The following is a 132,108-nucleotide window of genomic DNA, read 5'->3' on the forward strand; positions in this document are numbered from 1 at the left end:
TTTGGTTTGGTTTATTTTACTTCGTTTTTCTGCCACTTTTGGCTAATTGCGAAGATGGGGATGAGTGATGAATTGATGAATGGACACTCACAAACACCCATGCCCAAGATGGGATTGGAACCCAGAACCCCTGGCATCGTAGCACGATGTGCTAACCACGGCCAAGTAGTTGGTATCACCAGCTTTCACCATTACGGATATCTCATATTCATCAGCAACCTTTCTCGCAAGTGCACCGCGATAGTGTTCGTTGCCATATGTTACTATGTCTCAGTCACCAGTGCTGTAGCTTCCTATCACATTCACATGAATTTCTAATTCATGAGATGGAGCGTTTTCAGGGATATATAAATATCTACCTTGAAGAGCTTTTATGGTATGTATAGATTTGGTGCCTACATCATCCCAACTTCTCCCTCTTGAAATACTTCTTCATTTATCATAATAACTTTAGTTTTGGGAATGAGATTTCTAATTACTTCTGAAAAATCTGAAGTAGTCTGCACAATTGGTGCAGATTTACTTTGGTCATTACATGAGTACGAATAAGTGATTTTGCTTGTCCGCCAATTCCATCTACTACTCCCTTCCCATGTGAAGTTGCAAAATACTTCTGGATTAATGTTTTTCTGTATTTGCAACAAAGTTCTTTTCATTTGACCATATAACTTCATCAATATTGTTGATGGTCTCTGATTTAGGATCAATTGCTTCATACGAAGTACCAACAAAAGAAGTAACAGTATTTTTTCCTTAAACTATGTATCTTAGCACACAAGATATGTGGGACATTCACGCTGGAATGTTAAAGCAGCTGTGAACAATGTACAGGATATAGGATTGGTTGGTTGATTTGTTGCTTTAAGTCCACTTTATGCACAGTAAGGCTAATCAGGACTGGACCTTCGGTTTAAACTGGGATCCGAACCACTATGTACCTCACTGAGTATGGAAACCTGGGCCCTTTGATTACAAGGGGATGATGCCACCACTGCGTCATCGGGAAGGCCATTAGGATATAGGAGTTTAGTCCTACACTGTTATCTGAAAATTTACAATACCATTATGCAGAATTAAATAACAGATAGTATAATATATATTTATGGGGTAATTTTTGTTAAAGGCTTAACATACCAAATCTTTTGTCCTTGAGATTCTATAAAGAAAAGTGTTGCCACCCTTTGAGAGAGTTTATGGGGTCAAAAATTACCTGCACTGTAGTGACAACATAAAGGAGAGAAATGTCCCGTGCGTCACACAAGCAAAAAATGTATTAAAAAATTTGTTTTTATAAATATAAAAATGTTGTTCATTGCATATTGTAGTACAAAGTCTTTAGCAAACTGTGTCTAAATGTGATACCCTGGAACTTCCTCAAATCGCAGAAATAATCAATTTAAAAATAACTATGTGCTTTAACACGTTTTTCTGAGTCCCGTGCATCACACAGCTTTTTTAATTTTGCATTGTTAATTTGAGAAAATGTTTTATTTCCTGGCATATAGTAAGCAACCAGCCAGTATTAAAACAATGAATATGAAAGATCAGTGCAATATCAATTAACCAGCATACCAGACTCATTTAACCATGTGCGAGTGTCCCGTGCATCACTTAGAGAATCGCCCATTTCATATTGATTATGGTGAACACAGTGGAACTTGAAGTTTACTTTTTTCAGAACACGATGTAAAAGTTGAAAATGTAGAAATGTAGAGTCCTGGGAAATTCTATAACTTTATGCTGTATTGGGACCATGAGGATTGAACGCATAATGTGGGAAAACATAAAATCCATAGTCGGTAGGGCATCTGACTGCCACCCAGGAGAGACTCGTTCGATTCCCAAGGTGGTTCCGGCCTTGTCCCTGCATAAAGTGGCTCTGGGGCTCACCTAGCCTTAAATCAATGGGTACCTTGGGGATTGGGGGTAAAGGCATTTAGGGCATGGTGCTGATCACATCACCTCCAAAGTATCCACGATCGAGAATGAGTGGGGCCGTATGCCTTCATGGCACATAACTTTACCTTACCTTTTATGTAAAATTAAGGTTCCACTGTATTATGTCAACACTCAATTACTATCATTCATATTGAATCATCCTTGTGGTCAATGTAATATGACACATGCTCTCAAGGTGCAAATTAAAATGCAATACAGTTTTATTTAAAGCTGAATTGAACATTTTGGATTGTATGCACAACCATATTCCAAGACATGGAACATGAAAGTACTGCATGGCCACAATGCAATCAACTGAATCATGATAACAAGGCTGATTCAAGTACAGATGATTGAGTCTGGTTCCAGAGTCATGTTCTTTTCCACAATTCAATTATTGATGAGGTCCCACACCATGGCCATGTCATCTAAGGCGTCATGCTTTGGGCTCCAGCTATGGGATGCACGTAGGTTTCTCTCTCCTGGAGGAAACGTAACAACTTTTCTCCTGAGATTTCGGCCTGTGTATGAGACCGGTGGCAATTCTAATTGTTTAAACATTATAAGTTGATATGCACCCTTGAAATTAAATAATAAATAAATAAATTATGCCATATGTCTAGGTTTGTTGACAAAAAAAAATCTTGTTTCAAATACACTGGTCAAAACAATTAGGGGAGCAAGCAAGAAACCCCAAAACCAAAGTTGGAAAGTCAAAAGTAGCAATGTATGTTGATGAAGTGAGTGTGTCCTCAACCAGTACAATTCATCTGTGATGAATAATCAGCATGAAGAGCTCTCTAGTGACACCATAAGGCACGTGGCAGAATTTGTGATATGAGGAGCAATCACGAGGTCACTTGGGAACACCGGTTGTTTGGTGCTGGCAGACCGTAAGTGCAGGTGGGATTCAGTTTAGTGTTGAATAGGAACGATGGCAGAACAACACGATTTAGGGGAATCTAGCGCATGGAGAGCCATTGGGAGGATGGAAGCAGGGCAAACACAATGTGAGGTGGCTGCAGCCCTTGGTGTGTCATGCAGTGTCATTTCCAGGTTGTGGACACGATTTCAACAGACAGGTACAGTACGAAGGAGGCCTGGGCAAGGTCACCCACGGTCAACAACAGTTAGGGAAGACCGGTACTTAGTATTGTCGGCTCGCAGGAATAGGCAGCAAACTGCAACTGGCTTGCAACGTGGCCTTGTTTTGGCAACAGGACGAAGAGTCTCTGGCCAAACTACGAAATCGCCTGCAGGAAAGGGGTCTTTATGCAAGAAGACCAATGGTGTGTGCCCCTCTGAATGCCCAACACCGTAGGGCCCGCAGACAGTGGGCTGTGGAACATCGTGAGTGGGGACATGGAGAGTGGAGTTCAGTTCTCTTCTCGGATGAGTCTCGTTTCAGTCTCCAGTCAGATAATCGACGCATTCTCATCTGGAGGGAACGTGGGACTCGCAATTATCCCGCACATGTGCGCGAAGTGTCTCAGTATGGTGGCGGTGGCTTAATGGTATGGGCAGGGATCAGTGTTGGTCGACGTACCCCCCTGCACATTATCCGGAACGGTACTTTGACAGCCTTACGGTACTGGGATGAGATCCTCAGGCCTCATGTTGTCCCAATGGCTGCAGATATCGGTGATCGTTTCATTTTTGTGGACGATAATGCCCGACCTCACCGAGCACGTCTGGTTGACGCCATGCTACAGGATGAGGGTATCGAACGAATGGTATGGCCAGCATCCTCCCCAGACTTGAATCCCATTGAACATGTGTGGGACACACTCGGAAGACGCATTGCTGCTCGGCCAGCGCCGCCTACAACTCTGCAACAGTTGGAAATGGCCCTTCTGGAGGAATGGGTGAATATCCCGCAGGCTGTCGTTGATAACCTTATTGGTTCCATGCAAAACAGATGTGCAGCTGTCATAACAGTTCATGGCGACCACACGCCTTATTAGAGGTATGGATCTGTTGCGTATCTGTCCATTTCTGTTGTCTTATCACCACACTGTTCTCCTGATTTTGTGCAGTACCTTGCAGAAATCACCCCTAGAACTCTGTTGTGCTAATGACTCAATAGACATGTATTGTACTGGTTGAGGACACACTCACCTAATCAAAATACATTGCTACTTTTGACTTACCAACTTTGGTTTTGGGATTTCTTGCTTGCTCCCCTAATTTTTTTGACCAGTGTAGTTAGCAATCACTGGATCTAATGAACTCTCGCAGCCTAGTACCAGACCATAGCCTGGCAGTTGATAAGACACTGCCCTAGTACAGTGAGGCAGAAACTGAAATAGATTGGCCAAAAAGGACAAAACAAAGTGCGGTGGTTTTTTTTTTCAGTCAGTAAAATTTTGTTTTAAGTCCACTTTATGCTCATTATGATTGGACCTACAGCTTAAAATAAGACTTGAATCACTGTGCCTCCATTGGGGATTGAACCTGGAACCCCTTTATTACAAGCGGCAACATTACTTTATGCCATCAGGGATGCAATTTCTTTTATATATGGCCTACAAAATTCAATAAAAAATCTGGCAATTTTCCATTCGCAATAATAAGTTATTTTGGACTTTAAATCTCCCTTCTAGTAGCATACTAATCTTAATTATTTAATGGTGTATATCCACATGTAGTTCTGCATACATATTATGAATAGTAAAGTTTTTAATTGTCCTGAAGCATCTAATAGTTCAACATTAACGTTTGCTTAATTTTTTATGACATCAATGGCACAAACATGTGAAAGTTTGTTTTCATTTTATACTCTGATAGGCAAATCAGGAATGGTCCTACAAATTTAAAATTTAATCCGGATCATTACACCACATAACATCTCTCTGTTGAGGATCAAACCTGGTACCTCTTAATTACGAGGTAACAGTCTTACCACTGTGCATTAGGTAGGCACATAAACAAACGAACAAATCTATAGGTAAGTTAGTTTTTAAATGATACATTTCAAATCTTTTCCTTCATCTGGACATTGATGAAATAACATAGCCAGATCTTGGGCACACCTGGCACTGCTTCTTGACACGACCAATGTTTCCAGTACACTTTGTAAATTTAAAAAACAAACCCATACTTTTATGAACATAGCATCATAAATCATCTGTAATGCATAGAATTTTATCGTTCTTTTACCAATTCCATAAATACCCACAGAGAACATCGACAAACATCAAATGTATCTCTGAATGTTCATGCAGAGAGTAATTTTCTTTTTTCATGTTTAAAAAATATCCACATACACAAAGTTAATACCGAATGCAAGGTTCATGTCTATTGCTTTTTGTACAAAAGTTACATGCATTCATTCTGTTGCCTGACTTTTCGAACACCCTGCAGAAGAAATGGCCAATATGTTGATTGATTTGGTGTTTCAAGTCCACTTTATGCACAGTAAGGCTAATCGGGACTGGGCCTACAGTTTAAAACAAGGCAACGACACTACCACTGCGCCATCAAGGAAGAAGAAATGGCCAATATGTGTCTTCTGGTTGCCACATCATGTAAAATTATTTAGCTAGTTCAAAAATATGACATTACAGACTTCTAAACCCTTAACTGACACTACAATTGAAATAGGTTAACCACAATTGGTAAAAAGCCAAAATTTTAGTTTTTTATAAAAAGAGCCAGCTTTTTATTGGGAAAAATCAGCTTTTTTGCAACTCTAGTGGGCTCACAAGAACAAAATAGGAGATGCTGTTGCCTGTGAACACAGACATGCACAATGCTAAACTCATTAAAAAAAAAAATAGTAGTTTTATTTAGCTAATTGTCATCACACTATTTTATACAATGACTTTGGAATCTTGTTAGAACTGTCCAATCACACATCACTTAGGATATTAATGCATATGTTCCCCTGGTGGCCTTGTTCGTGGTCAGCTTACGATATCGCCACTCTAGGTTCCAGATTTGAATCCCATTCTGGGCAGTGTGTTTCTTTGTATCTCTTCATCCTCATGATTGTGATTTTAAAAAACATTGCTAGAGTAAACATAGCTAAAAAAAAGTAGGTAGTTCTCTAGCAAAACAAAGTTTTGTAAGAACAATGTACCAACAGTTCTTTCTTGATATTAATTGTAAAAATTTCAGACTAGATCACCTAATTTTCAAGAAGCTCTTTTTGTTTTGCAAGTGACAAGAGGTGCAATAGTATAAGATTCGTGGGATAGGAACTGGATAAATTCAGTGATTAAGTCTTTCCAATAATTCAACAATTATTGACAGGTTTCATCAGCCAACTAGGTTTAGTACATTGCAAAGTGAGAAATATACATGTTCAGAAAAAAATCTTTAAATTGTTTTTCTCTTTGTTTAAAGTGTTCAATACTCAAAGCAATTCATTGGATGTATAGACACCTACCTACTAGGATTATACTTGTGCTTTTTTAAATATTTTTGTATCACTCACTTTGATTTTATTTCTACACACTATGTTCAATAGAGAATCACAGCATTACAAAGGAAGCCATTTTATAATGATCCTGCAAGACAGCATCAGTAGTGAAAGAAATCATAAAATTTGTTTAAAATTGTATGTAATTTTGCTTTCCGCTCCTCATTTATTTTTATTTTACTCCCGCTGGGAACGTCTTGTGAGAAAATTGAATTCTGGGAGCATGAATTCATAGCGGCATGGTTCATGTCAGCTCCCGATAGCGAGGAAGACATTTCAGTTAGCCTACTCATATATAGACATGTGTGTAATTCATCAGTGTGTGCAAACATGTTACCATTATTGTAGTAGTTCCAGCTCCATGGTAAAGCGTCCAACATGGCACAAACCCTAGAGTGAATCGCTACAAAATTCTTGAACATTAATTAAATATTTTTATTTTTATTTATTTTATATTGTTAAATAGTGAACAGATTTCAGTGTTTGCACTAGTTATTATTATATTTGCTTTGCCTATAAATTTGACATCCCTATATGAATTGTGTGTAAATTGAGAATTTACAGATAAATTTTTAGTAAGTCAGTATCAGATAATACAATTAAATTTACTATAATAAGACACTGAAATAACTGATTCGCACAACAAGTGCATTTTATTGTACAACAATGGGACTACTTGGCAAGTATTTATGTATAGCATTAGATACAAACGTACATTTTTGACAATGGCATTGCTGAAATTAAAGATACTAACATTAATAAAATAAAATACAATCATACCATAATCTTATTTTATTTTATTATTATGACCATCTCATCCACTATTTCTCTAAAAGAAATGAGGAAATTCAACCAGTTGAATTAATTTTAATAATGTAATCTTGTGATTCTATCTACATTACAATACTGAACATGACAGTATTTCACAATTCGCAATTTCTTCAATAATATAAACAGACTCCAGGTACAAAAAAATCTTGAAAAATAGACCTGTAATAATAGCATAAAAGAGCGCATTCAAGAGATTAACTGAAAAGAAAATAATAATATGCTACACTAAATAAAACTATTTTTATTTTGTATGTAATCTTCAAATACACACAAAAAAATGAAAAATGTCACAAAATCTTTGTGACAGATCAGGAAACTTTTATTAGCATCTTCTATATTTTCTGTGATGCATATTTCAATATTACATACAAAAGAATATACTATTTACAGTATTTAACATTACATAAAAATAATTTGCATGCACAGTTTGATAGTTATTCAACAGATATACAAAAATAACAATACAAACTGCACTTTTGAGTCTGTACTTAAAATTCACAACCTTCCTGCATTTGCAAGTCTATCCAATTCGAGGTTACAATTCTGACATTCTTGGTGGTTCTCCTTATTTTCTTCACATGTGTTGGTACTTCTTGTTTTTTTCTCAACAGCGCTCAAAACGTCTGCACTCTCAGTCAAAATATTCACATGGTTTTCATGTATATCATTTCCTAAAAAAAAATCAAGTTATTAATCCAGTGCACTTAGTTACTGATAGTGTTATTACTTATTTTGTATTTCGGTCATTTTACATAGTTTTTTTGTTACGTCTTAGAGTTGACGAGCTGTATCTTTGCGGGTGAACCCTGCCCAAGCCTGGCTGCGCAGTAGCAAAGGGGAGGAGCTACCGGCTGCGCGTCATTATCCTTGCGTTCTGTCCTTGCTGTCGACCACCCAAAGGGCGAGTAGGTGGCAACTACTTAAACGTATCTCTCTCTCACTCTGCGCGGAGTAGCCACGGCCACCCGCAAAGATACAGCTCGTCAACTCTAATGTTAATCATGATGATCAAATGAAAGAAATACAGGTGTCAATTTCCATTTTGCTTATTTTGCATGACTCTTCTACCCCTTGAGTAAACTGCAACATTGAGATGAAGAATGATTGATTTGGTTTATTTTACTTCTCTTTTCTGCTACTTTTGGCTAATAATGAAGGGACACTCACAAAGAACACAGATACCCATGCTGGGATTCGAACCCGGGACCTCTGGCATCGTAGTGTGCTGTACTAAAAACTCTGTTACGGAGGTTGGCTAAGAGATGAATGAACTGACTAAATGGGTGATGGGTCAGGGCCTGACCAGGGTTTGAACCTCAGATCTCTGTTTTCAAGCCCATATCTCGCCAGGGATTTGAAACCATAACCATTGGAGACAACATAATGAGCCAAATACTAAAACTTGAATAACTGCCGAGGACGAGACCAGTTTAATCAGCAAGTGGTGATTACCATCCAGTAGCAACACATTGGATTCAAGAATTCGATAAATGATCCATAATTTTGTTATTGTTCCCATGAGTATATAATCGAAATTTGTGTACTATATTTTTCATAGCATCTGTGAAACCAAATCTCATGCCTTATCAAAGAAAAATTTCAATTGTATACAAAATATTTTCCATCGCTATCAGATCAGTTCACTATCAGTACTAGTGCTAAAAGCGATGGGGATGTGTGCAATGAAACCCCCTTCAGCATGGAAAATTTGCATAAAGCATCCCTTTATGTTGAAACATACACATATGCTTGATGCCTTTCACACAGAAGTGGCATGCAACAAGGATTTTTTACTGTCAAACTGCACATTTGCTACATAGGCAGGATGGTAACGCTCTAGAAAAATGGCCCAATTTGGGTTCCAAGATGCCTGTTTTCTCATTAAGGTATCCTGTTGTTCCAGCAAAAGTTTCCATTTTTGTCTCGTATTTTAAAGTTTCCTTTCCTCTTTACTGTATGGAACAGAGAGTTTGACATTATTACCAAAACAGAATAACAGCCTTCAAGCAGCGGAGATGAGATACCTACGAAGATCAGTAGGAAAGACTAGAGTTACCACCACTAGAGATCAGTTACAGCAAAAACCACTATTGAAAACAATACAGAGAAAGGCGCTACAAGACACATTACAAGAATGGAGGAGGATTGCAAGCCTAGACAGGTGATGGAGTCCAGACCAGAAGACAAGAGGGGAAGTGGACGTGGAAAAGGTAAGAAAGAAGAAAGGGAAAACATTGCCGGAAATCCGAAAACTAGCCTTGGACCGAAAAGTGTACAGGAAGTGGATGATGGAACCAGATGCTTAATGGCAGAAGAGGATGGAAAAGAAGAAGCTTTTAATGTTTTAATTGACCAAATCAAAAGATGTTACCTATAAAAATTCTTTGAATGAAGAGATCTATCCAACAATATCTCTAGACCGTATTTACCATTTTAAATTTTTGACATACTTTCCTGCTGGGGCACCACATATGGTCAAAATATATATAAAGCCAAGAGAGCAATCTAACATAGCACTACATATTTGATGCCTCATGTTTCATCTTAGGAAGAATTCAAACCAAAGTGACAGGCAACATGTGTCCCTTAAGAATTTCACCAGCCAAACAGAAGATGCCACTACGGTGTGAAACGTTGCTGCCGATAACTTCGTTCCAAAGCAACACATGCCACCTGATGCTTCGGTGTGAATTCTCCCATAAGAAAAATATAATGATTTGTATAAATTTTAAATGGTATGGCTAAAAAAGTTTTAATATTTAGAACGGAAAATGTTCAAGGAACGCCATTTTCAGCAGAGCTCATGGTCTGTTAATTTAAAGGTGTTTGACCTTCGGGTAAGTGTTTGTATTCATTGAGGAATTTTATTATTAGTTATGTAATTTAAGTGCATTACATCAGAAAAATTAAATTCTAGAAATAAAAATTTGCTAGCCTTACCTGCTGCAAGTGGATGCAGATCAGAATTTGCTAGGAGATTCGCACCATTGTCACTTTTCCTCCCTCTTTCTTTGCCTTCAATATCACAATCCAAAGAACTTTCACTTTTAACCAATTTCTGCCTTTCACTTTTGACCAAGTCAGGTTCACACTTAACCACACCATGAAATGAAGTGCCATTATCTTCAGACTTTTCTACAGGACAGGAATCCTCTTTTGGTACTAGGGATTCTTCTTGACGACTGATAACACTTGCATTGTGATTAGGTAATTCACCAGTGTCCAAATCAGTCAAAGTGGTATTGGCATTTTTCAACGAGGGGTCATCACATGTAAACTGATGAATTTCCTCCAGTATATGGCAAGTATCCATAGGGTCCTCATGAATTTTTATGCTAGTTTCCCAGCTGTTGTTCCCATTTATCTGGGATGATATCTCAATTTGCGTGTTAGTAACGAGTGAACTGTTGAGCTTAGAAGTGTTCTTCACTTTTCTTTTCACATCCAGATCTTCATCACTTGATGCTGCATCTGACCGGGTGTCTCTGTCACAATTTGACAATGGATTGAATGCTGTTTCACTCTTACCACACACTCTGTTTGAAGGAATAGAAGTAAGTTCCTGCTCACGCGGAACATCGGTCTGCATTTCAGCTTTAACAGCCTCAACTTCTTCACAAACTTTAATACCCACTTCTCCCAACATGTCCAAATGCTCCTCTCTTAATTTATTATCCAACAGCACTGGTATATTATCCGATAACACTGGTATATTATCTGGCAGCACTGGTATATCACTACCATCCGGCAAGAGTGTTAATCCTTCAGAGAGATCTAGCTGTAGAATCTTTTCTACATGCACTGCCTTTTCCTCAACATCAGATTCCAGAACTAGTCTCATTTCTGGTGAGTCATCTTCAAACGCATGTATGGCAGCTTCAGTTGCTCTCACATTCTCATCGTTCTGTACAGTGCTGCCTTCTTGCTGGTCTTTTCTCTCATCCATTTTTGTTGAGCCAGAAGCAAAATTTTCACCCATTCTTCCATCTTGTATTGGTTCTTCATCTGACTGTAGAGCCTCAACATCAAAGGCCATTCTGCCTTTACGTATTGCATGTGTTACAGTTTCTTTACTTTTCTTTGAATCACAAGTGACAAAGCCTTCGTTGCTTTCTGAATCTGAATTAATAACTTTCTTACTGGGTATCTTTTGCTTTGGTGGGCAATTGGTATTGTCAGTTTCGTTGAATGCAGAATCTGACGTGACACAGTCTTCCAAAGGGTTCTTCTCATTCGCAGTGTCCTCTCTACCACTTTCTACCACGTACTTTCTCAGACAAGATGCCAACACCGGTTTGTTCACAATTCTTCTGAACTGCCGCAACTTTTCAGTTCTTGTATTGTTTTTTTCCAGCAGGTTGTCATGTTTACTGTACAATCGTCTCCACTTGGACAGTTTATTCGGTTTCTCTTGTAGCTTGTGCTGACTCGGGGAAATGCAACAAGTGCAATCAGTTTGCCTGGTTTCTTGTTTTTTTTTAGATTTCACAAAAGGTTCTTCACTGTCTGAACTTTCATCTACAATATCAATATCGCTGTCAGAAGAGGTAACAGAACTTCGCTTTCGCTTCTTCCTATGTTTCACTAATCTTTTCGCAGGTCCTGAAATAAAAGTAGAGTGTGTCTAAAAAACACAGGTAAACACATTAATATGAGACATGTATTAAATAACCTATTAAGAATAATTGGCTTGAATTGTTGTTTTAAGTCTACTTTATACACAGATAGGCTAATAGGGACAGGACCTGCAATTTAAAGTGGAATCCAAACCACTGTATAATGTGCCTCCATAGGGTGTCGAACCCAGGACTCCTTAGTTTCAATTAAGGATGAGACCTCAATTCCATAGCGTGCGCTATTGGGACAATAATGTCGTAAATTTGTCATTAATTCTACTGGTCAGATATTACCATAATTTCATTCCACAATATTGTCATTTCGTGAATATTACATCAAACTTAAGTCTACTTTATGCTAAGTTATCTGGGTTGGACCTACAGTTTAAAGTGGGATCCGAACCAGCATGCAATGTATCTCCTCTCTAGGTCCATGTGATTTTTATGAATATAAGAAGCAACATTTAAATATGCAAGTTTGTCACTATAGTGCCAGGCCGCGAAATATCAACCTTTTCTGTTTGGTAAGAGTTTACTGTCTCCTAGTGTACATATTTTTGTTTATCTGCCCTTCTGGTTCTTTTCCACATGCTATTCCAGTGTTTGAATCAGATATTGGTATACACAAAATTTTGTATCAGTATGGTATTGGTATTGGCAAATAAAAATTCATGACATAAACAGTGGGTCTACTAAGTTTTAAGACAGTTGGTGCTGTGCAACTGTCAGGTGAGCCATCTACTGGCCAAGTACGGAAGCAGTTAGCAATAGGTGTAGTCGTTGCAGGCAGTGTTTGTTGTATGCTAGTGTGGTAGTGTCTGTGCCGTGTGCGATTGAACAGAGTTGTATCAAAGTTGCCAGTCATGAATGCGAGTGAGGAGCAAAGAATAGCGATTAAGTTCTGTTTCAAAGCCGGTAAAACTGCGACAGAAACGCTTGAGATGATAAATGCAGCTTACGAGGATCAAGCATTATCCCGGTCGAATGTGTTCCGATGGTATGGATGCTTTCGTGACGGACGAGACGAGATTGCAGATGTACCCAGGAGTGGGCATTCAGTTGAGCGTCGAAATGAACAGAACATCGATGCAGTTTGACAATTGCTTCTTGAGAACCGCCAGCTGTCGCTCAGAATGATAGCGGACGAATTAAATACCAACAAGGACACGGCAAGGAAGATTGTTGTGGAAGATTTGCGAAAAAGGAAGATTTTCATAATTGGGAAATGAGACACGCGGTAGTATACAAATACGGAGAAACTAGTACTTACTTTTATCCGCGAAGCTGTTTTTTCCTTTTACGATTAATTTCAGTGGCCACTGCCACCATCCTCGTTGGAACTTGCTGTACTGTTACTTGGCATGCGTCTTTTGTTTGTAGTTCTCTGGCTGCCGATAGGTGCGCTGTTGTTAACTGTGCATCTGGGTCTATGTTATCTGCTATTTCCGGGCGATAACTGTTGTAGTAGAGGAATCCAAGTGTGGTGCACATGCCTGCTATCGATGTTTAGCTCATGCGGGAAGTGCATTATGGCGTGCGTTACCTTGATTTTTATGTCTACAAGCGTGTGAGCAGTGTGTTTGACTTGAACCTTTTGAATTTTATGGCTATTGTATTTGATATGTTTAGCAAGACCAGTGGTGGGTTCAGCTTTTTTTGCATCTGCTAGGTGCTGATGGATTCTTTCATTGACAGATCTGATGGACCTGCTGATGTAATGTGCCTTGCATTCACACTCTGCATTGTATAAACCTGGGTTATCAAGGGGGGAGAGGCAGTATTTGGTCTAGGAATTAATTTGTGCGCCTGGACAAGAGATGGCGTAACAAGCGTATCGTGCCACAGTTCCATGTAGCCACACATGCGTTGAAAACTCCTGTCAGCGCGCATCGTTCGTAGTATAGGGCAGTTGATTGACGCGTCAACAACAGCATTTTGTAGTCAACTGAACATGGCGCAGTTCGTGCCAGATAAAGTGTTTTTGCAGGGTGTTCTGCTTCATTACTTTAACATGCAGAAAAGTGCTACCGAAAGTCATCGTATTTTGGTGGAAGTGTATGGTGACCATGCGCTAGCTGAGCGAACGTGTCAGAAGTGGTTTGCACGGTTTAGAAGTGGTGATTTCGTCCTGGAAGACCAAGAGCGACCTGGACAGCCAAAAAACTTTGAAGACGAAGAATTGAGAGCATTGCTCAATCAGGATTCGTGTCAAACGCAGGAAGAACTTACAGAAGCATTAGGCGTTGATCAAATAACAGTTTCCAAACGCCTCAAAGCCATGGGAATGATTCAAAAGATGTCACATTGGGTTCCACATAAGTTGAAAGACAGAGACGTTCAAAGACGAAAAACCATTTGCAAATTGCTGCTTCAAAGACAGAAAAGAAAGGGGTTTTTGCATCCCATTGTTAGTGGCGATGAGAAGTGGATCCATTACGAGAACCCGAAATGAAAAATGGCCTGGGTGAAGCCAGGTGAATCAGGTCCATCACAACCGAAACGAGATATTCACTGTGCAAAGGTTATGCTGTGCATATTGTGGGATATGAAAGGTGTGGTGTACAACTGGGTGAAACTATTAATGGAGAACGTTATCGACGACAATTAATGCGTTTGAAGCAAGCTCTGGCCAGGAAACGACCAGAATGGGAGAACAGACATGATAATCTTATTTTTCAACATGATAACGCTCGCCCACATGTCGCAAAACCGATCAAAACCTATTTAGAAAATGTTGGATGGGAAGTTTTACCCCACCCGCCGTATTCACCAGACGTTGCTCCTTCGGACTACTACTTGTTCGATTGCATGAATAACGATTTGATTGGACAGCAGTTCACTTCTTCAGAAGATATCGAAAAATGGGTCTCTGACTGGATCGCTTCAAAGGATGAGGACTTCTTTCGCCACGGAATTCGTAACTTGCCTCACAGATGGGCGAAAGTGGTGACTCGCGATGGACAATATTTTTCTTAAGGTATTTATGTATTTTGCGTTTGAACTACAGCTTCAATGTGTGCGTAACAACCGCACAAATTAATTCCTAGACAAAATACCATTTGTGTTTGTTCAGTTTTGGAATTATGTTTGTGTGCTATTTTGATGCCATATGGGTGAAGGTCTTTGGATATGCGGTTGGAAGTGGTGGGATGGTAGGGGAAGGCAAACCATTTATATTGGCCGCTGGAGGTTGATTGTGGCTGGGTTCCTTGCGGATGGGTTGATTGTGGTTGGTTAGGGTGTCTGACCTGTATTTCCACTTTACTGCACCAAGTGGAAAGTTGTGCTTCAGTGTAGCCATGTTTCAGGGCTATTTCAGTGATGGTGGCTATCTCCTCTCGTAGATCCTCTTCTCTGCAACAGTAGGAGAAGGCTCTTCGATAAAAGTTCAGCCACACATTGGCTTTTTGATTGGGGGGATGGCTAGAGAGAGCATGTATGTACTGGTTGCCTGCATCCGGTTTTCTGTAAACAGTGGTTGTGAATTTGTTAAGTGCACGGCTGGTGATGATGTCCAGGAAGTTGATTTTACCATGTTTTTCTTGTCCTACGGTGAAGTTGAGCCTGGGGTGGATGCTATTTAGCTTGTTCACTAGAAGGTTGAGTTCTTCTGTCTTTTTTGTTTACGACTATAGTGTCGTCTGCGTACCTTCCATATCGGATGTATTGTAGTTCTGGAGTGTGAAGTATCTCTTTTTCAGCCAGGTGCATGACGATGTTGGCTAAAGGAGCTGATAGCGGATTGCCCATCGCAAGGCCCTCGGATTGATTGTAGAATTTATCCTCAAACTGAAAGTAGTTGTGTTTTAGACAAACTTCTAATAGCTTGGTTATCTCTTGTACCTCTTGGCAGGGATTCTGTTTGTTGTCAGCCATGTTTCAACTGAACGCAGCGCTGGGTCTATGGGAATTGAACTGTACATATCTACTATGTCAATGCGGCTAATTTGCAATGTCATCTTGCACTATTGAGGTCACCAGATTTTTAGCATTGGCACTGTTCCGGAACACATGTGTTAGTTTGTGGTTGAATTGAGATATTTTGTTTTTTAGCCAGTTTGTTAGGTGGACGTGGGGTAATTGAAGCCAGCTATTATAAGGCGCATGGGGATTCCAGGTTTATAAGTTTTGGGAATGCCATAGGCAATGGCAGGTGAAGGGTGGGGGTTGAAAAGGAATTTGTGGTTTTGTTCATTGAGTATGACACTAGATTTCACTGCATTTTTCACAATTCTATTATACCTGTCGGTGGGGTCCTTTTTGAAGACACTGTACGAGTCACTGTTTAGTTTGTCTTTTACTTTCGTAGAGTAATCGCCCTTGTGGATGATTACAAACTGGTTCATTTTGTAAGATTTTAGATGAGAGGACAGAAGTGATTTCTTGGTGCACTGGATTAGGTCTCCTGGTTTCATTGTTGGTCATCACTTCTTGAAAAATTCCGGCTGCTAACATTCTGATGTTTTCTGAATCTTGGGGTTTGGGGGCAAAACAAGCTGCTTTTTCTGCGCACATATGAGGTCGAGGGTGGGGGCTTACTGTTTTATACATTAAACTTATCACCATAGGCAAAGAGTTATTTCAATTTGTTTGGGATCGAGAGATTCGACAGATTTATGATGTTTTTTTTTCCTTGTCTGCCATCCGGGTTGATCATATTCTCACTCGGCCATGTTCCTCCCAGGTTGTGAAGTTTGTTGGTTTTGCAAGATCTGCAGAATGTATTTGATGTTATCCTTTGCATGTTCCCACCTAGAGGGTGGTAGCACATTTTCTAGTCTATTTCTTTGTTGTTCGCATGCATGAGACATACTGCCCAAATGCTCGTAGACACCAAAATCAAGAAAACACACGCCATAATGCACTTCCCGCATGAGCTAAACATCGATAGCGGGCAAGTGCACCACACTTGGATACTTGGATTCCCCGACTACAACAGTTATGGCCAGATATGGCAGACGACACAGACCCAGATGGACAGTTAACAACAGCGCACCTATTGGCAGCCAGAGAACTACAAACAAAAGACGCACGCCAAGCAACAGTACAGCAAGTTCCAACGAGGATGGTGGCAGTGGCCACTGAAATTAATCGTAAAAGGAAAAAACAGCTTCGCGGATAAAAGTGAATTCTAGTTTCTCCGTATTTAAGGAAAATTTGTTCACGATTCGTTCCACATTCGCTGACAGACGAGCAGAAAGGCCGAAGAGTAAGGCAGTTTCTGGCCAAAAAAAATGTGACTGTGTTGGATGACCCCCCTTATTCACTGGACTTAGCACCTGTGGACTATTTTCTGTTCCCGAAATTAAAATCCCCATCGAAAGGTCATGTTTTCGATTCTGTTTGTGATATTCAGAAGGGTATGACGCGTGTTTTACACTCGATTCCCGAAGGTGACTTCTACCACGGCATCCAGAGACTGTACGACCATGCAAACACATGTGTCCACTTAGGAGGGATGTATACTGAAGAATAAACAAAAGTTTCGATTGCTTTCCTGTAAGTATGTTTTTCATTCCAGTCCTAAAACTTAGTAGATGCACTGTGTACATTCTACAAAAGCAAAAGTATAAAATTGCACCGGATACACAAAAAGTTGAAAAATGCTGAAATATTTGGTCTAGGAATTAATTTGTGCGGTTGTTACGCACACATTGAAGCTGTAGTTCAAACACAAAATACATAAATACCTTAAGAAAAATATTGTCCATCGCGAGCCACCACTTTCGCCCATCTGTCAGGCAAGTTATGGATTCCGTGGCGAAAGAAGTCCTCATCCTATGAAGCGATCCAGTCAGAGACCCATTTTTCGATATCTTCTGAAGAAGTGAACCGCTGTCCAATCAAATCGTTATTCATGCAATCGAACAAGTAGTAGTCCGAAGGAGCAACGTCTGGTGAATACGGCGAGTGGGGTAAAACTTCCCATCCGACATTTTCTAAATAGGTTTTGACCGGTTTTGCGACATGTGGGCGAGCTTTATCATGTTGAAAAATAAGTTTATCATGTCTGTTCTCCCATTCTGGTTGTTTCCTGGCCAGAGCTTGCTTCAAACGCATTAATTGTTGTTGATAATGTTCTCCATTAATAGTTTCACCCGGTTGCAGCAGCTCATAGTACACCACACCTTTTATATCCCACAATATGCACAGCATAACTTTTGCACAGTGAATATCTCGTTTCGGTTGTGATGGACCTGGTTCACCTGGCTTCACCCAGGCCATTTTTCGTTTCAGGTTCTCGTAATGGATCCACTTCTCATCGCCAGTAACAATGGGATGCAAAAACCCCTTTCTTTTCTGTCTTTGAAGCAGCAATTCGCAAATGGTTTTTCGTCTTTCAACGTCTCTGTCTTTCAATTCATGTGGAACCCAATGTGACATCTTTTGAATCATTCCCATGGCTTTGAGGCGTTTGGAAACTGTTATTTGATCAACGCCTAATGCTTCTGTAAGTTCTTCCTGCGTTTGACACGAATCCTGATCGAGCAATGCTCTCAATTCTTCGTCTTCAAAGTTTTTTGGCTGTCCAGGTCGCTCTTGGTCTTCCAGGACGAAATCACCACTTCTAAACCGTGCAAACCACTTCTGACACGTTCGCTCAGCTAGCGCATGGTCACCATACACTTCCACCAAAATACGATGACTTTCGGTAGCACTTTTCTGCATGTTAAAGTAATGAAGCAGAACACCCTGCAAAAACACTTTATCTGGCACGAACTGCGCCATGTTCAGTTGACTACAAAATGCTGTTGTTGACGCGTCAATCAACTGCCCTATACTACGAACGATGCGCGCTGACAGGAGTTTTCAACGCATGTGTGGCTACACGGAACTGTGGCACGATACGCTTGTTACGCCATCTCTTGTCCAGGCGCACAAATTAATTCCTAGACCAAATACATTAAAAGGCAAAGTTATCTCCTGCGCTTTGTACCATCCCATGAAAGCACACAGACTTCCCCAATGGCAAAGTGGTTTTGTTGTCACCTTGTAACTAGAACTGCGTTCAGCATTGTGAAATCCTTGAATTGGACAAATATCTGCTCAGAATTGAGAGAAGTGCAAAAATACATCATCATATAAGATAAAATGACAAAAAATTTGATGTGAAAAGATCATAATACTGTAAAAATGTGCTTGACACTTTGTAAAGAACTATGGGCACACATATTTCTAATCTTCACCGTCATAAAAGGCATGGAATATTATATATTACTTACCACAGAACCAATTATCATTATCATTATTATTATTTATTAGTTCAGCACAGGATGCATCTCCCAATTATGTTGAACATATACTATACATAGAAAAAATGAAAGAAAATATAAAATGAATGCCTATATACACACAATACGTACACTAACTTCTGCACTTGTGAGTTTTTTCATGAAAACTGTTTGTATAACTTAAAGGAAAATCCAATCAGTAAAGTATTGTGTGTGGAAATAAAATATAATTTTTATGTTTGAGTTTATTTTAATTCATTTCAGAGCAGAATGTGGCAGAAAAATGTACTTTCCTCTTTTGAAAATCACCTAAATGAGCATTACTGTCAATAATCTCACATTTTGTGTTTCTGTCAAAAACGAAGTATGCATATCCTTAGTAAAGAAGAAATGGTAAGCTTTGTTCAATCACATTCTGTCTAGTTAATGGGATTTCTAGCTTAATTTCATAACTCGAAACGCACACATACACGCGAACTTTCATATTTCACAGTGTTTTAGAATATGATAAAAAAAACTGAACTGTAATACTTCACTCAAATATTTTAAAAAATGCTAATATGTTTAAAAATCATTATTATTGATCAGGTTCAACATGTCTCTCAGTGTCACTCAGTTCTATCTTCCACTAAGTTCTGTGTACTGTTTAAATATAAACTTAGCTAGTTTGCTACACTGTTGCTTTTTTGTTTTCTAAAGAAGCACAAATTGTACAATTGCCTACCTGCCTTCGTAAATGTGTTAAATTCTGCACGTGTTTTCCTTGTCATATTGTATGCATCCAAGTCATTCACAATAACTTTTCGGAATCTTTCCTTCATTGAATGCCAAGTTCTACCTGTTAAGAAACAACAAAACAACATTCTTAACAACGAATCTACACATACGTATTTATTGACTTAACTATATTTTAGATCAGATCGGAAGGGAACACTAAAACACTTGCTACCCAAAAAATATGATTTCAATATTTCACTGCCTGGCTGCATGCTTACTGCAAGTGTTTACCGTTTATTTTCATTTTGATTTATCCACCTATCTGGCCTGCTTGTCTTTCATTCTCATGTACATATATTTTATGAATAGACTGACATGAAACTTTTACCAATACTTTTCAAGTAATTTACTGATTACAAAATCAAAATTACAATCATGATGAACAAATGAACTGCAGGTTCGGTTCATTCCATGTTCATGAGACATCAAAATGCAGGACAGAAGCCAGTTTTAAATTTATTTTTAAACCCTTGTGAGTATGTTGTAAAACACTTTCATGCATATATATCTGAAGACAATCCACCTGTACTAACCTGGCAGTAGCCGTCTATCTTCCATTAACTTCCATACTGAAACTCCTCCTACCTGTGGCACACGCCTAGTCTTGACCAAAAAATCGATGATCGCTTGGTCTTCCTCCTTCTTGTAAAAGTTTGCATTCCTGAAAAGAAAAATAATAAGAAATAAAAAGCATCTGAACACAATTTTGAATGAAGGACACTGTAATTCATGGTATATTGTGGTAAACATGGTGAATATACTGCATGGGAAAGTTCCCTGTTTTCTCATTCTTGCAACCAATCAATCTAGCTCAAAGTTTAACTGCCTTCATTAATGTAGGTAAAACGTTTTCCATAAAATAACACAATGTAAATTGATACTGAATGTTGACATTTTCATTCGTTTTTAAGTCTATTTAATACCCTGGTAGCCTAATAAGGATTGGACTAGAGTTTAAACTGGAATAGCAGAGGTGAGAAGCAGAGTGCAGTGCAGGAGTGGGTTAACATGTGGGAGACACCACGGCCCTTGAAGGGCAAGAGAGCAGTAAGGAGAGCCATGGAACTATTCAGAATCCCAAGTGCCTATTTTTGATAGGCTTCATAAAGGTCTGTGAAATATTATGAGTAAGGCTGAGGATCAAAATTAATCACTTGCAAATGCTTAGACAAAAAAAGAAACAACCATAATTACTTACTTTCTATATCCTCGGCGATTTGTTTTCCTAGGGTTCCATGGTAGACCAGATTCTTTAGCTGCCTTATTCTTTCTTTCGGGATTGGCCTTTGATGAAGTATGTGAACAGCCAGGAACCTGTAAATCTTTATCTTCCGTTTCCTCCTGGTTCCTTCAAAAAAGAAAATACAAAATTAGTTTAAGAATTTTTACAAAACTTTGCAGTTAATACACAAGAAACGAACATACTCAACAAAACAAACCTTCTGCCTGTCTCTAATCAACCCTTGACCAGCCTTGATATAAACATGATAACAACATTGGCAGCACTGTCCTTTGCACAGGTTGCTTACCACTATCAGATTTCTTCATATCTAAAAGAATAACCCCCTCCATTAGGCATGTGGGGTACAGGTATTTTATTGTGAGATTGCAACACTGTGAACTATACTGCACATGGGAACATTTTTTGTAGCTGAACATTCTTTCTCTCTCTTTGTTTTAATCTCAGCTGTGTTGTTCTGTTGCACTTCTAAGCGACGTAATATTATAAAATTAATATCATTTGCATATTTCGGGACTAAACACGTAACAAGGAAGATATAAAAGCGAGAAAGTCAGAACACACAGCAGATTCAGATGTTATATGGTAGTGAGTTCATGAGGAAGGGGAGGAGACGTAGGTATGTGTTAGTGATGAAGGTGAACATTAATGTGACTGCATGACTAAAAGTAAACATGGCACTCCTGGGGGTTATTACTTATTTAGGCACGTGGGGACAACTGTCTCCCAAGCATGTGACTGACGTTAACTTTATAATGTTACATCATTTGGAACAGGGGTTTCCAAACTTTTTCATTTCACGGCACCCTTAGTGTTTCAAGATATTTCCACGGTGCCCAAGTCAGAATGTACGCCTGTCTAACACTTGCAATGCTCAGTTAGTGTGATTAGATTACTTGCCTAGGCTAAAAAATAAGTTGAAAGAAATAAACACATATTTCAAATTCAGAAACATTTTATGTGTAAATAGCACTAAATAAGCTCATGTTTGGAACAATCATATCATTGATGGAATTTCAGTGAAAGTATTAGAACATTTCATGGTGCCCTTGTAAGCTAGTCATGGCACCCCAGGGCACCGTGGCGGACACATTAGGAATCACTGAATTAGAAAATCCAGTAGAAAGTTGCATCTGATCTCAGACGAAAAACAAAGAAAGAATGTTCAGCATCCATACGCAGTATAATTCATTATATATTTCATACCTTAAAATTAAAGGGTTGGAGGCCAGGTGTACCCCACACGACTATGCATGTTACAGAAAATGACGTGCCTAATGCAGGGTTAAGTAAATGTCTATTGGGAGTAGGAGGAGCATGACTATAATCTATTTTTATCCGTGACAATGGCAGTGGGAAGCTGGTATGAAAAACCAGAACTCTTCAAGTTTTATTTTTATATGCACAGTGTTTCCTCTTATGTTGCTGCTCTCTGTCAGGCAAGATGATAAGATAATTTTTATATTGGTACTATCGGTATCTGTACAAGTTTCGTATCAGTCAACCCCTACTGTTAATTATATTTTATGGAGATTTTATTTTCTCATTCTTTATCACAGAAACTTCAAAATACACTGTGTGTGTATGTATTAGGGTTGAGCCCACACAAAATGCTGATGTATCAGTATCAGACAGTATTCATTAGATCAGTGGTTCCCAAAGTGTGCACCGTGACACCCTGGGGTACCATGCATAGCTTACAGGGGTGCTGTGAAATGTTCCAATATTTTCAATGAAATGACACTAACTTATAGTCTACACATGGTTTTAGATACGATTGTTTCAAACGTGTGCTTATTTAGTACTTTTTACACATCAAATGTTTCTGAATTTTAAATGTGTTTATTTTTTTAACTTTAGGGAAGCATCCTAACCACACTAACTGAGTGTTAGGCCTACATTCTGACTTGGGTGCCACAGAAAATACTTGAAACAATAAGGGCAACTTGAAACAAAAAAGTTTAGGAACCCCTGGATTAGATTATATTTACTGATACTGGCCAATGCTTCCCCAGCATTTTGATCCTTCATCGAGTATGCAAAAATGCAACACAGCACATTTACAGAGTCTAATTATCCTGAAAGTTATCCAAATTTCAAAGTTTCCATTGATTTTGCATTAATATTATGTAAAAAAAAACATATTTTATGATTGCATAACAAGTATTTTAATGTATTGATGTCATTTTTTTATTACTTTAAACAAGACTCGGGTAAACTGATGCTTATAACTGGAGAACTTACCTATTAATATTAATCAATATTTTGTATCTGCTCAGCCATAATATATATACATAGATATAAAAAAACACACACACACGTGCACGCACCTACCCACCCACCTATGCATCCCCCCCCCCACACACACAGGCCCTTCAGGTGAGGTTTTAATTTGGGGAATAAAAGTAGTCAGCCAGTGCCAAGTCTGGCGAATAAGATTGGTGGTTTAACACAGTCACTTGTTTCCGTGCCAAAAACTGTTGGACAAAAATTACCTCGAATAATAATATTGTCATCTTCACCTTAGCCACTGTGCTATATATAAAAATACCTGGGGAGGATAAAAGGATATATATAGGATAAAAGGAAGGGGGGCCACAAGGGCTAAATAAAAAGTGAAAGAGGAGAGAGGAAACACTCACCGGACGCAGAAAAAGTTCAAATTTTCGTGATGGTATGTCACATCTTCAGGAGTAGAGAAACGTTGTAGAACTTGGTGACCAAAATGAAGAGTTGGTGTGACCTGCAGTGTTGCCAGGTCTCGAAAAAAAAGTAAAAAAAAGTGTTGACAGTGCCACAAAAAATATAGGTGGTTCTTTCGCCAGGCTTGTCGAAAACTGTGAGTGTAGGGGGGTAGGAGGACCTGGAAGCAGTCATTAAAAGGAATATTGTGGTGATTGGTGTGAATGGCAACAGCAAAGTCCAGGTTTTGGGAGTAGGAGCACTGGTTGTTGATGCAGAGGTTCAGGGCTGTGGATGTTTCCCCCAGGTAGAAGCTCCCACAGATGTTGCTATATAGGCCCTTTCCCATCGCCTGCGGAAAGATGAGTCAGAGCGAAGGGGGGGGGGGGGGTAAAAGATGGATGATGGCAACACGGAAGCAGTTATTGAAGGAGGTGTTATGGCGGTTGGAGTGGATGGCAACTGTGAAATCGGAGTTTTGGGTGGAGGAAGGGTGATTATTGTTCCTTAGGTTCAAGGGGGTGGAGGTTTCACCTAAGTAAAAGTTGCCGCAGATTTGGCAGATGAGGGTGTAAATTAGGTTGGATGAGTGGCAGGTGCCCTTAGGGTGAAGGGTGAACTCACCTGCCGGTGTGGGGATCAGGAGGATGGGGGAGGTGATAAGTATCAAGACTAGTAGAGGAGAAGGCTGGGGCCATACCTGATCACGTGGTCCTTGACGTCAGGCGTGACGTCACGGGCGGACAGATCGCTCTACGCTCCGGTTTCGCAGCCGAATCAAAGCAGTAATTATGAACAAAAAAGAGCCGCAATTATGCCCAGAAGCTAATTGGGAGTGAATACACAGACTTACTTGGATCCGACGTAACGTATGTCCTTACAGTTGGATTACACAGCCATTTACGCACACATTTTATCGGCAGTTTATATGTCGTCACATTCCTCTGTGAAACATTAGTTTCATGTAAAATTGGGGTTAATACACCTAGTAATGCGTTTTGTTAGGGCAGAAACAAAAATATATGTTGAATGCGTAAAATAATAATAATAATAATAAATGATGCGGACTTGCCTATTGTTATACTTATGAAGTAATCTGTTTCAGAGGTGCGGGAGGAGCTGTTTCACTTCAACTTTTTCAATTTGTTGACTTTGCTTCTGCTATTAATATTCACTTCTTCGTTGAATGTGTGGAAGTTCTGGGGCCATACCTGATCACGTGGTCCTTGACGAAAGCGTGACGTCACCGGGCGAACAGATCGCTCCGCGCCACGGTTTCGCAGTGGAATCAATGCAGAAATTATGAACAAAAAACAGCCGTCATTATGCCCAGAAGCTAGCTGGGACTGATAATACAGGTTCACTTAGGATCCGAGATAACGTATGTCTTCAGAATTGGATTATACAGCTATTAACATATGTATTGAATCGGTAGTTTTTAGGTCGTCATATTTCTCTCTCAAACTTAGTTTCATGTAAAATTGAAGTTAATATGCCTGGTCATGCATTTTGTTAAATAAAGAAAGGCAGAAAGCCAAAATTATGGATAAGTTGAATATGTACAAGAAAACAACCTCATCTATTGCTCTTTTTTAGGAGTGAGAGAGGCGCTGTTTTCACTTAACTTCTTCAATTTGGTAACTTTGCTTCGACTATTGATATTTATTTCTTCATTAATTTTCCTTATTCAGATTACAATTCTGAGTCTTATGAATCTTTGAACTACACAGGGAGGAATGTGAGGATGTTCCGTGTGTATTATGTCACAAACAACTTTTGACTGAACGAAAACTTGAGACATAGAACTGAAGAAAGTCGAGGCTCACTTTATATAGGCTACGTATATATATAATCAGTGGGATGTCGAACAGGGGTGCCCACAGGCGGGTATGTAAAAGCTGGTTGAGTCCACTTAACTTTGGGGGGGGGGGGGGTTGATTGATATGAAAATTTGACTGAATAAATAATAGAACAATGGAGGACGGAAGTTGAACTACGTTGTCATTTAAGCATCACTCGTATATAAATAGCACGTTGTGTATTTCCAAGGGAATTATAACAGTTACTATGTATTATTAGTGTTGTTAACAAGACTAGACACGAGAAGAGATGGAATTTTCACGCGACGAGACATACCAGTGTCGTCTCTCGGCAACACGGTGTCTACTATTTGAGGTGCACAATATCCAGCCAGCTATTACATAATAAACCTTAAATTTTTATCGTGAATTCTGATGTGGAATTACCCTTGGTTGGGGAAGTTTTCAACTCTATAGTAAGGCAATTGAGCACTAGGATGGGAGATAGCCAAGTCTTGAGTATTAATTACTGTTGCGCTTAGACTATTGTGGGAATTTTGGTATGGCGATTGAGAATTAAATTATTTGGAGGAGGTCGAGATTCAACTCTTCAATACCAACAGTGAACCTAAAATTGACATAGGAATTTTGGTGGGGGACTGGATATTAAATTGGGAGGGGTATGCTTGCAGTTTTTATCTTATTATACTCGTGAGAGCCTTTATTAAAAAATTACAATATTATTATTTTTTATTCTAATAATTGTAACCCAATTGAAGTGTATGGTAGCCTGATGTTGTGTAATGAGACTACTGGTATCGCAATCCACTAACAAGTCTCGTTAGGTGCGATGTGCTCAGTTATATATTGTCACCCGCTGTTTTTATTTTTTCATCGGAGATCACTACACGTCGCAACACTTCACTGTGAACTGCAACACCTCACAACCCATCAGGGTGCGAAATCATTGAAAACTGGTGAGGGGGAGAAAGTTCTTAACCTACAACCCCCTCCCCACAAACATATGTGTGAATTATACGATGTACATATTTATAATGTTATTAAAAGTAAAAATAAATTACTCAATTAAAATAATTATTATGATTATTAATTAGAAATTAATTTGTTACTTTCATACATATCAGATAGTGTAAAGCAGCGAACTAATTCCATTACTAACTGGTTAAAGATATTAATAAATTATGACATAGTTGAAGTGGTTTTATTATGTGTAAGTTTTTGTTTAGTTTGTGCTTTATGTTAATGTAAATCAATTAGATTTCATAGTTATTATTGTTTTGCATTCTTGTTTTACTTTTATTGTGCGTATTGATGGAGATTTGTTAACGATCTCTTGAGAGAGAAAGCATTGAACACTCACAACCACACTAATTTGTGTGTGTTTTCGTTATTATTCTTAGTAAAGTATATTTGAAATTAAAAGTAATTGCTTATCTTTTCATTGTTATAACAAAAACTTTTTCCCCCGGGAAATTTTTGGTGGGGGGATTTTTGAGGCCAAGATTGTTGGTGGGAGGAAATCCCCATCGTCCCCTCCAGGATTTCGCATCCTGAACCCAACAATCCAGAAATACAAGAAAAAAGGAGCAAAAAGAACAAAACAGATCAGCCTTTCCACGTTTCTTTCCGTATGGGGTAAAGACTCAGCTGGGTTTTGTCCGCCCATGACGTCACACCCGCGGCAGTCGCGAAAAGAGGCGTGTCTGACCCCAGCCTTTCCTTCTAGTAGTCTTGGATAAGTATGGGGCAGGTCTTGCATCTGGGTTTGTTGCACCCTTGAGCTGGGGAGAGTGGTGTGGAAGGCGTGGGAGTGTTTCAGACCAAGATGTTTTGGAGGTTGGGGGGGGGGGCGATGGAAGACAACCCATGGTTTATCCCAAAAGATGTCCCTGGTGTCAGGATCACTGTGCAGGATGGGGAGGAGGGAGTGGAGGGTATGTCTGATTTTCGTAATGTGGGGGTGGTATTGGGTGATCAGAGTTGGAGGGTTGGTTTTGGGTTGTTTGGTGCGGTTGTGGGAGGTGGCTCTAGTGATTTGTTTGTTGATGTGGGTGGAGGGGTAGCCATGGTTGGTTAGGGCTTGGTGCAGGCGTACGTTGTAGTTTTGGCGGGATGAGGGGGATGAGTTGAGGCGATGGCCTCCGAGAGCAAGGGAAAATGGGATGGCTTTTTTTGGTGTGGTAGGGGTGTGAGCTGGAGTAGTGGAGATACTGGAGGTGGTTGGTCGGTTTGATGTGTATGGAAGTTTCCAAGTGGTCTACCGCAATGTGGATGTCCACATCTAGGAAGGTCACTTGGTCTTTGGAGTGAAACCAGGTGAATTTGAGGGTAGTGAAGTCGTTCAGTTGGTTAAGGAATTTAGTGAGGGAGGGTTCACCATGTGTCCAGAGGAGGAAAATGTCATCTATGAATCTTAGCCAAAGGAGTGGTTTCAGTTGCTGGGAGTCAAGGAATTCCTGTTCCAGCCTGCCCATGAACAGGTTGGTATAAGAGGGGGCCATGCAGGTAATATTGGTCACTGAAGCAGAAGTTGTTGCAGGTAAGTACAAGGTTGGTTAGTTGTATCAAGAAGTGAGTGCTGGGATTGTGGGGTTTGAGTCGGCTGTTAAGGAATGATTCCGTGGCACGGAAGCCTTGGTGGGGAATATTGGTGTAGAGGGATGTCTATATATATATATATATATATATATATATATATATATATAAATCAAATAAGGTAAAAGGAAACACTCACCGGACAGTAGGAAAATTCAAAATTTTTGCTAATTTATAGCATCATCGGTGTGAGAAGAAACAGAAGACGTTTCTGTTTCTTCTCACACCGATGATGCTATAAATTAGCGAAAATTTTGAATTTTCCTACTGTCCGGTGAGTGTTTCCTTTTGCCTTATTTGATTTTTACTTAGCCCTTTTGGCCCTCCTTGCTTTTATCCATATATATATAGCCAACTTCCTGACCCACCTAGCCCACCTTGTCCTCACTTGTAACAACTTCACCTTTGAAAACCAAAATTTCCTACAGATCCGAGGTACAGCCATGGGTACCAGAATGGCCCCATCCTATGCAAACCTCTTCATGGGCAAACTTGAGCAAGAGTTTTTGGCTACCCAACCCCTCCAACCCCTCCTCTGGCTCCGCTTCATCGACGACATCTTCATGCTCTGGACACATGGAGAACCATCCTTGTCAGCTTTCCTGGACCAACTTAACCACTTCCATTCCCTCAAATTCACCTGGAAGCACTCCCCCAACCAGATCACCTTCCTGGATGTGGACATGCACATCGAGGGAGGACACCTGACTACCTCCATCCACATAAAACCCACCAACCACATGCAATACCTACACTTCTCCAGCTTCCACCCGTTCCACACCAAAAAAGCCATTCCATTCTCTCTGGCCCTCAGAGGACAGCGCCTGAACACTTCACCCACCTCCCGCCAGAATTATAACCTCCACCTACACCAGGCCCTGGTTAACCGTGGATATCCCTCCATCCTGGTCACCAAGCAAATATCGCGAGCTGCCTCACATACCACCACCACCAAGAAACCTGCTGCCACCAACCCACCTGCACTCATCACCCAATACAATCCCCACCTCAACAAAATCAGGCACACACTGCACTCTCTTCTCCCAATTCTCCACAGTGATCCCGAAACCAAAAACATATTTCCCGACAAACCCAGAGTAGTTTTCAAACGCCCCCCCCCCCCCCACCTCCAAAACATCCTGGTCCACAACACTCCTTCACCACACATCCAACCCCCCCCTGCCCATAAATGCAACCCATAAATGCAACCGCCCCAGGTGCAAGACCTGCCCCATCCTCATCACTTCTCACACCCTCCAGGTGCACACGGCCACTGGCAAATTTACCCTCCATCCCAAAGGGACCTGCCATGCCTCAAACCTTATCTACATCCTCACCTGCAACATCTGTGGTGATTTTTACCTGGGGGAAACATCAACGGCCTTCAACCTCCGCATCAATAACCACCGCTCCCACAACCTGGACTTCACTGTCGCCGTCCACTCCAACCACCACAACATCAGTTTCAACGACTGCTTCCTTGTAGCGATCATCCATCTCCTACCCCAACCAGCCAACACCTCTGTTCGCAAAAGATGGGAGAGGGCCTATATATCGGCCATGAGTGCAACCACTCCACCTGGCCTGAACAAGGCCACCCAGTAATGCCCAACCCTCACCCACCCTCCCGCCCCCCCTCCCAACTCATCCTACACACACAGTTTACGACGAGCCTTAATGCCCAACCCTCACCCCCCCTCCCACCCCCCCCTCCCAAGCCATCCTACACACTCACAGTTTACGACGAGCCTGGTGACGAAACAGTGTTTTCTTCGTTCTACGCACCGCTTCTTCTTCGATGGGGACCTGGCAACTCTGCAGGGCCCCAACTTCCGGTTCCGTCTATTTCTCCTCACACCGATGATGCTATGAAATTAGCGAAAATTTTGAATTTTTCTACTGTCCGGTGAGTGTTTCCTTTTACCTTCTTTGATTTTTACTTAGCCCTTTTGGCCCTCCTTGCTTTTATCCAATATTATCCACTTTTGGTATGAATCCTTTCACGTATAACTCCTATCAACTGAACCGCCTGCGATCTCTTATTGTTTCCTACACCAAAGCTACGTCCCATGCACGCTTCCTGCACTCATGTTTGATATTAGGCCTAACACCTAAAAGCCTCACACCCAAACTGCCATTTTCCGCCATGCCCCCAAGCATAAAACCCACGATTTTCCCACTAGCGAGAAATTTCGCTATTGAACTGACCCACGCCATGTACCGATCCCAGCTTAATCGCGCCCGAGAACTGTCCATCTCTATTCAATCCCTTACCAAAATCCTGTTGCTGACCCCAGGTAACCACCATCACAAAATAGACTCCTTCTGGTACACCGCCCATTCCATTGCCAGTGACCTTAACACTAAACACCTCCAAAAACTCTCCAATCTCTGCCGTCAAGCTTTTCAGACTGGCTGCACCCTTCCCCTTCCACTGCCGCCCAATTTCAGTCCCACACCAACATGCCCGCTATTACCCAACCCCCCTCTACCATTGCCCACCCCTCCCACACCACCACAGACCCCCCCTGAAAACCAAAACTGCACTCCCACACATCGCACCTTGGGAAACAACCAGTCCACGGACAAACCCACCCCTACCAGATCCATGACCACCAATGACCCTAACCCACTCAAAAACAACCAGACTGTACTCAATTTATCCAGCCATAAACTGAGCACGGATGAAATAGCTGTTTTATCCAAAGGCCTCACCTTCTTCCCCACAACTCCCCCCAACCAATTCCGTCTACTTTTTGACATACACACATTTGCTCGCAACCTCCGATGGCAACATTTCTGGGCCAAAAATCCCTCACTCCGAACTACTACCAGTGAAACCCATCCGAGCCTCCTTCAATTTAGCCCCCCTCCTCCCAAGATCCACCCCCCCTGCCCACCAACCACCCCTTGGAAAGATACATCACTGCCGTCATTTCCACCACCTCTGACAGCTCATTCTTAAATAACTTTCACAACCAACCTAACCTCAATCCCCCCCAACAGAAAGCTCTCAGAGACCTCCGCAACAACCACAACATCAAAATCCTCCCAGCTGACAAGGGGTCCACCACGGTGGTCTTGAACTCTCAAGACTACCTGGCGGAAGCCAACCGCCAGCTGGCTGACCCCTCCACCTACAAACCCACCACAGTTGACCTATCCGCCGAACACCTCACCAAAATCCGGGACTTCATCCACACCCGCGGCCCCCCTGAAGGCCTAACAGCTCGTACCACCGCCATGTTAATACCTGACAATCCCCGCACCCCCACCTTCTATCAATTGCCCAAAATCCACAAACCTGACAACCCTGGTAGACCCATTGTGTCCAGCTACAATTCACCTACAGAACGAATCTCAGCCTTTGTTGACTCCCATCTGCAGCCTCTTGTGAAAGCTCTGCCCTCCTACCTCCGTCACACCAACCACTTCCTCCAGAAAATCAGCACCCTCCCACCATTGCCCCCAAATACCATCCTTGCCACCATTGATGTCACTTCCCTCTACACCAACATACCTCACTCCCATGGCCTGCGCTCCATAGAATTCTATCTCAATAGCAGACCCAAACCTCACAACCCCAGCACCAACATCCTGACCCACCTAGCCCACCTTGTCCTCACTTGTAACAACTTCACCTTTGAAAACCAAAATTTCCTACAGATCCGAGGTACAGCCATGGGTACCAGAATGGCCCCATCCTATGCAAACCTCTTCATGGGCAAACTTGAGCAAGAGTTTTTGGCTACCCAACCCCTCCAACCCCTCCTCTGGCTCCGCTTCATCGACGACATCTTCATGCTCTGGACACATGGAGAACCATCCTTGTCAGCTTTCCTGGACCAACTTAACCACTTCCATTCCCTCAAATTCACCTGGACGCACTCCCCCAACCAGATCACCTTCCTGGATGTGGACATGCACATCGAGGGAGGACACCTGACTACCTCCATCCACATAAAACCCACCAACCACATGCAATACCTACACTTCTCCAGCTCCCACCCGTTCCACACCAAAAAAGCCATTCCATTCTCTCTGGCCCTCAGGGGACAGCGCCTGAACACTTCACCCACCTCCCGCCAGAATTATAACCTCCACCTACACCAGGCCCTGGTTAACCGTGGATATCCCTCCATCCTGGTCACCAAGCAAATATCGCGAGCTGCCTCACATACCACTACCACCAAGAAACCTGCTGCCACCAACCCACCTGCACTCATCACCCAATACCATCCCCACCTCAACAAAATCAGGCACACACTGCACTCTCTTCTCCCAATTCTCCACAGTGATCCCGAAACCAAAAACATATTTCCCGACAAACCCAGAGTAGTTTTCAAACGCCCCCCCCCCCCCCACCTCCAAAACATCCTGGTCCACAACACTCCTTCACCACACATCCAACACCCCCCTGCCCATAAATGCAACCCATAAATGCAACCGCCCCAGGTGCAAGACCTGCCCCATCCTCATCACTTCTCACACCCTCCAGGTGCACACGGCCACTGGCAAATTTACCCTCCATCCCAAAGGGACCTGCCATGCCTCAAACCTTATCTACATCCTCACCTGCAACATCTGTGGTGATTTTTACCTGGGGGAAACATCAACGGCCTTCAACCTCCGCATCAATAACCACCGCTCCTCCACCCACAACCTGGACTTCACTGTCGCCGTCCACACCAACCACCACAACATCAGTTTCAACGACTGCTTCCGGGTAGCGATCATCCATCTCCTACCCCAACCAGCCAACACCTCTGTTCGCAAAAGATGGGAGAGGGCCTATATATCGGCCATGAGTGCAACCACTCCACCTGGCCTGAACAAGGCCACCCAGTAATGCCCAACCCTCACCCACCCTCCCGCCCCCCCTCCCAACTCATCCTACACACACAGTTTACGACGAGCCTTAATGCCCAACCTTCACCCACCCCCCCTCCCAAGCCATCCTACACACTCACAGTTTACGACGACCCTGGTGATGAAACAGTGTTTTTTCGTTCTACGCACCGCTTCTTCTTCGATGGGGACCTGGCAACTCTGCAGGACCCCAACTTCCGGTTCCATCTATTTCTCCTCACACCGATGATGCTATGAAATTAGCGATAATTTTGAATTTTTCTACTGTCCGGTGAGTGTTTCCTTTTACCTTCTTTGATTTTTACTTAGCCCTTTTGGCCCTCCTTGCTTTTATCCATATATATATATATATATATATATATATATATATATATAGACACACACACACACACACAGCAAAATTAATTTCACATTCTTGGAATTTTCCTATTCATCCTCTGTGTTCCTGAAATAAAGAACTGCTACAATAGATAGCACAAAGATCAAGCTAATCATGCACACACCTGAAGTTGGTGTGTGTATGTGATTAGTCATGACTAGAGACCAGAAGTTTGGCAAAACGCCTCTTTTTATGTACTGCATATATTAATAAAAAAATTCGGATATACGTTTTTTATGTTGTTTCGAATGTTTTAGAAGACTTTTCATTTTGCCTATTTTGTCTATTTGGGACCCCACTGCCTATTTTTAATTATAATGCCTTTTTTGTCCTTTTCAATGAAATTTGACCATTTTTTAAAAAAAATGTGTATATAAATTATTTTTCTCCCAAAAAACGTTGTTGGCATTAATTTTTCTTCCGTTTATTATGTGAATAATTTTCGCCTTATTTAAGTAATATTGAATTCACGCATGTTTCAACATTGCTGAAGGAGAAAAGAGTGAGAAACAAGTATTTCATGCTGAGTTAGGATATTGCCTTTCGGTTAACATTTTCTTGTGCATGATTGACTGCTGAAAACCTGTTGCAGAAGACCTGCACAATTACATCATCACATCCAGCGTTCGTGTCAGGAGGTTATTGACAAGAAACAGCACTAATGCCCAAGGGCCTTTGCATGGATTCGAAAATAAAGTTCTCTATCTTTAGTTTAGTTCTGCACTTTGAAGGGAAAGGATCGTGTAGTTGTCATCATGGTTATGTGCGTTAATTTGGTGAAATATCTCTTCAAGATATGTGATAAAACAATCAACCATGAGAAAAAATACTTCCAAATGTGCCTTTTTTTCGGTTTATTTTGCCTTTTTTTCTTCTTCATATTAGTGCCTATTTTTCACATTATAAATGCCTTCTTGCCTGCCTATTTTAACTAAAATAAATGCCTGAACTTCCGGGCTCTAATCATGACATATCGGCATGTGTATTTTGAGACTTTTAGCTTGAGAAAAAGCATATGAAACCACGACAATTCACACCTGCAAGTGAAAACTAGATAGATCTATCTATCTAACAGTAAACTGAATAAAAATAAACTGAAGAAACAATGTTATTAATAAAAACTGTTCTAACTTACCATGCTTTTCTCTCTTTAAACTTCTCGGGAGGAGATTCAGAACTACTAGAATCGCAGGCCTCACTGTCCGATATCTTCCTTACCTTCCGTTTTTTGTGGAAAACTTTCCTTCCATTATATTCTCCAATGCCAGTTACTTTCAAATTAGGAAATTCTCTCTTTGCTTTTCTGATACAAACAGACAGAGGAGGCAAGGATATGTATGGTAGAAGATCCTCATCCTCGATAGCATCGGAACCATCTTTCTTTTCAAAAGCCAGGTTAACAACTATATTGTAATTATTAGTACCAGACTTATCTTCAAAATTTCCATGATGATTGCTAACCGTGTCTGCGATACTATCACCTTCATCTTCATGGATTTCATTAGAAATATTTTCCTCTGGGTTACCTACATTATTGCATTCTGGGTTTGCTGATAAAATTGTAAAATTATCAAACCTTTCTTCGCTGCACTCTGCCTCGGTCACACTTTGTTCTCTTATCTCCTGTTCTTTCTCAGAGCTTATGTCACCACCACCAGTAACAGGAGCTGCTGGTAAATCTTCTGTTTTCTTTGGAGACGCCGTTCTGGTTTCACATACGGTAAATTTTTCTGGATCCACGTGTCCCCTTCTGAATGCAAAATTAAAAATACATTTACCAAAAATGATAACCTCATAATAGCTATCTAAAAATATTTTTTACTCCCTTTCCAGGACCATTCATATACTGGCATTAATGGAATATGAAACTTCTTGCTTGCAAGTTTTTACTTATGTTAATCATCAGTGACCTACTCTCATTTATTTATCTTGGAACATTATTGACTTCTCAGAGGCTTTTGAATCTGCATATTAATTGAAATCGACGATGGTTTGATTTTAAATTATGTTCTGACAAGAAAAAGAAGATGCATCATTGTAAAAACCTCCACATGAAATTTTCGTATAATTCCAGGTTTTCAAAGTAAAAAATAATAACTATTAAAATGAATTTGTTATGACATTTTACTCTAAACATCACACACATCTATAATCTTACTAGAATATTGGAAACTAACAATCAACATTAGGGTAAGTGATAATTAACGCTAACAAAAAATAGTCAATTAAAGTACATATTAATCCTGATTCACCAATTTTCCAGCGTAAAAAGCCAATCACCCTTCAAATGTAGAATTAATTGAGTTAACCTTGAGAAGTGCGTGTAATAATAAATCGTTTATTAAGGGAAGAGTTAATAAGGATCATCCGTGTGTCTTTTTTTTCATCCAGAATAAAGTGACCAACCACCCTCCTAGATTATTTCTCAAAGTAGTAGTTCCTCAGTTAAAAAAAAAAAAAAGAGCTGACCCTTGTGGCAGAGTGGAAAAAACAGCATGCTATGATGCCAGGGGTCCTGGCTTCAAATCCCAGCCTGGGTATGTGTGTTCTTTGTCAGTGTCCTTTCAGTTTCTTCATATCATTACCCATCTTTGGCAACACAATTAGCCAAAAGTGATAGACAAGTGACACTTGAATAACAAAAATCAAATGAAAGAAGGAAAAAAGACAAAGACCCAAAATAAGTGCAAAAGTGCATTTAGAATTAAATAGGCCATTTTTTAGGTCTGAGGAGAAAATTCACGCAGAACTGCCCGAGTCAAAATTCATTCATAATTCCTGGAATTCAAAGGATTTCCTGTCAGTAGGCACCCAGTTGATTGAGACTACATTCCTCACTAAAAACAATGGTCTTTGTTTTGTCTTGTCTTGATAAGGTGGGGGAGCGGGGGATTCAAAAAACAGAGATGATATAAGAGATGTGTGTGTTGTATAAAATACAAATAATGCAAGGATTAAAGATACTGTGATTGACTTGCTACAAATTTGAAGTTCCTTAATTTATTAAAGAGTGGCAAGAGTAGCTCCCCAATAACATGAAATACCTGAATCAATTTCTTTGTCCAGATTTGCCCGAAAAAAAGTTTACCTAGTGAACCTCGCAACTACGATACTACAATTACTGCTAGAACAGCAATGAACAACTTACATGGTATGGCATATTTCCTTCTCTTCAGTGGTCAAAAAATCATAGCTGTCTATCACTGGTAAAATTTGCTTCAAGAAATGTTCTTTCATGGACTGCCACGTTCTCCTTACGTTATAATTTCCAGAACTTGACTACAAAGAACAATATTAATGAATAATATTAACATCACACATGCATGTACAGCTTTTATTATTACAGTACCTAAACATTCATCCAACAATGCAATACACTGGTCTTACTCACAAACCATATCAATTACATTAAGAAATGTATTTGCTTCTTGACAGCATATAGGCTGATTTCTACCTGGACTTTGATCACCGATACTAAACGACAGGCACGTATCCAAGGGGAGGGGGGCTCCCCCTGAGAGTTTTCGGTTTTCACTAGATAAAATTAGGCTTTTTGGTTTCTTGTGTGTGTGAAATAAAATAATGTGACGAAATTTTAAGGAGAGAAATAATTACTCATGAAAGACAGATTGTTCTATAACCCTGTTATTGATAATAGCATGTATCCCAGTGGAGGATCAGGGGGTCGAGCCCCCCCCCCCCCCCTCCCAGAAAATGTTTCAGTTTACACTAGATAAATTAGGTTTTTGGCTTCTTGAATCATGTGATGAAAATTTAAGGTGAGAAATAATTATCGAGGCAAGACAGATCGTTCTATAACCCTGTTATTGATAATAGCACGTATCCAAGGGGTCGACCCCCCCCTCACCCAGGAAAAATCTTTCAGTTTACACTAGTTACATTAGTTTCATTGTTTTTTTTAATTATGTGACGATAATTTAAGGAGATTGTTTGGTTGATTTGGTGTTTTTAAGTCCACTTTATACACAGTTAGGCTAATCGCGACTGGACCTAGAGTTTAAAGTGTGATCCGAACCACTATGTGCCTCTACCGTGTATCGAACCCGGGACCCCTTGATTACAAGATAACGATGCTACCACTGCGCCATCGGAGAGGTCCTAATTTAAGAAGAGAAATAATTATCGAGGCAAGAGGGAGAATTTTCTATAACGCTGTTATTAATAATAGCACGTATCCAAGTTGGGGATCAGGTGGTCGAGCCCTCGCATGACATCTTTCAGTTTACACTGGATAAATGAGTTTTTTGGCTTTCTGAATAATGTGATGACTAATTAAACGAGAGTAATTATCGAGGCAAGAGGAGAATGTTCTATAACCCTTTTATTAATAATATTGCACGTAAACTTTTCTTGCGTTTCGTTGTCGTTGCAGTGAGCATGATCATTGTGTAAAGATTTGTCATCGTTTCGAAGCTCCACAACAAAACTAGTGCCACAAGTAGGACTAATTGTTGTATTATTTATTCTCTGGAAAGCGCAAGAGGGAACGTTCTTGAATAGGACGTGGAGTTGAATTACTGGTAATATTAACGAAACATTATACAGAAGGTCGATCTACGTATATGTGTCTGATTTTGGACTAGCACTTACCTTATGAAAATCCACGAGACCAACATCGGTTGACCTCAATGTGATCACCGTAAAAGGTAAAAGGTAAAGTACTCCCCTGTGCATAGCACCACACCATGAAGGCGTATAGGGTGTGTGGGGGTAACGCCCCACACTTTCTTGATCCGGTCGTGAGTGGGGGTGATGTGATCAGCATCACGCCCCTGACCGCCTTTACCCCCCAGGGTTTCCCCCAGGTACCCATGTTATTCGACGCTGGGTGGGCGCCGGGGCCGCTTCCATCGTTAGAAAAGTTCCCGGGTTTGAACAGGCCGGGGATCGAACCTGGGACCTTTAGCATGGTAGTCAGCCGCGTTACCGACTGAGCCACCGCGGCCTGTGATCAGAAATGTGATCACCGTGTCTTTTGGTAATAGCCCTGCACCGTAACTTCCATTGTAGGAGGCTACGACGGAGTACAGAAAGTGGAACCTTCTGCCATTCCTCCTGATAGCTTTCCACAGGCCCGGAGAGTGGTGACACAACGAGAGGAAAGTGCCCGTTTCAGTAGACCAAACCCACAGAAATCCATGGGACTCGCATCCAGTGACTTCACCGGTATATCGTGAAATGGAATAGCCCGAATGCCGGTGTCTGTCGCCATCTGTTGCAGAAAGTTCTGGGTAGAATGAGATGTATGTGATGAGGCCTTATCCATATGCACAGAGACTTGATTTACGGCACTTCCATACAAACACGGCAGATCATCTGTATAAATTGGGGTCAGAATATGCTGCTGAAAGAACGCAGAGTTGATTTTACAGTTTTTTGGGACCTGACGAATAGTTAACTTGCCTTGATAGGTGTATCCCGCGACAACCAGAAATCCCTTCGAGAAAGTTGCTTTGCAATGAAGGACGAAATCTGGACGGCATTTTGCATCACGTGGAGTATACGTTATGGCTCGAATTTTGCCACAATCTGATAAATAAATAAATCCATGCTTCATCTAGTGTGGCCACGAACTTCCACTTGTCCCCGGATAAATGGCGTTTGTAGAGGTGCCTGCTGTTGGTCGTTCTCTCACACCGATGGGCTCACTGAGATAATGTCCATGGCTTCTAAAGACCTTCAGGAGGTTTAATTTCTCACGCAGGGTGCGGTTCACAGTTGACTGGGCCACGTGGAGTCATGTGGCCATTACACGTTGCGTCGCGGGGTTTTCCTGTAGTGCCATTCGATGCAAGTTCCGAGACACAGGTGGCGTCACTGCAGTGCATGCTCGCTTCCTCGTCCACCTGGTGGGTGACTGAATAGCTGGAACCTTGTGGTTTTTATGCCACTTGATTATGTTCTTGATAGTCGTCGAATTAGTTAGTTCATAATATTTATTATTGTATAATAATATTAATAATCGTGGAAATAATACTTATTATTTGTATACTATTCAACTATCATTTGCCTGACCCCCCCCCTGCAAAAATTTCTGGCGTTGCCCATGATTGGGTGTACTATATGGAAGTGAGGTTGACAATTGGGTGTACTATGTATGAGGAAGGTCAGCCTTTACACACACACACACACACACACACACACACACACACACACACACACACACACACACACACACACACACACACACACACACACACACACACACACACACACACACACACACACACACACACACACACACACACACACACACACACACACACACACACACACACACACACACACACACACACACACACACACACACACACACACACACACACACACACACACACACACACACACACACACACACACACACACACACACACACACACACACACACACACACACACACACACACACACACACACACACACACACACACACACACACACACACACACACACACACACACACACACACACTGCCCTTAAAAAAGCTGCCTAAAAAACATTCCATCTCTTTCTTTTTTCAATTGAAACATGCTCAATAAGTATTAAAAATACACAGAGACAATTGACTGAAAGGAAAGGAAACACAATCCAGTTTGCTTCACCTGTGAGAAGATATCTCAACATACAAAAAATAATGTATCTATACAGATTGCTAAAAATTTTGTAGTACATAACATGGCATATGTTCTTAAACACATGGAAAGGATTCATGATTCACAAAATGCAAACTTATGTATCCATAAGCTTAGTCTTGTACTATTAATATCGGTGGCCAATAGAACCAAGTTACAAAATGGATGATAACCCATGGCGCAACAGCCCTCCAAGGGCATTGTCCTATCTTCTGACAAGTCTCCCTCCCTCCTAGAGATGTGGAGATCTTCAACTAGTAATGGGGTGATGTGGGGTCAGCACGTTGAACCCTCAGCCATTATAGGAGATTTTTATGACCGGGTTACGCTACTCACTCGTAGATCCCAATTTTCTCACGATGGTGGGTTGCCACCGGCCCTGTATACAGGTTGAGAACCCGGAGACTGAACTCAGGCAGACTCAAAACCATGCTGTCCCGCAGTCGGAGCCCAAAGCACAGCACCTTAGACCACATGGCCTCGAAGGAGGACCAAAATGGATGATGGCCACTGAAATTATTAGAACAAAACTAATCACTCCCAGAAAATGTGTACTTGCTTTCGGTACATTAACCTTTAGTGGACGAACAGGAAAGGTCTTCCTAATGCTTGTAAACCTGTTGAAGACGGATGGGAAACCAGCTTCCTAGCACCATGTGGTAGCAATTAACGTGCCATTTCTTCAAAACTATACATGATATTTCAGATGTCTTTTCTTTTGTTGTTGTTAATTTGTATACATATAAAGGTACGGCATACTCGAATTACAAAAACAATATATCTATTGCTGCTACTATTATTAACAAGCAGTTTCAAAAACTCATTTGTTTCCCTCTGAGTATTATGGGATAATTGTTATAAAATGGACTGTAACATCCCAAGCTCAAATTATTGTTGATACTTTTTTTTTCACTTTTACATGTAATATGGACAACAAAAGAACACTTTAACAATGTGTGACAATTAGGGGTCAAGGGGCGAAGGAAAAATTTTCAAACCATCCTGGAAATTTTGAGTTTCGAAAATGTTGGATATTTTTTTTTCCACATTGGGGGACAAGCATTACATATCTTCAAAAAGTGGTATTTTGTTGTACTTCCCTCCAAATTGGGTCCATCCATTATTCAGGGTTGCTACGATTTTCTGATTATGAAATTCTGACATTTCCAGGTTTTCAAGTTCAAAAATGAAATTTTTCAAGACATCTTTATCATCATGATTTTTGCTTTTGAACTTGTGGTTGCGTATAATCTGTTAATTATTATGAATATCCACTTTCACAACTTTTTTTTTTTAGCAAATTTCATTCTACACGTACAAGAACATGTAAAAATTCAGAGTAAAATGTAAAATTACAATCAGCATCAAATGTATTGGGTGCTACAATCAAGTGCATCTGGGTCATTCCATGTCAAGTGAACCAAATCTTGGTCAATTTTGAATGTGACCATCTCTGATTTTATTCATACTTAGTTGTTATGAAGTACCACCTAAGGTAGGAAAAACTGCAAAATTGCAGATATGTATCTGTTGTAGTTCTCCAGTTAGAACCCTCTGAAATATGGAAAAAAAAAAAAGCACAATTTTCGGCACACATGCAATCAAAAAAACAACTCATAAATCAAGCTAGAATTGACATAGAAGGTTGGGATCAGAACCAAATTGTTGTTTTTCTATGAGCTTTAGTTAGGTATATCACATGACTACTTTCCATTTTTTTTCATTGCAAGGTCATTCAAACTTTTTTTGAAAATTGAATTTTTCAAAAACCTATATTTTGAAAACTTTAAAAAATACACAGAAACATAGATATTTCAACATCAAGTTTTAGAAGTTTTGTTATGGGATCGCAATGGGATCATAGTTTTTGACATGTATAAACAAATACTATACACTAGGTAAGACCATATGACACGGGAATATTGCAATGTAAATTCCATTCATTTGTAAAGGGACTATGTTGTTTCCCAAATTGGCCAAATGGTGAAATAATGGGTATGTAGGAAAGGGACATAACTTGGGGTCTCTTTTTTTTTTTGGAGGGGAGGGCAACTTATTAACGAATATATGTTTAAAAAAATTAGAAATATTAAAACATTTTTAAAACATTAAATTTAATATTTAAAATATATTTTAAAACAATTAAAAAATAAAAACTATACAATATATATATACTGATTAAGGAATTGGGAGCATAAAGGCAGAAACATCAATTAGTATTTGTCCTGAGCATTTAATTCCACCCAATGCAAAGAAAATTCAAATGCACAGTGTCATTAAAGGCGTCACTGGTAACAGACTTCCTATCTCAGAAATTGTAATTGATAGGTTCGGAGTGAAGGACATGGTAATGTAGATTAATATAAGTTGCACAAGATAAAAACCAGATGGTGAACAATTAACATATTTAATATAAACTGGACGTTATGTCCGAAACATTCAAATACATTGAACCCATGATATAGCAAGCATTACACAGAATACATCTGCTTATGATTTATCTTCTTCTGGCCATGAAAACCATACCTTGTAGCCATATGCTTAATACCTAGACCGTATCATCCTAACGTCTAGTTTATATTAAATATGTTAATTGTTCACCGTCTGGTTTTTATCTTGTGCAACTTATATTAATCTACATTACCATGTCCTTCACTCCGAACCTATCAATTTGGCGCTGTGGACAGTGAACAGAAGATTTGAAGGATTCTAATCATATCGGCACGGGATAGTGACAAGTACGATTTCATGTAGCAAATCAACAAGATGGTGTTTTACAAGTAACATTCAGTTTGCTAATTTTGTTCACGCTTAAGCAAAAGCAAGTTTCAGTTACACATCGTAACTTTTATATTTTCCAGTTATTTCTATCAGTTAACGTAATTTGACGTTTCAACAACATGGCTCTCAACATTACATTCAGCGAATTTGCTGAAGAAATTGAAGATATCGAGAGTTATTTCATGCGTTTTGATCAACTCTGCCTTGCCCAGAATGTGGCAAATGAAAGAAAAGCAACAGTTCTATTAGCAGTCATTGGTCCTAAGGCTTTTCAAGTACTTCGCAATATTACGGCTCCTGAAATGCCATATAATCTAACATATGCTGTCATTCACGACAAAATGTTTCAGCACTTCAGGCCCAAAACAAACAAGTTTACAGAGTGGTTCAAGTTTCGAAAATATATTCAGTCTCCAGGAGAATCCGTTACTCAATTCGTAGTGAGAATCAAACAACAAGCAGCCAAATGTGCGTATGAGCAGTATTTAGATGAGGCACTTGTTGAACAATTTCTTGTTGGTGTACAATCTGACAGTACTCGAAAAAGATTATTATCTGAAAGTGATCTTTCCTTTGCTAAATGTCAAGAAATTGCTTTGCATTGTGAATTATTAGAACGAGAAATTAAATTATTCTCGAATAAGTACAATGCAGATTCTGTGACTTTTGCCACCAGCTCAAGAAATTTGACGCGGATGAATCCAGATCGCCACACAAACCCTTCGACGAGTTCACGCCCAGGAGAAATGAAGCAGAACAGCCGCAATCAACCTCAGAACTCAAATGCTACCAAGCAAAATCCTCACTCCCAGTGCGGCAACTGCACAAAGAATCACCCACAAGGTCTATGTCCAGCAAGAAACGCAATCTGTAGCTACTGCAAACGACAAGGCCATTGGAATATACATTGCAAAAAGAAGCAGAAAGATAGAGCCGTGAATAGAACGTCCAGTTCAACCTCACGGAGCACAACACCCGACGAGTTGCCTACGTTCAGCTTCAACCATCTCAACACTTATGCGCTCAGTCATCATTCCACACTGGTTACTTCTACTCAACACATTTTGGAACACCAAATCAGTTCGGATAGCTTCATAATAAATCTCCAAATCAATAAGTGTATTGTTAAATGTGAAGTAGATACTGGGTCTGCTGTTACTCTTTTCAACGAGAAGTATTTTAATCAGTTGTTTCCACACTATGTTAAATGTAATTCTAGCCTACGATTACGAGGTGTAAACGAAGGATATGTACGTGTTACAGCACAAACATCCGTCAAACTATACTTAGACAATAGGGATTATACTTTACCTGTCTTTCTCTGTCAGGAGAAACTTTTATATCCATTGATCGGTCGTACATGGTTGGACATTATTCAACCATCTTGGAGGCGATTATTAGTTACAGCCAGTGTTCTTTCAACTAACTCAGTACAAGGTACTATTACTAACGCTGGTGCCGACGACCTAAGGCGGGAAATTTCTTCTAGATACGAGAAAATCTTTGATGGTGATTTGTCCAAGCCAATTGCACCTTATTTGGTCGATACACCACTGAGATCCAACTCTGCACCGATATTTCGTAGACATTACGAAGTTCCTTACGGTATTCGAGACCGTGTTCAGGATTCTATTCAAAATCTAGTGAAAGTAGGGTTATGGGAACCGGTCGAATATTCTGATTGGGCCTCACCACTTGTCGTTGTTACCAAGAAAGATGGCTCACTTCGTCTCTGCACTGACTTCTCAGGAACGGTGAATAAAATGACTGAAAACGTCAAGTTTCCCATTGCTAGAGTCGAGGATATTTTCTCTAAGTTATCCAGGTGTAAATACTTTACGGTAATTGACCTTCAAATGGCTTACGGACAGTTGGAACTTTCTGAAGCTGCCAAACGCATCACTGTCGTCAACACACCTTTGGGCTTATATAAACCTCACAGACTACCTTTTGGCATAAACATAAGTGGAGATCTGTTTCAAATGGTCCTAGCGAAGATTCTAGATGACATTCCCGGAGTTTCTTTCTACTTTGATGACGTACGTCATCATCGGAGGTGAAACATTGCAAGAATGCTTCACACGCACGTGTGATGTCCTGAATTGTCTGGCCAAACACAATGTCAAAGCGAGCGCCAGCAAAAGCCAATTCCTAACCTCATCTATCGAGTACCTAGGATACAAGATTGACATCACTGGTATACGGCCGTCAGACAAGAACTTGGAGGCCGTCCTAAATTCTCCACCACCTCAAGACAAATCACAATTACGTTCCTTCATCGGGATGATCAACTTTCATCGAAAGTTTGTACCGAACTTAGCTTCGAAACTTCATTTTTTACTTTCTTTACTCAAGAAAAACGTCTCTTGGAACTGGGACGATAATTGTCAACACGAGTTCGACAGCATCATGGCGGAACTTCGACAGGTAAATCCTATTGTGCCTTTCGACCCAACAAAGCCAGTTGTACTTATCACTGATGGCTCTCCTTTCGGCTGTGGCGCGCAATTGTGTCATCGAGTTGAAAGTGGTCTACAGACTATCGCCTCCTCTTCTACCACCTTCAGTGAAACGGAGCGGAGATACTTTCAGGTAGAGAGAGAAGCTCTAGCCATAGTTCACGGTATCAAGCAATTTCACAAATTTTTACTCGGATCCAAGTTCGAGATTGTTACAGACGCATGTGCTGTAAAGTTTATATTTTCTCCAGATCGAGCCATTTCAAAACATTCATCCAATAGATTGATGGGCTCTACTTTTATCTTCATACCAATATAATATAATTCATTCCAGCAAGGTAAAGTAGCTGACATGCTAAGCAGGTTGCCTACGCAAACACGTGACACAATACCAGCTGGGGAAGAAGAACTTCATGCATATTTCGGGTCCATTGAAGACGTTGTAGCTCCTCTTTCTCGAGACTCAATACAGAACGCCACTTCAGAAGACCCACTGCTCTCATTAGTTGTGTCCTGTGTAGTAAATGGTTGGCCAGATCAACTCGACACGTCTAATGAACGGAAGAAGCTCGCACCTTTCTTCAAAAGAAGAGCTCACCTAACGTACGAGCAGGGAACGCTCATGTGGTCGGGTAGACTTATCATTCCCACAGTTAAACGGAATGAAGTTCTTAGAGCTTTACACGATGGACACATAGGTTCAACTCGTATGAAAGAGTTGTGTCTTTCCAGATTTTGGTGGCCAGGCATGTCAACAGAGATTGCGGATTTTGTAGCGAGCTGCAATACATGCCGAGCTAATGCTCCAAAGGTCCGCAACGGTCTCCATGGCCTCTCGCTTCGTACGTGAACGAGAGATGGCATATAGACCATTTCTTCTTTGCAGGGCGTAAGTTCCTACTGATAGTAGACGCCTTCAGCAAGTGGACAGAAGTATGGCCTGTACACACATTGGACACAAAGAAAACTATCCGCTGGCTTATGCAATCTTGCGCCACGTTAGGGATACCAAATACTATTGTATCCGACAACGGCCCAACGTTCACTTCTCTCGAATTTCGTAACTTTTGCCTTAAGAATGGCATCAAACATGTTACTTCACCACCTTATCACAGCCCTAGCAACGGCTTAGCCGAACAATACGTTCATACTGTCAAAACTGCTCTTGTCAAGCTTATAACTGACAAACCCAATCTGAGCACGCTTGAACTTGATATGGGGATCGCCAACCTTCTTTTCATCCTTCGGAACACGCAACTGGGTGGAAAAGGAAACCTGCCAGCACTTTCGGTCTTGAAACACCAACCCAGATTTTGGTGGGAACCAAACAATCTGCCTCTGTCGAGTGAATCTCCGTTCAAGCCGAGGAAGTCAGCAAAGTTTCAGAACGATTCTTCATTGAGATATGGTACTTTCGCCATCAACTCAGCAGTTTGGGTTCAATCACCTAAGCACGGTACTCCAAATTACATCCCAGGAGTTGTCATTCGTCGAATTGGGGATAGTATCCTCTACGAGATAATGTTGGAAGATGGAATCAAACGAGTGGTACATCCCAGGTGGTTGAAGAGACGTGTTTCACGTGACATTGCAGATGACGACGACTTCAACGTTACAATACCAAATAGAAATTCAACAAATCCCGGTGGAACAGTACTAGAACCTACCCCAGGCAGAGCTGGATACCCAGGACCAGGTCCTAGCACACCTCACTCATCTCCGAGAAGGTCTACCAGGATTTGCAGCCCACCAGATCGATACAGTCATCAGCATACCTGATTTTTTTTTTAATGGGACACCTGGAGGGATGATACGGTCTAGGTATTAAGCATATGGCTACAAGGTATGGTTTTCACGGCCAGAAGAAGATAAATCATAAGCAGATGTATTCTGTGTAATGCTTGCTATATCATGGGTTCAATGTATTTGAATGTTTCGGACATAACGTCCAGTTTATATTAAATATGTTAATTGTTCACCGTCTGGTTTTTATCTTGTGCAACTTATATTAATCTACATTACCATGTCCTTCACTCCGAACCTATCAGTAATACTCCCCATTCACATAGGAAGATATAAGTACTCCCGTCCTTTCAGAGTTGTGCAATTCAAAGAACTACCATCCCTCCTGGGCAATGACTTCTTAAAGACACAGAAATGTGACATTTCACTTAATACTAACTTGTTAACTCTTAGATGCTTAGGCCATATTCCGAACCATAACCTTCCCACAAAATCACACACCATCCCTGATGTAATTTTTACTAAACTAGACCCTTCTAGCAACCAACACAGTTTAGTAACAATCCCAGAAAATGTAACCCTAAAACCCAAAACCCGGACATATGTTCCAGTTTCCATTTCTCCCCCTTCCCCCACAATATCCTACCAACACCCTCTCAGGAAACACTCCCTACATACAACATCCTCATACCCCATGCTCTCCTCAACACTTCTTCCCCCCTTTTACTAATTCATAACCCTCTCTGACAAACCAATCACACTCAAATCCAACACCCCACTTGGCCAAGCAACCCCCTGTGACATAATAGTAGGCATGACAGAAGTATCCAACATTGATATGACCACCACTACATAGGCATGCACAGAAGACCATACAGAAAACACAAGACTGAAGGAAAGTAAAAAAAAAATTGATCCCTCTTGCCTCATTATTAACCCTGACTTAACAGAGGCAGACAAACTAAAAATAAAAAACTTAGTATTTGATTACGCTGATGTTTTAGCATGGAAAGGTGACAAACTAACCACAACCCCAATCTATGAGTATGACATTGACATCGGAGATAATCCACCTCCCCATATGAGACAATCCCCTCCAGGGAACGCCGCCTTAGAATAGCACCGACCATGCAGGCGGAGGGGTTTGCGTGCTTTATTGAGGTTGAGAGCTATGCCAGCGGTAGATTTTCTACCAGCAGGGTCACCCATGCTGAACAGGTCTCAGAAGAAAAGCCAGACTAAGGCATTCTGCAACGGCCCATCTTACCTATTGTATCCTATCCCAATATTCCTACCTAGTCCCATAAACGGTAACAAGTAGGAACTCTCTTGGAGACAGTCCTATCTCAGGGAGTAGCACCCCTGCCGATGTGAACTACAGGTCCTCCTGACCCGGGAGGTAGCACCTGGTAAGGGCCCCGTTCTCAGGGTTACGAGGGGAATGGAGCGGATTCCCCAGCCGTAGTGATGGCAACCGTTCTAAAGGAGCAAACCTGATACAAACCCAGGTCCTCCAGGTTGGGGGTTGAGCATGGGGCTAACGACCCTATTCCCTAACATTGTTACGGAACTCAGAAACAATGGAAAGATTCTATGGAAAGACACAGGCATGGTAAAGGACTACGTAAACGGAAGAATGATATCTACATGGCCACATGGAATGTTAGAACATTAAGTAAACCAAGTGCACTGCAAAACCTAAAGGAGGAAATGAAGAAATACAGAATAATAGTAGTGGCATTGCAGGAGATAAAGTGGCAAGGAAATGGAATGTTATCTACTGGGGATTATACATTAATGTATGTATGGTGGAAGAGGTGGAAGTACAAGAGGTGGCACAGGATTCCTAGTAAACAAGAAATATAAAACTAGTAAAGAACTTCACACCAATAAATGAGAGGCTATGTACGTTGAGAATGAAAGCCAAGTTCTTCAACATTACCTTAGTATGTGTATATGCCGCAACAGAAGAGGCAGAAGAAGATGAAGAGGATGGATTCTATTACCAGTTGGATCAGGTAATCGATCGTATACCAAAACATGACATTAAAATAATAATGGGAGATTTTAATGCCAAGGTTGGACATGAAGAGGCATTCCAAGACGCTATAGGAAAGGAACGTTTGCATGAACTTTCAAATGATAATGGTTTGAGACTGATAGATCTGGGCTATGTGTAACTTAATGGTAATTAGAAGCACCTGGCATCAAAGGAAGAATGTGAGGAAAATGGCATCGTGCTCACCCGATGGTGTAACACAAAAACCAAATTGACCATGTGCTGATAGACAGAAGGCATGCCTCTGATATACTACAAGTAGATAGCTGTCGAGGAGCAGACAGTGATTAGGACCATTATTTAGTCCGCATTAAATACAGACAGCGAATAGCTACATATAGGGATGGAAAAAGAGGGAAGGTGACCTCAAGGCATGATGATGAGAAGTTAAAAAGAGATGAAGCAATTGCCAACCAATTTTGCTTAATGGTAGGCAACCAACTTGAACAAAGAAGTCAAAGGTGGGAAAGCAAAAGTATCGAAGGGAAATGGAGTATAATAAAGAAGATACTACATGAAACAGCACAGGAAGTGCTGGGAGAGAAGATGAAGATCCAAAGAGCTGAATGGTTTGATGAGGAGTGTAGAACAGCAATAAATGAAAGAAATAAGGCACGAAAGAGAATACTTAATAGGAAAACCAGGTATAACACAGAACAATACAGACTAAAAAGAAAGGAAGCAGACAGAGTGTGCAGGAGAAAGAATCTGTACTTTGAGAAAGGGTGGATTGAGGAACTTGGAAGAACATAATAGTATGTAATCAGCAAGTAAGGAAAATGTATATGAGGGTGAAGGATATAAGGAAAGGCTTCCAACCAAAGAAAGCTTTCTGTAAAGACCAAGTAGGAAACCTAATAGGTGGGAAAAATGAGATCTTAGAGAGATGGGCAGAATACTTTAGTCAGCTACTTAATGTGGAAGATGGGTCCCAAGATCTAGAATTGAGTGATGGAGAGGAGTACCCAGAGGACGACTATGATGACAAAACCGGAACATCTCCAACACTAGAAGAAGTGAGAACAGCTATTAAGTCTCTTAAGAATAACAAAGCCCCAGGGATTGATAATATCACTGCTGAGATAGTTAAGAACAGAGGAAACCAATTAATAAAGAATATACACAAATTGCTATCTGATATATGGGAACATGAACAGATGCCCGATCAATAGAGTATGGCAATAATCTGCCCTATTCATAAAAAGAATGATAAAACCTGCTGTGAGAACTATAGGTATAGCCCAGCCCTACTGAGCGTAATATATAAAGTGCTTGCAAAGATCCTAGTGGGAAGATTGTCACCACTTACTGAAGGAATAATAGGGGATTATCCGTGTAGTTTTAGACCAAACAGATCCACTACGGATCAAATCTTCATGGTTAGGCAGATAATGGAGAAATGTTATGAATATAACATTAATATTCATCAGTTATTTATAGACTTTAAGCAGGCATATGACAGTATCATATGAGGAAAATTGTATGAGGCAATGAAGGAGCTAGGGATCCTAAGCAAGCTAATAAGATTAACTAGAATGACGCTAAGGGGTACTAAATTCAAGGTGAAGATTGAGGGAGAGCTCACAAGGGAATTTCCTGTGAACCAAGGTTTGAGACAAGGAGATGTGCTATCTATGATATTGTTCAATATAGCTTTAGATAAGATCATGAGAAGAGTGGGTCAAGGGAGTAACCCAGGAGGGACTCTCTTCAACAGAGTGAACCAAAATCTAGCATATGCTGATGACATTGATATGATGGCACGAAGATTGTAAGAACTGAAGGAAGGACTGGAAAGATTGGAGAACACAGCTAGTGAGATGGGGCTCCAAATAAATCAAACCAAGACTAAATACATGTTCTCAGCGCAAAATATGGAATTCGGAATTCGGGGAAGGCCAACATATACAACTTAATGGAGGCACTTGCGATAAAAGCAAAAGTTTTAAATATCTTGGAACATTTGTTACCATGGATAATAATATTAAGGAGCAAACAAAAGCAAGAATTGCAGCTGGTAATCAAAGATATTTCTCGCTGTTAACAGTTCTCAAATCTCGCAGCCTGAGTAGCAATTTGAAAATCAAAGTATATCAGGTAGTGGTAAAGCCAGTGGTGACATATGGAGCAGAGACATGGACTTTGGCGCAAGCAGATGAAGAACTTTTGAGAAGATGGGAAAGAAGGATTCTCAGGAAAATATACAGGCCAGTAAATGAGAATGGACAGTGGCGAATAAGGAGAACAATGAAATTAGAACACTCCATAAAAAAAAAAAAAAAACAGATATAGTTTCCGATATAAGAAGCATGAGACTGAGGTAGCTAGGACAAGTGGAAAGAATGCCTGAAGACAGAGTGGTTAAGAAGGTCTATAAAGGGACACCAGGAGGGAGAAGATTAAGAAGAAGGCCAAGGAAAAGATGGTTGGAGGATGTTGAGGAGGACCTTAGGAGGGTGGGGGTAAGACGGTGGAGAAGTTGTGCAGAAGACAGAAGAGAATGGGCTATCATTGTGAGAGAGGCCAAGGTCCTTTAGGGGCTGTAGCAACCAAAGAGTAAGTAAGTATATGAGACAATACCCCACCCCTTTGAACCTTAGAGAGCAAATGAAAATAGAGCTTAACAAGCTCTTACAAGATGGTATCATTCGTAGGTCCGACACCCAGTCCTCTTAGTGCGCAAGCAAGACAATTCATTCCGCGTGGTGCCTGTCCTCTAAAGGGCTTTCCAGAGCATTGTGCCTTGACGGGGCGAGGGGGCTTAGTAGGGAGGCCAATTTCATCTCATCATTTCACCCATTCTTCGCATCCATATCTCACGTTTTTCACCATTCCATCACGTCATTCATCTCCATATCTTTGACCTCCCTCTAAGAAACTAAGGTAGGGAGGTCATTTTCATCTCATCATTTCACTCATTCTTCACATCCATATCTCACGTTTTCACCATTCCATCACGTCATTCATCTCCATATCTTTGACCTCCCTATAACTAAGGGTCCTGCTAGAGGAGACAACCTCGATAAAAAAACCCTATCCCAAGGTGTGAGTTGCACGTGCCGATGGGACAGTGTTGGCTGCAGGGGTAGGTGCAGTCGCGAACGTGGCCTCGGGGATTTCGGTTTGGTCCTCGAGTAGCCTCCATTTTTGGGGGGTAGGCCTTCCTCGGCATAGAGGGCATGTCGAGGCGACAATTTATGGACCCTCCACAATAAAATAATTTTGTATATGGGTACAAAAATCAACTCAAACAGGGGGGAAACCCCCAAAACGAGCGCGGCCTTCGAGCCCACTCCAATTAGTGGAAAAGACAAGTAACGTGCCACGTTACCTTGTTATCAGTATTGTTGAGAAGACCGATAATAACGATGTTTCTGCAACAACAAAGAAACACGGAGCTGCTACATTGAAGGACTTGTCACCATTCCTTATCAAGAAACAGCTAGACTACGCCGCTGGTTCCGATGTTCCAGAAATAAAGAAGCTGAGAAACGGGAGTCTACTTATCCAGACCAGCACAGATCGCCAGACCAACAACCTTTTAAAGTTACGATCTTTGGGCACCTTCACTGTTAATGTTGAACCCCATCGTCAACTTAACAGTAGTAAAGGTGTGATTCGCCACTGGGATCTGCTAAATGCTGAGGAGGAAGAGATCCTTGAAGCACTCTCAGACCAACATGTCACCGCAGGGCAGCGAATCAAGACGCGAAAATCCGGAGAACTTGTGCCAACTGCTTCGATTATACTAACGTTCCAAACGACCACTCTCCCAGATATTGTACGGGCTGGATATTTGAGGCTAAAAGTCTGGCCATACATCCCTAACCCGATGCGATGTTTCAAATGCCAGCACTTTGGGCACACTCAGCCTTCCTGCAAGGCCACTACCGCCCTTTGTGGTAAGTGTAGTCTGCCTGATCATGGGACCGAACCTTGTTCTTCTGGTCCCAAATGCATTAATTGCCAAGGCGAGCATCCAGTCTGGCATCGTGACTGCCCCTCTTTCCAACAAGAGAAGAAAATCAGAGAGTTGGTTGTCACAGAGAAAATCTCTGCTGGCGAAGCAAAACAACGTCTCCGCGAAAGTATACGCACCACTTTACCTGTGCCATTCGCTACAGTTGCTGCAGCTGCTCTTACCCGTCGCAGTGTAGGGGTACAAACCAGCGACGTGTCAACTCAAACACCAACGATTCCCGTAGTAGCCCGCCCTGCTTCGAGGAAAACAGCAACCACTCCTCGCTCCACAGAGAGGAAGATCAAGCAGGTGCATTCAAAGGAATATTTTCTTAAGTCTACTAGCTCTCCAGTCAGGGTGGCAGCCACCACCCTGAAACTTAAGGTGCAGCTGAAAGCTGCCCGGCGGGTGCTCAAAGCACCCACCCCCACTCCTCCTTCATCCCCTTCGCCCTCTGTGTCCTTACCCGAGGACATGATACAGGACGAAGCCGCGGATGAAGAATTTATCAAGGTGACAGGGCCTAGAAACAGAGTACGCCTGCTATGGCTTATTGTCTCCAATGGAACCTTAACGGTTTCCGTACACATCTCGAGGAACTGCAAATCTTAATATCTGAATTTGACCCCGCCATTATATGTCTCCAAGAGACACATTTTCGTCCAAATGAATCAGTGATTCTAAACGGATACACGCTTTACCGCACCGACAAGCTTCCTGAGGGTCGTCGTGCACACGGTGGTGTTACAATCGGTGTTCGAGATACCATCCACTCAACGCCAATCTTTCTCACCACCCCCCTCCAAGCTGTCGCCGTGCGGGTCCATCTACCACAGCCAATATCTGTGTGCTGTGTCTACATCACAAGGGAGGAGCGATTCTCTCTTGAGGACCTCCATTGTATATTCAAACAACTTCCGTCTCCTGTAGTTCTTTTGGGCGATTTTAATTCCTACCATCGTTTGTGGGGCTCCGTTCGTACAGAGCCCCGGGGTCAAATTGTAGATCAATTCCGTGAGGCATCAGGTTTAACGTTGCTGAATGATGGAACTCCCACATATTTCAGTCCTTCCTCTGGCACATACTTTGCGTTGGACTTGTCCTTTTGCAGTCCCAGCCTTGCTCCTACCACATCTTGGAGCGTTCATCCTGATCTCTGTGGGAGTGATCACTTCCCTCTCATTCTTACCTTCGAACATCTTCAGCAATCACGTGAACAACACCCTCACTGGAATCTCAGTCGGGCTGACTGGGAAGCCTTCGAGCGTGCAGTGGACCTTGAAGTCGATCTTGCGTCGACTTTACCACCAATCGACGCCTTAGATGTCTTTGTGTCAGGAGTGCATGATGCTGCACGCACCTCCATTCCACATCCCAGTGGACCTGCGAGGCGACGCCCAGTCCCCTGGTGGACTGCGGAGATCAGTGCAGCCATCAAGGACCGCAATCATGCTCTCGATCGATTTAATAGGCACCACACTGCCGCAAACCTCGAGCAGTTCCGCATTAAACGTGCCCGTGCCCGTGGGCTCATCCGAGCCAGTAAGAAGGCGTGCTGGGTCCAATACGTGTCTTCTCTGACGAAGCAGGCTTCGTCGAAAGCCGTTTGGACCAAAGTACGTCGCATCCAGGGGGGTGCATCTACTCCTCTGAGTGCTCTGGAGCACGATGGGACGTTGTACACAGATTCCGGAGACATTGCTAATATCTTGGCCACGCAGTTTTCTGATGCCTCTAGCTCTGAAAATTATGAACCACGTTTCCGCCGTGAGAAGGACCGTCAGGAACCACGCCCTCTAGTTTTTCGAAGTCATAACACGGAGCCTTACAACTCTCCATTCACTGAACGGGAGTTCGATCAGGCGCTTCGAGATTCTAAGAATACAGCTCCTGGAGTGGACAAGATCCACTATGAGATGCTTCGTCATCTGCCCATTGGAGCCAAAAATTTCCTTTTGGCGGTATTCAACAGGCTTTGGTTGGAGGACTCTTTCCCTTCGTCCTGGAAAGAAGCAATTATCGTTCCCATCCTGAAACCAGGTAAACAACGCACCGCAGCCTCGAGTTATAGGCCTATTGCCTTAACTAGCTGTGTGTGCAAGTTGATGGAACGCATGATCAACAAGCGTCTCACCTGGTTTTTGGAGGAAAACTGCTTGATAAGTAATTTTCAATGTGGTTTTCGCTCCAACCATTCCACACTGGACCATCTGGTTCAGCTGGAAACACATATTCAGCATGCAGTTTTCTTTGACCTCCAAAAAGCATATGACACAACGTGGCGTTTTGGCATCCTAAAGCAGCTCCATTCTTGGGGCGTCCGTGGCCATATGGCGTACTTTATTAAAAACTTTTTATCTGATCGTTTTTTCCGCGTACGTGTTGGGAACTCCTTTTCGGATCTTCACGAACAAGAGAACGGTGTCCCGCAGGGCAGCGTATTAAGTGTGACTCTGTTTGCCATAGCAGTGAACAGTGTTATGGCAAGCATTGTTGCCCCTGTACATGGTCTTCTGTATGTAGACGACCTCACGATCTTTTGTCGCTCACGGAATCTCGCGTCAGCTTCTCGTCAACTCCAACTGACGATAAACCGTATGGTTGAGTGGTCCTCCCAAACAGGTTTCACCTTCTCATCCGAGAAATCCGTGTGTGTTCACTTTTGTCGTCAACGTACATGTCATTTCGATCCTGACCTGTACATGGGGAAATCTCCCCTGTGCTTCGTGAATGAGGTCCGCTTCCTGGGCCTCATTTTCGATAAGAAATTAACATGGCTACCTCACCTTCGCCAGTTAAAGTTCTCTTGTCTTCGAGTTCTCAACCTTCTACGTGTTTTATCTCATACTTCCTGGGGTGCTGACAGGACGGTACTGCTTCGCCTGTACCGTGCACTCATCAGGTCGAAGCTTGATTATGGATGTGTTGTGTATTCTTCTGCCCGCCCATCTCGACTTCGCATCCTAGACACCGTCCACCATGCTGGTATACGTTTGTGCTCTGGTGCGTTTCGTACGAGTCCAGTCGCTAGTTTGTACGTAGAGGCATCTGAGCCGTCGCTGTCTCTGCGAAGATAGCGGCTGGTAGTGAACTACTTCCTCCATCTTCGCTCGATGCCTTCACATCCTACATTTGACACCATCTCCGACGAGAGTAGGCTGGCAAGGTATCGGCTCCACCCTAGTGTCACTAGACCATTTGGTGTTCGTGCAGACGAGATCCTGTCAGCACTTGGTGTTGACAGTGATCTTCCTGGCGTCTCTCCACTCATTCCGCCTCTCCCTACCTGGGAGTTTCCTGCACCTTCTATCGATTTTTCCCTGACTGCCCTTCCAAAGGCAGAAAAACCAATGGTTGTATACCAGCAACGGTTTTTAGAACTTCGTGCGAAGCACCCCAATTTTAATGTGTTTTACACGGATGGGTCCAAGACAGTCGAATCCGTTGGTTGCGCCTTCGTCCTAGACTCTCAAAGTTCCAGTTTCTCGCTACATCCTGCCTGTTCCATCTTTACGGCAGAGTTGTACGCCATTCTAAAGGCACTGGACTTTGCAGACGTGAATGGGCTGAAGAAAGTCCTTGTGTGCTGCGATTCGACCAGCATGTTGCAGTCTCTGGATTCGCCGTATTCCCGGCATCCGGTAGCGCAACGCATATTCAGACGGCTTGTGTCCTTATCTGCCAGCACAGATGTACACTTCTGTTGGGTCCCTAGCCATGTGGGCATCCAGGGGAACGAAGCAGCTGATGCTGCCGCCAAGTCTGCTGATGCAGATGGTGACGTTCTCGTCCACCTTTTGCCAGCTAGCGACCTGCAGAATGTGTTCCGTTGTCGCCTTCTTGACACTTGGCAGACCGAGTGGGATGTGGAAACGGGGAACAAGCTTCACTCTGTTAGGTCCACCATAGGTGCTTGGCGTTCCTCGTCTCGTCCCTCTCGGCGAGAAAACGTTATTCTTACCCGCATGCGTATAGGACACAGCCGTCTCACGCATGGTCACCTACTGCAAGGGCTTAACCCTCCGATGTGTCATGCTTGTAATGTTATTTTAAGCATCCGACACATTCTCGTTGAATGTGTCGATCTTGCTTACCTCCGGCAGACTTTTAACCTTTCCGGCTGTTTGTCATCCCTCTTGGGTGATGACAGCAGTATTTTATCACGTGTTTTTAGTTTTTTGCGAAGAGCTGGACTCTTCCACCGTCTGTAAGGTAGTTTTTAGTTTGTTCTGACTTTTTAATGTGTCGTGTTTGTCTTGTGCAGGTCTCTTTACAACCTTGCACTTTTAGTTTTTCCCAAGGGGCTACCTAACCCCCTTTTTTAAATCTCAGTCAGAATTTTAGATAAGGGGACATTTCCCCGTATACACAGAAGGGTGCGAAATGGCCTTAAGTGCCGACGCACCCATAAATTTTAACTCAATCAATCAATCAGAGCATTGTGGATTTCGTTGGACCCGGCATGATTTGATTTTTGTATTTCCAAAATATGCAGCCAAGAGTAAAGAGCAAGAAGATTTCAATGCTTTAAAAAGAACACAGGCAAGCGTGTTATCAAATTGCCTTCTCATAGTGATTGTTATACGATAAACAAAAGAACCCCCACCCCACTCAGCTTTAAAAAAAAAAAAATGCCACTGCTCGATGTCGCATTCAAAATGAAGTAATTCGCCCTGTAGTTTCTCTTCGTTATATACCTTAACGCATGTGCGTAATACTACAGTTTACGATCCGTGCACCACACGCATTTTCAAAGATCAGATAAAATCAAATGAACCACTGATAAACTGATATAATACGTATGAGCTGGCACCGTCAATGTACACAGTAAAAATCGTTTATCATATTTGTTTTAGCTTAATTTTGCTGAGTTGGCACCACTGGTACGTCGAAGAGTGGTGGGGAGGATGAAGTAATGGAAGTGCTCCGCAGTGATCTGTGCATATTGGGACTTAACTTGTCAAGTTATAGATACATGTTTTTTATAGAAAGGCTTTTTCTGGTAAATGGCCCTGTAAAATATATTAAAGCAAATACAAAAATATGTAAATATATATATTTCTGTTTCTGATGGTGTATATATGAACCTACTATGGAAATGTTTTTTTTTTTTTGCGTGTGTTAATGAAATTATAACAATTTTCAGTAACTTATCTTCCAGTGAAAATAGAATATTCTGAATGCAGTATATAATTGTAACTTAAAATATATTTTATAGTCTTTGTAGCTGAATTTTGGCATTTTTTTTAATAATAGTTTGCAAAATATCAGATGCCATGTTTATTTACAGTTTAATGATAATGACACTATTTACAGTCTAACATGATTAGTACTTTGTATATTATTCAACACAAAATGTTTGGTATTTTTGCCCATAAAAATTATTGAATTTTAAATGAAGAGAAATTTAAGTGTGTTCACAGTTTACATATTACATTTCAAGGTTCCCAGGAAAACTTTAACTGCATTTTCTCTGAGTTTTACGAATCAGCACATTTTTTCCACTTCCAGAGCTTGCTTTTTATTATTATTATTATTATTATTATTATTATTATTATTATATATATGCAAAATTCCCTGACATTTCCCTGAAATTTTCCTGTTTTCCAGGTTTTCAGGACCCGTAGCAACCCTGATTATTCCTAGTACTGATGCTAGAGGCAAAATTCCAAAAACTGTTTCTGCAAGCTGGGGACGCTGCCACTCTTTTCATTGTTATTATTTTTACCCAAGAAGTATCAGCCTATTTTGCATGGTTGGAGGAACGTACCACTGCTATATTCTACATTTTTTAATTCACTTTGGTCTGGTCCACATCATTGTTTTGAACTTTTTTTTTCTCCATTTACTGTCATTTCTTCCATTTACTGTCATTATTGGGTATATAAGTGCATACATTTGAGGGTATGCTCTTACTGTCCTGGTTCCTTAAAATATTTCAGGATGTCAGTTGCGTCAGTTCCCCCCCCCTTACATTCCTTATTCATTAGTTTAATTTTACAATACATAATATAATATAATACATAGTACATGATGTATAAAGGATGATACAAACATTGTTATTTAATATGAACAACCTTTTTACACAATTATTTATTTGTGGTTGATCTAGCTACACTGGCCACCAGAACAGCGTTACTAACATCGTTGGTCCTTTGTTTCAGTCTGTATCTGCAACAGCATGTTTTTTATTAATTTAATTTTGAGCAACAAAAAAAACCAAAGTGAATTATTTTTATTCTGGAAACTACAACCAGCAGGGTATTGAAAAATTGTTTCTTAGCTGACTTTTAAGAAGTGCAATTGCATCTAATGTGCCCGCATCTTCCGCCCATTCTGGGATCTCAGAATGCAGCCCCTGCAATCAACCCTTAATGCTTTATTATGCAGAGGAGATGCAGATGGGAGGTACAGTCATGGAAAGAAATACTTCCCCCATAACACTACTAGTCATAAGGCTCTGTGGGGGAAGTATTTTTTTCTTACATGACTGTACACTGTATCACTTTCACCTGTGCTAAAAGCCCTCTCATTCCAAAGAAAACAAAACCAATTTCATTTCTCTACGACAATTAGTTCTTGAGCTATGATATTTTTCTTGTACATCACAAGTTTGAAAAGTGAGTGCTTGATAAAGTTTCTGTCCAGAGGCTACCCATGCAGGCTCCATCCGCTAAATGTTAATAAGCATGGAGTTACAAAAAATAACACTAATTTTACTTTATTCCACAGGTAACATACCGAGCACTACACACAGTTCATCCTTCAGGCTTAATCAAGTGCAGTAATGATGCCTATGTATGATACATTTCATTGAAATTCAACTACGACAACTAAGCAGATTCACTACCATACTCACAAAATTTTTCTCCATTTTTTGCCATATCTCTCTTCCTTTAACTACTGGAAAGGCTTTGCGACCCTTTAGGAACTTAACTATAGCTATCCTCTCTTTATATGAATATGGTTCCCTGTAATAAAAATAAAATTAAAAAAATTAAACTTGGGGATGGGGGGCAAAGAAAGAGGGTGTGTCTCTCCCCCATGTACACAGTACATACCAATTAACAGCTATATTCTACATGCAACTATCTTATTAAATTCAAGCAATAAGCCTAAGCAGAGGATTCAATAAATTCGAAAATACTAACAGCCGGGACCAATGAATTGATTCTTATGCTGGGGAGAGAAGAGAAGATATTCCTTGTATACTTCATGCAGATAGAATACATTTCTCACCATTAATAATATGATGCTAAATGGCACAGCCTTTCGTAAGTATTATTAGGCTTTTCAACGGCAAGTTGCATAGCAGCAAAGTGTGAGAGAGAAGTCAACGCTGTAGTGAAAATACATTCCTGCCACCTATTGGCAGTACTGTGAAAGAGGCACATGTATGAGAACTTTATAAATATCAAAAGAAGTTCATCAGAACATAACCTGTCCAGTAACCAAAAGTGAACAAGACTGGCATAAATTGGCCAATATTCCATGCAGAAAATACAGGGTGATTATAAAATCTCTATACATTTTTAGTGATATCGTGACAACAAACATTTCTTTTACTGGTTTTGTGAAACAACCCTAACAGTAGAAGAAAGATCAGCCGTTGTTTGTGCTCGCCTGCGAGGAATGACGTGTGAACATGTACGGACGGACTTCTTGTGGAAATTCAGAAAAACAGGTCCCAGCAGGCTGGCTATCAAGAATCTGATCAACAAATTCTATCAAACTGGTAGTGTTGTGGATGACGAATGTCCTGGTAGGCCAGTCATAACACCATAAATTTTGCAAAGTGTACAGGATGCGATCACACGTAGCTCCACCGCATTGACCAGGAGACTCTGTGTCCCATCAGCTACCAACTGTGGCTCATAGCAAAGTGAACTGGGAAACACCAAGCTCCTACTGTGTACCAACAGGATGGGGCACCACCCCCATTTTGCCATCATCGTTCGGGATCACCTAATCGAAGTTTTCCCTTGTACATGGATTGGTCATGCCTCGCAAGGGAGAGTTACCTTCTCCCCCTTGGCCTGACCCCCTTACACCTTTTTCATCTGGAGTTTACCAAGTCTATGGTGTACGTGGTGAAGATCCACAGCATAACCCAGTTGAAACAACGCATTAAGGCCATAGTTGCTGAGATTATGCTAGCTATGTTGAAGAAGGTGTTTCGGGCTGTGGTGGATCGCTGGCACCTGTGGCTAGACTTGAAGGGTGGTCACATCGAGTTGTACTGATTTTTGTCCTACTGTGATGTATGTTTTAGTACATATTGTATTTTGTGCAATAAATCCTGTTCATACAGGAAATGTATAGTGACTTTATAATCACCCTGTAGTTGTTACATTGAGCTCTTTAACCTTTTCGCTAATGTCACAAGACGCTGCGAGACATACAGTCACAAAGAGCATTCTTGCATATTATGTGACTTTAGGAACGTACTGTGACTCAGGTAATGTTCAGTGATACATATTTTGAGTGCTAAATATGCCTTGAGGTATGTCAAGAATTAGAAAAATTTGATTTGATTCTGGCTATATTTGGAGGTGAAAATAATGGGCATATTTGGGCTGTTTTTTCCTTGAATTTTGACATCAATCTATTCTCAAATCTGGTGCTTGGTACGAAGGAAGGCTAGGGGTCCTGTAACGGTCTTCTGAGTATCCTTTCACAGAAGAGTGGTGCTAATGGAACAGGGGTAGGGAGTGGAAGGTAGATTGGGGAGGGGTGAACTGGCTTAGTTGCTACTTTTTGGCCACTTGCAACAATAAAGAAAAATGTCTGTGTCTCTATTACAGAGGTTGTATCCGACCATTGTCAATTCGGTGATGCCACCTGGCGTATCATGCTGGAACTATGGGTCTGCTGGAGGGAGCAGTGTTGTGTCTGACTTTGTAGGTGTGTGAGTGTTGGTAGTGAATGTCATCAAATGGCACCGAAAATCAACAGGTATTAGGAGGGGTACGCAATGGCCCTTTTCCATGCTAAGTTTACATAGGTCCGCATTGTGAACCTGTATGAAAGGTACCTGGCAGGTTCCAAATGGAAGAAAATTGTCACAATTGATGAATCATATGTTCATCTCACTGCTGGTGGTCACATTCGGGTGATCACATATCGTGACATTGACAGCAAGGGGCGCAGTAACTTTGTTCGTCAGTGCAGGGAAAGTTTCCCCAGTGGCTTTATGGTTGTGACAGGATTCGGATATGAGAGTAAGTTGATGATATGCAAGGTGGACAAAAACCTGAAGGTGAATGCCAGATACTTCCAAGACTCCATTCTGACACCTATCTATCGGAGAGACATCCCAAAATTGTATGGAATGGACGCGAACCAGGTGATGATCCATATGGACAAGACTTCGAGTCATACCGCCAGAACATCACTACGTTTATATCAGGAAATGGCAGAGGAATTAGGAATCAGTGTCTTTCCGTTTGAAAACATTCCTGTGAAAAGCCCAGATGCCAGTCCAATGGATTTTTGCGCATTTGGACTGTTAAAACGACGTCTTCAACATCGACACCCGTGCACCCTGGATGGTCTCTGGAAAGCTTGCAGGGATAAGTGGGACAGAATTCCCATGCCTGTCCTGCGCCGGAGCTTGCTGCATTGGAAACTGCGTTGCCGGGTGATAGTCCACAATGCTGGGGGTCCAATAGCACATGATCGATGGTGGCGGCACGGTATCTCTTAAGGTGGGTACCCGTCAAACATGGTCAGATATAAAGCGAACGACCTCTGTATTTCATTCGAGATCAGAGACTGAAAATGGAAAGTTGACAATTTCCTTGTCGAGGGTGAACAATGAAGCAACTTGAGCTTTGACTTTTGAAGGCTAGGTAGTGGCATGTCTGTGCAAGACTCGCTGTCATGTGCACATCAGTGGAATCCACCAGTCATGTGTCGTTTAGTAGAGTACGATATCTCTCCCAAGAAGAGCAATGTGTATAAGGTGGTAAGAAGATCTGGCTTGTCACCAAGTGATACCAAAATGGAGTTGCATGCATTAAATACAGATTCAGAAGATGGTGGCCTCACTTGGCAGCCGGACGGGGTCGAGGTAAGATAAAAGTATATTTTGGGGTAGCTGTGATTTCTTCATTTACATGGAATTTCTTCTTTCCTTAGAAAGAAACAGCAATAAGTGGGATTTAACAAAATATTGGATTCATAGAATCTCTATTACTTAACCGTATCGGCAAAGTTTATATTGATACTTTATATACATCAGCAAAAAATTCATATCAGCCCATCTCTGTTCCTACTCTTCCTTCTTCTCCCGGTACCTGGATCTAGTCACAATAATCATACAGCGCCTCCCTGTTGATGCAGTGGTAGTGTCGCCACCTTGTAATCAAGGGGTCCCGGGTTCGATACACGGTGGAGGCACTTAGTGGTTCGGATACGAGGGTCACTATTTACATTTTGAGCATAACAATGAAAAAACAGGAATTTGGCATTGAAAACTGCTTTATTGTTTTTCGAAGTATTCTCCTTTATGGTCAATACACTTTTGCATTCGTTCGAACCATTTGTCAAAGCAGTTTTTCCAATCTTCTTGAGACACCTCCATAATATGGTTTTTGAACACATCAATGGCGTATTCCGCCGACGAAAATCGTTGTCCACGCAATTTATTATTGACATTCGGGAACAAGAAGAAGTCATTGGGTGCCAAATCAGGACTGTATGGCAGATGACCCATCAATTCGATTTTTTGACTGTTCATAAAGTTGGTTGTTAGACGAGATGTGTGACAGCTGGCATTGTCTTGATGAAGAATGATCCGACGGCGTTTGTTTGTTTTCCGTATTTCACCGAAGACCTCTGGCAAACAAATTGTTGTGTACCATTCCGAGTTTACCGTTCTACGTTCCTCTAAAGGCACAGGTGCCACATGACCAGTTTTCCCGAAAAAACAGGCAACCATTTGTTTCGATGTGCTTCGAGCGCGAACAACTTTTGTTGGATTGGGTTCATCTTGAAACACCCATACAGTCGACTGCTGTTTACGTTCCGGCTCATATGCATATATCCATGATTCGTCACCTGTTACAATCTTATATAAGTCTTTTGAAGCACCACGATTGTATTTATTGAGCATTTGTTTGCACCAATTGACGCGAGCGTCTTTTTCAGTTTTTGTCAAATTGTGTGGGATCCAACGAGAACATACCTTTCTCACAGCTAAATGATCATGTAATATTTTATATATGCTGGTGGAACTAATGCCTATGGTTGCCTCAATCTCACAGTATGTCACATGACGATCTTGCAGTATTAGGTTTTGCACAGCATCAATGCTTTCTTGAACAACTGATTTTCGACGACTTTCGCGAATCTCGTCGGTGAGCGAATGGCGGCCACGATTAAATTCATTATACCAGCGTTTCACAGTGGCAAAGGATGGGGCTTCATCGCCAAATGTGGAAGTAAGTTGATCGATGAACTCTTGTCTTGATAATCCATGTCGAAAATCGTAAAAAATCATCGCACGAAAATGTTCACGAGTTAATTCCATTTTATTGTTGTCGCGCAATCTCCAAGGCAACATAAACAACACAAATCAAGCTATTGACAAAACATTTGAAGTACGTTGTGGTCAATAATGCCAGACGATTCCGTGCAAACGTCAAATCGCGCCTAACTTCAATCAGTGTTGCCAAGGCTCAAAATATAAATAGTGGCCCTTGTACCACTTTATACTGTAAGTCCAGTCCCGATTAGCCTTACTGTGCATAAAGTACACCAACTCAATCAATCAATAATCATATTGAATATTCTTCCAGGTTTCTGTATATACAGGGTGATTATAAATTAATTGCAGTATTTTAAAAAATCATGTGCTTTGACATCAACATATGATCACGGTTAGTCACATTTTTTCTGTCATATAAGTGATCATTAAGTGACCGACCCTTTGGTGATTCTGCACATACCAATTCTAGAAACATGTTGTTTGTGTGTGCCCACAGTTCTGACTGTGCAGTGGATAGTGGCAGCATGACTATGGAATACATCAAGTACCCCTTCTTCCAAAAGTAATATGGAATTAAGTTAGAAAAGCATGGAGGGCAAGGAAGAAGCAGCTGCTTCTTCTGTAAATTTAAACTGCTGATACCATCACCGAATGAAGTTGGCATGTGGTGCATCTTTCAGGGATGTCGCTGGACCAATGAGACTAAATGGCTCAGCTGAAACTCAAGGATGCAAAGCAATGGTTGTCACCATTTTAAAGCTCAGACATGCACCTGTATTCATAAAAAATTCTAGACATTCAATTCATGGTTTATTTTTAATGCTCTTCCGAGTTTCACAGCTAAGAAATATGTCTCCTTCAATTCAATCAACTTACCATCGTCGTCCATGTGATGGATGGACCACCTCATCATCTGAATCACTACTGTCTCTACTGGAAACACCAGCATCTTCATCAAGCTGCTTCTTATCACTATCAAACAAACAATAATGAATGTAAGTATGTAACAGAAGATTGTGTTTTGTTTAGTAGATGGTAGTCAAACACCAGTTATGACATAATACATTGGAAACTCGATTTTATATATTTTTTGCATTATACATTCACTCTTCATGGCCCCAGAATGTTATAAAATACCCCTTTTTTATGTTTTTTCTGCATTTTAAATTTTCACATCTTGATCTCTAGGAAAATGAAAAATCGAGGTTCTACTTTATCATTTACACAACAATGCTTGTGCAAACAAGTTCGGGCCTGTTACACACCATCAGCATTCATCATATCCTGACATGACAGTTAATTAGTTATTACGGTTGATTTGGTTACTACAAATTTACTGCCACTTTTGACTAATTACAAAGATGAGGGTGAATAATGATGTGATGATATGATGAAAGTAATGAAGGAATCGTCACAAAGAACACCTTTGGCCAGGACAGGATTTGAATTTGGGACCCCTGGCATGGTAGCATCCTGGACTAACCACTCTGCCATGCAGGTTGGCTTAATTAGTCATTAATTCTTGAATGAAATAAGCAATTATGTAATAAATATATATGTATTTATATACATACAGTAACTAAACCAAACAGCTTCCAAATTGCAACACGGCAATTTTTTTTGGAACTCCAACATGGAAACAAACCAGGGTGGATAAAAATCATGATTTTTATTAATTAAAAAAATCATTATTGATGATTTTTATTTATTAAAAATCATTTTTGATGATTTTTATTTATTAAAAATTATTTTTGATGATTTTTTATTGAAATCTATATTTTTAATTTAAAAAAACATGCTTAAAATTGCTTCTATGGTTTTTAGTACAATACATATAGATACATGTATTTTATAGAAAGGCCTTTTCTGGTAAATGGCTGTGTAAAATATTTTTACAGTTTGATTAAAGCAAATATAAAAATATGTAAATATACATTTTTCTGTTTCTGATGCTGTAAATATAAACCTACTATGGAAATTTTTTTTTTTTTTTAGTGTGTTAATGAAATCATAATAATTTTCAGTAACTTATCTTCCAGTGAAAATAAAAGATTCTATTAGATGCAGTATATTATTGTAACAAAATATATTTTATAGTACTTGTAGCTGAATTTTGGCAATATTTTTAATAATAGTTTGCAAATCAGCTGCCATGTTTATTTATAGTTTAATGATAATAACACTATTTACAGTCTAACATGATTACTACTTTGTATATTATTCAACACGAAATTTGCTATTTTAGCCCATAAAAATTATTGAATTTTAAATGAAGATAAATTTAAGTGTGTTTACAGTTTACACATTACATTCCTTTCGTATGAGCTTCACCCCATCAGTACATATATTTTGTTTCCTTTCTTAGAGCCTAATAAACAACATTCCATGATTACGAGATTAATGTACTTTCACCAAAAGTGATTCTGATATCTACGAAATCCTTATGTACATTATTCTATAAATTATATTTCTTGAAAGTGATTTATATCAGTGATTTCCTTGAATCAAACAAGAAACTAGTATTCTGATACATCTTTCAGTACACTATTAGTTTAATTGTATAAAAGACACAGTCTGAGTTCTTTTTATCTCTAAAGTTTCGCAACCTGGTGGTTGAGAAACAATGATATATATTTGAAGCAATCAATTATGGAATACATAGAACTAGAGTAGGAGTGTGCAAATTTTGGAAATATAATCAGCTACTACATGCAAAATAATTCCAACTTATCATACTTGAAACTATAATGCAAGTAAACAATAGAGATATATAAAATATATACAGTATGTAACATTGTTATTCGTACATATTGAATTTCCGAGGAAAAAATGTCATATCTACTAGTAAATATAATCATTTTCATATGTACCTGGAAATTAATGTTAATGAAGGTTTCGCCATCAAATGTCAATAAAAATGTATGTTCAAAGTGTATCAACAGAGCATATAATTTGTGTGAAAAGAGAAAAACACGCTGTTTCATGCAACATTGTTATTCATACAGGCAAGAGTTTCAATCTTCCTCGCATACAGCGCCACCGCTATTCGAGCGATTTCGTGCAGTTTGCAACTTCGTAACAAGTTTGAACATGCAGGCGCGCTCCCCGTCAAGTGGACTGCTGGCGTAGGCCTATCGTCTATCTATCAACGTGTTCGAAATGGGCAAGGTGATGAAACTTAGTTCCGATCTGAAGGATGATGTTATAAATTTGACCCTTAGAGGTTATTCGTTAAGAAAAATTGGACAAACTGTCAATAAATCACGCTCCACAGTTCAATACATAGTAAACAAATTTAGAGAGGAAGGTTCAACACAGAATGTGCCGAGAAAACCAAAAGAGAGACGGTTGAATAAACGTGATGAACGCTTATTTTATAAAGAGTGCGAGAAAACCCTCAACTAACAAGGGAGGTCATCTAAGTGTCCCCCTCCGATTTCCATGAAACGTGGCAGTGTATAGAGGAGCCCAAAGGAAAAAATGCGTATTTTTTGTTTCGGCTAAACAGTTTTAGGGGGCTACCCCCCCCCCCCCCTAAACCTTCCAGTTTATTGATGGTATCATGGATGCATGTCTATTTGGACATATTGAAGAACAATGTAAAGCAGAGTGCCCAAAAAATTGACATGCCGCTTATCTACAGATTCCAACAAGACAATGACAGTAAGCACAAGGCGCGAGTTAACATGAATTGGCTAATATGGAATGTGCTCAAACTACTACAAACACCAGTTCAAAGTCCAGACTTAAATCCCATTGAGCATTTATGGACAATTTTGAAGAGGCGAGTCCATAAAGCAGGTGTCAAGTAAAAACAAGAGTTGAAAACTGTTGTGCAAGCTGAGTGGAACAAAATAAGCTCTGAAACATGTCGGAAACTGGTTAATTCTATGAAGAACAGGTGTCAAGCAGTAATTAAAGCCAAAGGATACGCATCAAAGTGTTAGAACTGTCAGTCAATTTGCTCTGAATATACTTTTTTCTTTTACATTATTAAGTGTACGAATAGAAAAGTTGTACAAAAAATGGCATGTCTCTCTTTCAGTTTCCTTTAATTTATTATTGTCATTGGTTATACAGAATTTGGGTAAGATTTTATGTTCCTAATGATATTAGTTATTGAATTGTACAGAAACAATTTCAAAAGAGTGTATTTCCTTTCAGATATTAAAGCATTTTCTTTGAAAATCCGTATGTACGAATAAGAATGTTACATACTGTATATACACATATGTTCAGAACAAAAAAATGGAACTAGATTGTCCAACATATCAAAATATATTTACCGTTTCAAAGGAATATCACACCATTTCTTCAGACCAATCAGCACATCCATTGGTGAATAATCATCATAGCGTGATATTTTATTTAGCCTACAAAAGGAAAAAATATACATGGAAAAATGTAGAGAAACATTTCCTAAGCCAAAATCACATATAATTTGCAACGATGACTCTAAGTTATGAATATGTATAAATGGTCCATTTAAAAAAATGCATGCATATACATCTCTCTTTAGTGTGGATATCCGCAACCACATGGATGTTATCTTTCCTACTCGCTGGAGTAAATGGAAAGGATCTATTCCCTGGTCTGCGAGGCCACCCAACCTGAATCTACTCAATTTTTGTCTTGGGATATCTCAAATCACTTGTTTATGAGAGCCCAGTGAACATGGAATTAGTTGCCATGATTGTAGCCCCCTTGTGATGTGATTTGTAACATGGTACATATATTTTAAAGGGTGTGGCAGAATCTTGTACACTGTTGTTATACTTGCATTCTGGTTGGCCGATGATATTACCTTGAACACCTGTCGTGAGGTATTTAATTGTACGTTGTAAATGCCTGTTTGTCAATGCTATGTCACAGTTTCCAAATGTCAAGCATGTAACTCACACATATAAATCTTTGTCAAAAAATGTCACTACTTAATGTATGACAGCAGTGTCACTACCTGTCCATACATGTCATTCCTATGGGTGATGATACATGCTAGAGCTTCACAAGTTTTGGCCTGTATCTCATGCTGTCTTCTCTGACCCTAGGTCCCCTATCTCAAATTGTCTTGTTCATTGGTGCATCATGTATTTCCTGTTTCCTTTTTGCACACTTTTACTGAATCACCTTGTATATTTATCTACATACGCACCCCCCCCCCCCCCCCACACACACACACACATCATACCTGTAAGCTTTTATGTCCAGCAGATGATTTTCCTCACAGCAGTCTTCAATGTATTTAAGTGAAAATGTTTCCTCCTCACCCATCACATAAGAATCAGGAGGTGCCAATTTCAAAATATGATCTTTATGAAGTCCTGTTAGATTTAAAACTGAACCACCACCAAACTACGAGAGTAAAAGAGAAAACAGATGTTCTTAAATCAAATTATTTTAAACAACATATTCATATTAATTCTAAAATTCTTACTCCTTCAGATTCCCTACATAAAATATCCAGAGAATGTTTAAATCATAGTTAAATAAGGAATATTCAACTCAAGCTAGCTTCAAGCTGACAACAAACACACACAATCGAATACTTATTTACTCCTAAAAAAATAGTCCACGACTGATTAATACTGCAATAAAATACCAGATAGCCAATGACCATCTCTGGTGATAAACCCCATGCAATGCATGCATGAACATGGGTCTATTGAGAATTTTTTAATAAATATTAAGTAGGGCTGAGCCGATACCACCTTGAACCGATACAGACACTCTCACCGATACTTGTAAATTTGATTTTAAAACAATAAAGGTAACTTTTCTAACGGTGGAAGCGGCCCCGGCGCCCACCCAGCGTCGAATAACATGGGTACCTACCTGGGGGAAACCCTGGGGGGTAAAGGCGGTCAGGGGCGTGATGCTGATCACATCACCCCCACTCACGACCGGATCAAGAAAGTGTGGGGCGTTACCCCCACACCCCCTATACGCCTTCATGGCGTGGTGCTATGCACAGGGGAACACTTTACTTTTTTACAATAAAGGTTAGTTACCAAGTCATACTAACTCATCACATCACATTCCTTTAATGACATTAAATAACACCCAAATTATTATCAAGTAGTATTGTAATACTTTAAAATGACTTGTGACATTTAATCAAAGAAAAAGGTTTTTGAAATGTTGCAAGACTTTTTAATGTGTTGCAGTTTCAAAAAAAATGGTGGATTTTGTTTCTTCTTCAGTTTCATGTCAACCCTATTCATTCTTGTCCTTTTGATTAACATGGAGAGGGAGAAAAGTGTCATAAAAATAAACTCCTCACAAAAAGTTTGGAATATAAGAAGAAAGTGAAGAAATGGGAACAGAGACATTTATTGTACCAAAAATGATACGCCCTGTGATAGGACAAGTGACGATGCCAGCTTGCCAAGTTCACCAAAGCAACCAAATATAGTGAACGAAAAACAACCAAAATCAAGGGAAGGAAAAAACGTCTTCCCTATGAACTGTGCAAAACGGCCACAGTGTGTGACACACATAAAGTGAGTCCCTCAATAATGTGTATGGCCTCCTCTTGCACTGTGCAGTTCCCGCACACGTTGTGGCATCCCAGAGATGAGTGCATCGATGGCATCCTGTGGGAGACGGTCCCATTCAACCTGGGCAGCCTGGATGAGGTCTGGCAGTGATTGCGGAGGCTGTGGACGACGTGAAATGGCTTGCTTCAACATCGCCCACACATGCTCCATGCAATTCATGTCCGGGGAGAGTGCTGGCCAATCCATACGACGAACGTCAGCATCCTGCAGGAAATTGGTCACTGGTGCTCCACGATGTGGACGTGCGTTATCGTCCACAAAGACAAAGTCGGCACCATACTGGTAGCGAAATGGAAGCACGAAAAGCTGCAGCACTTCATCCACATAGCGTCGAGACGTCAACCGCCCTCGCAGTGGAATGAGAGGTGTCCGTCGCCCGTCACATGATACCTGCCCAAAACAAGATTCCACCACCACCAAAGGGATGGACTTCTTGCACATGCTGCTGCCTCCCATGGCGTTGGCGACGTCGCCAAACACGTTGTTGTTGCGTATCAGGCCGCAAACAGATCCTTGTTTCATCGGAAAACATCACATTCCGCCATTGTTGCACATCCCACCTACGATGTTCATCAGCCCATATTTGTCTCTTCCGCCGATGGTGAGGTCGCAGTGGCACACGTCTCAGCGGCCTATATGACCTTAGTTCGACACTATGCAAACGATACGATACGAACACCGTATGCTTGCAACAAGTCCTTTTGCAACTCCTGGGCAGTCGCTGTTGGCCTTCGGCGTGCAGTCACAGTAATGTATGCATCCTGACGGCATGTTGTCACTCTTGGACGACCACTTCTCGGCGTATCCGATACACTGTTCGTGTTCCTGAATCGTTTCCATGTTTTGGATACCGCTCCTTGGGTGACCCCGACCACACGTGCAACCTCCGCCTGTGTACGCCCTTGTTGCAACAATGTCACAATCCTGGTGCGATCAAACTGCGCTATCACCATCGTTAACGCCAGATATCCATTTAACGCTTGCACTGCTTCAAAGACACTGGATTTGACATGCTGCGTGACGGCCAGGTAAACTCGGCCGGTACTGATAGGTTGTACCACATTGTAGATGGCGCTAGCTGTTGCCCGGATATGCACGTATATCACATGGTGTTCTGCCTGCCTTCTTTTCTCATGTTTCCAACTACATTCCACCCGCACTGCACCCTGCCCATGTCCTCTCTCCCCGACAAATGGAATATTCCAGACTTTTTGTGAGGAGTTTATATGCAAATACGGTTAACAGTCACATAAAAGACTTACACAGAAAGGAAGAGTACAAGAAGAAATTGTTGAATCCCCAACCCTCCCTCTCCACTTGAATGTAGATTAAAACAAAATGAATTCCACAGTGACCTTCACCTGTCTTTTCCAACAACTCCACAATCTTCTTGCCCGGAAACAGCCCAGCATGGTAGTAATGCTGGTTTTAAAAACGTCCACCTTTCTTACCCCAAGAGTGTGCAAGTTGGAATTGGAAATGAATGATTTATGTTATTTCCACACAGCCTTTACCAGGTAGTTACATGCCTTCCAGAAGTTTGGGTGCACCTTTCCCTTTAGCCATGCCTTTGATCTTGTCAATCATCTGCTTCCCAGGAGGGTTTGGATTTGTCCAATAATTCTCGGAAAAACTAAGGAGCTTCTTCCAGTCTGCCACAAGGAAGGGCGAATGAGCTTTTGAAAAGGACAAATGTTGCTCTTGGCCTTGGTACTAGCGACTCAAAAACAATGGCATCGGAAGGTATCGGTGGGAAAATTTCCGATACATCGGTATCAGATCAGCTCTAATATTAAGTTTTATGTGAAAGTTTTCTGTTGTTTTTACCTTGCCGAGATAGCAAAGTGAAGAGTGATAAAATTTCAATTAATGAATTTCATATGGTGAAAAACAAGAGTGAATACATGTGTGTATGCACACATAGGTGAAGGTTAAAGTAGGGAAATTATGATACAAAAATCACATTTTCACACAACTTTATGAATTGTTTACATTTTAAAATGAGACATCATCAAAATAATGGTGACACATTGGTGAATTTTTTTAAACAAAACTGTAGATTCAGAATGTCAGAAAGGAAAGAAAAAAGAAAATTGTGTACCATAATTGCCATCCCATGAGGTTATTTTTGAGAGACTGATTGGGAACTTTGACAAAGATTTTTCGAGTCTTTTTAAATGGGTTCAGGTGAAGTGAAAGAGGGGAATTATGAGTCAGATACGGTGTTCAAATTATACAAAATAGAAATTTCAAAAACTTTCTTCAAATGAGTAGCATGGTAATTTTCAACACAAAATTGAGAATCAAGTTCTTATTTTTTATATATTTTTAACACATAATAAAAACACTCATAACACATTGAATAAGATGATCTGGTTCCATAGAAATATCTACAGGTGTGCGGGACAGAATTTTTTGGGTCAGGATGGGAAATTTTTTAAATCCAGACATTCGGGATGGGAAAAATTTGCAATTTCTCAACAAAGTCGGGAAATTTTCGAAATTTCCCGAAGCTCTGGAAATCTCGAATTCTACATGTGATTTTCACCTTACATGATTGTTTTTGTATTTCTGGTACAAAAACTAACAATTTTCGATAAGTTCCAGACATTTACAATTCAAAAAACGTCGAGAATTAATGATTTTTTAAAATGACCATTCGGTATTTCCCAACTGCTTGGGATCCTGAAAAGTGGGGAACGGGACGGTCCCGACTTTTCAGAATCCCATACACCCCTAGAAATATCTATAAAACTTCAATATGGAAGAAAAATTAACGTCACAAAATTCCCCAAAATAATGGTGACAATTAACTTATGTACTTGTGGAACAGGCAGTACTGGCCGTTATGGCAAAGAGTCAACTTCCCCCTAAGCCACACCTAATGACCTTTTGGGCCCCTTTCAAAGTTAAAACTAGCATGTCTTAAAACTTGCATGTAATACACAACAGGTGTAAACAATGTGGGAAATGTATCTTACATGTTTGCTCTGATTTGAATATGAAAGAGCTTTTGGTGCCTCCTTGAAAATATTTCGTTGGAAGTTGTTTATTGTGTGGAAATAAGAGACAGGCTGACTGAGCAACTGTAGATAATTTACATTCCTAAAGTATAAAGGTATGAGATGACATTTTGGTTCCTATTGGTGGCCACGTGTAAGTTAATTTGGTGGGGACCCACATGAAAGTTGTCGGGGCTCCTGAGGTTGAGTCAGTATGCTTCTGCTTCCATCGTTGTATGTAAATGGTAGATCCCTCATCAGCCTGTCATGAAGTTATTTGTGGTGTTCATTAACTAGTACAATACACCTAATTCTGATTGTTGACACATATTCTAAGTTCACAGACAGCAAGAAACAAGAGCAAGTCTTTCTGTTGAGTGCTCGCCTCAAAGAATATCCACTTTGAATTGTGTCACTGTTGACCCACATTTGTTCAGTACATAGATTTTTCCCCCACACAAGTGACACTACCTGTTACATTTGTGGGATTATACAAAAAAAAATATTCAGTACCACAGAGCTCCTACAGTATGTCCCCCTCTCCTTGCAGGCGTGGATGCCACGTCACTGGACAGGTACAGTAATGGTAGAGTACAAAGGCATTGCTTAACATAAGCGACTAGTAACAGCTAAAGCAACTTGGAGATACGTTGTCACAGTAACTGTTATGATGTCAGGTATTTATTGTCTGCTGCGCAAGTTATGCTAACACACCTAACCTATTCACATGCTTGTTGTTTTTATTAGGTGCATACATAAGTAGGTTAGGTTTGATGCTGTTAGCATGTATCTCCCAGTTGCTATGGCCATCTAGCCACTCGTTTGCTTACTCACAGTGCACAATAATATTCCTTTAACCCTCCATCGGCCATGTTCTCTCTCTGAGATACATGCAACTAAATTCTTCAGGGTTCCCACGCAAACTCCAAATCCATTTTCCCTGAGTTTTCCAGAATCCTCATATTTTTTCCAGAGTATTGAATTCACAGTAAAAGACTACTATAATTTTACAATGGCCTCCTCCATTTCCCCTCATAGCCATACCATCCTCACCTTCTTTATTACTGTTGCTTTCTGTTGCAAATAACAAAACCAGTTCAATAATAAAATAAAATTACAATTCTCTGCATGTAGTAATTAAGAACAAAGATGACCAGTTTTCTAGAACTTTAAACAACTCTGAAACAATTTCTAACACATCTGATATAGAACATTGAAATATTTTCACACTTTTCATAGATGTTTATAAATAGATACAATATCAATTAATCTGTAATGCGTACAATAATAGTTAAGACAAACAAGTTATTGGATTTTTAAAACATATAAAAATGAAGTGACAATTATTAGTACCGATGTAAAAAGGAATAATAAGTTACTGAGACTGAAATATAAAACAAGAAATGTACTTAATGTCTGATACAGCAAATTAAGAAACTTTACTTCTCAGAAGCCTCAAGTTTTTTTAAATTGTTCTGCTATAGCCTTTGCTTCTTCTTGCATCTTTTGTTGTTTGGCTTGTAAAGCACGGATCTCACTTGCTTTACGTTTCATTTCTTTCCTTTTGTCTTCTTTGTGATCACATTTCTTTCGCATCTTCTGCAATGCTTCTTCGTATCTAATATGTGCACCTTTAACACTCTGGATCATACCTTTGCTTACTTCTACATTTGACACTCCTCCTACCACTTTCACTGCATCATAAACTTGTCGAAAAATAGGCACAACAGACTCTTGTTTCAAGTTTTCTATTAAAACCTGCTTATTTACAGAAAACCCACTTTCCACATATGCATTGTCATGTGATAAAATCAAAACCAACTTAACAGTGCTCTATAACTCAGAGAAGTCATCCTTGCCCTTCATGACACCTGTAAAAAAAAATCAAGTGCATCAGTTTTGATTGAAAAGTTACAAAACTTATCTTTCAATTCCTTTTCACTACTGTCATTGACATTGTGCAACAATATCTTAAACTGGTGAATTACTTTATCACCAGTTACAGCCTTCATTCTCTTTCTCCTGAGAAGTTCCTGTATCAGGTCTTCCATGCGCTGAGCACATCGCTTTGGAAACTGAGTCATTTGCTTCGGAACTAAAAAACTAGCAGCTCTCGCCAACCTGAACTTTAAGAGAATTTGTAAAATATGGTGATAATCCATACAAAATTAAATATGACACTTTCGTAGGACCAAGTGTAAACTGCTGAGCAATCTTGCTATCTTTAAACATCTTGTTCAAAATGTCTCCTAAGCCTGCATGAAAATTAAAGGAACAATGGCCCATGACCATTTTTAGAGTTCACATAACTTCTGCTGCTCTTACATCTTCATTCACAACAAACTTTCCAAACTAGATTTTGGTTCACTTGGTGAAGGAACTGAAAGTGTTGACTCTTCTAACTCACTTTTTACTGCAGCACTAGAAGGTTTATTTTGGCCATCAAACTTTGTGCTTGGTAGGAAATAATTTTTCACAGATCGATGCAACTGAGTTTCAGTATTTCTTTTGCATGCAGCACTTTTTGAATGACTTACTGTAGCTTGACGTCCCATGTTACTAAGTTCAAACACTTTTTTACAAGTTTTACACTTTGCTTGTGTCAGACTGTCCTTTACGTCCTCTAGCCACTAAGACCACTCTGGGTTGACACCTGGATCAATCCACCGGGGATTAAAACTAGTGTGAAAAGTAGACATACTTTTCCTGAGCCTTTAAATACTAACTCTACAAATATCCTGCAAGAAAAACATGCTTTAGATTTGGTAATATTATGAGTGACAGTGATAATGACAGGAACTAACTAACTAACTCTCTAGCCTTCTTAAACCCGAAGGTTCATGGCTGCAGCAACACAGGCCTTCCATCTGTCCCTATCTTGAGCAAGATCTATATACTCTTTTCCATCCCTACCGATTTCCTTTAGGTCCATCTCAACGTTGTCCCTCCATCATTAGGAACAAGACAAGCCTAATCTAAGATGAAGAAGTGAGGAATGCTAGTACGTAATGGTACGTTAGTGACAGTTGCAAGTGCAAGTGTGATGGGGGAATAAGTATACACCATTCGACTGCCCTTCACCTCATGATATTCAATTTCTGCCATATCTGTTGAGAAAACTACTTCACTACATGATATTAATGTAGATCTGCTGGTCCTACAAGTAATTCAATTTTACACATATGTGAGCTATTGAGGCATGAAAAAATTCACATGTCATGTCATGACTATAACAATAGTTGAACATGATCAAAAACTTAAAATATGAACAAGTATTTATGAATAGTACATAATTCATATATGGCACTAGTAAGTAAATATTTAAAATTCTGTTCTAAATGCAGTAAATACACAATCAACAATACTGTACACAAAAGATGGCAGAAAATAAATATTTCCCTAAACAGGACACTCCATTTTTTTACTATTTTGTAAAAAAAGAAGGAAGAAAAAACTTAAAAATAATCCCTAAAAAGGGAAATCAGATGAACACTGGTTAACTTTAGACATCAGGTCATCTTTATTATGTGTTTTCCACATCTTCAAATATATTTTACATCATGTAAAAGATCAAAATCGGTTAATTAAATTTTAAAAAGCGCAAAATTTATGAGGGTATACAGTTGGTCACCAGCTCTGGAATCACATTTAAAAACAAGAAACAGACAAACAAATGCATATGAGTTCCTTGCTGAAAGAGAAATGCTACAACAACTTGGATTATCCACAGACAGGAGCATATTATATTCCCTCAGTTTTGCTTCATTGGGAACCATTAATCAATTACAAGATTTTCCCTGAGATTTGCATTTTTTTCAAATTCCCCAAGATTTCCAGGTTTTCCAGGTGTGTGGGAACCCTGTTTCTTCCCTCTCTGTCTGAATATCAGGGGTATCTTTTCAGGGCTATCTGCGAAGCCCAGACTCATTGACCAAAATACAGAAAAAAATATTATCAGAAATGTGCATAAAATTGTTTATTTCAATAAGAAGATGAACCTGATTTCTTAGGAGTTGGAAACATTGCACGCTTTCTTCGAATTCGCGAGGTGGCTGGTGGGCAACTCCATGGAGTAATGGGCGAACGTGACAGAGCTCTCTTACAGATCACCCGATCAGTGTTACAAACCAATTTTTCCCAGCATGTAATTTCCCCAGGAACGGGGAATTGTGGAGCCAAACTGTTACAGGAGAGGGAACAGGGTTATATATGGCAGGAAAATTCCCTCTGAACTTCCTCAACAGTCTGGGTCAATGTTGCAAACCAATTTTTCCCAGGAACAGGTAATTTTGAAGCCAAATTATCGCAGGCAAGGGGAAAGTGTGGCATATGGTAAGGCATCATTGAACCCTTGTAGACAACTTGAAAAGAGGTCGTTGACCTTCAAACAACTAGAGTTACAGTTACAGGAGGAGAAAATTGTTGGCTGACCAGGAATGGTTTATGAGTGAATCTAAAAATTACCACAGTGAGAAGGACCAGTTCTAGTCTATATCGCATCGAGTGGTCTTTAAGGGTTCCTTGGTGCATGGAATTTATTTAGAGTCAGCGTGTGAATACAGTAGTGAGTGGATTGTATTTTTGTGAATGATATGTGCTGCGTTGTGTAGTGAACTGAAATGAGGGACATAATTAACAAGCTGTCTATTCAGCATACGTATGACGACAAGCTCCAAATCGTTGTGGATTTTTCTTTTATGTCCATTTTATATCCATTTATATATATATATATATATATATATATATATAATATATGCATGTATGTACATAACACTTCTGTAAAATATTCTGTGAAATAGTAGTGCCAAGCTTTCTAAAACCTCGGAAAATATACGACCCACATTCTTCCCCGTTACTTAGCCTAGAGCCACTGCTCCAATGTCGGGGTTTCAAATGCTGTGGTGGATCTATAAAAATGTCCTCTTTATAAAAGTTTGTCATGTGGTAACTCTAGTTGTTTGTATCTGTGATACAGAGCGACTGATTTCATTTGGGTTAATGGTAGTATAGTCTGTTTTTTAGAATGGACCGTTAGGATCTGGAAAAGAGCTGAATTCATTCGTTCCATGCCCTGCAGAGGAGATAGTGAATGCAATGAATACCATATCAGTGATAAAGGCTTGTCTGTGTTTGTGGTTATGGTAAATGTCTGTTATATCGGAGACATATTACTATCGGATATTTTCAGTTTCAAATGGTTCATACTTACCAAGTGTGTATTGCGGAACATAGTTTAAGGTGCCATTATATTCTTTACACGAAAATATCTTCGATTTTTCACATTACGAGTAATTCTTTTGGGTCCTTTCTTCCGTTGCGGAACATACAATATGGCACGCACAGCTGTGGATCATCACGCGTCGTGCTTGTGTTTTGCCGATTTGGAGTGGGTATACAGTGTTTCAACATTCTTAACCAAAAAATACCTAATTTCGTGTTCATTATGTCATCACAAACCATTGACGGATAGCCCCAAAACCATTGATGGATAGCCCCAAAAATCATTGATGGATAGCCCCAAAAACCATTGACGGATAGCCCCAAAAACCATTCACGATAGCCCCACGGACCATTTCCGGCAAGGTTAGGTTAGGTAAGCATAGTTTAAAAAAAATTCTCGTAAAAAAAAAGGCACGTTTGGAAACACTGGCTGGTGACTATTGACGCTTGCACCATCTGCAGGTACATAATGGAAACAACGGCATATGTTGTCGCTTTGCACAAAATCCAAGTTTATTGTATCAAAAGTGCTTATTTCTTGTTGTTCAGCATTCTACGGTGAGAAAATACCTCCACGAACTTCCAAAATGCTACAGATACTCATTTCCATAAGTAGTTTCTTCTGTAAAAATGAAGAAATGTGTCTCCGATATAACAGACAATTACCGTGGTTATTTATGCAGAATCAAAGATGGCACCGGTCAACACAGTTGTGTCTAGTTCAGCTCCCGGTAAAAGTAGAATTATTTCAGATATTAGGTGTGCCAAGTGTTGTAAAATAGTGAGGAATGGTATAATTTGTGATAACTGTGACAAATGGACCCATTTTCGATGTGTCGGAGTGGATGATAATGATTTACCAGATGAAAATGTGGAGTGGAATTGTCCGCGATGCTACACAGACGCCCATGCCGGCAAGATGGCGACCGATTACGCTAGTAGAAATAATGAAGAATCTCTAATGAAGATTATTGAAATATTGGAATATGACTTACGTGTTCTGAAGATTGAAAATGAAGAGTTAAGGAAGAACGCTACTTTTCAAGTGGAAAATGAATTTAAGCTCACCACTCCAAAGAAAGTAAGTCTAAGACAATGGGAAACTGTCCACTATAAAGCCATTTAATGCTAAGATTATTTTATGTGGAGATTTCAATATTGACTTTAGGTTAGTAAAGAATCTATGTTAAATAATCTATTTTCCTCGTTCAATTTAGCTATAACTACAACTGAGATTAATAATAATAATAATAATCCGTTGCGCAACAGCCCATGAAGGGCCAAGGCATACCTACCGACTGCCAGTCTCCCTCCCACGCTAGTCGTGCGTCACCTCTAAGCATGGAGATCTTCAACCAGTATTGGAATAGTCGGGGGGTCAGCCCGACGTATCCCCAGCCGTTATAGTAGGTCTTCTCGACCGGATTACGCTCACTCATTCGGAGCTCCCCAATTTCCTCACGATGGTGGGTTGCCACCGGCCCTATACGCAGGCCGAATAAATTCCGACCAGAGCCGGATTCGAACCTGCGCCGTCTCGCAGCGAACGATCTCAAGACGAGTGAACGCCTTAACCCGCTCACAACTGAGATTACTAGGCCCAAACTCGGAGGTGGAAGTTGCCTTCATAACATAGTTACTGTTATGGATGGGTTAATTAAAAGCTCAATTGTTAAAACTGTTGTATCTGATCATTGGGCAGTTTTACTTAAGTCTCAGGTTAATTTTCTTAAAGTCACATCTAAAATTGATACCAAAAACTGCAAGTAAAGGGTGGGACTAATGAAAGAGGAAAATATTTTAAAATTTCATGATGAATTATCACTTCAAAGGAGAATGTGAATGTTTTTTATTATATTAGTACTGGTTCAAATGGCATTAAGAATCTGTATATAAATAGTAAGAAGAAATTATATAGATTAGTTAGGGAAAGTAGGATTAAGGTTAATGATAATTTTATGAACAACTCTAGTAATAAGTCAAAAGCAATGTGGAATATTGTAAAAAAAGACAGTAATTCCATATATGTGAACAGAAAAGATTTTAATAACCAATTTAGCACGTCTGAACTCAACAATTTTTTTATTAATAAAGTGGAAGAAATACTGAACAAAGTTTCATCTTGCCCAAGTAAAAATGATTCAAGATTTTATTTAAATGGATTATTAAAACCTACCACTACTTTTAATTTTCATCTTGTTGAAGTAAAAGACATTGAAAGAGCAATCATTAAAATGAGTAGTAGTAGATGTGAGGATAGTTATAACTTAAGCTCCATCATATTGAAATTTGGAATAAATTTTATAAAGGAACCTTTAACTCATATTATAAATTCATGTATTATTGGGTGTGTTTTCCCTGAAGATTTCAAGATTGTAAAAGTGATACCCATATTTAAAAAGGGTAATAAGTCTTTTCCTGATAGTTACAGACCTATTTCGTTGGTTCCAGTCGTATCAAAAGTTTTTGAGAGTGTCCTAAATAATCAGATTGTTGTTTATTTTGAACAAAATAAGTTATTTAGTAACTCTCAATTTGGCTATAGAACTAACTGGTCTAGGTACTGTTGTCTCATTCTTGAAAAATTGTATACTAGGGTTACACAGTAAGAAAGTTGTTAATGTGAAACTCTATGATTTGTCCAAAGCATTCGATACTGGATCTCACTCTCTTCTGCTAAAAAAGTTAAGATTTTATGGTTTTGAGGATGGAGCGCTGGCACTTTTGCAATCATATTTAAGTGGGAGATCTCAGAGAGTGGTTTTTGAAGAAAAGAAGTCAAACTTGTTACCTGTTAAACATGGAGTGCCTCAAGGATCTATTCTGCATCCTATTATTTTTATTATTTACATAAATGATTTGCCATATAACATTTCAACACCATTGGTCAGTAGTTACCTATTTGCTGATGAGGTACCAGTTTCATAGATCGGAGACACATTAAAATCGGATATTTTGTGTTTCGCATGGTTCGTACTTACCAATTGTGTATTGCGGAATATAGTTCAAGGTGCCATTATGCTTTTTACATGAAAACACAACACTTTTTCTACTAAAATAATGCATTTTTCTAAGTGCTACAGAACGCACATAACGTTTTGATATCACTTATTTTGCAAATATCGCTTCTTTTGTTTTCGAATATCAGTGTTTCCAAACGTCTTCACCGAAAAATTCCTACTATCGTGTTTGTCACGTGTGCAAATTGAACATTATGCACGGGTAGCTGACGGATAGCCCCACGAAACATTCCGATAAGGTTAGGTTAGGTTAGGCAAGCATAGTTAAAAAAAAAAAAAAAAAAGAGGTTGGAAACACTGACATGATTTCCCGGTCAAATATATACCACGATGAAAGAAAATACCTCGACTAACTTTACAGAAACTCATTTCCGTAAGTTGTTTCTTCAGTAAAAATGAAGAAATGTGTCTCCGATGTATGAAACTGTTACCTGCTGACAATATTAATATCTGTTTGAACTCAGATTCTAATAATCTTTTGAGGTTGCCATTAAAATCTACTTCCGATATTGTTCAGGACTGGTGTACTGCTAACTTGCTTTGTATAAACACTGATAAGATCCAAAACTTGGAACTTACATATAATAGTAATAATCATAATACAGAGCATGAAAAGAATTCTGTCACCTTTTTGGTATTCTTAATAGATCATCATTTGGAATGGAAGGGACATATCGGTAGAGTTGAATCCAGAGTTAGTAAAGGGGTTTATTTAATGCGTAGGTTAAGATTGTGTGTAAGCTTGAAGGTTCTAAAAACTGTTTATTATACACAGGTACACAGTCACTTAAGGTATGGTACCTTACTTTGGGGTCATCAGCCTTCAATAAAAAGATTATTAAGAGTGCAAAAGATATGTGTAAGATTAATGTGTGGTCTTCCAAGCCGTGGCCACTGTAAGTTAAGTTTTGTTAGACCAGGTATTATGACAGCTCCTGCTATCTTTGTATTCCAATGCCTACTCTATATACAGTGAGGTGCGGTGACGTCAACACTTGGGGTCAGTGGCGTGCTCAAAGGGGGGGGGGTTGGTGTGGGTCACACCCCTCCTCCCTTTAGGGCCAGTATTCCTACAAGAAAGAAGAATGTCAATAACAGGAAAAGATTGCAAAATTATGAATGAGTACTAGAAAAAAGTACACGTAATCAACACCCACATTCGAAAATAAAAAACTATTTGATTTGACTCTAAGCCAGAGATCCTGGGTTCGAATCTCGGGTTAGCCATTTGTGTTCTTTGTGTGTGTCCCTTCATCAATTTTGTCGTACCAAAAGTAAAATAAACCAAATTGAGCAATCAATCAATGATTTGATTTCATTTTTGTTACTTAGCGTCGCTTTTTTGTCACATTTGGTTAATTGCGAAGGTGATACGATGAAACTGATAAAGGGACGAGCACAGGGAACGCCCATGCCCGGGTCGGGGTTCGAACCCGGAACTCCTGGTGTCGTAGCGTAGAGGATTTACAAAAAAATTATGAGAAACCAATCCCCTATCTGTCCTATAGGAGGTAGACTAGGGAACCTGAAAGCCTGGGCTTTCAACCATTGCAGCGGGGGGTGAGGGGACAAGGGAGGTAGAAATCTTCCTTTTCCTTGGGCCGGCCGTTCCTACCTGGAAACTGGTCTGGCGGAAGAAGAGCGAGCTAGGATATCCAGCCAGCTTTGCCCGCGAATCACACCGATGGACGAGAAGCGCGTGGAAAAGAAGGTGTTGCATATGAACTGTGGCTTTAACAAGACAATAAATATTGTGATTTGAATATAATTCGAGATGTGAGATTGATTGATCTATCTCTGCTAGACTAGCTACTCCTCAGTGCACGTCACTGTCTATATAAAAGAAAACATTGACATTTATGAGGAGTTAGGGTGTTCACATACCTATCAAACCAGAAATAGGGATTGTTTAGATGTAATTACAACAAGACACAAAAAACCTTTTACTACATGTCAGTTAAGTTTTACAATGTTCTCCCTCCATCTTTAAGGCAACTGCCCTTTTTAAGTTCAAAAGAAAACTCAAAAAAATATTGACTGATAATTGTATATATAGGGTAGAAGAATTCTTTGAAATTATTTTGTTAGGTAAAATAGTTATGGTTGTAAGATAATAATGTTAACTACTAAATTTATGTAAGTGGTGTTAAGTTTCTAAAATGCTGTTGGGATGTTTGTAAGATTTAGATGTACTTTATTAGTATAAGGCTAGGATATATTTCTGACAATTGTAATACATGTGATGTTCTCATATGTTTCTACAATAAAAATTATTATTATTTTTATTATTAAGAGAAGGTAATTTGGAGACTGTACTGGAATGTGATGACGATTGCAATGCGTACAAGTGAGGCCAATGAAGGGTTAGCAGGACATAACCGTGTCACATCAACAATCAAATTACATGTAATTTTACGTAGAGAAGATAATAAAATTACCTCAATCATTTCTCGTATTCTCTTCTTGTCTCCACATGGTCGAATAGAAAACCTCAATGGGATAAAGTCTTCTGTCATAAACAAACTTCTATGAAAGTTAAATTTCTCCATGTTACGTTCTGTAAACACAGGAATATTCTGAAGAATCAAACTGCATTCTACGAAAAGATAACGATAATAATTTATTATTTGTTTCTAATATACACTTTTACTTTTACAGCCAAAAATTCCATGTGATCTCATCGCAGATATGTAAAAAAACACCACATCCTGAGAAATAAAATTGTTGTAAACACCTTCCCTCCATATACACTCCATACTCCCTCCATTCAATGTTACCAGTTCGCGTAAACTGTAGATCACAGATTTCCTGGATCACAGATTCCTGGATCTTTCTTTTTGGACAACACTGAGCAACCTTGCGTTCTGACGTCACCGGGTAGTGATTTTATGCTAAGGCCGTGTCCGAAAGGTGCAAGACCGTACTTGAAGCGAGCATCCTCCGAGTATAGTCTTGGAGTGCGGTCTTCAAGTCGTGGACTGGAAGTGAAAGTCTTTCGAATTGCACTTCGACTGCAGTGCCAAATACGATCAGTAGATAAAACTTATTACTCGTTGTTTTCCCCAAGGTTTAAACACTTGTTTTTCACCATACAAATCATATAGCATTTTCAAATGTTCGTACACATATATTTCTACACATTATAAGAATTTTAACCAACAACTTGCTGGCCCATAACGTATATTTAACCTGTGTTGCTGGCTTTCTACCTCCGTGATTTTAAACAAACGAACAACGAGTGTGGAAATCACGTGACCTAGTCAGCTCCTGTCTGTACTGCAAGTTGTGCACTTGCGAACTTCTGTTCTTGGCGCTTTCGAACTGTACTAGGTGACGTCACTTCCACTAAGACCATACTTCAAGTTCGTACTTTGTACCTTTCGGACAGAGCCGTCGTTAGGTTAGGCTAGCTAGGTTTAGTTCCCTTAGCATAAATAATAAATTTTCAGTGTATTTATGCTAATAGTCAATATAACCAAACCTAACAACGTAGCCTGCATTCCTAGTCCGACGTCAAAACGCAAGGTTTCTCTAGGGAGACACCCAAAGTATTTCGGTAGCGTTGCAGGCAAGAAATGAAAGAGTCTACAAACGACAACAAAAATTTGTTTCGAAAACCTTTTAGATAATACAGACAAAGTAGTAGCTAAAGTGAGAGCCGCGGTAGCTCAGCGCGCTACGACGCCAGGGGTTCCGGCTTGGAATCCCCTTTAGGATATGGATGTTTGTGTTTGTCGGGGGATACTACCACATAGGGGTATTCCTTTATAAAAAAAAATCGTTAAGGCATCTGACTTCCATGCGAGGACCCGGGTTCGATCCAGACGGGGGAGAACCGGTTGTTGTTTTTTACCTGTTCAAGCGCCTCCGGCGCCCAGCCAGCGTCGTATAAAGCTTGACGTCCACTGAAACGCGGCGAAATAGGGAAATATCAGGCAACAGAACTTCTGTTGTCTGCTTTTATTGAAATCAAATGGTATGACGTCCACTACAGGGAAAAGCGCGGAACGGAAGCCGGAATTTCCGTGCCAGAAGTCTGCAGGTTATCTTAAGGTTTATCTGAATTCTGTTTCCGGCGTCTTCGTGGGCGTCAAGCTTAAAGTGATGGGTACCTGAAGGAAACTGGCGGGTAAAAGCGGCCAGGGGCATGGTCTAATCACATCACCTCCACCTTCGGTCGTGATCAAGAAAGTGTGGGACCCTACTCCGCACCCTCTATGCGCCTTTATGGCGTAGTGCAAAGCACTTTTTAGTGGCCTAGGTAAAGTTCTCCGTGCACTTTTGCACCATGCCATGAGGTCCCATGCATTCTTCGATCTCCCGCAAAGGTTGCACCCAGGTACCATTTTTAAATTGAGGCTTGGTGAGCCCCAGAGCTGCTGTAGCAGCAAGTCATAAGTTTCCGAAAATGACATTCTTGAATCTTGTTGAAGCTAAGGATTATTATGTTGTCTTGGCCCCCGCTTTTCTTGTTTCCGGCCCTCTTTACATCCATTCAATCTTCAATCTTACTCCTTCTATATCTCATCCTGGGTGCCTCGAGAACAGAATAATAAGCAGGGATTTCAGAAAAGGGGTCGTACACTCTAGGGCCGGCGCCAGTCATTTTGCCCCCCTCCCCCGCCTGTCATTACGCAGCAACGGGAAATTGAAAATCAATATAGCCTATTCCTAATTATAAGTAAAACATCAAACTATAAAATAAATAATGAGACTGGTTACGCTACTTCAATAATATTAAGCACAAATGGATATCTCGCTCGACCACAGTTAAACTTTAAGAAAAGCGACACTAATCTTATATTATTATATTTTATGAAAACTCTCTCTCTCTCTCTCTCTTAAACGTATCTTAAATGTAACAAGCATTAGGAAAGAAGAAAAGGCTTGACTTCATATGTTTACCGTTGTAAGTCTGTGATATATGATTGGATTTTTAAAATGTGGGTGTCGATCTAAAGCCTGAATTCTTTCTTGCGTTGTTCCCGCATAAAGCTGCTCTTGGGTTCACGCAGCCTCAAATTAATGGATACCTGGGGGTAGCCCTGGGAGGTAAAGGCGGCCGGAGAGTGGTGCTGATCACATCAAACAAAATGGCCGAGATCGAGAATGTGTGTGGTCCTACCCCCACATCCTCTAAATGTGCCTTGATGACATGGTGCTATATGCACAAGGAACTTTACCTTTGCATGTAATATTATTTTTCATATAATGCTATCTTGCATAAAATTGAAACAAGCGTGTTTCAGACATGATTGACCGAAGATAGTATTTTTATTAATTTTAATTTCCAAAAAAAAACTTTGTTCGCCACTTGCCACGGTTACCGACAAAGTTAATAAACTGGAAGTTCTACACTCCCATTAGGTGCAAAATCATGACCCTTTATCAGTTTAAGGTCTCCTTTGGAGTAATTGTTTTATTATAGCCGAAAGCAATTTTAATTCATCTCTTAATTCGGTAGCCTTCATGTGTTAACATTCCGGCAAGTTTTCTACACTTTTCAGACAAAAGATCAGATAGCATGTCTTTATGCTTGCAAATATCATAAAAGAAATTGAAAAATTCACTATGATGTTCAAGCTGCTCAAATCTTTCTCTTAGAGCTAAAACAATCGTCTAGGCCCTGGTATCCTGGTAATAAGAATCAACTTTCTACCGTTTTTGTGGATCTTCAACAGTTTCATCATACTGAAACTAAGGCTCTGTCCGAAAGGTACGAAGTACGTACTTGAAGCATGGTTTTGGCGGAAGTGACGTCACCTAGTGCAGTTCGAAAGCGCCAAGTATAAGATCCACCAAGCTTTCTGAAACCTCGGAAAATATGCGAACTAACCAGCCTCCCCCACCCCCTTCTTTCACCCCCGGTGTTTGCTCTGGCGCTGGTCAGGCAAGGACCTTCCCACTTCCGCTGACACAGTGTTGCTAATTTTACTCTCTTCAAGAATTCGAGGAGTGTTGTTGATGTTCGTAGACGTGTTTTTGAGTAAGTGTAAAGTGTCGAAAGTTGTGCACAGCAGTGAGCGAAATTTGCTACTACGAATCATCGAGAAGTGTGAAGAAGAGAAAAGAGAAGGGTGGAATTATCCTCGCGATCAACCCCTAAAGAGAGCAGTATATCTAACGGGCGCTGCGACGCCAAGGGTCCCGGGTTCGAATCCCGGTCGGGCTTGGTTGTTTGTGAATGTCCTTTCATCAATTTCATCACTCATCCCAATCTTCGCAAATTAGCCAAGAGGCACAAAACGTGAAGTAAAATAAACTAAATCAAATTAAATCAAAATATCTAACGGGACGGTCGGAGTCATTGCTTAAAAAACTGAAAAGAGAGAAAAAAGATTTGCAAACCCCTGACCAGAAATTGTCCATGAAATGTACGTAGTGAAAAGAGAAGTTCCTACAATATTGAAACTTTTAGCTATTGCTAAGGAAGGAATTAATTATCATGGGGGTCGAGAAACATTACGGAAAATTATGAAACAAATAGGCTTTAAATTTAAAAAATGTAGAAACTCTCGCTTAGCTCTGGTTGAACGAAGCAACATTGTGGTTTGGAGAGCAAGATATCTTCGTGCGATCAACAGATTCCGCAACGAAGGGAGGCCTGTTGTTTACATTGATGAAACTTGGATTCATGCTTTTTCTTTTTTTTTACATATTTTTTTTTATAGTTTACATAATTTAGAATATTAATCTTATGTGTTTAAATTGTTGATATCCTTCTGCGAGACAGCAGGCGTTTTTAACTTTAGTGTCCCCCTCGCTCCTCTCTCTTATGCTATGTTATTTGAATTACCACGTCTAGAAACGTATTTGTTTACTTGCAAACCTTTCACGGCACACGCCCACTTCTAGATTTGGCAACACAGGGGGGGAAAACACGTGTTTCTGCCATCCTTTCCCTTGCCCCAGAGTTCCCGAGCTCCCCTCCTAAACATTCGACACTAGCGCCACTTGTTTCTGGCCAGGGTTTCAAATAAGTTGGTGGATCTTATACAGGAGTACGCAAGTGCATATCTCGCAGTGCAGATGGAAGCTGACTCGGTCACGTGATTTCCGCACTCGTTGTTCGTTTGTTTAAAATCGCGGAGGTAGAAGGTCAGCAACACAGGTTAAATATACGTTATGGGCCAGCAAGTTGTTGGTTAAAGTGCTTATAATGTGTGGAATTGTATGTGTACGAACATTTGAAAATGCAACGTGATTTCTATGGTGAAAAACAAGTGTTTATAACGTGGGGAAAACAACGAGTACTCAGCTTTATCTACTGATCGTATTTGGCGCTGCAGTCGAAGTGCAATTCGAAAGACTTTCACTTCCAGTCCACGACTTCAAGACCGTACTCCAAGACTATACTCGGAGGATGCTCGCTTCAAGTACGGTCTTGCACCTTTGGGACACGGCCTGATTCTTCTTTCGATTTCGGCCCTGTACAGTGTTGCCTATCTCTGGATCATCTATATCTAAATTCGATGCCAATTCTCTCTCATCAACCGGGACTCACAGGTCGTCGCCGCCCCCGACGCCTCCCCGAGAGGAGGGAGGGAGGTCCTGCCAGGCTGCCAAGTGGCGTCTAAGAAACTGAAATTTTTCATCACTCCTGATTTTTTCAAAGCGCTATGTTTACAAGAAATCATCTAACAGCATCTAACAAATCGTAGATTAATGTTTTGAAGACATTTGCTCATTACATTACGTGGAGTAAAAAGTCATACCAGATAACTAGTGAGCAAAGGAATGTAAAGCCACACTGAGCCTCATGTGCGACCATGTGGACAGTTTTATTGTCGCCAATTATTTGAAGGAGCCCATCATAGACCTCTCCCCCTTGATATCTCAACGGAGTTAAGGCATCGAATCTGCTTTCCCACCTTGTGGTTGTTGCACTCTGAGGTTTTAAAGTGAGACTATTTCCTTCAAAACGGTGGGTTGGCATATATTAACTTCCAAGTTATATAAAATAATATAATATTATATTATAACTTTCAAGTTTTCAATAGGCTTATTTCTTTTCTTCTCTTCAAATTTTGCCGCCCTGAAAATTTGCCGCTCTGGGGCGGTGGCCTTGATACATTCGGCGATTCGGTTTGGAATGGAGTCGTAGAACCGTTGCATCCTCTTCTGAGGCAAGTAACTGGCCCTCGATATCCTACAGATCGGCACTAGGCCGGAGTTGACGTCCGAGCTGATCCCACACATTTTCTATCGGGGACAGATCAGGGGATCCTGATCGCCACTAGATTACCTCGACATGATGCAGGCAGTCCATAGACACATGTGGCGTGTGCGGACGAGCGTTGTCTTGTTGAAAGACTGTACCAGGATGCTGTGGGTTTCTCATGAGGGGTGACACTTGAGGACGCAGGATGTCCGTGACGTACAGCTGTGTCATCAGAGTCCCCTGAACCATTACCAGAGGTGATTTGAAGTCTAAGCCTATGGCTCCCCACACCATGATGTCAGGGATAATGCCGGTATGTGTCTCTCCATAACATTCGCAGGATGTGTCCTCTCCAGGCCCGTAGCCAGGATCTTATTTGGGGAGGGGTCATCCCTTATCAGCGCAGGAGTCGGCAGAAATATTTGTAGAGGGGGACAGGCAACTGATAAAACTTGATTAATAGAAGTAATAAAGATAATAATAATTATTATCACGGTTATAAATGTGATTTTACAATAATAACTATTATAAGTTATTAAAAATAAATCAATTTCAACCCAAATTTATCATTGTTATAATTATTATATGAATGGAGATACTTTGCACCGTATGACAGTGTCGTCCATTGTTTTTCTTATATTTTGTAAAGTCAGTGTACTGAAATTTATAGTTATTGTTATTAACATTTGCACAATCAGTTAAAAAAAGGCTTTAAAAGTTAGAGCCAAATGTTACTAATGAAGTTTATATTGTGTGGAAGCTGTGGATCCAGTTATTCTTTGGATTAAATGGTAGAATATAAAAATATAACCTGGTTGATTGATTTGGTGTTTTAAGTCCATTTAATCAAGCCCATATGGTCACAAATTAAGACAGGCAGTGGGATCAAACAATACAACACCCTGCCTAAAGAATTTGTGTGGGTTGATGATGTCAGGAAACTTGTAGATAGGTTATTGGTGATAGCTGGGGAGGAAAATGCTGGCAACCACAATTTTTACAATGAAAAGGTTGGAATTATGGACATGATAAGCACAAAATTGTCTAATTTTATAGTGAATGACACTAAGGGGATTGGATATCTTATAAAAATTATTAATACTCTACCACCTAAATTTTGGAATATTTCTGAGGGTCGGGGGCTTGTTAATGACATTATAAACAAGCTGCCATTTGAACTACACATTCCAGGCTATCAGTATTGTGGTCCCGGCACAAAACTAGATCATAGATTAAACAGAGGTGATCCTGGTGTTAATCCCCTAGATGCTGCTTGTAGAGACTATGACATAGCATACGACACACATTCTGATCTTGACAAGAGACATGTTGCAGACAAGAAATTAGAAGAGGCTGCATTTGGTAGATTTGTAAGCAAAGATGCTTCTTTGAGTGAAAAAATAGCAGCATTGGGAACCACCATAGCTATGAACACCAAACAAAAACTGGGGTGGGGGCTGTGAATATGTATATAATAAACCTACAATGAAGGCCAAGGGTGTTATGTATCAGATACCTTATGCAGGTCTTAAATCTCTTAAAACTATTGATAGTCTTTTAACCAAAAAGCAGCGCAAGAAAAAAAATTCTTGTATTGCCAAGGGCCATGGTATGAAATTGTTGCTTAGCACCCCCCAATTAAAAAAATTACAACAATCTAGAAAAAAATCACATGTGGGGGGATTTATATTTACTATCCCTGCCATCTTAGCTGCTCTCGGGGCTGTTGGGAGCTTGGCTGGGGGATCAGCTGCCATAGCAAAAACAGTAATAGATGCCAAGAAAAATAGGGCAGAATTAGATGAATTGAAGCGCCATAACCTGGCCATAGAGAAACAAGGCAAAGGTGTTAAGAGAGCCATGAATAAGTTTAAAAAAAACAAGAGCCGCTTACAAACCAAGATATTGAAGCTTTAATCAAGCCACTGGGCATCAAAAATTTTAGAGGTGTGTACATGTCTGATTTTTTACCAGAACAACCACTCAACAAAGAGTGTGGCATTGTTAATTTGGATAAGTACAAAAATCAGGGCACTCACTGGATCTGTTATCTTAAATATTTAAAAAATGAGGCATTTGTGTTTGATTCATTTGGAGGTGTTCCACCTGAAAATTTAGTAAAATATCTAAAATCAAATAATCTTTATTACAATAACGCCCGTGTTCAAAACTTCAAAGATGTTAATTGTGGACATTTGTGTTTATCTGTTCTTAGATATCTGTCTCAAATAAATAAACCATCAATTGAAGATTTTCAAAAGGCCTTGTGGTATTTAAAACATCATGGGGGTATTCCATCTCACCAGCCAAAATTCAATATTGAAACTCAGATTACATGATGATATAGTGTATCCCAAAACAATAGCTCTCAGAGCATTTTATGGCATGTACTTAATCCCTAATATTACACACCACAACAACACAATTGCAGTAGGGGATCAAAAAATTGTCATCACTCCAGGGCAGTATAATCTGTCCACTCTAAATGCTCAGTTACCCAGAGGTATAGTTTTAACTCAAAATTCTGTCACTCACAGAGTAGAGATTGTATCTGCTACAGAGACAGTGGATCTGGGTACTATAGGAGAGCTGTTAGGCTTTGAGAACAACACAAAACTTGAACCAGCCATCAAACACACTGCTATTAATATACCTAAATTCTTAGCCATAGAGACTCTAAATATTCACTGTAATGTGGCCGAGGGTATGATCACCAAATCAAATGGCATAGGCACTCACAAACAAACTGGGATCATTGCAACATTTAAACCTAACTCTGAATTTATAGAGCCCATCATCTACACTCCATCACCAACATTATATTTTCCTGTGTGCCATAATAGAATAGATTATATTGAATTGATGGTCACTAATGAAAAAGAAGAATTAGTTGATTTTGCTGGAGCCACAACAACTGCAATCATAGAAATTAATATTTAAATAAAAATACATACAAAAAAAATGGAAAATATTGAGAGTTATGAGCTACAATCATTCCCCCCAAACAGGAGGACCTTTGCAAATTTAAATCAACCCAACACAGAGATTGAGGTTGATCTTGATGTAGGGGATGGCTTTATACACCCCCACAGAGCAGATCTATACATCAAATTTGATGTTGTAAAGCTCGATGGTACAGATTATCCGGCAAATTCAAATATAAGATTGGTGGACAATTTTGTGCCACATCTGTTCTCTGAAATTGAGATCAGAAAACATGGCGTTGTTATAAACAGAGTGGATTATCCCGGCATTACCTCCACAGCTTTGGCCACACTAAAATTATCCAAAACCGAGGCTTCTTACTACAAAATAGGTGGATTTGAGGCTGGTGATAAGATATTATCTAAGAGCCACACTGTGCTGTTCCCCATGCGCCTGTTGCCAGGATTCTTCTTCTCAGATTACAAAGATATTATGTGGAAGGGTGGTTTAAGAATCACATTTAGAAGAGCTGCCAATGATAATAATGCTTTGATGAGGTACAGTACATTAAACTCTACAGGGGAAGCTCTGCCTAATACCCTACCTGATGAGGGCAAATGCATTATTCAGACTATGGAGCTAAGAATCCCGGTTGTTGAATATGAGGCCAGTTATGCTCTTAAATACAAAGCAGATGTAATAAAAAATCCACAGGTTCCTTTACAATTTTATACATATCAATGTGTACAGAAGCCCGCCACTGGTACCTATTATGAGTTTGATGCTACAAATTCATTCTCCAGTATACAATATGACATGCCAGATTTTGTGGTGGTACTGTTTCAAACTGGAAGAAACAATAATCAGGAAAAAAATTCAAGTAAATTTGATAACTGCAACATCAAGAACATATATCTTAAAAATGGCAGAAATGAGGTATTCCCCAGAGAAAATTATAATTTAGACATGTCCAAGGATGATTTCCTCAAATTATATGAAGCATTTACAGCATACAAAAGGGTCACTACTGGCAATACTGACATGTATTACACACCAGATGAATTCAAAACACAGAGACCCATGTTTGTCATCAACACTTCAAAAAGGAAACAAGTTGTGGTTAATGACAGGACAAACATTAAAATTATCTGTGAATTCCACGATACACTCCCTGATGACACCATATGTAGTGTTATTCTCATAGGTGAAAAATCATATGTTTATGATGTAAGAAATGAGAGAGTCACAGAGCAATTCTAGAAAGTCTCTGCATATTACATTGTTTTAGTACTAGATATATGAGTTGAGGCTGGTGTCCAATTAAAATATTGAGCATATTCCAGGTAATAAGTATTTAAGCATATATTACATTATATTATTGTGTAAGCAAAAGCTCTTATGAGCATTTTTGCCCTAGTTTTAAGTATAGTCAAAACAATATCAAGAGGAGCATATTTTTGACAAGTTTATGGACAACAATCTGAGAGATGTAGCTTTTAGACACATGGGCAAATTTGTCTGAGGGGAGTTCTTCTTTTCTACACTAGAATTCAAGATTCTTGGGGATTGAGAGCATATCACACTTGAGAAATTGGGGCATAAGGGCATCTTGACATAGTTTTAAGTGTGGGCAAATCGGGCTGTTAGGGTTCTTCTTTTCTACACTAGGATTCAAGATTCTTGGGATTAAGAGCATATCACACTTGAAGAATTGGGGAATAAGGGCATCTTGGCATAGTTTTAAGTGTAGGCAAATCGGGCCTGTTAATCAAAAAGCTCTTCATTTGTACAATTTTTGAGTTTATAATATATACTTTCATACTACTCTTAGGATTAAGTGGCGATAGCATGGAGGCATAAAAATAGGGAGCAACTATCCCCTAAATCGTCACCACTGTTTAAGGCTGTGATTTTAATCAGAACGTGAAATCGGAACATTTTTTTACCACTCGACTCCTCAGTTTCCATTAACTTTGTGTGCCGGAACCATCTTAGTATGTGTGTTCGTCCATTTCTTCTCCTCAGGCATCAAAACATCTGTGTACCAGGTAACCAAAAGTGTTTTTACGAAGCTGTTACACATGCACGGGATGGACAATCAATCCACTCGACAACACGAGATTCAAACTGTGTGCTGCGAACTGGACGCAGACAGTTCTCGAATATTTCTCTGATTCGAGCCTGAACACCACTAATGTGTCTTGTCCTCCGCTGTTTGCAACTCTTTTAAAAGCCGAAACCCACCAAATTGTTCATATTCAGGCCTAAGCACTCGCAAGTGTTCAAAATTGTCTGTCACAGCTTCCGCAGTCTTGTCATATATCGGCACGAAACAAAGGAAGTCTTCTATAGGATACAACTGGATCGCGAAACAATTATTGCACAGTGAAAACCCTTCCTTTCCCAACACATCTAATGTTTCTTCTCCCAATATGATCAAATGCTTACTCATTTAGGTATCTTCAGGGATGTGCCCAAGGGAGGGTTGGTGGGGTCATAACCCCATTTTACACAGTCCTTAAAAAAAGAACGTCAAAAACAGGAAAATATGGCAAAATGAGGACTGACCACCAAAAATAGTATGCGTAACCCCTCTCCCTGCCGAAAATCGTTGGCACGCCACTCTTTATCTCGGACACGTTTTTAAAAATCAACTCACCAGAAGTTTTTATAATTTCGTATTAGAGACTGAAGTAAAGCACCTTTAACACGATCAAATAAATCATGAACAAGTCCTTGAATTGAACGCTTAAAAGGAAATGATGTCAGAGACACGCCATTTTTCTCATTGGATCCAAGGTTCGATCAAAGAATTTCTATTTGGGAATGGTTCTAATTAACGCATATTTATATCCTCAGTATATTCTAGAACGTTGCGCAGATAAACGATTTATTAATATTGCCAGTAGTTCGACTCCACTTATTCAAGAATATTCCCTCTCGCGCCTTCCAGAGATTAAAAATTACAACGAATCGGTCTACGTGTGGCGATACCTTTGCTGTGCAGCTTCGAAATACTGACAAGTCTCTACATAGTGCTCAAGTTTGCTGCGACAATACTGAAAGCTCAGAAAAAGTTAACGTGCAATATTATCAACAACAGGGTTATAGAACATTCTCCGTCTTGCCTTGATAAGTATTTCTCCCCTTAAATTATCGACACATTATTCAAAAAGCAAAAATCCTTATTTTATCTAATGTAAACAGAAATATTTCCTGAAGGTGTGTGTGTGGGGGGCGGAGGCTCGAGGCCCCTGATTCCCACCTTGGATACGCGCTATTAACAATAACAGGGTTATAGAACATTTTTCGTCTTGCCTCGATAATTGTATTTCCTTAAATTATCATCACATTATTCAAGCAGACAAGAACCTAATTTTATCTAGTGCAAACTGAAAATTTTCCTTTCCTGGGGAGGGGGGCTCGAGCCACCTGATTCCCACGTTGGATATGTGCTAGTAACAATAGCAGGGTTATAGGACATTCCCCGTATTTTTTCGATAATTATTTATCTCAAATTATCATCACATTATTCAAGAAGCATAAATCCTAATTTTATGTAGTGTAAACAGTAAAGTTTCCTAAAGGGGGGGGGGGCTCGAGCCCCTGATTTCCACCTTGGATACGCACTATTAACAATAACAAGGGTACAGAACATTCTCCGTATTGCCTCGATAATTATATCTCCTCTTAAATTATCGGCACATTATCCTATTTCACACCACAAGAAACAAAAAAACTCATTTTATCTTGTGTAAACCGAAAACTTTCGGGGAGGCTCGAGCCCCCTAAGCCCCCTCCTTGGATACGTGCCTGCTACCCACACACGGCCCAACATGTCTTCCGAGACTGTGGCTGTTACTCGTTCAATTCTTCTTTTCAGTTCCACAACATCACGTGGAATAGGAGGGACATACATATACATGGTCCTTCACATAACCTCATAAAAAATCATCCGTTGCGCTCTTTGTTTTGTCAAATTCTAGCACGAAGAAAGCTTTCTCAGTTCCAGAAAGCGCCATCTTAATTATGACACCACCTAGCGACGATATATGGAACTACACGTAACACCTGCAATGAGAAAAAAACTTACAACTTTACTCTTTGAAATGATGTACTTTGTCACTTTGTAATGCTACTCGTTTGTGAAGAGGCACAAGGGGCGGAATATTCTTGCTTGCCACCAGGGGCGGCGCCAGGGGGCGCGAGGGGGATGCTTGCGCACCCCTTAATTTTCTTCCGCAACCCCTACGTTCAAATAAAAACACTAACCCTTAGAGTGTCATATTATGTCATGTCATCATATTGAGCGCCGAATGTTAAGACCGTTAATCTTAATTAATTATTGCAATAGGCAAGCACTGAAAGAGATACATATACTTTCCTGTACTGGCGGCAGCCTCTATGAAGAGCAGCGGCCGTTTTTAATTTCGTCAGCATTGTTGTTATGAATATTTCTTCGCTTGTTTCTTGGAGTGGTCTGTTTGGTTTTCGATAATTGCCTATACCTTAATGTGAGTTGTTTATTTTCCTCCTGCGTGTTCTTCCTCGCACTTAAGCAAATTTTTCAGCTGCTTTCAAAGGTAAGGTAAATATCGGTAAATTGTAGTTAATGCGAGTTGTAACGTGAAGGGTAGTTTTCTTGTTAACACGTTCATGTATTTGTTCCTTGTAACATGTCTAGTAAACGTATTATTTCAGGCTTTTTATTATTATTATTATTTAAAAAATTTATTTATTAACTGTTAGGAGGATGCCCAATGTTCACGAAGAAATTTTACGGTTCGTTGTTGGGGATAGTGTGGCAGAAGGGATTTTAACGAAGACGAAGTTGCTATGCACTTCGCGTTTTGTCCTGAAGTAGCACACGGAAGGTACTATGTATTTTGTAGTACCTCCATTGGTTACACTGAAAAGGTTCAAAAATTGTTTTTAAAGACAAGGGTAATTACATTTTGTATTTCACTACATAGTTAAATAAGACTGTAACCTGTATCTGAATGTTTGCACTGTATGACCACTATCTTGGAGTATAAGACTTAATACATAGCATCAAGGAAGTCCAGGGGGAGGGTAAGGGGGCACAGTCTCCCTGGAAAATGGATGTCAATCTAAAGTTATATACTTCACCCATATAATTTCATTTCAGTCAGTAATTTATGTTAATCAGAGGCGGCGAAAAGGGGTGTAGTTGCTCCCCGCTTTTTGCTATTTTTGCCCCCGCACTCTGCTAAACCTTATCTACCAAGGGAAAGTAAACTGTCCTTGCTCCCCTTCCCCAGTTTTGGCATCTTGCTTCCCCAGTTTTGAAAGGTTGCATGTGTGTTTCATGTTTTCCTTATTTTCAGCATCGCACTCCCTAAATTTCTTTCCGCACCCCCTCAGCACCCCTAGATGATTAATCCTGGCGCCGCCGCTGTTTGCCACAAAAAGAGCCAGGCATGTTTGTGCTAAAGATCATTTTATTACGCTTTCTTCTTGTTTGCTGTTCGTCCTTCCCTTTATCTGCCGCCGTCACTGATCTGCCGGAGAACGTAGGCACAGATAAGCGTATTGGGGTATTATATAGTTTATCTATCTGTGACGTACCGAAGCGATTTCAGATGAAGCAACGCAGTAAATACCTTGCTCCACGTAGTTCTCACTCACTGCTGCTTAATAGTGTCCTCTAGCGCAAACTGTTGGAACTATTTGAGGGCTATGAGCTGGACGAGAAATTACCGTTTGTTAATGATTGATTTTCATTGAGTTGTTGTTTTAAGTCCACTTTATGCACAGTAAGGCTAATCGGGAGGATTGGACCTACAGTTTAAAGTGTGATCCGAATCTTCCACCGAATTACCGTTTGTGTACTGGGATCATGGGCGACCACAGGATTTTTTTCCAAGGGAAGAAAAGGGGGGGAAGACCCATATGCAAGCACAGTTGAGAACATGCATATTATATTTCATGTAAAACTTTGATTTTATTTTTAATTATTTAGCGTGGCTTTTCTACCACTTTTGGTTAATCGCGACGAGGATGCGGATGAGTGATGAAACACTAATTCAATTTCAAGTTATCATGTTGCTCTTATAATAACTTACATTTCTGCCGCCAGTACAGGAAAGTAAATGTGGCTTCCATTTCAGAGTCGAATCAATGCTTGCCTGTTGTGTATATATACAAAACAGCGGTCTAACTTCAGTAGACCTAACATTCAGTACCTAATATTCGGTGATTTATATGAAGACATGACCTAATATAACACGAGTTAGTGTTTTAGGTGAACATGGGTTTTGAAAAAAGGAGAGCTGAAGAATATGCGGAAGAAAATTAAGGGGTTGGCAAGCACCCCTTCTCATCCCCCTGTCCGACGCGGATGTCGGCTGCATGTAAAACTTCCGCAGATTGCATATGAACCGATTATAATATTAGACAAGTGGACATCATTGACAGGAAACAACTAATTTATTACAAAATTAAATAATATGACAAATATACACATTAAACAAAATCTGCGAGGATTATTTGTTGCTACCAACAATGGTTTCGGCGGCAACATATTATTCACAACATATTCGCGGTACCAGGGACTGATTTGTTGCTTACACAGATTTGCTTCAAAAACCACACTTGCAAAATTAAAGAATACAAGAGACCTCTGCAAGGAGTAGTACAGTCCAATGAAATGTGCTTACGGTAAATATAGACAACACGTAAACCAAATAAAGGATTACATCGAAAATTATATTACAAGTAATCAATGTTAAGTATCAATATTACGTGGAAAATTAGCCATTTATTAAAATTTTGATATAAAAAATAAACTTCTGTCAGGGTTACAGCCTAGAAAAGGTAACCAAATTGCGTAAATCCATCCTGTTGGCGGCCATGAAACTTATTGCACTTGCATGGGACCTTTTGCTTCATCCACCCTATTCACCAGACCTTACTCCAACCCAACGAAATTCCACCTGTTTTAGTCTTTATGTGGCGGGAAAAATTCCAAATTAGACATTTTGTGGAAACTGTACTTCCGTCCATTTTGGTCGTGGAGAAAGGTAGTAATTAAAGAAAGACACATATGACACATTTGCAGAAGCTTGTGTTGTCAGTTATACTGGGTACTATTCTAGTGGAATAAATACTTTTTATGTTGAGGCAAGGCAAGGAGTTGCGGTGGTCCAGTCGATGGCGACCTCCGTGGCGGAGTGGTTAGCGTTACGAGTCCGGGAGTCTCATGTTCGAATCCTGGGTAAGACATGGATGTCTGTGTGTCTGTCCTGTTGAAAAATTGAAATGTGAACATGAGTCAAAGAAAGTAAGAATAATGAAGAACAATAATGAAAGATGCTACGTCCCGCGTAGCGGTGCACTTCACACAAGTACACTTACCTTATAAGCTCAGCAGAGCATGCTGGATAATCCCAGGGATCGGGCTGAATTACTGCGTTCCTTCCCCTTGGATCCACAGGTGAAGTCCAATGATAACCCACGAGGTTGTCCTACTGATGCAGGTGTCCACAAGTACGAAATACACTTTCGAAATAAAGAAAAATCGGAATATGTTCAACTTTACTTTTATTATAATCACGCACGTATATCAGGTAATACTAAAAATTACAATTCAAATACTTTTGAACGGTACAGCGCGAGATGCGTAAGCCTAATCTTTTCCGTAACGCGAAGCACCTCTTGCCACTTCCAATCTCTCCGCGCGACTCCTAACCGTTTTCCTGGAAGGCGAAAAACACCTCCTCAGTTACACAGTGTTACCAGACACAATAACCTTTTAATACTAGGAAGTTCGATAAAAGCCAACAGTAATATATTAGAAAAGTACAGTAATCTGGCACATTGAATTTAGGTATGTGGTGGCAACAATGCAGTGAAAAGCACGTGATCATCTCACACCACAAAAGTTTAAATAACTCAACAATGGCTTTCAAAATATAAGAGAAACGAACGGCGTTTGCCAGAAACATGAAACAACAAAAGGATATAAGGAATTTAACTCAGAAATTATTAACTTCGGCTTCAATTCACTGATCAAAATGAAACTTATAACACTCCTTAGAATATTTAAAAGCAAATGAAACGATTAATGTTGAAACTATGTAAATTGCTTAAATTTGCCGCTATTCATACTTGTAGATATGTGTATAATTTTGATTATAAAGGCGGCCATATTAGAAAATTGGTTGAAGGCATTAATATATAATAATAATATAAAACCACGAAGTAATGGCAAACTCGGGGTCATTACAAAGAGGTTTCTTTTTTTTTACAAAAGTTGAAAAAAGTCGGTATCACGTGAGTACTGCACAGGAGACCTGGGATCCGATTCCCGTGGTTAAGTGGGAATTTATCTTATGTCCCTGCATAAGGCGGCTTTGAGGTACACCCAGTCTCGAATAAATTCGAGTACCTGCGGGGTAAAGGCAGCTGGAGTGTAGTGTTGATCACATCACCTCCACAACGGTCGAGATAGTGAATGTGTGGAGGCTCCAAAGCTGGTTGCAATGTGTAGGGTTAGGCTTTTCCTTTAGTTTCACTCGTTGAGGTAAGCAGTCTTTCATTGTTCTCCCAAAAATTATATTGTATTGTATTGTATTGATATATTAGTCATCATAATATTCAACAACAAGAGTCGTGGTTTTTCTTAAAAATTGGACGGGAGGATTAATTCCCGCCCAGACAGAAAAAATAGATTCGTGAAAGGATGATAAAATGAGCACTGACTGCTTTATTACAAAATGAACCACTTCTGAAGTTCCTGGCCACACCATTGGACCAAATGTTACGGGCTCTTCGAAGAGGAGTTATAAATTCATCCCTTGTAGGAAGGAAAACTAACATTCTGGTCTGGTTTACTGCACATTATTTGCTTCATTGGAGAGATTAGCCATGTATAACTTGTGATTGGATGTCAGCCAAACATCACCGTCACCGTGCATAGAGACCACTCACATCAATCAATCCTCTTCAAATTTCATATTTTATGTCTTATTCATCAAGTCAGTACAACGTGACGATAAAACTCGATCCAATAATGATAAATACTGGCAAACTTGCAAAGTAATCGGAGCAAGAGTCCGTGTCGCTAACATGATTTTTATACTAAGGAAGTTTAGCAAGAGGCAAGACAGCAAAACCGGATAAATCCAGATTATTCGTAACCTCTGGTGAGTTGTGGCAATTCGCGCTCGTAACATATTAAGAGATATAAGACGTCAAGGTTATTTATAAATAATAGTGCATAGAGACATCTTGAGATCTTACAACATCCGTGGATACAAACATGAAAAAGCTTCTTCTGGTTTATTGGCATCAGGTTTCACGTTTCACAAATTTTCAGGAGCGGCGCCAAATGTGGGCCATGTCAAAATGTAACAGGCAAATTTAATTTAAAAAAATACATTTTTCAATGCAACGTTTAGACTTGTGTAATTTCCTTTTTCTCCAATACTTAAACTTCATATTATTGGATAATAAATCCTTGTTAGGTAGCAACATGGTTAGATTCAAAATTTAGTTTATTTGAAGATGCAGTCTATCACACCAGAAAGTTTTCCACCACCAGTGCACAATTTCATTCAATTTCCCACAAACATTCTTTAATATGTACAATAATACTTTTTTCTTTCACCAATAAGCAATAACATAGAACGGTAGTGAAGAGGAAGTGAGCTTAATCTCTGACGCAAAAGGGAGCCGAATAAGAAACACGAAAATAAATGCTTGTCACTTTCCTGGTGACGAATGATGAAGAGAGAGCTATAGAGAGCTAACGTCATCTTCAGAGTTCTTCAGTCTTGGCTGGTATCCCGACAGAATCTCTTCATTTTACTGTCTAACAAGATGTTTATTTTGCAACATTTTATGGAAATTCAATTGTCTATAGAGAACACGGGTGTGAAAATGTAAAATAATTCAGTGTCCAAAAAGCGTAGAGCACCTTTCGTCTCCATTGTTCGGTTCCAGTCCCTTCGAACACACGACTTGATACAAATAGGGTGCATAACAAAGTAACACTACGTGGTCTGTAAATGGGAACGAGTTCACCTGAGGGCTTCTTCGATCTATTATTTCCATAGTTCGGCAGTTGCACCATATCCCGAGCCGAAGATGGAATCTAAAAAAGGAAGCATTCGCCATTCAGCTTCCGACAGAAGGCGACGAGACCACCTGGCGATCGGGGCGCCACCTGCCATTTCAGCAGCAAGGCCACCTGTTGTCAACTCCACAGACATACGTGACAGGGACAGACTAGAGGAAAAGCGTTGTTCGCACGCATCCCATCATCACAGTGTTGCCACGTAAGGATCGAAACTGTATTTTGTTTGGTTCCGTCGACGATGGGAATAGAAGAGCGACGAATAACCCAGGAATGCCCAACAGTTGGATACTCAAGAAACTAATACGATATTCATATGCTATTGTTGCTCAAATATGCATTTTGTATGTTTCTTAGTGGCCATGGTCGTTGCCAGAAATGGTTGTTGGGGGGGGGGGGTCAGCCAATGTTACTATTACTGTTATCGGAAATAAAAATTGTTGTTATTATTCGTTATTATTATAAAATCATAACTACTATAAACAAATATTTTATTCAAAATTTAATACAGTCAGCGTACCGAATATACATAGTTTAAAATTTATGAGGGAATTTTACTCAAGGTGTTTATTGTCTGCCCTCTCACATAAAAGTATAATTTGTGAAATTTTGATTGGTTTTGCTTTATTTTACTTCGCTTTTGTGCCACTTTTGGCTAATTGCGAAGATGGGGATGAGTGATGATGTGATGAAATTGATGAATGGACACTCACAAACATCCATGCCCAGGACAAAATTCGAACCCGGGACCCCTGGCGTTGTGGGCCGGATTTTGAAATTTTGAGAAGTCTCCCAAAGGATATAATAATTATAATCAATTTGGCTAATAACTTTTACACACTTGTTTACAATAACTGTCCATTTCGGTACACTAACTCTAATATATTTTTTATTAGACGCATTATTTAACTTTGTTATTCTATGTCGTTAATAACTTTTACACACTTGGTTATTCTGTCTGCGACCATAGCTGAAACACTGTGCTCGACCGATGGACCGATTATAAAAAAATCCAGGCAGGGGTTGGCTTGGACTTTCTCCATAGCAACCCACTATTTCACACCTCCCCCTGTGCGACCTCCTAAGGCAAGACGAATGAGGTGGAGGTCGACGTCATCGAAGCTCGAAGAGTAACAATTCTGTAAACTAGTAGTGGAGGTTTAATATGCCAAGACTATCATTTCGCGAGGAAGAAAAAAAAGGGTGTGGGAAAGGTACAGTATAACCACAGACAACGTCTGTGATATAACGTATAAGTTTTCGCTACTGTTAAAATTAAGCCACCCTGGCCTGGGACGAATTTAGGTAAAAATGGCAAAGGCAAAAATGTCAAGCGGATAAAATGGCAAAAGGAAAAAATGGCAACGGTAGAAATGGCAAGAATAGAAATGGGAAATGCAATATATTCTGATTTTATGTGAAAATTGAGAAATTGTGTCTAGCGTTGCATCATTTGTAATTAAATATAATATAATTTTGATGTCTTAACACTGTCTTTGAATAGATAAATTGTATTTGATGTTCCCAAAAAATATTATTATGCCGTTTAAATTCTTCATTCTTTAATCTGGTAGAACTTGCGGCTCCTATAAAATCACAAGTTAATGAAATACCTTTTTGAATAATTTCAAGCATGTGAAATGAAATTTGGAGGGTAGCATAGCAGGTGTTTTAATTTTGACTGAAAACAAGTTTACGTCTTGCGCGCACCTACTGACCAATCACACGTGTTTAATACAAGTATGACTGCACCCCAACCCTTATCTACCCCCAGCACTAATTTGTGTCACTCGTTCCGCTCAGGGAGACGAACTAGTTTACTTCTTCGAAATGGAAATTGTTAGATCGCAGAAAGGTGGAGAGAAGCTCTTCTTCCTAGGATATGCATATGAAGAATGTTATAAGGTGGAGGTGTGCTGACAGGAACAAATTCAAGTGTCGAGGAATTCTAAAAACAAATTCATATAAACAAAAAGCGGTTATTCTGCAGGTAGTGTTGTCCACGGGACGAGACGGGACAGGCTTTTAAAAATTCGAGACGAAACGAGATTGACCATGTGTCATGAGACAAACGAATATTTTCGAGACGAGACAGCATTTCCACGAGACTTCCACGAGACGAGACAGGCCAAAGTCTCGTATCGTGGGCAACACTATCTGCAGGCTGAGAGAGGACAACTGCCAAAGAAGAAAACCAGGAGAATATATACCGACATGCAACACAGACTGCGAAATTTGTGCATTGATTACAGTTCTAACAAAAGAACATTGGAGGATTTCTTACGAGGAGTTTCACATAACCTAAAGTTGCAATGCATGTAAAGTGACGAAATCAATGGTGATACATATTGTTAGTTAAATACAGAATTGCAAAGTGACGAAACCTAAGGTGAATATAATATATCTTTTTAAATACTGCATCAATGTTTTTCTTCTTTCCAATTTACATATGATTTGCTTATAACAATTATTTATAATTCCCTAGTTTTGGAACCCAAACGCAACCACTGGATATGTACAATAAATAAGAATTGTTGCTGTAAACCAAGTGAAAATTTCGGAATACGTGCCTATGACTTTTGCCTTTGTGGGTAGATGCAGTCGTTCGCATTCTAAAAAGGAAGAAGAATAAGTCTGTAGTAATCGTATTCTGATACTTTGTTACGTTCATTCAATCATGTAAGATTGATTTCGAACTGTACCACGAACATTTTATTAGGTTTGGTAACCTTTTTCGGTAATATAGTGTATACATTATCATAAACTAATTTCACACGTATCAGGTATTGCATTCTTAAGAACCTGATGAATACTCTTTACAATTTACATGTGAAATATTTATATCAATTATTTATCATTTGCTTTTCCTTTCTTCTTGTCAGCATTTTTACTTTCGCCATTCTCACTTTTGCCATTTTTTCCTTTTGCCATTTTTTCCCTTTGCCATTTTTACCGGACACCGTACCCACCCCTGGGACATATGAAACAATATTGGCGAGGGATTTCAGAACCTGGAGGTAACGTCATGGCCATGCAGTATTGTACGCAGGATTTCATCAGGGGGGGGGCTTATTTCGAAAACTTTCTACAAATTCACATTACCATTGTTTTATTATACTTTAATTAATTAATTAATAATACTTATAATTAATTAATTAGTTTAATTACTACTGATAATACTACTAATGCCGCTGCTGTTACTACTTATATCACTACTAGTATTAAGTAGTAGAGATCTACATAAATATATTTATGAAATCAATATAACAAAATTACATTTTTTTGTTTCTTTGTTACGAAATAATTGTCTAGTCAACGGTTATTTGTATATGATAGGTGAGACATTTCAAGTGTGAAGAAAATCCATAAAACAAGAAATTATATTATATTCATTGAAATAATCAACATATGAAACTCATTCAAGGAGCCGCGGTGGTCTAGTCTGACACCCACATGGGAGATCCAGAATTCCCGGAATTGGTTGGAATTTATCCAGCCTTGTCTCCGCACCCAGCCTAATACCAATGGGTACCTGAGAGCAATCCTGGGGGATAAAGGCTGCAGGAGCATGGTGCTGATCACATCACCTGCAAAGTGGCCGAGATCGAGAATGTGTGGGGCCCACCACACCACTACGTGTGCCTTCATGGCACGGTGCTATATGCACGGGGAAATTTACATTTATGGAACTCACCCAGGATGATGATGAAGCGCGAGAATACGTGTTGCTAAGTTCCACTGAGTCTATGTTTTCGTTCAAAAGTAAGTTTATAGACATTCCAACACATTTATCACTTCTAGGTGATTCACAAAGCACTTCTTCAACATTATTTAATGATGTGGATGTAGACTCAGCATCACTTGAGATTTCACAAGGGGATGTGAAATCAGTACCGGGAAGAACGTTTGCTATAAGGTCGGCACACTGCGACGAAGCAAGGAATTTTCACAATTCTCGCGAGAGTCGCTGCGCGACTTTTTGCAAAAATAATTGCAAAATTGAACTTTACGGCCGCTTAGATTGTGTTTGGAATGTTACGTTTTTCTCTATGCTGCATGGGAATAATAATTCAAATTATTATTAGTAGTAGTAGACTATTGTTAATATTATTATTACTGTCGCAGATCTTTGACTATAATAAATTAGCCATTTTTGCTTTTTTCTACAGCCTTTTCCATAACATTTAAAAAGCTCAGGGCTGGTTTAAACCCGGTAACCCGCCCCCCCCCCCACTTGCGTACGCCACAGTCGCCGTGTAATCAAGGGGTTCCGTATTCAATACCGGGTGGAGGTTTAAACTGTAGGTTAGCCAAACTGTATAATGGACTTAAAAACAAACTTCGAAGATCCCAAGAGTTTTAGTTACGTTTCTTTGCTTAAAATTAAAATGGCAATCGACAAATGTTGATGATATTTTTTGAATTCGCCTCCCCCCAAACTATAAGGATTAAGGAACGGGTACATTTGACAAAATTTTGGGATGGCCAGAACCCGTGGTCTTCATGCCTGGCCAACGGTTAATAATAAGTAAACCTCTACACTAAGCATTGGCCACGGAATAAAGGGAATGGACAAGATTGGCACACCATCTTGGCATTTATAAAATCTTCTTGAGAATTTTTTTTGGGAGAAGGTCCCTCCGCCCCTTCGGTAAAGTTGGCCCTATGATACTAACGATGGTACCATAGGCTTGGCGCATAGTCTGGGTAGCTGATGAGATCCACCAAGTATTTGGTTACCCATAATTGTGATCGACAAGTGAAACTTACCGCCTGTGTGGTGGAGCATGTTGAATGCTGGCTTCGCTATTTTTGGCCACCTATGTGGTGCACGACGACAAGGCCAAGGGTGTCCTTTTGAAGTGTCTCTTCATCAATTTCATCCTCATCTTCGCGAGCCGGCCCCCGTGGCGGAGTGGTTATCACATCGCGCTACGACGCCAGGGGTCCCGGGTTCGAATCTCGGCCTGGGAATGGATGTTTGTGAGTGTCAATTCGCAATTTCATCATATCATCACTCATCCCCATCTTCGCAATTTAGCCAAAAGTGGCACAAAAATAGAAGTAAAATAAAGTAAATAAATCTAAAATCATCTTCGCGATTAACCAGAAGTGACAGGAAAGCTAAGTAAAATACACCAAATCAATCAATCACTAATTTTAAAAACATGTTTCGGAATTGCGGCACACAGAACTATGCTGGTACTATCGGAGCATATTTGTGCGTACAGTGCCAGCGATTGGGTTCCAAAACTGGGGGTGGGGCAAGGACAGTTTGCTTTCCCGTGGTAGATAAGGTTTAGCATACTGCTGGAGCAAGAGTGGCAAAAAGTGGTGGAGGGGCAACTGCCTCCCCTTACCCCCGTAATCGCCACCACTGCGTGCGTAAAATAATTAGATGAAGAGAATAATGTGTGAGAGTTGATGTAATAAAAGCATTACAAGTTTATTATCATCCGATTGTTACAAGTATAATATAGGACTTGTCAGCTTGGTTGTTACACCAATCGTACAACAGGTAAAGGTTTACTATTTCATCTAACGTAGTACAATTTATATAAAATAGGTTTTACAAAATTATTTTTTAGAACTTTATGAAGTGAGCATTATGGAAATTTGTGCCGCATACCTCGTAAGATCACAGTTCGACCAAGGTTTTTAAGTTACAGAAAAGATTAAATATAAGACGAATTCTGGCATTGACAGTGGTGTCAGTTTTAATTTCACACCGTCAAAGGTCAATGAATATGCATAAGTTGCAATCAGCTCTATTCATGATGCAATGCGTCATACCAACTTAGCCTAATTGACACACCAGAAAAACAAGGTGAGAAAGAATGTGCAACAAATTCAGAGCGATATTGTCCACATCTCGTAATATTAATGTGGAAGGTTCGTACATTGGATACTAGAACTTTCTCTGTGTATTCGTCGAATATGTAACATCAATACTATGTAATAATACTAATAATAATAATAATAAATCGTCTTTATTAGGGTGGGTGTGTTTCGTCCTCAAGGGCCGTTCTTACGCGAGTACAACAGATCCTTGTCTGAGAGAGATTAATACAATACAAGGATGTACGTAATAAAGGGTATGCATTGAATACACAATGATCGTATCTATAAGTCCAATGTATCTATCGAAGACGTGAGTTCAAAATTTAACCAATAGGAAATGGTTTTTCTCAAGTCACATATTAAATATAGTTCTCACCAAGAATCTGTAAAGAAAAATACATTAAAAATAAAAAAAATATATTTCAATAAATTGTATTTTATAGATTGACGTTTGGATATTACCTTTAAAACATATTGTTATTTTTTGAATTTTAAACATCCCGCTGTACATAAACACTATCAACTTAGGTTTGGATTTTTTTACTGGTGATTTCCTAATTTTACGTTGCTTTAGTGCTTCGTTAAGTTAAGTGTGATGATAGGGTAAAATGCTTATTGGTTGAAACTAACATGAGTACACTCACAAAAGAACAGGAGAGGACTCGAAGCAGGAATCTTCGAACACTCATCGTACTCGGGGACAAAGGCGGCTATGTATGTGCGTGTCAGGAGGTTATAGAGATTTTTTCATCTTTTTAGGGGGTATAAATATAAATTCGGTGCCAAAAATACCATAAATTGGGCTTATGTGAAACTTTCAAATTCATGATAGCAAGAATATATAATGATGAGATGAAATTTGTGAAATGAGGCTCAGAAAAATCACCTATTCTTAGGCCGGGATTCATACCCGGGAACTTCAGTTGCAAGATTGAAAGTCATTTAACACACTCGTCCACCGAGCAAGCTAACAATGTGGGTTAAAAAAATGCTTTATTTGTGAGAGTTCAATTTAAAAACAAATATTTAAGAAATGTTGTATTTTGTACAAAAACGGCGTAGGCTATATCTTTTAAATGTTTAAATTAAGTTGTTTTATACATTTTTGTTCCAAACAATGGAATCAGGTATATACACAGCAAAATGACATTACTTAGAGACACGTAGAGAGAAAGAAAACGGCTACACGTCAAAGTTATCACAGCTGGCAACACTGCGACCGAAGTGTGGTGACGCCGCGGGAGGTCCTCGCTGTTTTCCCTCCCCGCCGAGCAAGATCCCCAGCAGAGCATCGCGCTCTGGGAGACTCACGTAGAGGTCAGCAGTTGTGCTGTTTTTCATCCCCCCTCCCCTCTCTCCCCCCTTCATTTGACGCCAAAGCACCGGTCTGTGGGAGCGGCAAGTTTTGTGGTGACCCCCACGGCGCGAGGATGGTGAAGGATTTCGTAACCCCAAGCAGTGCCAGACGAAAGCGGACAGCGAGGCAGAGTGCTTGTGTTTGTGCATGGTCGCGGGATTGTAACAGTTTCCTTTCGAGGTGTTTATTGGCGGCGGCTTGTGTTGCAGCTGTGCCTGGATAATCGGATTCTTATTGTTGCAGGTAAATATCACAAAATAAACAATAATACTCTGATTGTATTTCAGATGGATTTTTTGTTATTCGTGCATTGCTACAACAGGAAGGAAATTGAGGATGGTTGGTGGATTGTAAACTGAGGTCATTTGTAGTCAATCGCAAATTGCCAAGATTTAGCTATTGAAATGGGTGTTATTTATGGTGATATTTGTAGAGGGTTGAACATTTTTAGCCCTAAAAAGGGAGGGGGTGCTGTATACGTATAAAATCAACAATTTTTCGATATAAGTTACTGGGATTTTTTCAAATATTACTTACATAATTGTTAACCATACTTTAACAACGCTCAGGTGTGGATTCATTTAATACGGTAAAGAAGAAACTGGTGCGGAAAGAACTTATTGTTGTCACGCTATTTTACATACGTGATGTGCCTTGACTTTTCTGTACTTATATCGTATATCTGATTGTATTTCAAATGGATTGTTTCTTATTCGTGCATTGCAACGACAGTAAGGATATTGAGGGTGGTTGATTGTAAACTGGGTTTAGGAGGTAGGACACCAAGAAAAGCGATCTGAACAGTTTTTAATTCATTTACATCTGCACTATCTAATTAACGTTCACCAAGCAATTAGATTACAAATAATTTGAAAGTTTCAATGGACTGTTTCGTAAAATTCAATTCAGTTGCAGCCAGGGTCCAGGAATTTTAAATAAATTAAATTCCGGTCCAGGAGAGAAAATCAGCAAGCGCAAATGGATTAATGGATTCTGGACCGTAAATAACCTTCTGTAAAGTATTTCAATTCGGTCCAGGAACCTTTTCCCGGCTGAATTTAAATACGGTTCAGGGACATTTTTTTTTTTCAGATTAATTTAAATACGGTCCACGAACTTTCTTCCGGATCAATTTAAATACGGTCCAGGAATCTTTTTTCACGATGAATTTAAGTGCGGTCCAGGATCCTTTTTTCGGATAAGTTTAAATAGGGTCCAAGTTCTGTATTGAGATGAAACAATACGCAACTGGGACCGAATTTAAATTGTGCTAGAAAAAAGGTTCCGGTCCCGCAGGGGAGCCCAATAGAACCCACTACAATTTATGGGTTCGTGGAACTTTAACAACCCTTGCTGCGGCCAAATATAGCATTTCCAGCTATTGTCTTTTCTATGTTTGTAGGGGTGGTGACCTTTTCGGAAGGCACACAATTGCCAAACTCTACTCCAAATGGTGCACTCTCGACTGCATTTCGCAGACTAAGGAGGCTCTGGCGTCTGGATCATCAGCCAGTATAGGGTCTAATCCTCTGTGGGGTTTGTCTCCTGTTCATATGTGTTCGTGATTGCCCTTTTATCAGTTTCATCTTATCATCATCAATTCTCATCTTCGCGATTAGCCAAAAATGACAGATGAGTGAGGAAAATAAATCGTTTGTAGGATATACGCAAGCCGTGACAACTGCGTTATGATTAACGGTTTGTGGCAACCAATTATTATTATTATTATTTACTATTGTATTGATGGAGTTGTTTATGTGTGGTTCTATTACAATTCTGCCCAACATCTTAAACATCTTCGCCGATCGCATGAACGATGTTGAAGCATACCGCGCTAAGCATTCTCGAGCTTGGCTTTGGAAATAATGAAGAATTACAACACTGAAAACGTAACCAGGTGGGACCTGGTTTTTGAACTCGTTAAATTCAAGTTTCTTCTCCTACTCACTCAGCTAACCAGTTCAGATAGGGGAGGTGGGCTAAGTTAATGGACAACCCTCATCTCGGACCCCCACCAACGACAGCGAACAAGATGTTTCTGGACAACTTCGACGACACGTAGGAGGCCACTGGGGAAAACCAGAAGGAACTTGAATCGCCAAAGGGTAGAATCACAACGGGACTTGACACTTCACCCAATTTCTCTTCCAGCGCTTCAATTGTTATTACAAGAAAACCGTAACGCATTGTGTTTCGGATTTGTTATAACCCCTTCCAATCCATAATAACTATTAATGAAGAAGTAATTGATTTCATCACAAGCACAAATCAGCCGGAAGCGATTGAAATCATGAACTAAAATTCCTATATGTAGCGCCAATTATATTATCTATGAACTTCACATCGATACTTTCCAAATAGAGAGAGATTAACACACAAAAAGACACATGAGCTGTCATTGAAAATGCAGTTCCAGATGTTGGGAAAACTGACTTCACTAGCGGTCAAGAATTTTTATCAGCTTCTCAAACTTTCAACTGCCGAGAACTAGAAATATCTGGTTTAAGATAACGTATGTCAACTGCACACATATTATCAACCAATACCAAATAAAAATCTGTCTACTGTAAATCTGTGTTGCATGGACCTTCGAATGATGCACATAGCCTATTACCCATTGTCAAGCAAGAATATGATGTTTTTCTAATTAAGCAATGTATGACTTAAATTATATTTTTTTTACAATCCATATAGAGGACAAACCTAAATTTTTTTTTTCGTGCATCTGTGCACGTGGCTATGTCCACTGCCGTATGTACAGCCAACGGCAAAGATATTGTCCATCGCCATTTTCATTATTCATTATTCTACATTCTGTGTTGTTTCAAAAAGTGGAATTTTGCCGATTCGAAGCAGGTGTTGTGCTGACCTCTACCTATTAACGAGTTTATTTCAATTCATTAACATCACAGTGTGGAAAACAAGCTGAATGAAAATAGTGATGGACAATCACCCACTGTTTCTTTTGCCGTTGGGTGTACGTACGTACAATTTGATTTGGGCGCTTTTATTTTTACGGTCCCCAAGATATTCGAGATATGTGCGTGGTTGGCCATGCCCTCATGCCACTGTCCTATGTTCATCGCATTAAAGAATATTCAGAGCAGCAGTGGTAGATACAGAGTTGTATGGTATACAGGGGAGTGTTTGTTGGAGCCTTGGGAATAAATGGGGATGCTTGTAGATTCAACATTATGTTATTGTAACATAATGCGAATTATCCCACCCCCTCCATTTCGAGCACTGGGACTGTGATACTTATTCTCTAGATATATAATGCTAATTATATTCCGAAATAGAGAAAAACCTGTAGTAGAAGCATAAACAACCTTTGGGTATGTGGACGTGTGCTATCATGATTTCACAGCTTTTCACCCATTCGATATTGTCTTTTTTAAGACACCATTTATCATTGAGTGCCCAAATCGCGATCTTGCTGCAGCGAGTTCTGGGTTCGACTCCCAGTTAGGGCATGGATGTTTCTTCTAATCATCATTAATTTAAAATAGTACAAGCCAGCAGTTCTCAAACTTTTTTTCTCATTGTACCCTTTAGTCGTATCTAAACGCCTAATGTATCCCTGCCATAGGTTTTCTCCGAATAGTGGGTTTTGGGGAATTTTTTTGACTGCCTGCTCGGTGGGGCGTTTTTGATATGTTGGAGGCGTGTAACTGCAAGAGCAAAATGGCATTCGGGCTGTGTAAAAAGATGGTAAACAAATAAACATTAGAATCCTACGTCCATTATTTTATTGGGTGTTCCTACATATATAATCTTTATGATTAGTTACAAAAATGAAAATGAGAAACACATGTATGCTAAGAAGTATAAAAGAAATAATTTTCATATCTTTCCCAGAGTTGTTGAAAAACGTGAAGAACAGAAATAAGTTTGTAAACAAAGTGTCAAGCACAATTTCGGAGATTTTATTGTAAATCCTCATAGTTTCTAGTGAGAAGGACGTGACTGCATAGCTTGAAACAGTTTCTTGATATCTGGCTGTGCACTTCAAACTTTCAAGCGGAGATTCGGCTCCAAATTTAGTATATTTTGGTACTTGTTTTTTAAGTTTACCATGGATGAAAACCCACTCTCCGAACTGATTGCGTACCCCCTTCAAGTTGTTAATGTAACCCGGGGGGGGGGGGTACGCGTACCACAGTTTCAGAACCACTGGTATAGGCGACAATAAATGACTAAATGCCCACAGAATTCCTCTTTCCCCAAACAGGCCACGCTATCTGTGCATGTTAGCACACAAGAGAAATTACTATGGGGGAGGGGGGGTTGCTATTTTGTTCGAGAGATGCAGTGACACGAGGTTTCTTCACTCGCACGCTGCTGCAGATGAACAGATGACGAAACAGGCTGTCCGTGCCAGCCCTTGGTTCGGCTGATAACATTCACAGCAGAAATCGCACGTCACCCATCACGTCAGTTCAGAAAGCAAATGCATACCAGTATATTAAACTCTCCTCCTCCCTGACCAAAAATCGCCGATATTATAGAGCCAATCGAGACGAGGTGTGTTGTGACGATCGAGTTGTGCGTGATTTATTAAGTGAGAAAGTGACTGTGATAGTGTCAATTATTGGAAACGTGCTATTGGAACAGTTACTTCATGTAGTTGGGGCAATTTACGTCGTTCCTTTGATTGATGAGAGAAGGTAAGTCGTTGGTTCTTAGCTTTTTTGAACGATTAGTTTAAACCTCAACAGCACTGAATTGTTGATGATTAATAATCAGTTGTCAAGTACTTCTGGCATTTTCGTCTTTTGTACCTCTCTATAGTTACATTTTACCATCTTAAAGAAATAGTTACTAAATTATTACGAAAATGTGTCTTCTTGAATAGTATCTGCTTTGGGCGATGCAGGCAGGTTGTCAGCTAATTCAAGGTTCCATGTGCATTTGACCAACTGAAATCCAAATAGGCCTATACATACATCTATCTACTCATGGTTGTTTATTTCATAAGCAAGGAGAGGGGGTAATTAAGATCAACGTGTGGGAGCATGTCATATGCAGGGGGAACGGGATGCCACAGATGCATTAAAACAGAACGTTATTATAAGAGAAGGGCTAGTACTGACTGGCTAAAACCGTTTCATATCCTCTCCTACTCCTTTCTGTGACGTCACTGAACACGTTACTGGTCGAAACTATTTACTTCATTTGAGTTTTTAAAATTACATTTTAGTAAATTTCGGTGAGGCCCCTGCACACTCATGTGTGTCATTCATTACTTGTCATGCCTTTCTTAGTTCTCATATAAAAGTCAACTCTCCTTGTTGAAAAAAAAATAGAAATTACTACAATCTAAGAATTCGTGTACTGGAATCATATTACAAGTAGGTAATTTGCCTCATGGTAGATGAAAAAGTAGAATGATTGTGTCCCGTATGAAAACAAGAAAATCGCACTCCCTAAGCCCTTGTTTTACAAAGAAGCGGCTTTTAAGTGGGCCTTTTATTGTTTTTCCTTTACATCCACTGTATTAGATTTTAGGGGACCTTCGAGAATTCTAAAATTATACTTCTGGCACGTGTTTTTTTTCTTCTTTGTATTGCGTTTGCGAAGTCCAATGTCCGTGGAACACAGTGGCGTATGCTGGTTCTAACAAGTGGGTAATCTCCGACCTTTTGATCCTCAAACTCCAAAAGTTTCCGTGCAATTTACGTCAAGCTCCATATTGGATTTAGGAATATTGTGTCGGAATGTTTGTCTTATTGCTACGATCACAATCAATTAATTCTCGTTATTGCAGTTTACTATACGTGTAGAATTTCAAATAATAAAACAAGACAGTATTATAAAGCTATAAAAAAAACAGCCTGTGAAATATAAAATGAAAGACGTGCACCAATGAAATAAAAACCAGCAATATTAATTTAAATGCAAAATTCAACTTACTCCAGGACCCGATTACTTGTGCCGTACCACATCCAAAGCACGCTGTTTGTCCAGTTCACGTCAATACGTGTCTGTGCGAAAGATTGCAGCTTAACAAAGGAAGTTATGTGACTTTTGGATTTTTCATGTTTGGCACAAGTGTTGCAAATATTACAGTATCAGCCACGCGTCCATACATTATTTTCAGCCCCGAAAAGGAACCACAGCCAACAAAAATGCAAAGCTTATTAACACTTACACTTCCTGTCAACTATGGTGTTTTGTCATAATTTGCTTGCGAAAATGCCTCACATATTCCCGATTTTTGTCTTTGTGTGTAGAAATAAGTTCAAGCGATGACACTGGCCTACCTGTATTAACAATTTGCAACTTCTCCTGAAAAGATCTTGTTTCAAAAGGTTTCACCAGCAAATCTTGTATCACATCCATTACCCTTTAACACAGCACTATCACGACAAACACTAACACCTAAATAAATAATAAACACGAAGCCAACGACTACACGCATTCAGTTTCACGCGCCAAACTTCTGTTGTTGTGTTCCTGGCTCAGAATGAAATTCCCTATGAATGATAAAAAAAAAATCCCTTTCCGAGCTCGAAATGACAGGTTGTTAAAAGTTCGAATCATTGCAGGTCAGAGCCAGAATTTTATTTCGGGATGGGGAACTACCCTTATTAGCAGCCGCCACATAAAGTTGAAACAGTGGGGTTAGACGTCCTGAGGATGAATCTCAGATTATTACAACGTATTAGGCAAAGTGTTTAATCCTGCTAATGAAGTAAAATTAATTACCACTATACACTTTTTAAATTAGATATTTGTAGGATTTCGGGGAGGGGGGTTTCAGCTCCCCCCCCCGAGTCCTCCACCTGGTTACGTGCCTGATGTGTTTTTTCGTTTTATGTTTAATTCGTTCATCTTCATCACTATTAATCTAAACAGGCGGAATATAGCAACTTAAATTAACTAATATATATATAAAATGTATTTTTGATATCTTTCCCTTTAAAAAATATTCAGTTCCGTGAAAGAAGTATTCTCGCTGCTTTTGAAGATTAGAGAGGAGAAACAATCACTATTTTTGTAAATACAAGGATGGGGGGAGTCAGCATATAGGTGCTTTAATTGCTTAAGCTTTGAATTTTAATTCAGTTTGCTTCATCTTCAATATTTAAGCTTTTCCCTTTTGATAAATTTATGTTCAAGTAACAGAAATCAGTAAGACAGAAGCAAATGTAAAGTGAAAATTAGCGTAGAATTGGTTTGCCCATGTTATTCAGTTTTCCTGTTCTTCGCACTCTACCGGGTATGTTTTCCCTAGTTCAGCGGAGGGAACGGAGGCTCTGAAGGTTGAGAGTGCGACCGGTGGACTCTCACAAGAAGGAGCTTACCCTGAGCACGGAATCATCGCGCCTGAGAAGCAGTGTTTCCTCCCCTCTTTCCTTTCTCCTCTCTCCTCGCCAAGGATTGTAAGGAAAGCGGGAGGAATGACGTCAGGATGAGATTCCCTGAAGTCATTCCACCGGCTGGAGAAAGGTTCCCGGACATTCGGCGGCAAACGATTGGAAGTATTCGCGCGTTGGAAGCAAGGAAATGTATGCATCGAAATTGGTTTGGAAGAATATTGCGAAGAAATGTATATATATATATATTTTTTTTAAAAAAAAAAGAAATACAGCCGGGTCATCTGCGATTACCTAGATGACCCAGAGTATACGCCGCTGGTGGAACAGAACATTTTCCGGCAATTCTTGCACCATTCACTGTGCGATAATCTTGTTTTTAATTTCTGCACAATGTAATTAAAACCTCGTTAAAACGGTAGAATTGTCAGCAAAAATAGGGAGAATGCTATTTAATTTACCCCTATATATCTCGTGCATTTGGGGGTCGAAATTCTTCAACAACCGACTATTTTTCGTTTGTTGAAAGAGGGTGTCTGTTCCATGTGCCAGAAAGATAGTAGACGAAATAAACCGCACAGAACACAACTATCTCCCATAAAATTAATCATGCCATAGGAAGCAAAGTAAGAAACGAATGTACAGTGGGACCCTTGAGTATTACCGTGCAAATTGTCCTTGACTATTTTCAATATTTTTTTCTCTTACATCCGATATGTTTTTAAGCGATGGATTTTTATGTATGATGGTGCAGAAGTTGTCAACAGCTTGTTTTGAGTTTTCTTTTAATTCTTGAACATCCTATTGGGCCAAATAAAGTACACGAACATGGTGATGGACAATTTGCACGGTAATACTTGTGAATCCCACTGTACAGTTCTGGGTTGTAACAACCCTACTGTCTTCCAATGGGGACGTTACGCTTCGGAAGTGTTTCTGACTACTTGGTTCCGATGCAACAAAATGTGAGTCATAGGTAATACGTTGTCTTTAAGTCAACTTTATGCACAGAAAGACTATTCGGGACTGGACCTACAGTTTAAAGTGGGATCCAAACCACTATGTACCTCAACTGGGTACTGAACCTGGAACCTCTCGATTACAAGGCAACGTCTAACACGTGCTGTGGGAAATTTGTTCTAGATAAGCTTCCCATTCAGTTCTCAACGAAGCGAATAATTTCATTGTCGTATTGCGGTCATGTGGTTATAAAAGCTATATTTATTTATCCCCTCATTGGTTAGTTGCTTTAATTAACGCCGGATATTTATACCACGAGCACCCGAAATTTAATCATACTTATTATAATTTGGACTAAACCATACTATCTCTGTTGTTGTAGGCGTAGGTTGAGACAACTTACATTCCTAGACAAGACTCTATGAACATCGATTTACAACTTACAAATGTTCATAATATTTTACTTACCTGTTCGTTCTTATTTGTACGAACGTAATATTTATAAGAATTTTTATACTGTGATAAAAGTCCCTTCCCTATTTACATAATAGCCTAAGCTATGTTTGGTTGCGGCTTCCGTATACGTTGGTTGTTCGTTGCAAAATCATTGCGCATGAAATCACCGATTAGTCGGTTGGTTAGTAAAACCATCAATAAAAATGTCGCAGTAGATGTGTTTTCCCCTCAATAACTATCAGTAAGTACCGGTTTCGAAAAAGAAACAGGGGGTCAAATGGGTGCTGACCTGCTGACCATAAGCAGTGTAAAAAAATCTTCATCTGGTAAGAACCGGACTGAGCTGGATTGTCCTTGGACTCGGCTTCTTGGTACGAGTTATCTCATGTTGTCACACTTGCACCAATCCCGTTGCTATAGGTGACCGCACTCGCAGAATTTCCTATATCAAGATACGTAACCGGGCAGTGTCTCCAACCTGCGTTCGTCAGAGTTGCCAGCTAGTGAATTGCGAATTTTCCGAACATGGCGTGAATGAACTATTATAGACATATTTATAGCAAAGGCCGTTTAATTATATGTGAATAACTGAGTGTTCTATCAGCGGAAATTCAACCTGACATCTCGTTATTATTAGACGTTACAACTAACACTTGTGATAATGAGAGCCTCCAGCAGCATGCTAGTAAACATACAGCAAAGATAATAGGTAAATTATCCATTGCTACATTCATTCTTTTTTATTCTGTATCCGCCGATGTTGCGTTAAGGAATGGAATTCTGTTGATGCAAAGCTGCTTCAATTCATAATCATCGCATTGTGGATGAAAATGAAAATGTTGATAGACAAATCGTCTACTATTACTTATGTCATTGGGTGTACAGGGTCAACGAAATTAGTAATAAGTTGTGTTTTATACAGCGTATATTGATACACTTGTATTTTGAATTGTATATTTTGCAAATATATGCTGTATAAAGAAACAAACTGCCGGAGTACTAATTGAGGCGAGTGTACCTGTACGTGATTGCACTGGTGCAGAAGGTATGACTGCCCTGCAGGAGAATCGGTTTCGATCTCAACTAGAACTTACAAAATTTAATTCCAATCTCCTTACCAAAGCAGCTCTGGAGCTCACTCAGGGTCTCTAAAAATATACCTCGGAGCATGGGCGTCCGGAAGGGGAGGGGTCAAGGGGCCCGTGTCCTACCTGGAAAATGAAAGTCAACCAAAAATTATATATCTCACACAAATAATTTCATTTCAGCCCCAATAATGTGTGTTCATTATTGCACGAACATGATAAATTCAAATTTAAGCAATGTTTTTTGAGGGGACAACACTATTATTGGGGAAAATGTGCCTTGTTTGAAGCCCCTGGAAAAAATACCTTCTTTGCCCCTCCCTCGAAAAAAAATCCTGCTGACGTCCATGCCTGGGAGTGACCTTGGGGGCAATGGCAACCGGAGTGTGGTGGTGTTAACATCACCACTATACAACCAATCTTGCTTATGTCAGATACTACTTTCAAAACTCTCCACCAGGGCCAGACTTGCCCATTGGGCATAATCCCAGTGCACCCTCTCAGCCCTTCCTATAACACACATTCAGTGCTTTATTTCCCTATTGCTCCATCATAGATATAACAAATATATAAAAAATGTGGAACCCAATTCTGTCTTTACTGTAATACTAAGCCATTACAATCAACGATTTTTTGGGGTGCCCTGTTGAGGAAAATTGCCATGTCCCTCTTGGCATTGCCAGTCAGGCCCTGCTCCCCACTCCATTTGCCTTCAAAGCACAGTGCAATAATACATTTTTGTGATCATTTTACTTTTCCAAATTATGTCCTAAGTTTCAGGATTCATTTTGTCACATTTTATTTTTTGACTCTCGCCAGGCTATTTTCATATTTGGTATAGTTGCATCTTTTCATGATACGAGAATTTTTTTAGTATTTTCTTTTACATAATTACAGTGTAACATAAAAATATAATTAAGACTTGTAAGAACAAATGAGTACACTATTAGAAAGTTATCAAACTGTTAACAAAACCCAAGATTAAGTTTTGAATGTTTGACAACTAGAAATTGTTTCAGAAACAATCCATCAGAAATACAGTTTCCTGCTCCACAACTGATAATCTAATCTGAGATGAGTGTTGCATAGATATAACTATGTCTATTCTTTATGTGTTTCAGTAAATTTGAAAATGTTTGTTTACCCACAAGTCCAAATAGTTTGAAGTAATTCCACATGTATGTTGTAAATTTATGTAGGTAGTCGGTTCTACAATAGCCAAAGTTGTCACTTCAAATATAGAAAATAAACAGTGAAAATTAGTTTTGTATTCAGTTTTTTAAATTGATTTTGCATTTTTTTCCAGAGTAATCCACAGTCATTCAACAATGGGTGAAATGATGCAAACAAGAGAGAAGTTTTCATCTTCAGTCAAATTAATTAGTGATCAGGTACAATTTCTAAAGAATTCATTATCATTTTTCTCTGCTGTAAAAATGAAGTCAATGTAAACAAATACAAATGGCTTCTGAGAAATCCTATTGGTTGCTTGAATTGCAGCTGTGCAGGAATCTTGTGCGTGAGAATATAGTAGATGCCATACCACTCAATGTAGCTACTATATTGAAGTTGTGGGATCTTATATTATCAGCAGTGCAACTGCTGTTCGTGGGAAAGGAGCTATTTCTTTTCTCAGAAGTTTCATGATTTTGTTTACATTAACTTAATTCTAGTGCCGCAGTGGTCTAGATGGTATGGCATCTGCCTGCTATGCAGGGGACCCGGGTTTGATTCCCTGGGTGGGTGATCTAAGGTCAGAATTTTTCCGGCCTTGTCCTCACATAAAGTGGCTCCGGGGCTCACCCAGCCTCAAGTCAATGAGTATGTGGGGGTAAAGGTGGCTGGAGCATGGTGCTGATCACATCACCTCCAAAATTGACGAGATTGAGAATGTGTGTGGCCCTGCCTCCACATCCCGCCCTATATGCACGGGGAACTTTACCTTACATTAACTTCATCCTTGCAGTGGATAAAGAATAATATTATGCTAGATAATATTTTCCCTTTAAAAAAAAAATAGAAACTTCATCCATACAGTGAAACCTTGATTTTACGTTCTAGGATTTTACACTTTCTCGCATTATGTGTTCAATCTTGATGGTCCCAACATAGCAAAAGGTTATACAATTTTCCTCGATTTAACATTTTCCCGCATTTTAAGTTTTTCAGCTTGGTCCCCTGAGAAACGTAAAATTGAGGTTCCACTGTAATTGAGTTTCAATGTTTAGAATTAAAAATACAGTTTCAAGAAATCAATATAATTTATAAAAATACCTTATTCATGAATGATGACAGTCACTTGGATACATTAATTAAATTATAAATATTATATTTAATTTCTATTTGGTGAATCATATACAATAAATCGCTCTTTAAAAAGACTTCACTTTTAATATTTTTAGATAATATGAAATAGATGCATTGATAAAATATGCAACTCAAGATGTGAATTAATGGAGGCAATGACTTCTAGTTTATTATGCTAACATTTATTATTGTTCTGATTTTGAATCTGAAATATTACAACCATTAATTCAAATTAAAATTCAACAACCTTTTATTATCCATTGATCATTTTACAAAATCGAATACATTAATTTTTATTTTTTTTCCTTGCAGACTCATTCTATGGCAGAAAGTACTTATAAAATTCCTTTGTACAAAGACGATACGACTGACGAAATGAATACAGAACAAGGATTTAAATGCAGGTAATGTTAAACTTTGATAAACAAAATAAATTGCTGTTCGAGAATGGATTGTAACAATTTATGCATGGAAAACTTACTTAATTTTTCTTGGGCTTATTGTATATTGTATGTGAACTGGTCTGCTTATTAACCCTTAACTTGTGAGGTGCGGTCTCACAGATCGCTTGAGGTTCTGAAGTTTCAGATTACCGCCTTTCCTTTGAGCTAGTGTCACCACCTTCCGTCTACCTTATGCAATAGTGTCCTTGGCCCTCCTCCTTGTGAAGCTTTTTTTTATTGCCAAGTGCGGTCTGCCCTATGTACCTCACAAGGAGCGTTATGGCGAGTGATGCACAGTCTTCTATTAGAATTAGAAAAATTAAAAATATTTTTGAACCCTTTTTGCTTTCTGTAGTTAAATTACACTTACTAGTTGCCAAATATATCGTAAAAGGTTATTTTTTGTGTATATTTTTGACAGTACGACAAGTGAAATGAATATGTTCACACGTATGTTCACATTTATAATAATTTTTGTAGATGAATAAACTAATGAATATAGTAGCTATATAACTTACGTTCTGGCACCAATTACTGTCAAATCAGTCATAATACCCATAATGTATTATTCTTCAATATCAGAAAGTTAAATTGGTAATTTATGTTGAGGCAGGGGTAAAAAAATTCAGATCGGTCTGACAGACGTACCTCACAAAGTATGTCCCAGTATAAGGGCTAAGATCACCTTGTAATCAAGGGTTTTGGAGTTTGATTTCCAGTGGAGTTGCAGTCACAGATTTAGATTGCACTTTAAACTGTAGGTCCAGCCCAAATTGCCCTATCAGAGCACGACGACCTAAAACTAACTTTTTCAATTTTGCGTATTAAGTTCAGTCTGAGAAAACGAACAGTCGGAATTGCTAACAGTTCACATTACTTGTATTAATTGATGAACTTTACATATGTGCTTATGGATACACTTTTGTTCCCTATAGATGGATTGGTTGTGGCATTTGGTTCAGTAGACTTGAGCTTTTGGCAGCTCATGTTACCCAGGTTCATGCAATCTCAGGTGCAGGGGGACTCTTCTTCTGTGGTTGGGAAGGATGCTCTCGTGGAGACAGAGGATTCAATGCCAGGTAGTTGGTCTTTGGAAAGATACTATTTTAAAAAGAGACAGGGTTACAGTTACTTATTTTGAAAAATAATAGTTACTGTTTCTTGACAGCAGTAACTTACTTGTAACTGCATTACAAGTAACTTCACACATTGATATAGATAAGGGGAATAATTGGGTTCAAAGAATAATGATAACAGAAAAGATCGAATGATCTCTACGTATCTTATTCTTGCCAGTTTAGAGGTTAAATGGTTACCTACATTGTTCCCATCTAATGAGAGAAGTATGTCCTGCAGCTATCCTGGATACGAACTATCAAGTGGTTCTTTCTTCATGAAAATGCGAGAGCTTAGTTTCTTCAAAACTTGTGAAGTAGTTAATTCGTACGTTTGTCCTCTCCTTGTTAAATGTAGCCGTAACTTATTTTATGACATTTCAAAGATAGTGTTTATTAATTATTAGCATTTATTGTTTTTGGAACCTGGCTTGCTCATAGGACAATATTAGCAGTAAAACCCATGCATCAGCTTTTCAAAATTACTAGAAAACTGTCTGTTTAATTAATATTTGTTTCATAGTCTATAATGTTATCCATTATAAAATAAGAATGAATCATTTAAGCATTTCTGTGTGTACGAGGGTCACTATTTATATTTTGAGCCTAACAATGAAAAAACAGGAATTTGGCATTGAAAACTACTTTATTGTTTTTCGAAGTATTCTCCTTTATGGCCAATACACTTTTGCATTTGTTCGAACCATTTGTCAAAGCAGTTTTTCCAATCTTCTTGAGACACCTCCATAATATGGTTTTTGAACGCATCAACGGCATCTTCCGCCGACGAAAATCGTTGTCCATGCAATTTATTCTTGACATTTGGGAACAAGAAGTCATTGGGTGCCAAATCAGGACTGTACGGCGGATGACCCATCAATTCGATTTTTTGACTGTTCATAAAGTCGGTTGTTAGGCGAGATGTGTGACAGTTGGCATTGTCTTGATGAAGAATGATCCGACGGCGTTTGTTTGTTTTCCGTATTTGACCGAAGACCTCTGGCAAACAAATTGCTGTGTACCATTCAGAGTTGACCGTTGTACGTTCCTCTAAAGGCACAGTTGCCACATGACCAGTTTTCCCGAAAAAACAGGCGACCATTTGTTTCGATGTGCTTCGAGCGCGAACAACTTTTGTTGGATTGGGTTCATCTTGAAACACCCATACAGTCGACTGCTGTTAACGTTCCGGCTCATATGCATATGTCCATGATTCGTCACCTGTTACAATCTTATATACGTCTTTTGAAGCACCACGATTGTATTTATTGAGCATTTGTTTGCACCAATTGACGCGAGCATCTTTTTGAGTTTTAGTCAAATTGTGTGGGATCCAACGAGAACATACCTTTCTCACAGCTAAATGATCATGTAATATTTTATATATGCTGGTGGAACTAATGCCTATGGTTGCCTCAATCTCACAGTATGTCACATGACGATCTTGCAGTATTAGGTTTTGCACAGCATCAATGTTTTCTTGAACAACAACTGATTTTGGACGACCTTCGAGAATCTCATCGGTGAGCGAATGGCGGCCACAATTAAATTCGTTATACCAGCGTTTCACAGTGGCAAAGGATGGGGATTCATCGCCAAATGTGGAAGTAAGTTGATCGATGCACTCTTGTCTGGATAATCCACGTCGAAAATCGTAAAAAATCATCGCACAAAAATGTTCACGAGTTAATTCCATTTTCTTGTTGTGGCGCAATCTCCAAGCCAACATAAACAACACAAATCAACACAATCAACAAAACATGTGAAGTACGTTATGGTCAATAATGCCAGACGATTCCGTGCAAACGTCAAATCGCACCTAACTTCAATCAGTGTTGCCAAGGCTCAAAATATAAATAGTGACCCTCGTATATATTTAAGAGTTTACAATGGTCTAAGTACCCTCCCTCAATGCTATTTCGTACAGTATCAAGAAAGCAAATTTCCATCTCTCTTTTATTTATTACATGAGAAGTTAGTGTTATTTTTCCATTGAAACTGTTGTCAGGATTTTCCACTGGCACTGTTTCTAGTAGGTAAATTACGATCTACCAAATTAAAACTGAATTATTACACAACTGGGAACTAATATAGAATTTAAAAATAACTGTTTCAGCTGCCTTCTCTACAGTTTAGATCTACCAAATTAAAACTAAATTATTACACAACTGGGAACTAATATAGAATGTAAAAATAAGGAGGGGAGCTGTAAAAAATTAAGATGATAGGTTAAGGTAGGTTTTCTCCTTTTTTTTTTTAAAGAAAAATGAAATTACTCTTAGTTTCTTTTCATGCCAGTATGAAGTTCTAAGTGGATTTCTTGTGTTCATCTTTCAGATACAAGATGTTGGTGCATGTTAGGACACACACGAATGAAAAGCCTCATCAATGCTTCAAGTGCGCCAAGAGCTTCAGTCGAGCAGAAAATCTCAAGATTCATGCTCGTTCTCATACAGGTTAGTTCCGTAAGCAATTACTGTACTTATAAATGAAGTAAACATCCTTTCTCTCATTCAAACATTCTGCTTGTTCTGCAGAGTTAATAAAAATAACAATTTTACAACTCAGAACAGTTACAATGGAAAAGGGGGGGATCAAGGAAAATAACTTCCATCTTATCTGCAAAATGAAGTTGCTTACTTAAATTAGTATATCACAGATCACAGAACTGACAATAAACATCCGACTGCAGAAGAGATATAGTCAGTCTGAGTTTCACTTACATTGGTGAGCTAGGAAAATATTTCAAAGACCATATGCCTTCTTTGTGAAATTGAGTTCCTCTACTTCATGGAGGAAGTCCAGAAATATTCCAAGATTTCAATGTCACTAATTTCAACATTAGTGGCAATGTTTCACGTTTTTGGTGTTTTTGAACTTCTTGCATGAAGAGGAGAAATTCAATATGAGAAAGAAGGTGTGTGATCTTAGAAACATGGTTTTCCTACATCTCAGCTCACCAACGTAACTGAAAATTACACCATTTCTTATAAAAAGTGAGCTATGTGCACCTATTGCAAGAATGACTACATAAGGTTTACAAATGTTTATACACTTGTTTTTGTTTTGATAAACATATTTCTTCACAAATTTACTTGAATGTTTGTTATGGCATCTTTAAAAATATCAGAAAAGATCTAATAACCAGTGTGCTATTTAAAAAAAATCCAGTGCAGGGGGATTCCAGTCACTTCTTTTAAAAGATTTTTATGTGTGTTATGCCCCAGAGACTAAAAAATTGCCCTAACCAATACCACCCTATAATTAACAGTGGCGAAGCTCCTATGAGGCTTTTGAGGCTTAGCCTACACAAAAAATGTTGAAATTAAAATGTTCTTGTACCCTGTAACAATCAAAGTTCATTAAAACGAATTAAACTATGTAATCCGAACGTTTGGTTCCGCCGATCCTTCCAGATATGTCGTCAGTCAGGCGAGAAAGAGGAGAGCGCGTTCAGTCCGAACTGTGAGGCTTTTGACGAAAAGCCTCGCGTTAAAGGGCAGCTACAGCCTGAGCTCTGTGTAGGTGGAAGGGGAGTGTAAGGGGAGGGGACTGCCGATTCGCTGGGTGAAAGCGGCTAGCCTCAGAACCAACTTGTTGTGCTTCTAGTCTTCTTGTGCAAAGTGCGTCGTTCACGCGCTGCATTGTTGAATGTTAATTTACTTCAAGTGCATGCGCGCGTGTGTTTATGTGTGTTTCACATATTGTATTTATGTTATAAAAATATAATACTGTGAAATTATGTGTTGAAAACTCGTAAGAGGATTTGCAGTGAAATAAATGTAAGTGAACAAGACTTCGTGGCTCTCAGATGCTTAACCTACGAAATCTCGGAGACACTGACTCTACAAATGGAAATATATTTTGGAGATCTTGAAAAGATAAAATTTGTTGAATTGCTAGACCAGAATAGCTTTGGGGGATATAAACTACATTTTCCTGTGATGAAATTAAATAACCTTCAGTCCACATATCCATTTTTCAACAAAGAACGATTAGAAAATGATTTAAAGAATATCTATGCTGATGAAGAAGAGCATTTACCTCCTGCAGACCTTCTAAAATTCATAGTTAGCAATGATCTTCAAACAATCTACAAAGAAGTAACACAACTTATCAAGTTGGTCTTGACATTCCCTGTTACAACAGCTTCCTCCGAAAGAAGTATGAGCACCCTCAAGAGAGTAAAAAATTATCTCCGTAATTCAATGAAAAGTGAAAGATTAAGTTCTCTCAGTCTCAGTACAATAGCCATTGAAAAAAAAAACTGGTTAAAGAACTTTCTATTGATCAAGCAAGGCTTCAAGGAAAGAGTAATTGATACTTTTGCGACCAACAAGAATCGACGCATGGACCTGCTGTATAAAAAAAAAATATAAGCAGATTTTTCAGCCTACCCAGTATTTACGCCTTAGCTTCGCCACTGATAATTAACAAGAAACTCTTGTTCAGAACAATAATCCAGAAAGTTATGTGGACAGATTTTGAAAAAATCATGCATACTGGTAAATTGAAATGAGATCTATGTTATAAAAAATAACTTAATTCAAACATAATAAGAAAAGTCCCTAATTATTTTAAATCTTCCTTCTTTACGCTAATTTTTACCTTCTGATTTGGTACAGAGATGTACTTTGTACAAATTAATCTTTATTTTTTATTGATCAGGACAATGTTTCTTCAATTTTAGGTGAAAAACCATATGTGTGTCCAGTAGAGGGCTGTGGGAAGGCCTACTCCAATTCCAGCGACCGATTCAAACACACCAGGACCCATTCCGTCGACAAACCTTACGTGTGCAAAGTAGCTGGATGCCCGAAACGTTACACCGATCCAAGCTCTCTCCGAAAGCACGTGAAAACATACAGGCATTTCCCCTGTTCAAGCAACAACGTGTGTGCAACTGTAGAGAAGGCAGCTGAAACAAGGTGTAAAACTGCCGATAATGTGTTGAGCCTGCGAAATGTGATAGTGGACAAGAACACAACTGTCAATTTTCTCGCCGAAAACTCTCAGGACAGTTTAAAATCCAAGAACAGTTGGGATGAAACTGACATACGTCTGCCTAAGAATAGGAATATTGAAGATATGTCGTTGGACTGTGACGTTACTGTGCAAAGTGACGATTCGCTAACGAACTCAAGTGACGATTCCAAGTTTCACAAAAGTGAATCTTCACCATGCTTAAGTTCTCCCAGTTCGTTGGACAAGCTCTGGGACAATTCCAATTCATATCCCTTCTTCAGTCCATGGTTTGGTGCAGACCTAGCCATCCTATCGTACAGCTTGCCCTTGGGTATGCAATACTGGACACAGAGTGCTCTTCACAGGGGTAACTTAACGAGGGCACATGAAAATAATATTTCTCCACTGGGTCTAATCAAAAATGGACTGCTAAATTGTTCAAGCAACTCTGAACAAATTTTGCCCCTTGATTTAACTGTGAAAGCAACATGCAAAAACTAAAGAGTTAAAATTAGGGAAAACCAATACCAGTTTACCATTGGCAAACATTTTTACACAACAGTACTTTGAAACAAGAAAAGGAGTTATTGTTAGATTTGTATAATAAATTTTTGGATTTGTTTCAGGAATTACATTAGACTATTTTTTCATAAATATTCATTATATGTAATAAAAAAAAACAGTACACACCTGTAAAAGGACAGTTACTTGCACATACTTGAACTAAATAGACAAAAATGTAATATTGTAACAAATTTATTCATATTATGTAATGTTTCAAAGTCTATTCCCAAATTTGTCAAATAATTTATTCCCGTAAGCAATTTAAACTGCATTTTGTGGAGTACAGGCAACTGCTAGCATTTATTATTGCCAAGAATAATAGGAAAAAAGTAATGTATATGTAAGAGGGACCAATCTAATAAAATATCTGAGGTTACATACAGTTAATTAAGTTCTTTTCATTTCAAATTGTTAATCTATGAATGTATAAAGTTTTGTGTGGTTAATTACAAAATGGAGCCTACTTCCGCAGAATGTTATTTTTTTTATTTACAAATTTCTAACAATAACAAAATATCTTAATAATAGGAAAAGTAATCCATACAAGAATTACCATGAATGCTTCCACGAAAAATTCAAAATAAAAAATTATTTTGTCAGAATTTAGAGCAGACTAAGGTCTTAGTCGAGTCTTGGTACAGTGTACTTGCAGTATTTTTACCTTCCGCAAGTGCTGCTGTAATGCTTTATGTACACTTACAGATTCTGGATGTGCCACCTTTTCTTTTACAAATAATAATACATAATTACTACAGGACCTCAGTAAAGGAATACACTAGGGATGTGCCAAAGCCGATTACAGATGTATGAAAATCGGCAGAAATTGACATATCGGCATCGGCAAAAATCCGATATTTAAACCGGTACAGATAATACTGGTGTTTTACCTTCTAATAAGTTTTATATTTTGGTTTTGTAAGATTTATTGAAAATTAGGTTATGATTCTTCTTGTAATAAAATTATTGCAAACTCCAAACTCTCATTGAGAGGATCAACCTACCTCAAAATCAGAAATAAAACAGTACGTTGCTGAACCAACTATTCCATGTGACCAGGATCCGCTATTGTATTGGAAATTCAAAAATGAGTATCCAAACCTGAAGCAAGTGGCGAGAAAATACTTGGGCACACCTGCTGCATCAGTATTCAATGAACGAGTGTTCAGTGTTGCTGGACAGATTTGCGATAAGAGAAGTAGGTTACATCCATAAGTGCTTCCAAAACCCGTGTCTCTGAAGTTTAATCTGCCAGCATTAAATTTACAACATTAAGAAAAGGAATTCATTTTGCATTTCAAAGAACTGCTTTTGTACTAATGTTAAATCTCTTGAGAATCTATGTTCTTCTTAAAGGTTGACATAACTACTTTTTGTAGATGCAAAATGTACATTCACATCTCTTGAGAATATATGATATGCAATACAAATGTACATAGCAAATTTATTTTTGTCATGCTGAAAATAACATTGCATTTCTGTTGAATCTTATGTATCGGAATCGGTTCCAAAAATTATCGGTGACTACATCGGTATCGGTAAATTTTCAGCTTCGTCACATCCCTAGAATACACTATACAATGGTGAACCACTTATGCTACTTGGTTCCTTCCTGAACTACTCTAGCATTTGATGTGAGTTTTAGGTTTGTATTTAGGGTAGTCATTGGTTAACTTATTTTTAAATAAATACAACTTACATTTCACTGAAGGCCTCTTTATTTTTTAAGCAAACCTCATCATGTACTCTATTCATCGGTGGAAGAATTTTGTAAAATACTTGACATACTGCAAACTAATATCACATGATACGTTTAAAGGTTGATGAAAAATAGTCCTACATATTTTATCCTCTCCACTTTCCTTTCACCAGTGGGCAGGATTCTTGCCTCTTCCCTGTTGAAGATCATCACAGGGTGACAGAATATTTTAAAATTTCCACATTTGTTCTTTAAAAGCAGCCTGTGTTATGCATCATTGTACAAAATTTGAGGTCAAAAGGTTCACAAGTCATAAAATATTACTGTAATATTTAGTTTCATGTCTGTTCTTAATTAGGGCCAAGTTGATGCCAACTTGAACCGATACCCATACCATTGCTTGAAAATTGTAATAATTAAAAGTTGTTAAAAATATTGATAAATTTTAGCGGGTGAATATTCCACTAC

At 39.6% G+C, this 132,108-nt stretch overlaps 2 protein-coding genes across 2 annotated transcripts; one reads left to right on the forward strand and one right to left on the reverse strand.

Annotated features, from left to right (window-relative positions):
* Positions 1-7,000: 7,000 nt before the first annotated feature.
* On the reverse strand, positions 7,001-85,102 carry LOC145985632 (uncharacterized). The gene is made up of 12 exons (XM_083119702.1): positions 84,786-85,102; positions 69,737-69,900; positions 68,835-68,921; positions 65,425-65,520; positions 59,917-60,028; positions 36,551-36,681; positions 34,538-35,152; positions 21,016-21,165; positions 20,351-20,478; positions 19,765-19,878; positions 10,133-11,794; positions 7,001-7,863 (listed from the first exon to the last, which is right to left on the reverse strand). Exons 1-12 carry the CDS (start codon positions 84,894-84,896, stop codon positions 7,688-7,690), a joined length of 3,546 nt encoding a protein of 1,181 aa, XP_082975828.1. The 5' UTR covers positions 84,897-85,102; the 3' UTR covers positions 7,001-7,687.
* A 30,028-nt stretch (positions 85,103-115,130) lies between these two features.
* LOC145985947 (uncharacterized) lies at positions 115,131-129,987 on the forward strand. Its single transcript, XM_083120089.1, has 6 exons — positions 115,131-115,397; positions 121,857-121,941; positions 123,170-123,261; positions 124,236-124,379; positions 126,753-126,871; positions 129,106-129,987. Exons 2-6 carry the CDS (start codon positions 121,879-121,881, stop codon positions 129,879-129,881), a joined length of 1,194 nt encoding a protein of 397 aa, XP_082976215.1. The 5' UTR covers positions 115,131-115,397; positions 121,857-121,878; the 3' UTR covers positions 129,882-129,987.
* The last annotated feature ends 2,121 nt before the right edge of the window (positions 129,988-132,108 follow it).

The sequence above is a fragment of the Lepisma saccharinum genome, chromosome 3, assembly GCF_977018435.1.
Source record: "Lepisma saccharinum chromosome 3, izLepSacc3.1, whole genome shotgun sequence".
Lineage (NCBI taxonomy): Eukaryota > Metazoa > Arthropoda > Insecta > Zygentoma > Lepismatidae > Lepisma > Lepisma saccharinum.

Bases quoted from the DNA above. Each gene is read 5' to 3' on its own strand.
- LOC145985632 (XM_083119702.1), bottom strand. From the start codon at position 84,896: ATGGAGAAATTTAACTTTCATAGAAGTTTGTTTATGACAGAAGACTTT. The intron at 65,521-68,834 runs GTAAATATATTT...TTTGTTTGATAG, and splicing joins TGTGATATTCCTTTGAAACG to TGATAAGAAGCAGCTTGATG. The intron at 7,864-10,132 runs GTAAGGCTAGCA...ATTTTTTTTTAG, and splicing joins TCTGCATCCACTTGCAGCAG to GAAATGATATACATGAAAAC.
- LOC145985947 (XM_083120089.1), top strand. From the start codon at position 121,879: ATGGGTGAAATGATGCAAACAAGAGAGAAGTTTTCATCTTCAGTCAAA. The intron at 123,262-124,235 runs GTAATGTTAAAC...TGTTCCCTATAG, and splicing joins GAACAAGGATTTAAATGCAG to ATGGATTGGTTGTGGCATTT. The intron at 124,380-126,752 runs GTAGTTGGTCTT...TTCATCTTTCAG, and splicing joins GACAGAGGATTCAATGCCAG to ATACAAGATGTTGGTGCATG.